Source organism: Pocillopora verrucosa, chromosome 1 (genome assembly GCF_036669915.1).
Source record: "Pocillopora verrucosa isolate sample1 chromosome 1, ASM3666991v2, whole genome shotgun sequence".
NCBI lineage: Eukaryota > Metazoa > Cnidaria > Anthozoa > Scleractinia > Pocilloporidae > Pocillopora > Pocillopora verrucosa.
Window position 1 is genome coordinate 19827284 of NC_089312.1, and position 144179 is coordinate 19971462.

Sequence of the window (144179 nt, forward strand, 5' to 3'; positions counted from 1 at the left end):
AATTAATTTGGTTTCAATGAAATATTAACAACTGTACATATTAAGGGTCCTCGCATCATATTGATGGTAGTCAGTGCGGTAAATGTCGTCGCCACTGAATAACTACAATAATTTGAATTCACACATTTCTACAAAATTTAACTTTTTATCAAGCGGCATATGGAAAATCCGGAACCTTTCTCCTAGCATAAACTAGAAGACTTGAAACAGTTTCTAGGACAGCTGAGAATGTCAGACAACATTTTTTTCCAATTTACACAATTTTTTACGTTTTGAAGGTGAAAAGCAGATGTCCAACAAAATATCACGGGACTTGAAAGCTCAATAAGAAGATTAACTATGTGTCCCTAATTTTCCTCGACAACCTATTTCATATGGTTATACTGTTATAACAAGGTAAATAACACGATTGACATTATCTTTGCGATATTTTTCGTTCAGGAATTTCACAGAATTTGATTCTAAACTCTAAAAGAGCATGTGTGTGGAAACAGGAGTTTTAGGTGGAGCAAGTTTTGTTTTACGGTCTTGAAGACTTATGGGATGTACATTTTGATAAAATTGAAGTCACTTGTCAATGAGTAGCAAAGAACTGAACGCACAATCTCAGTAATCTTTTTTTTTTCAAAGAGAAGCATCTCGGAGAAGATTATTGTTCACACCATACATAAATAGAGTCTTCAAATTTCAGTTATATTGAGCTATTTTTCAAGAAACACATTGAATCAGACCTCCCAATATTAAAAGATTACATTCCTTTTAAAAGAAAGGCTGTCAAGTGGCATGTCAACCACCTTAAAGGCTTCGTAGGCACCTCTCTGATATCTCCAGTTTTTGCACAAATCTAAGGCCACCACTAGTTCTAGATCTCACGAAACTTGACATGGAGGTTGCTTCAAGGCAGAAGGCAATGTTCTTCACAGGAAACGAAGCATGTGCCAAGTGGGTCTAATGAACGGATCTCTTCATCGCAATCAGTTCTTGAACTTCCACGTTTCCTTCATCAAAGCACTCGTTATTCTTCTTTGTATGGAACCTAAGGACTTCTTTAGAAGCGTGGAGAATGGCAGTTTTTCGTGATCCCACGGTGTTTCGTTGCTTGGGAGGGAGCTTGGGTCTACAAACCTCCACTGTAGGCCTGCCTGGAAGTCAGCTTCCACTTCAGCTGACTTGAAACTACCAACCTTAAGCTTTTTCCTTCGGACTTCTCATTCCTTGGGTTTAGGTTTGAGGTGAAGCTTCAGTGCAGCGAACAAGGAGATGGTCGGGGTGACATTCAGTACTGGGCATCACCGGCTGGTGTGTAAGACATCTCTCAGATCCAGCTATCGAACTCCTCATTCACAATCTTTCAACCGAGTGGCGAGGTATACTAGTTCGTCAGTTAGGGGAGGAGTTTGGTAATTTTAGTTCTCCGAGTCCTTATAATCTGGGTCTAGGATCGAGCCCTAGGGTGATTAGCAAAATGCTAATCATTCATCCTAGTTAGCTTTTACTGCTCAGTTATGTTCAGCTTGCTAGACCATCGATAGAGGGCTGTACGATTGAGGGTCGTAAAACTAAAGCCAAAGTAATACCAACTGCCGATCATAAGGAGCTTACGAAAACTCAAGGCAAAATCTAGCAAACTGCCTGGAGCGCGGGAAAAAGCGACTGATTTAGTTGCGATTGGTTAAAGTCTTGCATTTGATTGGTTCAGGGAATAGCTGGCGCGAGATTTCAGGAACAATCACATAGTGAAAGAAAGCCAATGCAATGCCTGATCACTCTCGATACTCAGTTGAAAATGTCTCTACAACGTTCCAGTGGTACGCGTTCAGACCAGGGTCATTGAGAAAAAGCTAACATAATGTTGCATCCTTGCAAGATCTTAGTCACATGTACCTCTGACTGCTTGCAACTTTAAAATAAATGCGGGGAATAAGCCTGCAAGGAAATGACATCTCATGCCAAAGGATTGCAGCACCGAGTTCAGCAAGTCTCCTTTTGTTGTTGTTAATCGACTAGGAACGGAGTTAAGCCAGATGAACAAAGGAATATGGAGAACAAATGAAAAAAAAAAAAAAAAGGAGCAAACAAACAGAAAAACGAAAAAACAAGGAAACAAAGACTTAAAAGTGAGGGGCAAATTTTATTTTGTGTTGACACCATAAATATATCCGCATGCCTGATACTTGGTCTGTTTAATAATAGATTAGCGTGTAGAATATTTGGTCCTCTTTAAATAACAGACTATTAATAGTATATGCAATATAAAATGGGTTGCAAAAGATAATTTTACACCCAAAAATGTTAACCACAGCGACAGCACATTCCTAAGCTACACTAACATTGTTCCAAACACGTATTTCTGTTGAGTTTGTCAACGCAAACACTTTATACTTTAAGACAAGAAAAGTCTGAAAAACTTTCAAAATGTGCATTTTGCTTGCCTCAGACTTCTCAGTAACAAGTCTTCCGTTTATTCGTATTTGCCGAGAGCTTCCTGCAGAGTGGCGACGTCACCTTTGATGTCATTGGCCAATTTCATTATCTGGTCCTTCGAGTCCAATACTTCCACAGACTGCGTGTACGGATTGTAACGGACAGAGAAGGGTCTGGGAACTTTAGCAGCAAACTCCCTGCAAACATGACGGATAAATGTCAATACCTGAGCAACTGCTCACTTACCCCTCCCCTAACCTAACAACAGTCAACCGATAACAAGTTAAGGATAATGTTGGTTTAGGGGAGGGGTAGGTGCGCAGTTGCTGAAAACTGCAATTGATGCAACATGGGATTTATGTCATGACCATGTAAAAAGTTTCAAAATGCCACTTTCTCTCTTCACCTAGAAAAACACAGTAGCGTTACCTTTCTCTTACTGTTAAGTTTAAAAAATAATTACATGAAAATAAAGAACTACAGCTGCGTGACCCAAACAATCTATATTTCACTCTTTGTACAAAGGTTAGTTCAAAGAAAGTTCAATCTTTGGCCAAAATGAACTGATGCTACTTGTAGTCACATTCCAGCTGATAATAAAATTGACGGGGCCCGAAGCCAGTTACACCCATTTCTTGACAAGCCGCTTTTTTTAAAAACTTTTTTCAAGCCTATTTTCCATGGCTCACACCGAGATGCACCCGGATGCGCAGGAAGAGGTTGGGTGATTGGAGCAGAGGGAGTGAAAATGTCAAGTAAAAGGTAAGGATCGAAATAAAAAATCCTACCTGACTTTTTCCTTTGCACTCTGGAAACTGTCGGCGACAAAGTATAACGGTTGATATTTGGTGATAGGATAGCTCTGAACCACCATCTTCTCAGGCTCAAACGGCCTCTTCTCTGGCTCATCTGTCAGACAATACTAAAAAGGAAAAAAACAGACGCATTTCCAATTTAAAATCAATTTTTTAAAAAAAGGAAACAACGAAGAAGCTCTCTTGTTTTGGTTCAGCTCTGATTCTCGATTTCTTACATGGGTGAAAATCCCCGTTTAAAGATAAACCGTATACTAACCAACAACCTTTTTCCCAATAGAGTTTCCCCGTTGAAAGGTAAATCCGCTAAAATATCTTGATACCTATCGCGAGATGTAGGATATTCTCTGGAACACCAAACCATCACATGACACATATGAACCATTATTCTTAAGAAACTAGCTATCTTGAATGAGGAAATTCGAGAGAGCTGGCTCCTTTAAAATAACGCTTAGAGCACTTTTGGATTGGGTATCAGTAGAGCAAAACAGAACTTATCACGATGACCAATCAAAACACAGACAAATATAAAAATGATCTAGTGAGGGCTCGGAGCAGACAGACGGAGCTGGCTTCTCGCATGTGAAAATGTGAGTGACCTGGCCAAGACTGCATCTAATTGATTGAAAAGGTGGTGCCAGATTTCTTGGCCAATCACGACGTGTAAAACAGCAAACCAATGGTATCCCAAATGTTTAAATCTCTGTGCTTTTTTGCTGGGAAAGCAATCCAGACAATAACTGGATGTTGAAAATCCCACTGACCGAATTGCGAGACGACAGAGGGGGCACACGAGAGGAAGGAAATAAGCGCCTTACACTCATTGTTTACAGACACTCATTAAAGAGTTCGTAAACGGTTGTTGTAGAGCCAAATAGAACTAACTTTGCAGCTGAAAAAAGAGGCTATGGGCTAACCTGAAGTTCTCCAAAGGAAGACAACAGTCCGGCTCCATAAGCCTTGACTTCTTCGTCTTGTTTACAGAGTCCAAACTCAATTGTGAACCAATAGAGCTGCAAGCAAAGAACAAGATCAATTCAACGCAATGATGTTTTGACACCTGCCAGTTCGAAAATGTACCTAAGTATTCATTCAAGAAGAAGAAAAAACTGTGAATTGTTAAGAACTATTGATCTCATTCACTTTTCCCAAACACAAAGTTGTTTATCTTTTTTGGCATCTTCAAATTCTTAAATTTCCTGAAATCACGTAACAAAGACAAAGAAGCAGATCATTCCAGACCTGTATTTTAATAGCCGTTTATTGCTTTAAACCACTCACTCATGAGAAAATTAGAAAAAAACTTTTTCCTTGAAATGATTATGTTACACAAACACAAGCCATTTTTAAAGCACCCACAAGGCAGATTGGCAACCTCATGACGTCATAAGTATGTCACAAAAATGTGTATGTTATCAAAAAATTAGAACCGTAAATACAGCCTGTGTATTCCTTACCGTTGCCAATTTTTCGATCCATTCATCTGGGGCCCCTAAAGATGCCAACCCAATCTCCTGCAGGAGAAAATCAGTAAGATCAAAGAGGTTTAAAACCATTCAGTAGTACCGCGAAGACACTGGACACCTTCACGTACACTCAGTTAGCGCCAAAGCTATTTCAATCTCAGATATAAACTAAAGCAGGTTATTTGAATGATATTCTGTTTATCCCGTCACAAAAAAGCCCCTGAAATTTATTGATGTTGGCACAGACGAAGCCCATCATTAAGGGCAAAAAACCAAAGGATATATCCAATACCATGACGACATTGCTATCTTGATACGTGAAAAGTTTACATGGTATATTCACTTTATGCGGTGAAGAAATCACCATTAATATCTGTACATGTAGCAATATATCACCTGACTAAACTGAGCAAAATCAGAATCAGCGAAAAGTGGGACATGACCAATGAGCTCATGAATAATGTCCGGCTCAGGGGTGTACAAAGGGTTGGAACCATGTCTGATATACTGAGTAGCATGGAAGACTCGGAAGGCAAGTCCAGCAAGGAAGTCACGTGAGGAGATCAGGCCAGCAACTGGGCGAAGACTGAAGCCAGAGCATTCTAAGAGTTGGAATTCAAAGTAAACACGAATTATTGAAAAATAAAAGTGAAGTTCCACGGGGTTATTAAAGAGATGCTTCGTACTGTGGCAAGTACATAAGATGGAGTTTCCAGGTTCTGGCTTCCCTATCTATTCCCATCTGTCTAACTTTCTGTCAGAAAGTTGGTCCATTTGCTTGTTGATTCCACATTCTAATCGTTTTAAGCTTGTTAACAGACAGTCAGTGAAAAAGCTAGTCTAACGTCTCCATATCATATACGCTTGACTTTACATTAAGACAATATTTGACCTGAAAAAGAATTTGTGCTCCAAAGTTTCTTAACTTAACGGAGCGATTCACTATGACTACGAGAAAAAAAGGAAATTTTCAAAGAAAGGAACTAATGAACTTACCTTTCAAGAAATTTGACACCACATCTTGTTGCGGAATGTTACCCAGCCTATGAGAGCAAGTTAAGGTAAAATTGAACAACAGTAATATCAGCTGTTAGCAACGTCGCCTTGGTATATATGGTTAGTGCTCAACATGGGATCTACTGTATGTTAAATCAATGATAGTCCAAACATTCAAACTCCTACGTTGTCACTTCTCTCTTAAAAGAGGGTTTGTAACCATTATTAGTATACAGGAAAGATACCTGTCAGCCAGATACCTGAATGAAACGCATAATTTTTGGCATTTTTAGGGGGAGGGAGGCAAGTGCATGGTGAGTATCAAGAGAGCTTAGAGGGTGAGTCAATGGTGCTCCTTAATGGTGCTTGCCATCACTCTCCTAGAAACAAAGGGGGTGTATTCCTTATTAACAACACTAATCAAGACCCACCCTCACTAATCCATAGCTAGATGCTTTTCACTTGCCAGCTACACACAGCATTTCCACCCAGTAAAGTGAAGTCAAGTCTTTGTTTATGAAAAACTCTACTAATTTCTTTTGCAACATAGCAAACATACCTATAGCCACAGTTTTGCACCAACAGAGGCCACACATAACCATGTTCACGGCATGCATGAGTAGGGTACAGCTTTGTTAACTCAGAAAACACCTTATCCCTGCAAAGAGTAGTAGAGTAGTAGTATGAAGAATTGAATGATACCTTCAAAAATTGATTCAGAATGAAAAAGAAAAACATTATTTGATATACTAGGATAAAATCATTGAATACTTTAACATTTGTTTTGATCAATTGATTAGTTGGTTTTTTCATAACAGATTCTTACAAACTGCTGTGAGGAGGAGGAGGAGCTAGGAAAATTATCTCAGTTCAACCTACACTGTACAATTCTTGGGGGGAGTCTGCACAAACCTTTCCCTAGCATTCATTATAATGATTACATAGTAATAATAAAAATAACAATTTTGCAAGAATTATGATAATGATAAAAATAACAATTTATTATATTGAAAAAAGCAATCTGTTTTTAATCTTAACTAAGATATAAATGTAAATCTCTTACCAGGTCTTGATCTCTTCAGCTGTGTACTTCACATGTGGGATTGGCTGACCACTGTCATCAATACAAAATTATTGATTAGTAATAATGGCAAGTATACAGACTATTTTAATTGAGGAACAATCAAAATTTGACATACTGCTTGTAGTTGATAGCAATATCTGCAAGTTCCATTCTGCGAGCCCTGTACACTGGATCAGTGAAGCCCTTAAAAACAAGCCCATTGTCAGTGAAATTCAAAATAAATTTGTAGAATCTCATTCCTAAAACAAAACTTCTGGTTCAATAGAGAACTGTCACCTGAGGGGTGGAGTAGGTGGTGAAATCAGGGGTTAGATACATGTAGCACACTCACTCTTTATTTAAAGAAAGAAATATAAGGTTTACAAAACTTCATGTCCTGCAAATAGCTACAATGCTAATCTAGGCAGGACAAGAAAACAGCTCATAATCAGGTCTCTTACCCTTGGTGAGTAATCTTTATTTTACAAGTGTTACACAACTCTGATAATTTTCATTTTAATAACATTTTGCTCATTTTGATAACGTTCATTTTAAACAACATTTTGCTGATGTTAGTATGAAGGTCAACTACCAGGTAAACTTCACAAATTAACAGAAACCATAATCACTGGTTTATTTTACTACACATTCTTTGAATTAACACAACAGTAAAATAAAAAGATGTGCTCTTACTGGATGGTCAGCATCAAGCTCTGCTCCATAACTCATTACTCTGTTTGCAAATTTGTCCAAATCTGCAATCTTGCGAGGAAACCATGGCACTAGATAGGGAGAGATCATTCATTATCAAATCTACGAATATTTTAATAAAAATAATATGTGTTATAATCATGGTATCTTTTTCAAGGGCCCTCTAAAGAAGCTATAGGTGGTGAGGGTCAAGTGACAATTTCCTACTGATAAATTGTACTGTTTATCATAGGATGACCTTGATTTCATATTTAATGCTGTAATTGATTTTAAATTCATTTTTCATGTGGTTCTGAAAGCTAAGCTTCCGTTTTTAGCATTGAAAGAGACAAAAGATCAAAGTGCTCTGTGAGAAAACTCGTGAATTGACAGATGCCTAACATGATTTTTTGGATTATGTTTAATGTTATCTGGTTTAGGGAATTTTGTGGTTGATTGTCATATTTAGACTATGAGCAGTTGTTCAGTGTTTGCTAATGTAGCAAAGAAACAAAGTAACATTGGGATAAGATTGGCATTACAATTGAAATGATCATTCTATTACATTTGACAAGGGTGGACATGTTTTTTAAACAGTCATATATTGTTTTTGTTTCTGGTTCAAAAGAAAAGGTTGAAAGTAAATGTGGGTGAAAAGTGAAATTTACTGTCTATCATTGTAAATATTGGAAAATCAAGGCAATACTGTCTTAATGAAAACATTAATGATTCCCTCTTTATCAAATGAGACAAATGGGAACAAGTTTTGAGTGATATAACTAAGCCCAGACTGCCACCGTTATTTTGGATTTCCACCTGGGTAGATTTTGGTCATGTGCTAGGCTATGTATAATCAAGAACAAGATAGAATTTCATTTCAGGCCTATTTATCAATTTTGTGGTGTATAACTTTCGCATTTTAGTAAGTAATATTTATTTTGAATCTTCAAATTGTCTTGAAACTTAAAAGAAAATTGTTCTTTAAAAATTCACTGAAAATCAGTAGCCAAAATTATTTGTTTAGATGTTATTTGATTTTCTTATTAACCTGTAATTTCGTCAGTCGCCAGCACCTTTTGTTGCTTCACACAGAAAAAACATACGATATGAAATGTAATGATCAATTTTGTCCCCAATCTCACGCCATAGTAGAAAAAGCTTTTGAACACCTGTAAACTCCGGGCGCTTCAGAGTAAGTGATATTTTTAATGAATCTTCGGGTTGTTTTCAAGTTCAAGGATTGTAAATTACAATTTTATGAAAAACAAAGGTTGTTCTCTTATTTCAGTGTGAATCCTTGCACGCCTGCCAGTCGCTGGCATCACTTGTTGAAACTAAAACAAAAAAAATAAACTCTTTTAAGATTATCATTGGCTTCTTTTTCACCCCACCACTATTCTTAGCAACAAAGGTTGCCATTTCATTTGTTTATTACTTGCCAAAAACTATCAAATGCACTCAAAAGCCTAAAATCAAAAAAAAGTTTACAGGTATTGACCAATCAAGCAAGTGAGCAACTGCCATTTTCCACATCATACGTACAACTCGCTCTTGTGCTTGCATGCAATTCACAAGTTAAAAAAGACCAATCTTCACTACATTTATGAGAAAGTAGAAGGTTGTTATAATAAGCTTGATTTACAGTAGATGCTGAAATTTGCTTTTCAAGCCTTTTTTATTATGCCTATGTTATAAAAATAAGCAAGTTTTAATACATGTACATGTAAGAAGAATCATTACTGCTAATTAATAAATAATTTACTTTTTGCCCTCAATTTCTTGATCAAACATAAATAATTCATTATACATGTACTTCTCTAAATGGCAGTTATTACACATGGCTCTGAAGTACATTACACCAACCTGAGCCACCTGTCAGCTTAGTGGACAAAAAGAGCCTCTAATAGGAAGATGATCTGGGGCTACCCTCTGACAACCCCCCCCCCCCCCCCCCAACCTCAACTCTGTAACTCTAAATGAACAGAACATGCTTAAGAGACAGAGGGAAGATCTAGGAGTCATTATATTATCTTAGAATTTTTAAACTTAGTTTATTCCTATATAATTATAGTTCGACAAACATTTCCCTTAGGATCACAGCCTCCGCAAGATATTTAACCGCAACAGTTACAGCTGTATGAATAACACCAAACAGGTCATCGACAACCACAACAAGCACATCTTACACTTGTCTCACTCACCTTACATGAAAAACAACAAAGATGGCACGAGAACCAACAAAACATGCAACTGCCGACAAAAGAACAATTGCCGCTCAACGGTAACTGCCTTCAATCTTCAGTCGTTTATCAAGCCACCGTCACACGGAACGACAACAACACCTCTGAAACATACATTGGACTCACAGAAACCGACTTCAAAACAAGACACAGAAATCACACCACATCATTCCGCCAAGCACAAAAACTCCACCGAACTTAGCAAACACATCTGGACACTCAAGAACGACAACATTGACTATTCTATTTCATGGCATGTCTTATCATCTAGCTCTCCCTACAACAGCTCCAGTAAAAGATGCAACCTCTGCCTAAAAGAAAAATTCCTGATAATTTACCAACCTGACCTCTCATCACTAAATAAGCATAACGAACTTGTATCTTCATGCCGACACAGAAACAAAGCGTTGCAATGCTACAGCTGAACTTTAGCTTATAACTAACTAACTTATATCTCCATCAAGAATGGAGATATAAGCCTGAAAATGTACAACATGTAAATATTGAACTAACTGTAAGGGTTACAGGTTCTAAACAACTCCTTCAGTCTTCAACCTTCATGTCACACACTAATTTTATTGCTGCTATTCCACATCAACTACTCAAATCAAATAAATATTTTGCCAATTCTCTTATTCAATTATAAAGATCAATTGATTTGTATTTCATTGTTGGCACTTCCTGTCATAATAAGTAGGCAAAGTTTGGGTGTCATTCAGCATTATGCAGTCAAGAAATCCCACCTATCCAATTTTTTTTTAATAAAAAAAAAGTTAATTGTTGGAGAGCACAGTCGATTTGTAAAAATTAAGAGGTCAAGGTGATTCTTGAGAGCCAAGGTGGCAGTCATCCAGTGTGGGTTTCACTAAAATCAACTCATAATCATTAACTGTCACTCTTCCACTTACCATTATCATCATCTGAAGAGTTGCAATGTAACCACCCCAACAGATTAGTAGTAAGTGGAAAAAAAAAATCAAACAAATATCAGCAAATTAAATATCAGCTGCTAAAAAAGAAGTCATCACAAAAATTTTGACTCAAACAACCAACAGAAATGCTAAACATGACCAACAAGGTGACCAATGTGCAGGTGCCTTTTACTTGTGCTGGTTAACTGAATTAAAAGTGCATCATTTTATACTGGATGAGCAAAAGACATTTAAATATTAAAAACCTTTGTTTATGAGATTTGCACGTACTTAAAAAGAACAACTACATGTATGTTTTGTAAACTCAAGGCAACACAAACGTCAAATACTTTTGATTGAAATTAATGTTGATTATAACAAGCCATTTCTGTCCTGATTACACTGAAGTTCTAGAAGATCTGCACATTATAACAATTATTATTAGTTACTTTGATCGACCTTTTACCTTTGTTTATACCACTTTGATAAAAATTAACTGTTTGATTGAAAGTTTTATAACGTAGAAGAGAACTGTAAGTGTGGTTCAATTAATAAAAAATAAAACACTCAGTAGTAGAAGAGCTGTAAAACGTGCATCCTGTTCATGGAATCTGAGATTAACAGTAACATCATACAACACATTATCCTTAACAACTTAATCTCCAAAAGGCATACAGACGGGGTTACTCAACTGAACTCCTACTAATCCACCTAACACAAATGTGGAGAAAAGAGTTGGACTCTAGAAAGATTGTAGCAGCAGCATTTGTGGACTTTAAAAAAGCATTCAACTGTGTTCCACATGAAACATTAGTAAAAATGCTGGAATAACAATTTGGCATCACTGGATCACTGTTGGAGTGGCTGAAAGATTACTTGAATGAAAGGAAACAGTTTACAACCTTGAACGAGATGCAATCTGATCCAGCAGCAGTGCCTAATGGAATTCCACAGGGTTCAGTACTAGGCCTGACCCTTTTCACATTATTCACCAACAATTTACCATCTTCTATTGTTTCAGGTTCGTTATATATGTACACAGACAACACAATGATTTACTGTATTGGTGAGACAGCAGATGTGGCAGTCACACACTTAAACAAGGCATGAAATGAGGTCTACAAATGGTGTTTGAACAGCTGTTTATCCTGCCATCCAAGAAAAAGTGAGGTTATGCTGATATGCAAAAGAACTGTACATGGACCTCTGGCCCCTGTGCGTCTTGGTGACTCAATTCTCAAGTGGGTTACAACTACACAACTGCTTGGCATGACAGTTGACGATAGATTCACCTGGGTACAACACACACTGGAACTTAAAAGGAGTTTTGCTAAAAGGCTAAAAGCCATAGTAACTAGATATAGGCAGAGTGATTTTGTATATTACTAATAATTTAAATGGAATTGGCATTGGAATATCATAAATTTTAAATTTTATAATTTTATCTTTAGGTAACTTTAACATATATTTTGATTATATATATTTAAATTTGATATTTTATATCTTGTTATATGTCTAAAAGTTTTATTATTTAACTTTGTAGTTATTTTATTTTATGCGCAACCCCACAAGCTACTAGCTTTAATTACTATCAAGATAAAATAAAGGTTTATTGTATCATAGCTTAAATTATGCAACATAATAAGACAATGATAGTTCACACTAACCCGAATTTTTCTAAGTGCAATTACAACTGCATATATTGTGCAGGTGCTCATGTTCATTGTGTGTTTTTTCAACTAAAGAGGGAATGATCATGAGAAATGTTCACAATAAAAAGACATCATCAAGTTATAGCATTTATTATACAAGGTGCGAGAAATAAGGAAAGTAGTAAAAAGTCATTGCCCAAGTATGGTTTGTAGGCTTGTAATATACCCTTCACAGCACATCAAACGCAAGTTTGAATTGCGCAAAAAGAACTTAAATGTTTATAAACAAATTATTCTAGCCTACCCAAGGGAAAATCATTGCCACGTCCCATTAATCAAAAGAAACATGTTGTGGTAACCCTAACCCTTGGCAAGAATGCTTTCCCTTGTAGGAAAGGGTTAGGCTACCTCCATCTGCGGTCTTTTCTTGAGATGATTATCAATTTCTTTCTAAGGGAGACTGGTTTCCCAGGTATCAGGAATCTTAATTTCAAGGAAAAGCATCTCATGTAATTGTGTCAAGAAATCGAACAATAAAAGTGACCCTACTTGGACTTTCAGGTACATTAGCTTTCTAGCACCTGATGCCAAACACTGTCTGGGGGAATTACAGCAGAAATATCAGTGAGATAACATGTTATATGTGTTGTCTGCAAGTTTTAAAACTATCAGTTTGCCTTTACTTTGAAATATACTGCCCAAAACAAATTTCTGGCCGAAAAGAAAAGGCGAAGTAAAAGTGATTGTTACAAATGTGCCAAAAAAGGAACATTACATGTCAGAATATTATAGGGATTGATGGTATGGGATCACTTAACCATGCTGTGCTGTCTGAAAGACAATGCACAGATTAATATTACCTTTGTTCTCATTATGCCCAGTTTTTTGGAGACTAAGAGTAATGAGCAGGGTAGAGAAAGGTAATGAACAAGATAATTTTAATAAGAAAAATAAATTCAAATTTGCATAGAAAATCTACAATTAAATGGTCAATTATTTATATGTAACTGGCAAATACCTCCTCCTTCCTCTGAATGAAGCATGATTGACAAAGCATGACCCTTCAAGGCATCCATAAACTTTTCAAGCTTTGCCCCTTGAAGTTCTTCACAATCCACAATGAAATCATATTCTGACTTGGAACGCTTTGATGGCCTTGACTCAATGTGTGACATGTTCACCTTGTGATCCTGTGGACAATAAAAGAGAACATTTTTACCAATCAATAATATCTCTAGTGACCATTAAACATACTAACATTGCAACGTAAACTGAGCATAGTCAGTTTGAACCCAAGTCAAGTTGATATTTTTCAGCTAAGTAAAGCCACCTTTAATTAACAGCTAAATCATGTCAGCCATATAATTTTTCTTAACTACTGATAACGAAATGAAGCTATGTGCAACTCAATTTTTGAACCCTTTCAATTCAAATGTTAATGTAGTTGGCGGGTGATTCTATAAATCTACTGGTGTGATAAATATCCTTGGAGAATTCTAGGCAGGAACACAAACAGCCTTTTCCTTTCTACAGGTTTATTTATGTAGTTATAAATGGCTCACATCATTCTGGAAGTTTTTGTAACTGTACATGAATGCTTCTGAAGAAACAATGTTCTGAGAATTTTGGTTCATTACAAAAATTTTTAAAAAAGACCAAAGAAAAAGCCAAGTAGAGAAGTTTTATCCTTCCAACCTCTTGTACACCCCTATATCTGCCCTTGACCATACAATTTCACATGCCTTTTAAACAGTTTTCTCTCATTGAAAGGTTAATAAAAAAATACCTGTATATGCAAAAATTTCAGCATATTCACAAGTTGAAAACACATCAGTTAATCACAAAAATCTTGCAGCTTTCAGTCTTTTCACACAATGCTACACGGTTATCCGATAAATCCGGCAAATTTGCATAATGATTCTTTCTTGATTTCCGAGAGAGAGATTCTGACTAAAACTATAACTTCTTTCTTTGGTTAAGAGTTATTTAATTGTTCTTGTTTCGTTACAGCTTTTTTCCCCAGATTTACAGAACACTTTGTTCCTCAAGAATGTTGATATTTGAGAAAACAACATCCTAACAGCTGCGTAGAAAGTGTTGAGAAACAATTAGTTCAGACACAAGCTGTGCAATCATCGAATTAAGAAGCACATTGATAATTTGGAGAGCACTCAAGAAGCTAGAGTTGCTCTCGACTACGCCTTGAGCAACTCTTTGCCATCTTTGATACTCTCTCAACTTCCCGCGGGATTCATATCTCGATGAAACACGCTGAGGTGAGATGTTTATTAAGTTTGGAGAGCAGTTTTGGTGTACTTTTCTTTGGGTAGAATGTAAATTCTTGGATCTGGAAATGTGATAGCAATGATGAAGGTTCACTCGAAAAGCACAGCGAACAAGGTTTCATTTAGAGGCTCTTAGTAATGATTGCATCAGATAAAAAAAAAAAAAGACCGCATTAACTTTACGAGTAACTTGGGCCCGTTCTAACAACACTTTCGTCTCGGAAATTTCATCAGAAAATGCTGATTGGAAATTATACTTACAGAAACTGAATAACAGAGGATTTGACTTTAAACGAATCGTTAGATCACCCACTCTCCAAAAAATAACGCCTAAAGCACCTCCAAGCAGTATTCTAAATACAGGTAAATGAATGCAGTACCTCAAAAAGTTTGAGAGCTCGGGCCAGCGACCCAATCTCTTCTTTTAATGAAAACACTATCGAAGTGTGTTTCTTTTCGTCATCCTCAGCTAGATGCTTCTGCGAAAACAACAAAAAAAAGCGAAAAAAACCTGTAGTAGATGTACATAACAATCAAAACAATGGACTACAACGAAGCACAACGAAGCACGTACGATCGACAAATACAATATATGATCATCTTTTCTCTCTGTTTGTATGGAACAACCAAGGGTAACTCGATACCACAAACTAGGAATGAACGTTCGTGATATGACAAAAAAATTCACCTTTCGATTGGTAGTATCTTCGTCTAAATCGAAGTGTTTTCTTTTGCCCGCTACTCCGGCGTCCATGTTAATTCCTGAATCTAAGTGCAGAATTGCGTGGACTTCGTCACGTGGCCACATGTATTATTCTTAATAGAGATAGGTGTGTATGAAGGAGGGGCGAAGGTGGGGCAAGGGTAATCTCGTACCCAGATTTTACCGTGTAACTGTACCTAAACCACTTCGTCGTGAAAAGTCTGGGTTTGAGACCAGGGCAAATGGTGCAAAGACGATAGGAAATTACGTAACTAGTTAGCTTCCAAGCCTGTCCAGTACTACTAATCAGGGTTGTCTAAAAGATTTTGAGTAACCGCACTAAGATACAAAGTTGGCAACACTAAGAGTCATCAACGTCATGCTTCCATGCTGAAAATTTAGCCATAAGCATTCGGAATAGCTGGCGCGTTTTTCGGAGTGGATGGTGAAATGAGCTAGTTGTTAGCTAGATGATTCAATTGTGAATCTTTTTCACTCAGTGTCACTTTTTCGGGAAAGTTTTCTTTATCTGTATAATCTTGTAACTCCCATTTCAGATTTTTTTCATAGACAAGTTCGAATAAATATGAATGAATGCGTGTAAATATAACCTTCGGCTTTTAGGTATTGTAAAACCAAAAAGATCTGAGTCCCAAAAAAATTCTTCAATCCCCACACCGAGCCTAAATGCTGTTTTCATAAGGCGTATGATTGTTATTAGGGATATTGCCAATTGCTCAGCTATATTCACCATTTAGTGATGGCAATGACTGCATTCTCAACGTTTCTGACATATGAAGACTTTGCACTGTTTCACACAAAAACTTCTAACGGTTCTTGCTCAAAGCGATCATTCTTTGAACATAATTCTCTTGCGTTGACCGCCTCTGGGTCTTGCTGTGGTTGCAAATTCTCATTTAAAACATTGTTATATGGGCTACCAAATGTCTCCTTATTATTTAGAGTGGTTACATGTATGTAGGTAAAACAAGCGTGGTTAAGTAAAAAAACCACATTATGGTTTGGTTTTATCTAAGTAACCAAAATTAGTTTCATGTTCCGACTCGAAAAATAAGGGAAAGTTTTTATGGTAGAGTCTTTTATTTTGTGATCCCACGTGTGCCCGTCTATCGGGTCCTATTTAGTTGAAACAAAATTGTGGAAAGTTTCAGCACTAAGAGGTCATAATTATGATAAAATGCTCATTGACTGAGTTTGGTCGGGCTGAACGGGAAAGCACTAGGCTCTGGCTCATGACATATGCACCTCTCTGCGCTCGCCCGGACCCTTTGTCATGACTTCGAGCCAAATATTTTCCCCTCCGGCTCTCCTCTTGGTCAATAGGTACCATATTGCATTTTGGCCACTTAACCGATATCCACATTTATGTTTTGAGTATTTATTATTTAAGGGACTCGGTAATTTGGTATGGAGGTTATTTAGGGATCTTGATATTGCCAAGGTTGTATTGGTTTTTAGAATTGTTTCAGACGATGAGATATTGCATAAACATTATTATTATGTCTGACATTTTAAATTTTATGTGTTCTGACATAATTTCCCGAAACTTTTATGTAATATTGATTTCCGGCACTTGAAAGAACCATCCTGAGCCTTAAAATTAAATTAAATTGTCCAACTGTCTGACAAAGGACTGTCACCTGGCAAAAATATTTATTTACGAATGACGAAATTCGCATTTTGGTTATGAACGAGGTTACATTGTTTTTGATAGTTTTTCCAGATGATTAGATACTGCCAAAACATTAAATTTATGTCCGAAATATTAATTTTTTTTAAGAGCAAATATAAATTTCGTGCAACTTTTATGTAATATTGATTTTATATCACTTTGTGCTCGGGGCAGGTTGCTTTCAAGCACTTAAAAGAGCCATTCTGAGCCTTAAAATTAAAGTGTCTGTCTGTCGTACAAATAACTGTCATGTGGCAAAAAAATTATTTACAAATAATCAATTTCGCACTAAGAATAATTTTTAAGCTGAGTCTGAATGTTCTTATTTTTTTGCAATTTAAGCCTGAAAATGTTCTTCACATGATCTGAAAGTTGTGTGGCATAATATATCACTAGATAAATTAAGTTCGAGTACAATCTCGGTTATTCTTCAATGTACGTAATAAGAAAACGCATTAAAGTGACTTCATCGTGAGACAAACGGAAAACTTAGCTTTTGTTGTTATTCACCACGATGACTAACCACAACTTTTTTCGAAAACGCATTGTTAACGTTAAAACATGTCTCTAAGTATTTGAGTTAATTGTCCTGCTAGACCACAGTTTTACATTTTTTTTACCTTTATTTACTCTTCTCGCAAAAAATGAGCGAAATAAAGACGGACTTGACTGACTCTCAGCCTAAGTATGTTCTTAGTATGTTCTGAAAATCTTGGTTAATCTCAGCCCGAACATCATCCTACACAAACAAATCTTATTAAAAAAAAAAAGAATGCAACTTATTTCGCATTTGGTTACCTAGAAACAACCAAGCTGCAATGTGGTTAATAATATATAACCACGCCTATTTTGGTTGCTTAATCGAATAGATCTCTTTTTCTATCGGTTTATCGGCATAATAACCCACGCAGGATATTGGAAGATTACGGGAAAAGTTTGTAAACGTGACAAGCCGTAAGCGGTTATTTACAGATTTTTAGAAACAGGATGTTTTAATGTTTTCTGACGTCACTGACTTTTCAGGATAAGAAACAGTTGACTTCCCCTGAAAATTCAGACTCTCTTTCTACGATGGAGCAATCAGTATCTTCAAAACTACAAGATGAGGTATATTTGACGAACGATTCCCGGATAATCAGTGATTCTAAACTGTTCCTGGGGCTTACAGTTGCCGGTTTTGCGCTTTCTTTAATAACAACAGTGGGAAACACGGTCTTGCTGGTGACAACATTTAAGGAAAGCCGTCGCTTACTCGATAAACCTGCGCATATGCTCATCACAAATCTCTGTGTTTCTGATCTTGTTATTGGATTGCTAGCAGGGAATCTCGCTTCAGTATTAGCTCTATACCAATACCAGAGTTGGCTGATTCCTGCCAAACTAGATCTTGTTGTTCGCTTTGTTCTGATTTTTTTGTTGTTCGTAAGAAGTGGGACAATAGTAACGTTGTCGTTTGATCGCTACTTTGTCGTAGCACACACTTTTACATACACATGGATGATTACAAAGTCGAAATACAAGATTGCTATCGCCTTCATGTGGGCAGTCGGCTTTATCTTATCCTCTCTTCAGTTGACAAGCATTCCAGAAAAAATTGTCATAATTCTCTACACTCACACTCACGTCTCGGTTCCTGCAGTATTGCTAACAGTCATTTACTTCAACGTTTCCCGTGTCCTAATGAAGAGAAAACGACACTTACGAAACGTCGGGATGACAAATAAGCAAGTTTGGGATAACCAAAGACGCATGGCAGTGACAACTTTTTTGGTATTGACTTTGTTTTACGGCACTGTGTTACCCGAGTTTATAGTTGTTCATCTTCGCTACTTCTGCCAGCCATGTGCGCAGTCCTCAACATTTAAGAAGCTGGAAGTCATATTTGCAGGACTTCTCTTTCTAACGTCTGCGGCGAATCCCTTTGTCTACGCTTGGAGGGTATCAAAGTACCGCCGGGCATTTAAAGCGTGTTTTCCTCTAACCTGCAGAGAATAGCACTGAGACCAAACCCATGGCAATATAACAACCGTGTTACAACGGGAACAACTGTCCAGGCCATTAGTTTAAAAACATTTCAGAGAAATTGATGGTGCGACAAGAAACTTTAACACTTTTATTGAAGGTGATCGGTTTTCGGTAAAGGCCATTTGTCAAGCTTACTGACTTGGGATGAAAGCGCTGAAAGGGAATTAGATTGAATATTGTCTAAATCTTAAAGGAGTTAGACAATATTCAATCTCTCATATTGTACATAATCAACCGAATATTTCAAAGAGGATGAAACCACAAATTCCTTCACCCTTTACCCGTATGCTTATTCTGTACACTGCTTTCTATATATTTCCCACGCTGCTAACAAGGAGAATCTGTTTAGCAATCAAAAGCCTCTTTAGTTTGTGATCATTTCCTTTGTTCTCGTGACACTACTGTGCGATTCGGCGAATGATATTGTCAAGAGAAATTAGATGCTCGTCACTCGTAGGGGTCTAAAGGTTAATGAGCGTAAAGAGGTAACGACTGTAAGTAATATTCAGTCCCAGCTATTGAGTTGTCTATCGAAGTTTCACTCATAATCGGCTTTGAAAGTGAATAGGAGTAAATAACTAAATAAATGCATTTACATCATCGTTGCGCAAAAGCATCACATATCGACATTCCTATACTAGCAGCGTGCAGCAAGTTTGTCACCATAGACCTACAACACATCCTTATTATAGCAGTGTGCAGGAAGGTCGTCACCATGGGCCTACAATCGGCGACAAAATTTTTCCCCTCCCCCCCAAACAATATGATGTTGCTTTGTGATGCCATGAACCTCTAACTACATAGAGGCAACACTGAATGGGAGAGGGAGGCCTTGTCAATGATTTAGGGTGCATGTGTTATCAACAGGAGTGTTATTCTTCACATTGATAGGACTCTTCAAACATGATGTGTCATCTAATTTCGACACTGATTGTGGTTAAGCGCTGCTCGGTGGTATAGAGCATCCGAATTACTAACTAGAAGGTCGTGGGTCCGACTCCTATTGGGGGCACTGGGAGTTCTGTTTTACTCCGGTATGACTGAATCATTAACTGAATAACATCTTCTTTCAACCACAGTATTATCAACATAGAATCACAAAATTTACCCCGACCTTTATTTCAATTTCAAAAACATATCAAAATGGAATTGTTTCCAATAAATAATTAATAATAAATTAAACAAAGTTTTATTTCTTATCAGAAAATTACGTAGCTTTGGCAACACCTTAGTAAAATTGCCAAGGAGATTTCATATTCCTTACAGGGGCCTTTCACCCTCTTTGTTACCTAGGTAACCTTTTCCTTGGAAATGAGGTTACAATAGTGTCAGCCTGCGTGAAGGGTTACAGACGGTACGCGCGCGAGAAGTCTTGCTGTAAGTCACGCGCGCGACTTCTTAACCTTAACCTTAAACCTCCCCTAGCACCTGTCTAGGTAATCAGAGGTGTAATTTGCAGTCTAAGATTACTCAAAAATTAAGCTGCTAGTAAATGCGCAGGTCTTCAGAGGAAAAACTACTTTGTTTGACTGAACAAATTGACATTTTTGTTTTACTCTACCAATCAATACAAAATTGTCTGTCACTTAGAAAACCTTCATTAACCATTGTCTTTAAACCTTCGATTAACCTAAAGATCAATAAGTTAATCTATTTACACATGCATTTACATTTATTATAAGTAAAAAAAAAATTATTTTCGCCCAATTTGATTTCGGCATTGATGTTTATCTTACAAAATACGAAAAAATGTTGTGTACAAAAGCAAACCTTTCTCTCCATGAGGCCAATGTTGGTTACTATACAGAAAGTACTTCAATATTGCATGCAAGTCTCCGCTCACCGCGTTCGGTTTGATGGCAAGTTAATCAAGCGCATTTAAATCTTGTGCTTGGATATATTAACAAAGAGAATAGCAGACGAACGAATTTTAAAAGCGCGCATTGGCATTCCGGCCGTTTTCAGATAGCCAGCTGCACACGCTTTGCATTTTAGCGTCACCACACAGACCGACCCGATTAAGAGATTCTGGTCTATACTCCTTCTGCAGCTGGTATTCGAAAGCTCAAAAATGGCTATGAACGATCTAAGTAAGAGATTGCTGTCTAAAAGAAAGTTTCCAATCTTTATTGTGTCAAGAGATTCCTTTCAGAAGCGAGGCTTCCAGTGTGATGTTGAATTCAACTAAAGTCTGAAGTAACTCCACCAAAAACTGCATTAGACCACTGTCTCTGAAGAATGAAGGTGTGTCGTACATGTTGGTTGTTGCAGGACACGTGGATAGCAGCTCGAACCAGTTGTGAAGCAAATGGTCTCTGAGGGAAGGGAAGGACAAAAATGTTAGGAGAGTAACGTAGGACGGGAACTGAAAGGCGCAAAAAAATAAAAATGCTAGTGAAAGATAAAAGAAGCAGTTGCAGCTATTTCCTATCGAAGCTGACTGAAAAACATGCCTTGGTCTTTTGGCTGCGACAAAAAGATTGCAATTTTTTTTACTTAGCAGTTGGCGAAAACTGGCGCTGCCATCTAATTTAATTTGATCACCACAAACTACTAGACAATTAGCTCTTTAAAAAATATATATATATAATCAATGGAAAATGATACTTACCGCGCACCGAGGCACACAAAGGACTGGAACTGCAAGAAAACAAGGAAATGCTTGCACTCTTTTCATATTTCACATTTTTAATTTTCTAGTTCAAATAACACCACTGCTACTTTTAATTTAATGGTTGTTTCATGATATTAGTAATTAATTTGTCGACAAAAATAGCAGACCCCTCTTTCTAAAATGGTTTCTAGAATTGGTGGAAACATTTGGGACAACGTTTGGGATAACTTCTTCATGTGGTGAAAACGCTCATCACATGTAAATTGAATGATGTCAACCTATTAAAGTACGAAAATCAGAATCCAAGGAAGACTGAGCTCTAAAAGTAGACGCACCTTGCCGTCTTTGCCGATGGTGTGTGACGCATTATTTATTCGCGTTATTACGCTACAGTAAGTTCTTCGCGGTCTTTTCATTGGATCGGCTTGATCCGAGTCCTCCTCCGCGGACGAAAGATACTGCTGACCTTTTTCTGTAAACATTAGAGACGGGAAAAAGAAGAAAAACAAACCACAAACTCAGATACCTCAAAGTTTTATTCTGAAACCTATTTTGAAAATTCACAAACATTTTACCACGAAAAAGATTTCGCATTATAGTGTAATCTAAGCTAATGACGTTTGTCTTTGGATATGGCGATTCTAAATGAGATTGATATGCTCGGGCATTCAACTAAGCTCGCGAGTCGGACTCACTTCATTCGACCTTCCTGATCTGTGTAATAAGCCCTTGAGTAAAAGCTACGACGCGATTTCTTAAGGACACGGGTAAAAAGAAGGAAATGCACGAGGAGAATGCGCGTTTTCCTCTCTTAGGCGAGACTTTCACTCTCCAAATGGTTACGCAGGCTCCGAGCCCCGCTGACTGATCGCGTGCGACACACGCCCTCTTCACTCGAGCGCTTTTCATGCCTAAAAATGATGTGGTGCAATGCTACGAGTTTCCAGGTTTTCCGTGCCGTGCGCGTGAACCCTGTCTTCGCTTGTCAATGTGCTGTAACTTTTACATAAGAAAGCAGCACTTACCCAAAATATCCCAGATGAAGAAATTGTTACGGAAAAGTCGGGATGACCTAAAACCACACTGAAATACCTACAGACATAAAAAAATTAAGTCCTTTTCTCAATTCTTCACCATATAAAATTATATTTTCGGAAACTTGCAAAGACAACAAGGGCAACAGCCAAAAAAGAACCCGCGCAGAATTTAACGCTAAATCCGTTTTCCCTTACATAAAGGGTGTATTAGAGGTTCTTGACCGCTGCTTACAACATCAAGGCATACGGACCGTTTTCAAGTCTGACACAACACTTAGGTCTCACTTAATACGACCTAAAGACGTCCTGGAACCAACAAAACAAGACGGTGTCGTTTACAAGATCCAATGTGAATGCGGCAAAGTGTATATCGGTGAAACAGGGAGATCAATGCGAGAAAAGATAAAAAGAAAATGACAGAGACATTGGCTTTGCTCGTACTCAAGACCTCTGCGGTTTCGGAGCACGCTAACGAAACGGGGTATATTCCTATTTGGAGCAAGGTTAAGTTTATTGATCGTGACCCCCACTGGTACACACGTATGGTCAAACAGGCTATCCATATAAGACTTCATCCCGACAACATCAATAGGAATAATGAAATCGAAATTCCCGAAGCTTGGATACCCACGATCAAACAACACAACAGCTGATCAGTGAGGACCTATGAGGGAACATCATCTTGCAACCGGAATAATAGTGAGGATCGAAAAGCACCGATAGCAGCGAACCAATGTGCTACAAATAGCGACACGTAAACAATCGACCTCATCGCCTGATGAACACTAGCAGTATTGCAGTCGAAACGTCGCGATCAACATCAAAAGTGGCTCTATCGTGAGACAAACGAATAAAGTTTATCTCCTATCTTTCATCACGATGAACAATAAACACATATTTTATTACAAAATTATATTGTTATCGACAAGGAGAGTGTCCTATAATGAACAAAAATGCTTGGATTTTACCTGCTCCAATGCTTGACAGAGACCTCCATCACCACATAATAAATAGGTTAGGTTTCCTCTCTGAAACAGAATGATTTACTTGAGGTTAACACAGTTTTACCCGATGAAAGAGCGAAAAAAAGAATCCAGCACCCGAAACTAAAGTTTTAAAAAGGCAAAACGTGAAATAGTGCTACTTGACCGTCACCTCTTTCTCAGGCTTGTAGAAATGTTTCACGATGTTGTTAACGGCATCAGCAACTCGTTCTTGCACTTCCGGGATACGAATCCCTGAAAAAAGGAAAAGAAATGATTTAAAGGTCCAAATAATTGATACCTTCGACCGCTTCCTTAGAATTCAGAATCTAGGGGAGGGAGAAGGTACAACCAGGTACTCCTCAAAACAAGCGAAGTTTCTAAAATTGCACAAGTCAAGCTACATATTTGTATGGATAATAAGAAAGATTTCGATTAAACTATCGGATTCTGGATACTGGATGACAGATATTAGTTCGTGCCAACCTAATGGTATTACTGAGCAAACTGAAGCGTGCAAACATTGAGTGGTGGGTAAGTTTTCATCCATTTAAGATAGATGAACTGTTTACAACAAATTAGGTATGAAAGGTGTTAAAGAATGAGCAAAATCATGTCACGATATTGGTTGCGCATTCACGCGAAAACTGTGCAGGTTGACTATCGGATTCTGGAAACTGGATGACAGATATTAGTTCGTGCCAACCTAATGGTTTTACTGAGCAAACTGTAGCGTGCAAACATTGAGTGGTGGGTAAGTTTTCAAACTTTCTTCAAACTTTGAAAGGCAAACCAACCGCCAGTTTTTTTTTGAGATGCATTATAAAATATCAACGGTCGTAATTGATCGAAGAAAAAAAATGGGTTAAGGCCCTCCGTGGACCAAGGACGTACAAAAAGTTAAGATCGTGGGAAAAAAGGAACTTTGCGATTTGGACAGAACATAGAAACTTACTTTCGCGGTTTTTCCTTGAGAGTACAGGGGATCTTCTCTGTGGAGACAAGCGACAAACTTCTGCCAGGTTTCCATCTGATAATCAAAAAATAAAAAAATTGTGATGGTGAGAAACAATGAGAGTTGTAAGTCCAAAGCAGTATAAACTCTTAACGATCAAATGAGGGCGGGATGAACTCAAAATTACCGCAGAAAGATAAGTTGGACCGAAAAAAAAAAGTCTTCTAATTGAAGCTTAACGTTTGCAGCCCACAGAATCCGGAATTCATCTGTTGGGTAACGTAAAAGACAAACTCTGCAAGGTGCATTATCCTTTGTCAATAAAAGTAACATAAACAAATAAACTGAAACACACCGCCTCTCTTTGCTTTAAAGCACACAAAAAAATCAAACGCCACGCAAGTTTAATTCCCGGAAGTTCCAACTTCTGGCTCTTTTGAGAATTTCAGGGTAAACCTGAAAGTGATGCAATGTAACGAGTGCAAGCTCCAGGTTGCATAAGACAACAGGAAGACTAAGAATTTGGACGCAGACTTATTCGAGACAAAGAGAACAGAAAAGAGAAATCCTTCGGGTTTACCACTGTAATCCAACGTATTACAATTCAAAGAGCATTACAGCAAAGATACAAAAAAATTGCTGTGCTCAATAGAAAAAGAAATTGGTGATATTTTTAGATACTGGTTGTATTTCTCCAAAAATTCCCTTTTGGCCATATTAGATGGGTGTCAGGCGATATGTACTTCCGCACACCTACATTTCCCAAAATAGCACCATTGTTTAGTCAACAATCCAGTTTGCGCCACCTCGTCATTTCTGCTTTTGGAAATTGGTGGTGAAGGGATCAAGCTTTGAGTAAAGACCAGCATTGCTTTGTCTGACGTGGGTCAGACGAGGGGAACGACAAGAAAATCCTGAAGTTGTCATTTGTTTTAATTTCAAATCGTAACTGTCAGAAAGGATTATGCCGCACGAATCCCGTTAAAAAATATATTATTTGTGCCTGAGAGTTCAGAATATACGCCGAATGAAATGCAGTATTTTATCTAGCTATGAAAAAACATAAATCATCAACTTTAAGAATAAAAAACGTAACTTATTTTCTGAGTTCAAGTTTTTTTCAGTTATCACTCTCTCTACCCCAGAAGGGACGAAAAAGAGCACCCTTGCATTTCATTTGATTATAGACTTTTTCCTGGTTTAAATTTAATTGCAGAAGCACTTGCCTCTAAGTACAGTTTTTCTCCAACTACTTTCAGGTGATGCAATATCAAATAATGATATTATTAAGTGATGTGGCACACGCATTACATCATCACATAAATATTTATGGTAAGTGTTGGCTAAATACATCACTTGGCGATTATGTTGATTTGCAAAATAACCTCATTTTTTGACGGTGCATTACTGTGCCAAACCGGAAGTCATAACATTGTAATGTTGACTGAACTAATAAAGGTTTTTTTTTCTTTTTTTTTTTTTAAGGCAGCTTGTCTACTTAAATAATCAGGTACTTGTTTTCAAAAATAACATCACTTCACTCCAAGTGAAAGATTACCGGAGCAATATCGCATCCGTGGATAAGAGGGTCGGCTTGACTCATGTTATTCGAATGTTACAAAACTTTGTTGCATTACTTTATCAAAGTCTAATTGCTCTGTAACGACCAACACGTTTTAAATCAGATTGAGTGTGAGAGAATTCCCCACAACGCTGATCACTGTGTGACAAAAAAGGCATGACCCAGACGAAAATGCGTTACTAGCCTTTTCTGCAATGGCACAACAGACAAGACCAGTCACGCATTCTTTAATCTGTTTAGAAAAATAGAATGATGGTGTAACTGACAATCATCTCTGAAGTTACAAGGAATCCCAGAAAACGTTAAGATTGATGCAAAAGTAGACCGTATAAAGCAGTAGGATTTTTCTCAAAAAGCCACTTTACATCTTTCCGACCTCGCACGATAGCGCAGAGTCTATCATCAAACCTCGCTTTCGGATCAGAGAAGTTTTAATTCACTGCATTGGAATGATTGCTTCGAAATCTTCTCAGATATCACAATCATTCCTAAGCACTTCCTGAAAGAACAGCCCTTTATTCTTCCTAGCCCACACGAAAAAGAAGAATTGATCGAGGGCTATTGCAGATGAATGTTCTTTATCTAGTTAATAAACTGTCAGAGAAAATAGAAATCGAAAGTCCTCCTTTACTCCCAAAAAAAATTTAAAAGTCGCCTGTAACACTTAATAAACCCAGTAATGTAACCTTAAATTTCAAACATTCTTAAGTTAAAACTCGGCTAAAAAAAACAATTCCTGTTTGAACACTTCTACGTTCTGAATGCATGATGCTATGTTAATTCAGATTTGAACCTTGCATGTGAACAGGATTGGAAATAAAAGGGAAAAGTAGTAAGAACGACGAAAACTGCACACTCTCCACAAAATTCGACCTTGAATAATTTATTTTTTTGGTGAGATCTTTATAATTACAATGTTGTATCACTTAAATTAATCTGTACAAGTAATTTTCATTTTTACAGCTATTTACAAGGCATTTAATTGAAGTAACACAGATCCTCTACATGACTAAGTATTTTCAAGGAGTTACATGCTTTAGGAAATCTGTAATGTTCATAACTGCAAATACGCTGACTTGTCAAGTAATATCAGACCATATCACGAGCCATGAATAACTTACTTACTTACTTACTCAGCAGCGCGTGACACCGAAAACTGCCACGTGATAAAATTTTATGACACTATCTTTCTTTATTGGTATAATGTTTTAAGGATGTCGTTTAAAGAATATTTTGTCTTTTTTCCTCATTCTTGATTCATTTCTTCATGTCTATTTACAAATAAGTTCATAGCATTTTAAATAAGTTAAATTCTGAGCACGAGATTCTAAGCAAATTGCGCGCATAACCGTGGAAAGGGCGCACATGACCATGGAAAAGTGGACATTTGCTATGCCCTTAAGGCGTTGCGCAACATTGGAGCAACTCTTTGCAATAATATGTCAAGTTCAACACGAAAATGTCATGTCATGAGCGGAGACGGATATCTAATTTTATGTATTGAGCCTTTAGTCCATATACCAAACCACAAGTTCCTAACTGAAATTCCGTTTCCTCGCATTCAGTCAAATCAGGAAACTACACTTCTCTTCTTCCTTGGTCTCTCGTTCGATATACTTTGACTATTGGCTAGTGCAACTTGCGCCAATAAGGCAGTGAAGACACCGCTAACGTTCACGTTGTACTTAGCCGAAGTTTCCGCCAAAATACAGTTTTTTCCGCGAGTGAGCGTAGACGCGATGGCATGACTCACAAGCCGCTTGTCTGTTCCTGAGGTCAGATCGCACTTGTTACCAACAAACACCATGGGTACATCTTCTGTGCCTTTGGCCTCGTAGATTTCTTGCTGCAGTTTCACTGCCTCGTCAAGTGAAGCAGGATCGACAACTGAATACACAATAATGAACGCTTCTCCGTACTGAAGTGTCAGTCTTTTCATGGCAGGAAATTGATAAGAACCCGCCGTGTCTAGCACTTGCAAAACTGCGCTGACACCTTTTCTCAACTCAATGGGCCTCTCGTACAAATCTTCCACTGTTGGATTGTAGCGATCTGAAAATTCATTCTTGACGAAACGCGTAACAAGCGACGTTTTTCCTACGCCTCCCGCACCGAGGACAACCACGTTGAAAACGTTCCGTGGAAGCGGCAACGTGTCAACCGAATTTTGCCACTTTTCACCTTGCTTCTTGATTTTTGCCTTCATCTTTGTGGGCGTAATTAAACCAAATAAAGAGGCCACGATTGATAAGAACCAAACTCTCTTAGAATTCTCTCTCTTCTGATCACTCTTGTCTTTACTCGGTGATGTCCTTAACTATCTGTGATGAAATTACGCGACCTGTATTTATAGGGTCATCCAGTCTAATCTCCGCCTGTCATCTCTGTATTTTTAGCGTGGGTGAGTAATACGAGGACGGGGAAAAACGCTGAATGGCTTTGAAACGATTTATAACCCCAGAGGGAATTAAAACAGGCCGCAAGGATAACATCGTAATCCGAGACACAAAATAATGAGACTCCAGACGATAGATTTACAAATAAATATAAACTTCCCTGCATAGTTTAAAGCCGATGAGAAGGCATCAAAGTAATGTAGGTGCTATTCACACACCAATAATGCAAAACATATGACCTTATGGCGAAGTAAACGTGCAGGAAAATGAAGTGAAATGAGGTTTTTATTCATTATTTCTAAAACAGCCTCAGACATTTACCTCTCGAAAACCAGGCACTTGGCTAGGCTTTTTTCCGCTTTAATGACGTAAATGTGACGTTCGTTCACTACTTAATCGGGCAAATTTATTCAGAATTTCCACCCTTGTGGCCTATCCGCACAAAACACGACTTCGATGAGAAACATCCATTTAAGACAGACGAACTGTTTACAACAAGATAGGTATGTAAGGTGTTAAAGAATGAGCAAAATCATGTAACGATATTGGTTGCGCATTCACGCGAAAACTGTGCAGGTTGATAAGAAAGTGATGGAGTATAAAGCAATCGGGGTTTTGTTTCTCCGGTTTCAGGAACAAGGGTATCCGTCTTTACTTAGTCTCTTTTTCCGGTAAAATCCCTCTACGCTTAGAGAGACAAAATTTACCGCATTCCATAAGCACGCACCCAACAGCAAGATCAAGCAAGCGCGAGGAAAAAATGAGAACCAATTCTAATCTTAACCAGGTGTTTTCCCTTGAAAGCGATCAACCCTAGATGTAATGGACATTTGAACTTTTCTTAATTTTGAAGGTGAGAACAAGAAATCAGTTCATGAAGAACGAAAAACCAATCAAACAAACAACAAAAAAAAAAAGAAGAGAAAAGAAAAGAAAAGGAAACCAACGATATAACAAGACCAAAAGGGCAAAAGAAAACAAGAATGATTCATGACGAGAAGATTAAGAGGAACTACGAATGGCGAACGTAAAATTTCACGAGGATTTTTTAAAAATGTTTTTTTCATTGTTTTCTTAAATTGTTTTTTTGGGATCAACAAACCGTGACATGAGGGACTTCATTAACTCGCAGCCTACTTCCTTACTCTGCAGCGATAAACTTGTGACTATTTTTCCTCGCATTATTCGTTTGAAGATGAAAAGATATAAATACGATAACCATGTAGGATATCGAGACTCCTCTTAAAAACGTCAGACTAGAAACTACATTTCATTTTTAAAACCCAGATGGCTCAAACACCATACCCTTTCGGGCAAAAGTGACCCACAAGGCTAACTATGATAGCCACCCACTATGAAAACCACTTACCATAAAAAAAAAAAAACCCTACCACAACACTGGCCCATCTTATTTGAGGAATGATGATGTAGACTTGAAAAATGACAATTACTCTTAAACAGTGTCCACAACTATGTTATCACACTCAAAACCTGGAATAAATATTCATAACATATTTGATATGTCCCGCGCAAGTAAACTTGAACTACGTTGAGTTATTCTGGCATTTTGTTGCCAACATCGTTCAGTTTAAAATTTATTGCACAATCTGGTTCTCTTGGTTGTCAAAAGCCAACCACGTAGGATTTCTGAGTCACTGGACAGAAGATCTGAGCCGTTAAAAAGTCGAGTTGCGGGTTCCTGAACTTTTCTCAAATCTAGTTGATTTTCCGACAATTTACACGTTTTACATGGACAAGAAATAGCATCACGTATCACTATTCCTTGCACCCTTATTAGAATTGTTTAAAAAATACCATATTTAGACACCGAATTCAGTAAAAATGATAAAAACGTATAATTACAGATGGCTGGCCGGAAGCTCTAACGAACATGTTCAATGTTAAGATATCGACTGAAAAATTGCGCCACAATGGCGATTTCGTTGACAATTTAGCCGCACTAGTATTTCTTTCATTATCAAGATTGCAACCATGAATAAAACCTTTCATTCGATAATTTGATTACGAGACATTCTATTTTTCGGAAGGAATTGCGAGAAGGAACAGAAGGAGACGCTAATGGTAACCTTTACTGACAGATTTTTTCAAAATCAAGTGCATCAAACTGTTTACGCTGTGTAAAAACAAGGGGTACACCCCTTTTGAGGCATGTAGCACGATAACGTGACCCGAATGCGACGATTACACTCTAGTTAGCGCCACTGGTCAATCACGAAGTGTTTTCCAAGAAATAGGTGTTTGTATTAGTCTATGAACCCACAAGAAATGGTTGGTGATCTCTCTAGTTAAACTCAATTTCAAAATTATTATTGGCAATGAAGTTGTGCCGTAGTGCATTCACTGTTTCGAAAGACTTCAGACATCACTAAACGAGTATTTCAATCGTAAGATCCTCAAGTATCACTGGTTAACTGCTCAAGGTGTTGCCAAAATTTACAGAACTTATAATTCACCTGAACGTCGCGATTGCAATGCGTTTCCTGGTTAACAAATATAAACATTTATGCTACAATTTCTCTTCAATCTGGACATCCTCTTAACGCATCACACCAAAAATACTTTCATATCCTGTAAGTTGTAAAGATAATCAACGATCAGTAAGGAAGTGTTATATCGATGTTTTAACCTGTTTTCTGTCGCATAACGAGAAGGATTTCTTCATTTTATCCATTGCTCTCTGCATATTTTCCTAAATAATCCACTGGGCAAATAACAAATGATCTTCACCCAGTGTTTTTACTCTTATCATTTTCAAGAAAGCGATTCTTACCTTTTGCCAAACTTATCAAGTTAGCACATACTTTGAGGATTAATTTAAGTTACAAAAATTTCAGTTATTGCAGCAGAATTTTCATCGCAGTATAAGTGATTTACCTCAAAGAAAACAATCACCCCAATTGACCTCCAATAGATTATTTTCTTCGACTCAGTAACTAGGCGTTAGGAAATGACATTTTCAACAAGTTTTGAAGATAAAACTCGGTTTCGTTCAGCGAAGAACAACACATTATTGACAAAAGATGGACAAGCTCTGGAATGGAATGAAGCGGAAACGTTCAGCGCATGGTATAGATTACGGTAATTTAACAGATCAGCTACAACAATAATCATATTGGCGCAGATTGGACCCATCCATAAAATCTCATTAAAAAAATGCAAGATAATCGCGCCTGTCTGACCAGTTCTTGTGGTTTATCAAGTACCGCTTGTTTATATCGGCGTATGTAAGATGTTTGGAAAATGTTCATTTTGAGCCCCTCTATTAACAGAGTGTTAGCGGTAACAACAGCACGACAGTCCTAATACGTCAGAGACTGGGTCGAATCGTAGACGAAGGAGATCTCTCAGACTTAGAGCAGTTGCGTAGAAGTTTATGCATGTCGAAAACTCAGCCTAAAACATGGAGTTTCGGTGAGGACATGTCACAATTATCAAATGGAAAAAATAGTTGGTTAGTCACGACATGTATAGAAATAAATTGCGAAACTATCTTGGAATAAGTAAAGGTGTGAAAACAAAGAAAGAATAAACCTAAGTACATGAACAGTTTCACCGGAATGGAGTCTGTCTGAGCGAAAAAACAAAACTGTATTTTGGCGGAAATTTCGGCAAAGTACAACGTGAAGGTTGGCAGTGTCTTTACTGCATTGTTTGCGCAGGTTGTGCTGGCCAATAGTCAAATTGTATCGAACGAAGGACGAAAGAAGAAACGAAGTGAACCTGATTGTGCAATTTCCTGAGTTGACAAAGAAAAGGAAACGATAATTAAATGAAGCACTAGTGGTTTGTTTATGGACCTTTAAGTTGCACAAGTATTAGAGATCCATCTCCGATCATGACATCACAACTTCGCACAGAACCAACATGGTATTGCCATGGGTTGCTAGAAAGTTTCGCAACTTCCTTGTGACACTACAAAAGAACACCCTTCCTCTGATATGCGCGCGATGTGCCCAGAACCTCGTAGTGACAATTTATGCTATTTAACAGAAATTGAAATGACCAGTAAAAGGTTATGAAATTAAAATGAAGAAAAAGAAAAACAAGTTTTAGCGAGTGAAAAAACCCAAGGAATTCATGATTCACGATGACATAGAGCGATGCTAAGAAAACGTGGCAACTTCCGGAGTCATGTGCTACGAAAGGTAGTTAATCATGGCCGTGTTGCAACTCAGAATATCGATAGTCATAATTATTACAAATATTTTTATCACATGATGTATTCGTACTCATGACTTCTAAGTTTTGTAAACCCTTATATGCCGTGTATGTTCTGTGCTTTGTCAATAGGCTATAGATAGAAATTACTGATTACAGTTTCATTTAAAACGATGGGAAACCATAGTAACGAGGTGAAAACTTTGGTATTTCGTTGGTTTCAGTCGAGCCTTATCGGCCAAAACGAAAAGTGTTTCGAAATTATAGGTTTTTGTACCAGGTTGATTAACTTTTGTATGCAATTTCCAGTATGTAAGGGTATAAATAATATGATCATTTAACAACGAGGGCGCTCAGTCCAGCGTCCTTCATGACCTCGGGCCGAATATTTCCCTGTCGGACCCTCCCTTATTATATATTGTACCACAGACCGCAACAAATCTTACCTTCCTCAGTCCCTTTCGTCTTCATAAGCTCTGCAACAAGAAGCCTCTCAGTACTGCCGTCATCCATGTTCTTGGCGAGCCAACGCCCACACGAAAATCTGCGAAGTACGAACTAAGTTACTGTGGAAACATTCAACAAATTTAACACTAGGACAAATACGGATCCTACAATTCAGAGAAAGTCGTGCTTACCTATAAATATGCGAAGTCACTTCATTCTTGACTATGATTTGTTCAATGAACCAGCCTGGCTGTAACCTTGGAACATCAAGGAAAATAAATTAGGATTAGGTCATTCCAAAAAAAATTTATTTTTGGGAACTTAAATACACACGAATAAGAGGTCAACGAAAATAAATGCAGTCATTGCCAACACTGGAAACAGTCTACAAACAACTCACAATGGTTTGGATTTCACATCTAAGCGGCAACAAAGGTTTTTTGAACCAATCACAGAACGTATCCAAGCAAAACAATCTGACAAAAAAATCGCTCTAAAATCTGTTTTCTCCTCATAGCAGCAAAAGAAAGGCAGCAAACATTACGTGGCTACATGGCGTTCCTTTAGCCTGGTCGAAAAACACTCATCCCTCTGACCCTAACCCTTTCACCCCTAAGAGTGACCAGCATCTAATTTCTCCCTGCTATATCTCCCCTGAATCACACATCAAGGTCACTGAGAATAAAGGAAATGATCATTAACTAAGGAAGTTCTTGATTGTTAGACAAATTCTCCTTGTCAGCACCTTAGGAAATGTATGATGAACAGTATGGAGAATATGCATACTGATATTAGGGTGTAAAGGGTGAACCAAACAAGGAATTGGGATGTAGTGAAAATACCTTTATATGGGTGTCGTTGTGTTCACTAAACTGTGGAGTTATTTCTAACTTCTCCAAGCGAGAGGTGGATATAATGCAAGTTGAAATGTTTAGACGTCAGAAGACTTATGATGCATGAGGTGAATACTGTGCCATTTATCTTACCAGTATTATCGTGTCCTATCCTGAGTGTTGTCAACACCCCCAAGTTAGCATGCTGTTGAGAAGAATATTGATAGCTTACTGCAAGATACAAGATCTACACAACATGCCTTTCTTGAACAACGATGGAGATGGCGAGATCAATCTAGTGTTGGGGTAAAAGCGATAAAAATGTAATCGTGTTCATGCGCAAATGTGTTCTGAATGGGAGCGTTTATGTCAAGGGCTCAAACGCCTAAAGGGTCGTGCAAGGCTGTATAACATCAATACAAGCTAATTTTTCGAGCGGTGGTTCAGTTCCAGGATGTAAAAAGCTACAACTACTCTCGTTTTGCTTGTTAAAAGTGAATCAATGTAAATAATTTACTCCCTGGCATAATCCATGCAATTCTCTGTAAGCAAATTCAAACCCTGAGTCGCAATAGCTGTTTTTTCACCTTGTTTAGTTCCGAAATTGACGCAAAGTAACTCGCAAGTGAATTCCTTACCTGAAATCTGAACTCGTTCTCATTCTTGGGTATGTTCATTTACACCTGTTATCTGCAATGCTGCCGGCCAGAGGTCATCCACGACTGCGCTGTTGTGGTGCTACCACCCAGTTGCTTACCATCTTAATCACCACCTTATATGTAATGGCTAAAGAGCAATCATGAAGAAAATCGAACAAAGAGACAAATACACAAATTAAAACAAAACACGTGATTAACCTGTGAGACCTCTGCATTACACTTTCTCGTCCGAGATCCCTGGGAACGTCTAAGGTTGGGATAGAGTTAGGGTTGGCCGTGCGGCCATAGGACAAACCTGAAACAGCCTTTAAATAGGTTCACAGAACTAAAAGTAGCTTAACGTTTATGGATTTTGACCGACAATCTTAGTTAAAGCTCTTAAATACCACTTACATTTTTGTTTGTACTGTACAAGATTTACTATCAGTAAGAGAGTTACTATTCGTGAGATTCTGTTTTTGACAGCAGACGTACAACCTTAGTTTTATTTGGCAGAAGAAAACTGAATGAAATACCAACCTGTATTTTGAAAACCATTTGTAAAACAAAGAAGTCAACAGCAGTGAGAGAAAGAGATGATACAGGAACTGCTCCTTTTCTTCTTCTGTCCGCAAGAAGGCATAATCTTTGTACCTCTCCCTGTTAAAAAGCAAGGATGAGAATAATTAGTGTCAGTATTCACTTTCTTAAAATGCTTTCACTCATGTAAAGAGTCTTAGTTTTTACTTTCGACATTTTCTCAAAAAACACTTAATGATAAGGACATTCACTTTCTTACCTCAGAAGATTTGTATTTGACAGCAGTTGCTTCAAGTGCTTGGAGATAACCTTCTTCTCTAAAAGCAAGTCTTTGAGGTAAAGAATAAAAACAGAAGTATCATAAACATGAAAGGACAGAAAACTTGGTTCTAAATTGCGTGTTTTTGAAGGGAAAGATGAAATGACTGATGCTAACATCCAGGCCATACGTCATGCTCACCTGATCCATGCTCGAGCATGTCCGATGTCAGTTTTGATTTCGGCCATACCCTGCACGTGGCTAGTGGAAACAAAAAATTATCATACATTGTACATACCAAAATATGCAAAGCAAAAAATTGTTCCGAACTTGTCTGACTAAGGGCCGCAAATAACCAAGTACGCCGTAGGGCTGCGGGTAAAAGCTTAGCTATGGCAAAAAAAATAGGAGGACAATGCGCGCTTTTCTTTAGCATTTTTGTGGCAATCTAACAACTTAGTGAAGTGCTGCGTTGAAGGTCAACCAAAACATTCCTGTTTTATCTCTTGCAGTTTCAGACCGCTTGAATAATTGTGGGAAAACATTTGCCATATAAGGATGCTTCCCAAATATTAGAAGCAATTTCTGGCGTAGATCTCTAAGCAAAGTAACACAACGAAACACAACGAGATATCTAAGGAAATTGAACGGATGCTTCTTGTCAAATTTATTCAGCAAAAGATGAAATGATGGTAAGAACGCAATTTACGGCTGGTTATCTGGAGCCCTAAGCAAGTCCGTTGAAATACAGGTATTCATTGTGTACAAGATGCACTCAACAACTCGATAATATCGCTGATGTACAGATAACATACCTCATGTCAGCTAAATCTTGAGCCAAAAGTGGATTGCTGTTCTGACAGCTGAACAGACTGCAGCATTTTTGCGATGTCAGGTGATGTTGCACCTCCTTCTCAACTGACTCTGTTTGTCTGTTTCCTTGTTGGCTAAATAACAAATCAAAAGAGGAATTTTAACCGATTGTAGAAACAATCTGTGATTGGTCTCAAACCTTGCGCCAGCCTCTCCAGGTAAAACTTACACCAATCGTGACTTAGTCATTCGCGTTTTTTCGCATTTCAAGCTGTTTGCTTAAATTTGGTTCATGTTGTTACTACCTACATAAATACAACCTCTTCACACAAGTATCATACCTGCCGAGGGTGAAAGACTATTGGTGTCTTGACTGTCTACTTTCATCTTCTAACTCTTCACATTCAGCTGGAAAGCTAACAGTGTGACCACACAGCTGATTTACCCTAAAATTAAGGAACAACAGAATTTCCTAATATTATCAATGTTGGACCCTCTTTCAAATGGTGGCCAAAATAATGAAAGTTATCATAGATGAAATATTGTACATTGCTACATGAAGATGGTCCATGTGGTTCACACCGAAATTTCAACTCAATGCAACTCTCCTTGTATAGAAATGAAAACCTATAATTGTCCGTAGTATACACCCTCTACCAGGCCCTCTCCTCTTCTCAAAGTCTCCCTTTTCTCTAATAACCTCCATCCTTGGTTTTTAGCTTGGGAACTACAATTGAATCCACACGTTTTTAATAAACTTCCCTCCCCCCTCCCCCCCCCCTCTAATGAACCTTTCTCTCTGATTGATCCAATTCTACTAAGCCCCTGTCTGGAGCCTTGCAAATCAAGAGCTTGTTAGAGAAATAATAGTATTTAGTGGAGTTTAGGATGATTGGAGTAGAGGTAAAACAATAGTTTAATTAAAATAGGTTATAATTACTGAAAACCACTTAGAGTATGTTATTTTCTGGTAGAAAGATCGATGATATTTATGAAGGAAATCCCTGAAGTTTTTTAAATGATATTTACTTTGTATTGTTAACTAAAGCTACCAAGCCCAAATGAATGAGAGAGGGGAGGGGAGGTGGAGTTGAAGCTTTAGACAAGTGGTTCAAAGAGGGGGGTCCCAATAAAGCAATGGGGAGGGAAGAATACAAGTATTTATATTGAATGCAAGCAGTGTAGCTTAAAGGCAATGTCTAGACTGTACCTCTCTGTTTGCAGACCATGGCTCCAACATCCTTTCCACTAGATCACACAAACTGGCTATTAATGTATTCTCTTTCACTCCAGACACATTTGCATCAGAATGTCCAAGATCCACGGCTTCTTGTCCATCTTCTGCACCAAAATTTTTTTTGTCTGTAAATAGTACTAGGCTTTGCAGGTAAGAGGAAACGTTACTTATAATAAGGCGACAAGAGCAACTATCAAGGATTCGTGTTTGCAAAACCTCAAGTGCAGGTGTGAAAGGAGTAACACCCCCAAATCATTCAGTGGACTTTCCAACATGCAATGACTGTATAAAAAAATATTTCTCACAATGATAATATAACTACTGCTACTAATAAAAGTAATAATAGATATCATAATAATAATAATACTATCAATAACCAGTAAGTGTATAGAAAAAATGATGATGATAAGAGATAGTAAAGATCAAAACCATTATTATAATGATAACAAAATAAATTTGTTCATATTCATAAATTATACTTGGTCCCTTCTGATCGTGGATAGCATGTCAGGACTAAAATCTGGAGGTCTTTTTCACGTTATGAGCCTACATTTTGTCAGAAATAAGATGCTTCATAAATAATCAGAACAACCTTGCTTGAAGAATCAGAGAGCATGCAGTTGAAATGATTTGATCCACGTTGGAAGTGACTGTCATCATAAAAACAATTACACTTATTAACTATGTGTCACAAGAATATACACACATAACAACTCCTCTTTTAATAGATACGGGTTGCTCACCAATTAATGGTCCTCAATACACATTTGCAGTGACTGATTACTTTTTTTATTTTTTTTTTTTTTTTTTTTTTTTTTACCACAAAAGTACAGAATTGTATTGTAAATTCTCACTTTTCCCAATCCCCAACTTCATGGCACTGAGGCAAATTGCTCCCAACCAAATTTCCAAAATGGTGAGCGTACAGTTAACATAACAAACGGTAGTAAACTTTTCTTGTTTATGAAATTTAAGGTGAACTTTAACCTTCTGCTTGCACTTTCCTTTAGCAGTTTCTGAATAAAGCCAGTTTGAGTTGACCTCCAAAGCCACTGGTCTCCAAATTGAGTATTTTTAGCTTTAGCCGCGCTGCATATATTTTCTTACAAGAAAAACACACTTTGATTAAAATTTTAAAAAAGTATCCAACCAAAGTTTCTTAAAGGGTATCCAAAAGTAAATTCTCAAGGGCTAACACCAATTATAAAAAAAAGATTAACCGTATTTGATTTAGAATAGAAAATGTACATACAATATTTCAGGAGTTTATAATTATAACAAGCGTCTCTGAATAAAAATGGTTCACCACAACATTAAGCAACAAATGTTTCTCCCCAATATAGAACCATAAAGTAGATAAAGTTTATGGAATATGTTAACACAAAAATCAAAGATTCACCTTTGAGGGATTTAAATATAATATCTTTTCAATTTAACGTCTTTTAAAGTTAGTGGAGTCCTAATTAACGATTTCTATGCATAAAGGAAACACATTACAGATTTTTTAACATCAGATAGAATGTCCAGATTAGATTTATATTGTTATCATTATTCTGCTTCTCACAGCTTAACAATTTTTGTCACCACTTTTATTTGGGAATTCGATGCAAATAAAAAAAAAAAAAAAAGTTGTTTCAAAAAGGAGTGTAAGCTTCAATCATTCATTCAAGCTAAAAAGCACACACAGAAAATGTCTGGTAAGTTAAGATACCTTTATGCTTGTTGCCAGTTTGTCTCTCATCTTCTTTCCATCCTAAAATTACAAATAACTGACTTTGTGATGAAATTCCAGGTGACATGAATCAAGTACATGACTTGTATGTAACTCTATCAAGTGAACACAGTTTTGCTCACACTATATGGTTTAACAGTAACCAAAATGTGCTTTCACTTTAGAAATATTCCTCAGACAAGACATGTATGATTTGGTGAATAACATCCAATATCAGGTCAACATCAATGACCTTGTGACATGATATTGCGCATTCTTATATTGAGTGTCACCACACCTCTTATCAAAACAAGACAGTAATATTATTAGTATTTCTTGTCACGTCATCCATATGAAATAAAATACATTCAAATGCATAATTATAATAATCTAATTTGTAAATGTAGATAACACTAAAAACCAGCTACAGAAACCCTACTTGTGATAAAAAGCACATCAGTTATAAATGTTTATAAATACAGTTCATCCCAGTATTGAACATTGTGTTACTGTGTAGCTTCATTTTTTAAATGTTTAAAATATTTCACCATTTAGTTTGTCACACAACTCATTAAGCATGTCAGGTAACAAACAAGAAAACTGCAGCAGAATAACACTCCACCAAATTTTGCACATTTTTCAGCTGAACCTATGTTTGGGTTTCACTGAAGTCCAAGAAACCAATCAACCAAAATATGTCTTCACGTATCTTTGCTAAATTGAATATAATTACAGATTTTCTTGGAATCATCATTCTCTTAGAAAAAAAACAAACAGTGTAAACTATATACATGTAGCATGATAATGAAAAGCACAAGAAATACGTGCATCTTTGACAGACATGTAGGTTTGTGGTACTTTGCAAATTTCAAACCATAAAATTTGTGTAAGTGATAAAAAACAAAAATAATTGTCCTCTAGAATGTAGTTTTGAAAGACAAATGTGTTATACCTGGGTGGTATTGAGAAAAATGTGTTCAGATTGCTGCTGTTGCCGACTCTTTTTTCTCCATTTCACTTTGGACTGATGACCACTACAAAAAATAAAAGTTTTCACAAAGCACATATAAATAATTATAAACAATTATCATAGTTGTCATTTTCAAAATTACAAAAAAGTGAAAACATAGTAGACAGTATGTGAAGGAGATAATCCATCCAAGAAAATTACAATTTCCTATTGGAAAATCTTCACATTTCACTTAGAGTAAACTCTCTCCATTCCTATTTGCCTTGACTAACTAACTGTACTTACTAATTGTAGACATGTCACAATACATGTAATACTGAACAATACTGTAACCTTTGCAAACTTCTTAACCTTCATGTACTCTAAAAAATAATGGGAAAACTTTTCACATGTACCTCTTGGAGTTGGGCCCATCACATAGAACCTCTGAACTCAAGTTCATGAAGTACCCACTGCTGCTGACTACAAGATGTACACACAAAAAATAAATTAAAAGGTTAATCAAAAAGGACCCAATAATTAATGATGTCACTAAAACATCATATGAAAACAAATGAATGTTCTATCACACATAGTCTGAATGATAAATACTGAATATTAGTATATACAACACAAGTGAATAGTGCTTTTCGCATGTGTTGATTGGCCTGTGTGGAAGTGAATAGCAAGTACTATTCACCTCTGAGTAGCCAATGAGACAAAGTGGCAAGGTAACTATCCATCACTTTTCACCTTCACTTTGACAAAGAATTGTTGATTATTTAAGACTGCATGCCTATTAAGACTGATGTAAAATTCCCAACTTAATTTATTGTCACCAGTAGCCATATTTTTTTCTTTTCCTATAATATAAATTGAATGAATAGGAATTAATAAGATCAGACCTTTCTTTTCTGAAATATTTAGATTATGGGGTTGCGTTGCCATGTGATCTACAGAGTTGGAACGGCGCAAGAGAACTTGAACTAAAACACAAATAAAGAAAATAAAATTATTGCATGAGTAGTTATTAAATGATGAGAGATGCCTTATACTTAAAGTTACAATGTATGCAGCCCTTTGCCTTCGTTCAAGCTAAAAGCTCCTTTGAATACTGAAGGTGTGATATGGCACAAAATACTAATAACAATAATTGCACCTGTGTATGTTTACTTTGGGATAACAAAAATTTCACTTTTAACTTTAGAATAGGAGACTACTAGGAGACTATGTTTAGACATCAGAAAGATCAAAGTTAAATTTCTAGCTCATTTGCAAATCTTTTCTCCAAAATAACAATGCATGAGTTTTGTTACGAAATGTAGTTACAGTCATACAATGTCCAATGACATGAAGGTAAAGATCATGTTCTATGCCTGATAGAGTAGCTGAATACAAGGCACATTGTAAGAGTGCTTTGTTATTCCACAATTCTTTTCTACTGAATAATTGTTTTCGTGTTTCTCTTGATTTCTTTTGTTGTGCAACAATAAGCAACCCCCAAAGGAGAACTTCATGGTGGTGAAAAATGTTACTCTGACTAAGAATTTCATTTTAATCACTCGCCTGCATTTCTAAAGGTCATGCATTTTTCATAAGAAGGTGATCTGGTGATTCCAAGTCTTGTCTTCAAATTCTCCACACGCTGATCAAACACAGCCAATCTAGGGTCTGGATCTTCCCAAGTTCCCATTATTTTCATGTCAATGAAACTTGCAAACATCTGTGTCTCGGTAAATGGTGAAAGAAATGGAAGAAATTGTTGAGGCTGGTCAGAAAGGAAGGAAGCCTTGTCAAAGTTTTGCATTTGTTCCCTATTTGAGGTCCAATCTTCTAAGTCTTGCTTAGGCTGAATAACAAATGACTCATACTCAAGAAGAAGCTGTGTGAATCGATTGGCAAATATCTCCCTAATGGCAGTATTGAATTCATTTTTGTGTTGTTGACTTCTTGAAATTTCTTTTGCCTCTTCTCCTAAAATAAACTCATTTTCTGAGCCAGCAAATTGCTGTAGCTGGGTATCAGAAACAGATTTTTCTAAGTTTGAAGCAACTGTTGAAATCGGTGCTATTATACCAGTCCTCTCAGCAATTGCTGCAATTGCCTGCAATCTGGGATTTTTTGTAATATCCAAACTGGTAGAAGATTTAGACTTGGGTACTTTAGATTCAACTTTTCCACGAGCCTTCATTCTGTGAGACCTCTTTGGCGAGGTCTTATGTTTGATTTTCTTGGCTTCTAGAACAGGCGAACCAGAGCGGGGTGACCCTGAGCGTGGTGACCCTGAGAGTGGTGATCCTGTGAGTGGTGACCCAGAGATAGGTGACTTGGATCGAGGTGATCCTTGTGGAGAGTCACAATTGCTCCCAGTTTCATAGTCAGAACTGCCATTTGCAGTTTGTGTGAAACTATTTTCTGGTGGAATTTCTAATGAGTTTTCCAAACTATTCATTCCACTTCCTGGTTGACTTAGACTTTCCTGGGGTAAACACACATTAAATCGCTTTAAAGTATCTGTCAGCTCTTCAATCAGCTCCTGCTCATCTGGAAACACAGGAAGATCTTCTGGCATTGATACAGTACAGTTGTCTATGTCAACTAAGCAGAGGGAAGCCTGGGAAAAAATAATTAAACACAGAAAGTAAATACATGTACAGTAAATGGTTTGTAGTACTCAAATTCTGCAATGTATTTTGATCAACACAAAACTTCATAAAACATCTCAGTCAAAAGGCGAATTCCACCAGATAAAATAAATAAAAGAAATACAAAATGCACCTCAGATGGAAGACACAGGTTATTTTTATCCTCTTCAGAAGCACAATAAATTCCCATAAGGAAAGGTACTGGTGCATCTAAAAAATGTGACAGAGCCGCTGGTAGAATTGGAACATACACATGTTGCCAAACAAAAGGAAAAAGAATTGCTGTCACACTCTCAGCCACCAACATAAACTTGTGGAAATCTGTTGAACAAATGATAACATTTTTAAGGTCTACATTTATACTAACTGTAAACAGTGCTTCATAGGATGTACAGTACTTTTTAGTCAATATGTTCTCTTAAAACATGGTAAATTATGACATCAAAAACATACAATAAAGGTTATAAATAACTTTATTTTAAATATTGAATAGATCTGCCAACAATCCTGATAAAACTCTAGACCTTATAGATAATAATATTATCCCAATGGCAAAAAAGATAGCTATGGAAAAATTTCTTAACAGTACATAATTATATGATTGTTTAATCATAGCAGAAATAATCATTTCAGAGATTGAAGCTTAGCAATAACCATAAAAAATTTTACCCACATCTTATATTTGTATGCCTTACACATCATCTCACATACATTGTGCTTTTGCAATAGCAATTAGTATCGTCCAATGATATTATTATAATTAATTGAGCCTTGCTTCAAATAATTATGGTTTTACGAAATCAATTCATAACATGAGCTTTCCAATTTAGGTTATCATGAGACAAGCTTAATAGTAACATAATTTCCAAAAACTGTTAGGTCATCTTACTTACCATTTGATAATAACAAAATTTGTTGTTCCAACAGGGTACAAGTAAACAGCTTCACAATGTTCTCAATACCAAGCAAAGTAAAAAGCGCCTTGAATGAATAATCAAACAGAGGGAGCTCATTTACACCTGGTCTTTGACAGGTGATGCTTGAGTCACAGCAATTGAACCTCATTGTTTTTCCAGGAGGTGGAAGAGGCACCTCAAACAGGAGATTATAAATGTATGATTCCAAAGGAAGTTGTAAATTTTCTTCATTCTGCACTGCCCTCAAAATCTGCTCCAGGAAACCCTTTCCAGCAGAGATAAATGGGAATGGCATTATAATAGAGATTGATTTTGAAACTAGAAGAGTATCTTCTCTAACATTAAATGATTTTCTGTTAGAAATATTGAGCATGTCAGAGCTGGTGTTTAAATATTCACTGCGATTATCTGTTTCCAATGATGCAGCACTATTATTTGTGACAAAGACTGGAGATTTTGAACGAGACCGTGATTCTGCAATGGCTAGCTCTGCATCATGCATTGCCTGTAGTGTGTCCATTGCTTTGCAGATCTGAGCATCTTTGACAATTTCATAGAATGTAAGAGCACAGCCATAAACCCTGGAGCCATCTTCACGAGTAATCAGAAAAGAGTGAAAATGTTGTTCATGACATTCAGATTCCTTCTTGAAAGTTAGTCCTTGAGGCAGGCAAAGCTGAAGAAAAAAAAGGAAATAAATGCAGGATGGATTGACACAATGAGAGAAAATCCACAGTATAAGGTCTAGTTTAACCCCCAAGTAAATGGCCTGTTCCAAGGCATTCAGCACAATTATAATAAATAGCGTAATAAATGGCTGTGAATTTATGCAAGTCATATATTTGAACTGCAGATAAAGATGTGAATATGAAAGCGATCTTCACAGTAATGAACACTACTTAGGCAGTAGTTAAAAGAAGGCCTGAAAAAAATTCAGGCTTGTACAGGATTTGAAACCATGACCTCTGCGATACAGGTGCAGTGTTCTGCCAACTGAGCTAACAAGCCAACTGGGAGCTGGCCACTGTGTTGGTTCCAAAATAAACCCGTGAAGTGGTGGAAAAACACCTGTTGTATATATATGCAAGTCACATATTTGAACTGCAGATAAAGACGTGAAAATTCACTACTTTTCACTACTGCTTAAGTAGTGTTCATTACTGCGAAGATCACTTTCATATTCATGTCTTTATCCACAGTTATGACTTTTTATGACTTGCATATATTCACAGTCATTTATTCACCACTTCACAGGTCTATTCTGGAACCAACACAGTGACCAGCTCCCAGTTGGCTTGCTAGCTCAGTTGGTAGAGCACTGCAAATAAATTTCATATTTGAAAAATCTGACATGATGAAGATGGGATACAAGTGTAAAAGTTTTTGTGCATCATCAAAAAACACAGGTGATCAAATATCTTCAAATAAATTATCAGTGAGAGTAATTTTGGGAGGAGGCTTACCATACGAACAGCATCTTCATCAAAAGGATTCCATTCAACATTTGAAGGAAAGTGCATCAAAACCTTGGCTTTGTAAGAGCGCTCCAAAGGAGATATATGCAATGAGTCACCTGCAATGGACAAATCATTATTATTGTCAAAAACAAAACAACGACTTCTTGAAAATTATACAGGCGAATTCAACTCTATAGTCAACCCTCTGCTAACAGACACTCTTGTATGCAGATGGTTCTACTTACAGACACATGGATTTGTTTATTGTTCACGCTTTCTTGTAAGCGGACACCCCATACATAATAATTGACTCTTGGCAATAAACTTTATCTTGAATTTGTCTTGATTTTTGACAGACCAACAGAACAGTGGCAATTGGTTTTATAAAATCTCCATTTGCCCATGGGAAAGTAAGCTGCCCATTTGTTTAACATAAACAAGAGTCTGGCATGACACTCTCCTGTGAGTCAACAGACACTTTTTCCCATTACCATAGGTGTCTGCTTATGAGAGAGTTGACTGTACAAATATAGGGCATGCTACATGTTCAATAAAACCGTATCTTAGAAAACATCCTACACCTATACAACATTTAACTATCTATAGCTGTATATTCTTGGACTCCATTATTGGAAACCTGCTTAGCACTTATCCCTGGTTCACTACAACTAAATTAGACTGTAGGCAACAGTGACATGACATTTGTGTCAGTTGAGGCTAAAAATGTTTTCAGGTTAAATTGAGTTCAGTTATCAAGATAGTTTAATTCAAACAAATCATGGTACATGGCTTTGTTGTTTGGTACCAGTTTGACCTAAAATTTGGTTAAACTACAAAATATAATTTATGGTTTAAATTTCTTCTTTTTTTTTTTGGTCCCAAATTTTTAAAACCAGTTTGATTCTTATTTTCTATTTTCATCGATTTTCATAACCTGAAACTAGGGAAACTAAAAATGCAAATGGTTTGAAAAAATTTGAATCAAGAAATTATCCAAATCACAACATATCATGGTAACAAAACAACTCTGAATTGATTCTTTTTTGGCTCTAAACAATTCAAGCCTAGGTAGTGAGACACTGTAAATCCTTTTTCAGCTAATATGTCTTTTAAGGGTGAAACATTGTGCACTTAAACCAATTGGTTGTCACCAAGAGAAACAAACACAGACTGAAATACCTTCCCTTACAAGTATATAATTACGACCAATTAATGGCAACTCATCACTGAAACGCAAAGGCTGAATGATTTTAGGGTAAAGAAGTTCACAAACTCAAATATTACATTCTCGAAAAGCCATCAAAAATTAAATACAATGCATTTCTACTGGTTTGCAATGTCTTTAATTTACCAGCTTTACTCTGCTAGATTAATACTGCAGATATATAAGGAAACAAAATCAATGTAAATATAGAAAAAATGTAAAATAGAGTATGACTGTGCATATTAGAATCATAAATCAAACCACATATGCTAATTAAGCTTAAATAGTTTTGTTCTAAATTGCAAGCAATATACATATAAGCCTAATGTACAAAAAAAAAAAAAAAAGAAAAAAAGAAAAAAAAAACAAGCAAACAAACCAAAAAATAATAAGATTTTTTTTTGCAGATGAATCAAAATGAATACTTTAGAAATTTCTCCTTTTCAAAGAACATCAAATAAAAAGCCACTGAAGCAATACAAGAACACTCGTAGGAAAGTTGCTGAAGCCAATATATGCACATTATGTTAATGTGACCGGTTTGGAAGAAGTGATATCTCATATGTCTAAGACAAATTCAAGGATTATAAAATGAATTCTAGACATATGATATCTCTGTTTGTCAGCTGCTGAGGAAACCAAGCAGTTCAACTACTATATGCAGCCAAACTAAAGTACAGCTACAGTAAATGGATTCATGAAAAATCTAAACAGATGTAATGAATCCACAAGAACCTACACGGTAGTTGTGTATCATCTGCGATTGTGACAGAAAATTTGTTTTCAAGTGGAAATTATCCATAGGAACTAAAGAACAGCCGTGAACCTAGCCATATCTTATTTCTGTGGTACATAATATAACTTCGAAAATAAATTTACCTAAGTTATTATGAAGTAAATTTTATACACTGTACTTCTCATTTTAAGTATAAATTTAACAGATATAGGCACCTGTGATTTTACTTTTTGACTACCGTCGCTGCTTGACGTTGGGACAAAAATATATTCAAAAATAAATATGAGCTGACATACGAAGATCTAGGATATATAATTATAACATTCTAGAATAAAACTACTACTGCGTATCTCTTAACATTAAAGTTTCTAACCGTGGAGGCGTCATGAACGTTGCCGAATGTTAAATGGTCACTAATCAATAGTACTGGCACAAATCAAACGAAACGACATGTCAAAAAAAACAAATCACATCTGCCTCACGGGTCTGTGACGAATCTTTAGTATGAGCACATCGAGAACAGCGAAGTAAACTGTGTATAAATTTCTCACAAACCTGACAATTGATCAGCTTCTAGTCCAGTTACAAGATCTAATCCGCTGACTACAAAGTAGTCGGCAAATCTTCGGCCACAACCGGAGGAAGACATGTCTTGCACATCAGGAAAAATACCCTCACCTTGGGAAACCAGCCATTTTTTGATGATTACTACCAAAGTGAGTAATCCCCAGATCCCTCTGCGGAAAGGAAGCCTTATTACACGTACACGATGTATAAGGTGAACATTGCCTTGTGGGAAACAGCAGCACACGCGCTTGACATTAAGAAGTGAATCGATAACTCTGTTCGCCAGCGCCGGAAAATGGTATGTTTTGAATGTAAGAGAAATGTATTTACCACGTGAAAGATGCAGAATTTCCTAAGGTAACTCCTCTTTGCTCTTTTCAGGCGTCTGGAGGATACCCTTCTTCCTCAGGAAGTGGACAAGGTTACTCTGGAAACCCACCGCCTGTAATGATGCCCGGTGGTTATCCGGTAAGCTAAGAATGATCAGTTTGACAACAGTTATGAACGTGTAATTTTTATTAAAAAAGTGTTTTCGGACAATTTTAGTTGATTAATAAGACAAGGAAATCTGCAATTTGAGCAGTTTCTATGTACTTTGAAGATAGGGAGATGCAATCAAACTCCAGAAATAGGAGTAAATTTGCAAGACGGAATTGATGATGAGTGGAAAAAACAGATCTCTTGGGTTGAAGGGCTGTAATGTGAAATCCAAGGGAAGATCTCTTGTGCATCAAAGAATTCTCTGTCTTTTCTCCTTTTCACCCCATGCCCTTGTGTGTCTACCCTTTCACTCATACTACAATATCATTACTTCAGCCATAAGTTCAGAATTAATGTAAGGTTGATGGTTGTTTTCAATCTGATGGAAAACCTGATTGTTTACCCTAAGGAATTCATTGGCTAATTTATTTAACTCAACTATCTTATATAAACTTTAGTGGCTGAATTCATCATTAATGGAACACCTCTGGGGAAAAAAATAATCCTGGGGTTTTTCCAATAAATACAAGTCGTGTAATTCACTGCTGCCTACCTTTAATTTCATCCAATAAAAAATAATTTTAAAAAATTTTCAATTGCTAAAAGTGCATTTGTGTTTTGAGACAGGAGACTGAGAGGTTTAAATTATATTGATTTAATTTGCCAAACTGAAGGATCCTGTCACAAAATAACAACAAACGAATGCTATTTAATCTATTCCTTGCAATGATTATGAGAACAAATACATCAGACAGACCAACCATCAGTTTGGTACATGTTTGAAAGAGCATCAAAAAGCGGTTTTCTTTTGCAAGAAAGAAAATTCAGCTTTATTGGAGCACACTTGCCCAACTAACTTTACAATTGAGTGGGATAAGTCTAAAATTATCACCACTAATTGGCATTACCACCAGTACCTTTGTCTGGAAGCTTGGCATATTAACTCCACCCACGCTCCTTTAAATTGTGATGATGGCAGCTTGCTTCCTGATGCCTATTTAACCTCATTAGGAAAAGGCAGCTAGATAGTGATTGTGTAAAAGGACCTCTTGTTGTAGTGTTTAGATCACCCCTGATGAAGGCACTAGACAGGAGTGTCAAAATGTTGGATCTATGAATTGTAACTTCTTTGGTTACATTCATTAAATCTGTAAACCAGAGTAGCATCAAACCATGTCTGACTGAGGGATTTGTTTCCAATTACAAGCCAAAGGAAACTCTGCAAACAAAGATCATACTTAAAGCAGCTGTGAGTCTGAAAGTGATGTATGAATCAAAAACAACAGAATCAGTCTTGGCTAGGTGAAGAAAGGGTTGGATCTTAGCAAGAAAATTTAAGAACAAGTGCTTATCGAAAGTTGATACACAGGATACTATCTTGTATTGTCTTTGTAGACTCCTGTTGAAAGTGTTTAGTATTATACAATTTTGGGTGGTTGCCATTATTAAAAGTCTTTCTGCGACTTTTTGGAAGCTTTCAAGCAAACTCCAGCAGTAAGACCTAAAACATCTTGAGATGTTTTAGAGTTCTTTCAGTCAACTTTTACCTTTAGAAGAAGGTTTTGGTAAAAAAAATCGATATTGTTTTAGCATATACCACATTTCCAGCAAGAAAAAAATTGGGTTTTCAAGAACATGTTGACTCAAATGTCAGTAACAAGTAACCATATATCCTTTCAAAGGACTTTTGTGTGAAAGTTTAGGAGCAGGTTTATGTGTCAGCAAAAAGTTTTGTATAGAAATAAAAGGATCAGTTAAATGATTGGTTCAAAGGAGACTCATATTTAATAATTATTTATCAAAGTCTAACACCAAAGACTCTGTATAAAGCCTGTTTATTCTGAATGGAACTAATGGGCTAACGAGAGGGAAATTGGTTTTTCACATTATCCTCTGGCAGGTCCCACCTAGGTAGCCACCTGCTTCAGATCTAATTGAAAGCACTGATTATGCTGAAAATGTGTAATTTGCAAAGTCCAGTCATGGCTATAATCCTAATATGAATCAGTCTGACTTTTCAAAACACATAATGTAGGATAAAATAATTGAAACAAATAAGAGAATATATTGTAGTCAACTGAAGAACCAATTTCGGACAATCTATTTGGCTTGATTGTGGTTAACCATAAGCATTGCATATAATTAAGAAAGTTGAGTGACACTATTTTGCAAACCACATCAGTTTTTAAAAAATGCATTAAAAAGTACAGTAGAGTGCAGTGAAGAAAAAAAGACAAATCTTATTGCATGCATTTGCAATAAATCTCTTGCATGCACACATTCTTCTTGTGGCTGTCCAACAACTTGTTCTTTAAGCACAAATCATTCCTTTACATCACCTATCTGAAGGTGATGCAGTACATTTTTACAGCAACGTGTATGTAGAGACATGAACTCAATGCATTGTATTTGTTTAACAGGTAGCAGGAATACCAATGATGCCACCTGGATATGGTCCCCCCGGAATGCCTCCTTTTCAGCCTGTTGCCATGCCAACTGGTCAGCCAATGGCTTATCCCCCAGGTGGCATGCCTGGAATGCCTTATCCTCAACAACTTCCCCAGCAGACTATGGGGCAGCAAGTGACTGGAACATTTCAACCAATACCAAGTAGTGGTTCACCAGTAGTGATGAGTAAGAATACTATTAGCTTTTTAATAACTTTTTGTTGAGTCCTTTACAAATTGTTTAAAAAATTGTGTCAGATCTTCTTGTGTGTTGCTATTATAGCAATAGTGTATGTAAATTTAAACCAGTGAATCAGTTAGTTAACTTTTGAGTGAGCTTTTTTTTTTTTCCTGGTGCTTGTACCATGTTCTCAAATCTGTAGAATTCCAACCTCAACAACCAGCCAAGCTATCCTACAGTTTTTGTCTAACGTTTTCTATACAAAGATAATTTATTAGAATTATAATCTGAGGCAGACTTGTTGAGGTGTTTTGCATCATGATTTACACAATCCAGAGACACAAGTATTTTAAAGGGTCAATCAGTGTTTTTTTCCAGCCTCTCAGTGTGCATGGTTTCAAATTTGTTTGTTTGTCTGCAATTTTCTTAGTGCCTGCTGTTGTGAGACCTATGCAAGTGGCAGCTGAGTCTGGGGGCACCAGCTCCCCTTCAGTAGTCAAACAAATCCAAGAACAAGAAAATAAACCTGCAGACAGCCCAACACAAACCAACAAATCTGAGCAACAACAGAATGAGAAGGAAGAGGTCAAGAAAGAGAAGAAGAAGGTCAAGAAACCAAAACCTCCAAAGGTACAACTGAAAAAATATTATGTGCAAGGCGTGAAATTGTGCCTAACACAGGCACCAATGTGACTAAATTTTTCACTTTGGCGACCAAATCCTGAAAGTTAGTCGTCAAATTGGCGACTAGAGTGTTTCATCATAACCTTACCAAGAGATATAGTGAATTAAAAAGATTTGCAGAGATAAATCTGCAGCAAACTTCCTCGTTAAGTTTGTTGCCAAAACGTAGCACATGCATCTCGATCAATAACTAGACGCCATCTTGGATTTAGATGAGCTTTAACATTGCATATCATCCATCCTAGTGTCCACTTTGTTGCACATTAAAGATCTTTTCCCTAACTTAATTTTGGAGGGTCTATCTAGAACGCTGACAGCATAAAGAAAGATTTTGTTTGTCTTTGAAAATGGTGACCAACTTTTTTTGAATTGGCTACTACTTTGAAGAATTTAGGAGCCAAGTGGCTATCAGAAAAAAAAAAATTAATTTCACGCCCTGATGTGTTGGTTGGTTATTTCTACAGCCAGGTTACATTTTAGGATGATGGCCACTGTCCCTAGCAAAAGTTATGATAAGATTAATAATTCTATATAAACTAGAAAGTTACAATTTGTGACCTCTCAGGGAGAAAGGTATACTAATGGCTTTCTGTTAAATGGGTGAAAGGCACGGCTACTGAACAGGTAACAAACGGGTAACTTGCCCGTTTGAACAGATGCTATCAAACAGCTGAATGGGTTATCAAGTACTGTGAACAGCTTGTGTAAATTTTCAAACAGGTAACCCAAGTGACTGAGTAGCTTGTGAAAATTATCAAATGGGTCACACAAATGACTGAACAGCTTGTGAAAATTTTCAAATGGGTTAACATAAACGGATGAACAGGTTTATGATTAATTTTGAACAGCTCATGATTAATTTTGAACAGCTCATGAAAAACAATTGTCATAAAGGCTGAAGGGTAGGTTATCACTCTGAACTAATGGACAGATCTGGTCTGATCCAGGTTTTGTTGGAACCTCATGTTTAAAGAATGTTCCAATGGATGGTCAACTGTTCTGATGTAACAAAAATATTGACTTCCCACAGTTACTATAAAATTGCCTGATGAAGTATTCAAGTTTGGTAACTGAGACTTAGTTCCGCATCTTCTATTAAAAGCAAAACTTGAACAACCCTTGAAGGTCAAGTTGTCATTATTTATCTTTGTTGTGTCAAGTGTTTATTGCCACTTTATTGCACAAAAGCACGACTACAACTTTTTTCTAGCAGCTTTGCATGTTGCCAAATTGTTCCCTTATCTTTTCTTCTGACAGTGAATTCGATGCTGTAAACATCTGTGCACGATTCCATTTCTGGTTTTAATATAGTACAATCTTGTGATATTTGCATAAAGTAGACATGTGTGACAGGTAACGCAACACTATCCAATCCATTGTTTCTAAGCGGTCCTATTGACTAACAAAAGAGTTGATGGAAAAAAAGATTTTGTAATATTAACACACAAACAGTGAAAATCTAGGTGTTTGACTGGCTTCTTTTGAAATGCATTGTTAACATACTTGTGTCTTTGGCATAGATTCTTTGTCTAATAATGAATATTATCGCATCAACGGTGAAAAAGTGTTTTCCTTTTACACTTGACTCAAGCTGTAATAAGCCGAATACTGTATAGGGAGAATGCTGGGTATACAGAAAGCTAAAGTGTTTATTGTGTGGGGTTGTCTGAGAAAGATCAGGAAAAAAATATGTGATTGCCTGTGTACACACAGTGTTTATGGTCGAAATTTGAGCTAATGAAGTTGGACAAATCTTCTAAATATTAGAACAGATGACTGATGCTGCTTGAATGGAGTTATCTTCAATGAATGAACCTTTGAACCTTCCAAATGGATGATACAAGTTGTTTGACAGAAAATAGTCCAAGTTGTTCAAATGGGCTGATGTTTTTCAAGGCATGGATGACCAATCCATTTGAACGGGCTGATGTTTTTGATGAACGGATGACCAAGCCATTCGATGGATGCTTCTATTGAATGGATGACCAAAGCCATTCAAACGGATGCAAATTTTTCCAAACAGCTGACAAACAGGTTGTAAATGGAAAGCTGTGTGAAAACAGAAAGTGACTGGTGTACGTTTTGCTAAGAGAGGTCTCATTTTTTTGAGCACTTCTTTTTCAAATAAATGCATATTTCATGTTAGAAGTGTCTTCTTCGGCAGTTCAGTTGTCAGTTTTATTCTGATCTTATTAAACTTTTATGTGGATGGAGATGCACCTTGTGGTCCCACCTGGGGTGAGATATATGTTGATGTGTGGTGGCTTGAACAATTTGATGTTGGCAGTTGTTATGTTAATGCTATTAAACTAGATAATGAGTGCTAAAGATGAAGAAACTATCTCAAGCCTCCTTTAAACCTAGCAATATGTTTTAGCCTCTGGTAGTACAGGTGTTTTATTTTAAGCACCTTTTACATAACACAAGCAATGAAAGTTTAGTGCTACTACATGTAAGCTGCAGGAGTGGTGTGTTGATGAGGGGACTTCCTTCCTACTGTGGCCTGGGCTTGACTCCTGGACCTGGTGTCATTTGTGGATTGAGTTTGTTTTTGGTTCTTGTCCTTGCTCTAAGAGTTGATCTACAAGTCCTCTGGGTTTCCAGCCTCCACATAATGAATATTCTAAATTCCAATTTGTCTGGGAAACTGTAGGCAAGAAAAGCCACTTTTGTGGAATATCTGCAGCTAACTTCCTAGTATCTCATAATAAAACAGTAAATTGTTATTTTAGGGCTGTTCTTTCAATACTGTAAATTTGAAATTGTAAGTTCTCTTGATATTTGCTATGACTTGTGCGTAGTTCTGAGTGTTGTGTATGTGATTACATTTCAGTGTGTTTGCTTTGTGAAGTGAAGTAACCTCTTGTAATCTTACAATTTTCAGAAAAAGACCCCATGGACAGAACACAAGGCTCCTGATGGGAGAACATACTTCTACAATACAGACACCAAAGTGTCCACATGGCAAAAGCCAGCAGAACTCAAGACTCCAGGAGAGGTACATGTAGGGTGTTAATTTGGAGCATGTACATGAACAGTTGTAGTGTAAAACTGCTAGGCAGTGGTATGGATGTATAGGAGCTACATGCATGATGGGAGGCTTGAGGAGGGAAGTTATTCTCTAGGTGGCAAGGAGGTCATCTTTGGAAACCATTCCACAGCACCCCTCCAGGCACCTGTTATGTTTACAATTTTTTTCAATCTTATATATTTTTTTCTTAGTTTGGTGATGGATCTGAGACAAATTAAAACTAAAACTTGATAACATCTAGTTTGACCAATTTTTGAATAAACAAAAACCTGAAGTACAGCATACATGCACATGTATATATGAATGTCTTTTAAGACCAAAAGAAAATACTTGTACATGTTTGTTGAAAATGAATGTGAATGAAGTGAAGTGCTTATTTTTCACTCAGGTATCAATTGCTACACTGCAGTCCCTTAGTCTGTAAATTTATAGATTCAGTTTTGGTTGATTGTTGACAGTTGATCCTTTGACATGTTTCAGGTTCAACTTGACTCCTGTCCTTGGAAAGAGCACAAGTCAGACACTGGTAGAATTTATTATCACAATAATGAAACCAAAGAATCAACTTGGACAATCCCAAAGGAACTGGCTGAACTTAAGGGTAAGTTTGGCTACAAGGAATGCACTTATTGATATTTTAACACAAATATATTAGTGGTTAACTTTCATGGGAATTTCAAATGCTTTGTGTTGGAGGAGGTTATGTGCATTCTTGTTACAGAGCATGGTGTAATGTGGTTCTTGTACATAATTACCAATGCTATTTTTAATCTTGTGGCAGAAATAATAAAACAAGAACAAGAACAAGAAGAGTAAGTATTTTGTATGAATTTCTCAATGATGCAAAGTTTGCTTCCTTTACTTGGTTGTTTAGTTATTTTACTTAATGAATATGTACTTGTTCATGTAAGGCATGTTGACACACTTGCAGTATTTCCATTTTTGTCAGCTTTGGGAAACAGAGTAAAGAGATGTTTATCTTTTTTACAAAGAGTGAAAACCTTAAAAGTACATGTATTTCAAGCATTTTTTCTGAGTTTGTCTGAAAATCCTATTCAGTGATTGCAGGTTTATATTTAGTTTTGAAATCTTCAATACCAACTTTCATGTCTACATAAATGATTTGAACATGCATGAATGACAAAGTTACAATGTAGGAATTGGCAATGACTGGCAAACGTGCATGTCAATTGTTATGCATTCTTTTATTGTTCATTATGAAAAAACTATTTACAAACCACCTTAGAGGTCAAACAGTTTTCAAATATAAGCTGGGCATAGGATGCTACAGAGATAATAGTTAAATTGTGATTACTTTTTTAAACAATCTAGGGAAGAGGAAGTTTCAGAAGAAGAAGATGAAGATGAGAACAAGGAAAGTGATGAAAAAGATGGTAAAAAAGCTGATGAGGGAACTGCCCAAGATTACCCCATGGCAAGGTCAGTTAAAGAAGTGTTTCCTCTGTGAGTGATTTTTATTTTTGTCGTCAAATGGTTTTTACTTATAGTCAACAAGGAGCTATAAAATGTGTCCATATTTGTATTATCAGTCAACTTTGTTGACTGGCTGAGTAAGTGTATTGAATGATGTTGTATCTGTGTGATGATTTAACCATTCTTCCTTTCTGGACCTCACAACACTATCAGTTTAAAAACAAACAGCAAATTATTTAAGAGTTGATAAAATTAGACATTTGTGATAATCCATTTTGTTTTACTTTGACATAACAGTGCAGTGAATGTAAGTGAAACTCCAGCTGTTGCCACTGTGGAGAAGAAAGAGTATGTTTATGAAACAAAGGAAGAAGCTAAACAAGCTTTCAAAGAACTCCTGAGAGAAAAGGCAAGTTGATATGTTTTCTTGAAAGTAAACAATAAAATTTATGTACATGTGGTAGTTCATTTACATGTGCCAATAATCTTTGAGCCTGTTTAAACCTTAAAGAAATGGGGGTTTAATTTTGAAGCCAAAATGGTAATTTTGCAATTCGATGAGGTAGGGTCTTTGTCCTCTTGCATAAAACAATGTAATGTACATTTTGTACTGTAATTTAGCAGGCTATATTTGTTATCCATTCTATAATTTCCAAGCAGCAAAGTTAAACATGCACATGTTGGCAACATTATGCTCTATTTTATGTGAAGTGCTGATCTTTGTTAATACAACCATGATTTAATATAAATTTAGTCCTTTTAATGGGATGGTTAGGCTATTAAAGAGCATTTCTCAAATTTCAGTTCATTCAGGACACTGTCTATGGCAGTGTCCCATGGTGATAAATTTTTCTATTGGACTGCGCTATGTACAGTAGAGTACAAATAATGTGCAAACAAATTAAAAATATCCTGGATATTGGACAGTTGGTTATTCTGTGCAATGAAAAAACCTGTCTGACAGGTTAATTACTCTTTCATGAGTTGTTTCAAGGGAGGAAAAAATGGACAACATTTTAAATTAGTTGGATAAATAAATAACTTTTTAGATGTTCTAGTGTGTAGTATTGCTTAGCATTTTTACTTGTTGTTAATTTTTTGACTCACCTTATAGCCTCTTTAACTTGTTAAAATACCCAGTAATACTACACACCAAAAATGTATCTTCTGTGCAATATATTTAAACTTTGATACTTGGTAATGTGGTGTTTTTGACTTTACTCCTATGGACAGGAGGTTCCATCTAATTCCACTTGGGATAATGCCATGAGAATGATTGTTAATGATCCCAGATATGGAGCCCTGAAGAAAATGAATGAGAAAAAACAAGCATTCAATGAGTATAAAACAAAAAGGGCCAATGAGGAAAAGGTATCTTATTCTTAACAGTTTCCATACTACGTTTGTATTTCAATGATATACAGGATGTATATGCATTATTGACCAAGGGTGAAGTCAACATGGTGGGATATTGGCAGAGTTCTTTTTTTGTGTTTTTATGGACCAAGACAAAGTTGAGGTCCATAAAAACAGAAAAAAGAACAAGGCAGCCAGCCATATCCAGCCATCTTGACCAAAAACTTTTGGTCAATAGAGGATTTATTTTATAGCATAAATATTGCGCTCTATAGAAAATCAAGAATGACTTGATTATTTGGAGTGTTTGTAGTACAATAAACCCACAAAAAAATGCTTATTTGTTCTTTGTTTTGACTTTCTTTGACCACTATTTGTGACTCCTTCTCAACATCCAAAAATTCTGTAAATCATCTCCAAGCCTTTCTTGGGTGGAATCAAAGCTGGTAAACTTCAGCGGGCAGGATAGGCTTGTCTTGCCTGCTCAGATAGCCAATGAAAAAACAGGATTCACTTCATATTTGCCACAGTCACTGCTAGTGATTTGATATTAATAAGTCTTATTGCTACATATAAACATGATTTTTATTTGTGGTTCAGATGCACACGTATGTCTATCACCAGTAACACAAGCTAAGCATTTTGATACTTGTGGCTTGATTTTAGTGTTTGCTAGTATCCATGTCATTTCTAAGCTAATCAACATTAGATGAGCTTGGAGGTCAGTTCCTAAAAGGGTGGTGTTTAGAGCTGGTAGCAATCATGCATGAGGAATAAGAACTGATGTACATACACCTAGCAACCTGCCAAGAATGTACTGCTAAAGTAGCCCTCACACCAAACTTGCTTGTTAAATACTTGCCAAAGTGGAATTTATTTGGAGAAGGGTAGAGAAATCAATAGCTTTTTTAGTAAGCAGAGTACATGACCTCAGTCACCTGTCAGTGAGGATATTAGGGCTAGTTCAAATCACAAGGTACCCATTGCAGAAGGCCTAAAGGTTGAGCCTTATGTATTGGGGGATTTAATTGACGAGCATCTTCTCAAGGTCAGCCTTATCCATTTTACAGTAGCCATGTTGTATGTATTGAGTTGGAGAGAAGTAGTTAGGGAGTATGGTTATTGCCCTAAAATGCAACCCGCCGCTGTGTGGAGGTACCTTAAGATTACCCTAGACAGCTTGCACTAGAAATTGGCAAAGCATTACACTTCATAGATACATGTAGCATATCAGTTTATTAAACACTTTGTTATGACAATATACTAAATAAATGAAAAATTGATTAAATCTTTTGCTTGTGTTTCTCATAGGAGGAACAAAGACAAAAAGCAAAACAGGCTCGTGAAGACTTGCGTAGCTTCTTGGAAAAGCATCCTAAGATGCACTCTTCAGTGCGATGGCGCAGGGCAGGGGAATTGTTTGATGGTGAACCAATGTGGGAGGCTGTACATGAAAGAGACAGGAAAGATGTGTTTGAGGATGTAGTTTTCTTCCTGACAAAGAAGGAAAAGGAAGAGGAGAAGGAACAACGAGCACACAACAGAAAGCTGATGTTAACAGTGTACAATTCCATGCCTGGTATTACTTACAGGACCACTTGGACTGAGGTGAGCTTTATGTTGTCCAGCTAGTATTTTATTATCATTATCAATTTTTTGTTATAATTATTTAATAAGTATATACTTGGGCTTGATGAATATTGTTGAATAATTCCCTTAATAATCAACAATATTCAGTGAGCCTGAGACAAAGAATAGTTTTAGTATTTAATGCATAGGTGCTTTCTAATTCTGTTTAAATATTCATCTTGATGTTGAAACCATTCTGTTTCAATTGTTTTGATTATTCATATCAAGATAAAGAGCCAGTTTCCACTAGAATTTGTTAAATTAATTTAATTCAACCAGCAGAAACTTCATGTCTTTCTTTTGAAGTGTTACTACAAACTTAATAGCATTTTTGGCTCTTTGGAATTGTATTTTCTTTATTTCCTTCATCGCTTCCTCTGTAATACTGACAAAATATGAGGCAGCCATTCTGAAATTTAGCACACCTGCTATAATCACCATGTATGAGGTGATAATATTGTGATATGATGCAATCTTCTTCCAATCAGAGTATGTGCATCTCTATGATCACTGGAGTAATCGTACTAAAAATTAATTTTGTAATTATCAGTATTCAGGTTTTTTTGTTAATTGAAACATGAAGATGTTTATCACTGTTTTTCTCAATACTGTTTCATGAATGCTTTTATTCAGCCCCTCAGTAGAGCCTCTGCATTGTGCCTACTAGTTTTATCTTAAAGATAATTCACTGTGTTTTTTCGTACTCAAAAAGGGCAGAAGAAGTACCATGATTTCTGGCCGTTTACCTGTGGGTAATCTGTTGATTTTGCATTAAATGCGTGCCACTGTGGGTAATAGGAAGGTGTGGGTTATGTGACAATTTTAAAATCTACTTGTAGTTGAATTGAAAAAAATTCTCACCTACATGCATTTCCACCTCTCAAATAAATTTTATTATATTAAGAGTGCCACAAAGCAGCATGAAAACATGATGCTGACTCGAGTTTATTTCACGCATAATTAGTTGCGTGACGAACAAATTGCTATTGGCATGTGTGAAAACAAAACCTTGATGGTGACAAAAATAATCCAAAGATATCCGGCGCATCAGTAACAAATTTCCATTTAACACTAGCTTGAGCTAAAGATCATTTTCCCATTTTAAGGGACTTGTTAGGCCAATAGAACCAGAGACATCTATTTTTTTCAGAAATTGCCAACAGTACCTTATAATTCAAGTTTTAACACTTACCCAGCTTTCTTTCAACAAAGCAACATGGCACTGAACTATCCCTTGCACAAAATGTGGCCACAAATTTGCATTCTGTCAAGTATGAAATGTTGAGATTTGGTTATGGGCCGCTAGTATTTTTACCGTATAATTTTATCAATAAAGTACATGCTAACATTGACACAGAATTGTCCATGTGTCTGAATTTCTTTGACCTTCAAACTTGACAAAGAAGCTTTCAAGTTTTCAAAAGTTAGATCAGACAACTTTTATGAGACTGAAATGTATCACCTTGATGTCACATTTTCACCACCAAAAAGTTGAGTAATATAACGTGTGGGTTATCCACCAGTGTGGGTAATCTGTTGACTTTTTTTTCCGCTGTATGCAATAATCAGCTGGTACAGTTAATCGGCCGTGTGGGTAAACAGCCAGAAATTATGGTAGTTCATTCCCTCAATTTGATAGTCAAAAGATAAGGACTGGTAGAGTTCTGCTGTATACCTTATTACAAGGTAGGGTAGGACAATGTAATAGCTTATATTTTCTTTAATAGTTTCAATTAGAATTTCATTGTATGCTCTACCTCTAGAATATGTACAATTGTTAAGTTGGAGTGTAGAGGATAGAATGTAGCTAAGACAATGGCAGTTCAATTTTTTTAGTCCTGATTTGAATGAATTTCTCTGAACAGGCCTTGCAGATGCTTAAAGAACACCCAACTTATAAAGATGATGATGAAATTCAAGGTAGCAAAACTTGATTTTTCTGATTGAGTTGTGCCATCTTTAATACGAGAGGCATGGTAATGTAATACCTAATGGTTTTAATATCATTTGATGTTCAGACTGTGAAAAAGAAGACATGTTGATATCATTTGAGGAGCACATCAGGGCTCTGGAACAGGAGGAAGAAGAGGAGAAGCAAAGAGAGAAGAACAGAGTGAAACGACAGCAAAGAAAAAATAGGGAAGGATTTCTGGTGAGTTAATTTGTGTGGATCAAATTCCACACATTGTTTTGAATTTAAGAAGATTGTGTGAATAGCTGCATCTACAATATCAGAAAAGCTGTTTTCTGTCTCATGTTCTGGTATTGAGCTGTTTGAATTGACTGAGGAAGATTTAATATGAGAGATAGTTTACTCTGTCACATTTAACCCAAGTAAACATACTTAATGAAGCTGTTCTTGATTTTGAAACAACCACAGTTCTTTAAACAAGTTGTATTGCTGCTTGTGAAAATAATAGTCATGGTATACAATGCAGTTTCTCTTGGGGGGTTTGCTTATAATGCCATATATACATATAAAATCTTTATTTCAAACAATGCAAAAAGAACTCAAAATGTCAAAAGTAACCCCTACTATCCTTTTAATATAAAAGCTAACTTAAATTGCCATTGACAAGAAATAAATTATTTTGTCTACAGAGAGTTCTTCCTTTCACAGTAATGTGCCAGTTAGGCTCACCCTTTATGGGCAGTTTTATGTTAACTGTGTGTTCCTGTTCTCATTATATTGGAGATGGGCTAGCTAACGTTATGGTGAGCTAGAGCCTAGGTCAATAGGTCTGGGTTTGGGCTACTGGACTCTGGATTAGGGATCTGGGTTTGATTCCAAGCCTTGTTCTTGTGTTACAGTCTTTTGCAAGACACTTTGCTGACACACTGGCTTTCTCCATTGGGGAGTATAAATGGTACTTATGAACTTCAAGGATGATCTGAGGGTAACTTTCCCACTAAGAAAGGGTACAAATTCCACACTTCTAGTTGCTGCATGTAACAGCAACCAGGAAATGCTGTAACAGGATATGCCATCCCTTTTTATGCTCACTCTGTCTGCTGCAAGCTAGTTGTCTCTATCTACTTGTACATGTACTCTCTCCTTAAATCCTATCATTTATTGGAAGCAACAAACTGACTGTACTTTTCATCTTTCATGTTAGGTTTTGTTAGATGAGTTGCACAAGAGAGGCAAACTTCACTCCATGTCGTTATGGATTGACTTGTATCCAACGATCAGTGCAGATGTTCGCTTTACAAACATGTTAGGTCAACCTGGTGAGACCACTGATTGCTATTTCAGTTTACATTGCAGGAAACAGAATGAGGGATGAAAGAATGGTCATTAAAAATGTTTTAAAACTTCCACAAACAAATAATAAAAAAAAAATAAGAGAGAAACATTCTAGAAATTAAGTTTTTACTCAACCGATAAACTTAAATGATTTTGTTGCATCTGAATTTATTCATACCACTAATCATCAAGTCCTTTCTAATAGGGTCAACTCCTTTAGACCTTTTCAAGTTTTATGTGGAAGACTTGAAAGCCAGATTCAGTGAAGAAAAGAAAATTATAAAAGAAATTTTGAAGGTGAGATCAACAATATGCCAATGGTGAGTGTGATTAGAGTTGTCTGAAGTCCTTGGTAAACTACTTTACACCCTAACATCAATATGCATACTCTCCTTACTATTCTCTAAATATTTCTTATGGCACTGATAAGGAGAATTAATTTTACAATTAAGACCTGAAGTTGATGATAACTTTCTTAATTCTTGTGACTTGCATATCTGATTCAGCAGTGATACTGTAAGTAGAAGTTAGACACTAGTCTCTCTTTTAAGAGATAAAAAGTGAACATTTGTCCTGTCTTTACTTTATGTTGGTTGAATAGGGTGGAGGTTAAAAGCTTGAGCTGTGAAAGGCTTTGTCTTTGCTTGACCAATGGAAAGCGATTGTGTAGCTTGTTAACATGTGTATAGTACTTCAGGATGGGGTTTGTTGGGTCTCTCTATTGAAGCATTTGTAACAGAGAGCCATTTTTTGCCTACCCAAGTGGCAAAGCAAACAAACTTAAGATTTAATTATTAACTTATCAAATGTCCCATACCTTAAAAGAGTTTTTTGTTGCTGGGTTTTTTTCTTTTTTTTTTTGTTTGTTTTTTGCTCTCAGAAACAAAGAATTTAGATTACTAAGAATATTTTTAGTTGGGTTCCAAGTACATGTTCATGAAGGTAGACAAAAAACAGATACTTCTTTTCTCAGAATTACATTTCTAATTAAAGAAAATTGAATTTCAGGATCTTGACTTTACAGTTGATATTAACACTGGTTTTAGCGAGTTTAATGACCTTGTCAAACGAGATCTCAGGAGTGATACACTGGATCCTGGAAACATCAAAATGTCATTCAATCATGTAAGTTCAAAGCTTTTTATTTTTACTGCTGCATAAATCTTGACTAGGATCTCTGGTTACCCACAACACCTGTAACAAAATGTTGAGACATCCTTTGTGGTAAAAGTGTAAAAAAGGAGATCATTATATCAGCAATGTTGTGGTCAAATGTTCAATGTGTTCAGTGAGAAGGACTCTGAAAAGTTTGCATATGGGCCCCAGTCAATATGAGCTCTTGTTGTATGGGCCAATTGGTTCCTGAGCAAACCTACATTTTGTTTTTAATATTATATATTATTCTGTGGCAGCTGATTGAAAAAGCTGAAGCAAGAGAGAAAGAACGAATGAAAAAGGAAGAAAGAGAGGTAAAGTTTTTTGAAGGCTTGTACTACTAAATTCTCTATTTTAACTAATTTGGTGAAAAATGACCTAGACATGTTATAGAGAAAATTAATATGTAAAAATTAGGGAAGGCAGCTATTTCCCTGACATCCACAAGCTCTAATTTGGTTTTAACAATTGAGTTGAAAATTTAAATTGACCACTGTAAAGAGTTTAAAGCTGACATTTTGAGTGTTAGCCCTTCACTCTGATGACTTAGTTGCTAACACTAAATTACCTGTTGTACTCTCCCACAGATGCAACACCACAGTTTTTTTAGAAACTTACCCTCTGTTTGTTGTTGCCCACTCACTCACCAACACTGACTGTAGGCCTGGAACAGGTGAAAGGTTACTTAGGGTTACCTTTTTTTTTACCCTTAGCAAAGAAGACGAGAAAGTTCCTTCAAGCAGCTCCTCAAGTCATGTACTCCAGTGATTGAGGCGAACTCTACTTGGGACGAGGTAAAAATTATCTTTTGTTTAGGAGCAATTGCTTGATTACCTACAGGGTGTTTCAAAATTCCATGCCCTTTTTTGAACATGGAGAAAAAAACTGCCTTCTAAACTGTTTGTTTTTGAAACCTAGCAAGTCAATAACCCATGTTATCCATAGGCAATTTCAGTAGCCATTATTTGTCTTTATGTCAGGTGGCTGTAATCAGACACTTGTAATCACCCTGTAAAAGCAGCCAATCATACTAAGTCCACTCAGCTAAATCCACCCAAACACAGAACTGATTACAATTACAATGGCAACAACCTCTTCCCTAAAAATCTGGGTAATTTCAAAAATGGAGGAATTTTTTACTTCAGACAATGTTCCTAAGGGAGATATTTTTCTCATTGCCAATTTTCACTTATTTCCTCAGTTATTTTTTTGTTTTTTGAAATTGTTATAGTTATGATTAATTAGTAACGGGACTTTGTGTCAGCCCATTCTGTCTGTAATTGTACATGTAACTATCATTTTGTACTCTTATTGTGCAGCCAGTCAATTCTGTAAATCACTTGTATGATTATAAACTGGATTGGACTCCACTTGGTCCTATTATCTGATTTTTTTAGTTTAGACACTAGCATCCCATTTTTTTATTTTAGACGCTAGTGTCTTTTGATTTTAGACACTTGTGTCCAATTTTAGAGTTTTAGTTTTAGACACATCTGATTTTTATTTTAGACATTTGTGTCTGATCTCTTACTTTGAGCACTAGTATCCAATTTTACACACAAGTGTCCAATTTTTTATTTTCAACACCAGTGTCTCATTTTAGACACTACTGTCCAATTTTAGTCACTGTTGTCCAAATTTAAACATACAGTAGTGTCCAATTTTAGACACTTCAAAATACTGATTGCAGAATGTGAAAGTGAGATGTAGGTTTTAAGAAAAAGGGCACAAACCATTAAAACACCCTGTAATAACAGGTCATAAAATGAAAGCAAGGAGGATCAGGGTGTTAACCCTTTAAACCCTAAGAGTGACAAGCATAATTATAACTTCTCCTTCCAACATTGCCCCTCAATCACATATTAAGGTCATGAGAATAAAGAAAATGATCACCAACTAAAGAAGCTCTTGATTGTTAAACAAATTCTCCTTGTCAGCACCCTAGTAAATGTATAGAGAGCAGTAAGGAGAATATGCTTACTGATGTTAGGGTATAAAGGATTAATCAAGTTGCTTTACAGATTAAGCTTTAACTGTGAAGGGCTTAAGCTTCGTAAACATGTGTGGATAAAATGTGAGGACATCTATGTGTGCTGAGCAAAGGGAGCTGTTTTTTAAAAAATACTAGTTTACTCGACCAGCATGTAAAATTTGTAATAGTGTCAAGAATAACGGAAATGTCTTTTTTAAAGGTGAGGGAAAGACTCGAGGAAGATCCTGCATTTGCAGCAGTCACAGTGGAATCTGAACGAATAAGGCTTTTTAATGAACACGTTGGTTCACTTGAGGTAGTTATATCACGACAGGTTGGCTTAAGTTATTCATCTGATTTATCTATCTGGAATGGTGGGAGAAATATCCAATTGATACACAGTTAGCGCGCTATTCATCGCATAAGCCTGATTTATACATATAACGTAAGCATAAGTACAAGCAAACACACACAGTCCCAATGAACCCGCTAATCACAAATTTCTTTGGCTGAGATTGTGCTATAACTATATCTTATTCTGTCTGGACGGCTTGCAAAGGAGACTAAGCCCTTTGCGCACGCTCTTCACCTCGCGCCCTGACCGCACTTCACGCCGTCTTCACACTTGGCGCACTCTCTGCGCTGCATGCTTCATGTTATCTTTACGCTTCTTCTTAGCGCTTCGCTTCTTGGGCTGGTCATTAGTGGTCTACACATTACTGTTTCGGTGCTACTGTGCGGTTGCTTAATACGCTTTGCTTGCGTTGTCACTTTGTTTTGTAACACACTACTGCTATTAGAGAGACATATTTTTCGTTACTTATTGCCTCAGGACTTTTCAATCAAACAACAACACCTAGCATAGGTAATACATCCTGAGATGTACATGGGGTACTTTTGATTTTGTTTGTTTGAATACGATTTTACCTATAACCGAAAGTACCTTTGTGGTAAGGAAGTACACATACAGACTTGGAAAACTGCGAAGTGTAAAAAGCCCCAAATATTTCTCAATTGTCTCATGCTGTTTCAAGTGACGTCCTTGTTCGTAGCAATTTTTGGCCTACTTATTGCTCTTGTAAATTCATGTATTGATCGTAGCGTCTTTTCCTCGCTTAGTGATTTTTCCATATTATTGAGATCAGGCTTTGATTAACTTCTTACTTGTGACTTGGTTAGGCATGTACCCATAATCATTCAAAATCACACAAAAAAACAAAGAAAGCCAAGAAACATAGGAAAAGGTCAAGATCTCGATCGCCCAGTGGGGTAAGTTATTGCTAAGTGATTTATTGATTGATTGATTGATTGCTTGGTTGATTGATTGATTGACGGACTTGACGGGTTGTATTACTGACCAATTAAGTGACTGCTTTATTAATGGTTTCCACAAACAACCTAGTCCTAGCGTTTATGAAGTTAAGATCCAAAATTAAAAATACCTGTAGTTAGGTCACAAGTAATTAGAAGCACCAGATGAGACCATGAATGAATTGAGGCTTTTCTTATTTTGATTTAGTCTTTTTACATTTATAGGAGTCATCTCAATCTGAAGAAGAATTTCCCAAAGAAAAAACATCGTCACACAAAAAGAAACGTCACAAGCGGTCACGCTCTAAGTCACCAGAATCCTCTGCTTCCGAATCAGGTTAGTTCAATTCTCAAAAACATGGTTCAGTTTCGGAATATGTAGTCACGTAGTCACAGCAAATTACTTCCTGCTTTGTCAGTCATAATTCTAAGTATTGTTAACTTCGTTGATTTCAGAACAAGAAAAAGAACCAAGTTCGTCAAAAAAGAAAAAGCATAAGAAGGTGAGATTTGAGCTACTTTATAGACATCTATCTTCATTGAAGTTGACACTCTTTTGACTTGCGTCACAACACACTTGTCCTTCATGCTTTTTTTCCGGGAGGTCCTTGTTTTCTTGTATCTCTTGTCCTAAGAGAACCTAAACAGAGACTTGAACACAGGTTAGCGTAATCGTTTTTCTTTTACTTACTTGCCATTAATCCTTCTTATCATCTCTTTTAGTTACAATATTGTAAAATTTATTAAAGCCAAATCAGAGTTTCAAGGGGCCCAGATTGTAATGACCAGACCTGTCTTGCCTTGTGGTGACTCCTCAGAATAAAAAGTTATTGGACAATTTTCTGTAAACTTTCGTTAAATGTTCATTACCAATGTCTGTTTCGAAAATTGCAGTAAAAAAGATAGGTCACCGTGCTTGTTTAGCAGATATAATGGGCCAAACTTACCCCATATATGCGTGTACTGGCACAAATCATGCGCGTAAATCATCGGTTCACATTACATTTTGCTGTAGCTGGAAGCAAGGGTCTTTAAAGTAACACTTAAAAAAAACTTGATAGGTAGAAAGTGTCGAAGAATTTTTTTTAATTTCCCCAATTTAAAGGGGATAAATTGTACACCAAAATTATGCAAAAAAATATAGGTCACCGTGCTCGTTCAAGAGCTGAAGACACTCGTTCCTCTTCAACTGGTGCATGGATTGTAAAACAATGCCGTGTTCTCGGAATGTGCGCGCGCCTATTCACCTTATTACGTGATTTTTATGCCCAATAGAGGATGCGCCGTCCAATACTGAGGAATCATCTTAATTAGTCCCTCACGGCCAAATCGAGCTTCGAGACACAAGGCCAATTTGGCGTCAAGGGTCATTTGGGCTCTTTGCATCGTAAATTGTATTCTTTTGTGTCTTACACGCATTGAGGAAGCACTGAAGGGTCATTTACAAACATAAAAAGTATATCAGTGCAAGCTTTCTAAGTGACAAAGTTTTGTTTCAATGCTTGCTGTTATCAGCTTTGATAATTCTTTTGTTACTCAAAGCTTTAAAACAGTGTCCATTGTGACGGGATATTTCGTTCTTTTGTTTCAGAAATCAAAGAAGAAGAAACAACGATCGGTAAGTGCTGATGAGAGACAGTAAAACGCAGCTAATGTGAAAAGATGGGTTGAAAGAGGGAACAGCATGTTAATCCTTAACCCCTAAGAGTGACAAGCATCTAATTTCTCCCTACAATATCACTTCTGAATCATGCATTAAGGTCATGAGAATAAAGGAAATGATCACCAACTAAAGAAGCTCTTGGTTATAAAACAAATTCTCCTTATCAGCACCTTAAGAAATGTATGGAGAACAGTAGGGAGAATATGCATTATGATGTTAGGGTGTAAAGGGTAAATCCTTAACCACCTGGTAGAGAAGAGGGTATCCATAGTGCTTTGCGAGCGTAGTTGTTTGCTGTCTTTTTCTATTCTTAACGTCTTCACTATTCTCCTTGCGTTGTTAAATTGTTATTCTTAGCTTGTTTGTTTGTATTTGTGGCTAGGTTTTGCAGCTTGTGAACTTTTTTAGCTCATTTCCATTTAGATATCTTGTGTGTTTGGTGCCCTTTTCCTATCCCGCTCGTGTTTGGGAACAGTTTGAAACACTTCGCGTGCAGAAAGCTTTTTACTAATCTAGTCATAATAACAATGATGAGAATAAGAAAAGAAGAGGTCACAGGTCAAAGACTTGTAGATTTACGAACACCTTTATACCGTCTTCAGTTGGAGTTTATAACGAATCCTGATGTATAAATCATGAACTATATTTTCCAATAGACTTAGAGATATGATACCCTTTTTTATAACACACATTTAGATCACATAGATTGAATCCAATTTAGTAATTCACGTTTTCAATATTATTCAATTTATATATTTATTATTATTTTATTTAATATTTTGTGTACACGTAATTCAGCCCTCCAGCTGCAAGTTGCACTTTTTCAATAAACATACATACACACATACACATACACATTATCTTGCTAGAATGACTTCAGAATAGTGGGCTTTATGCTTCCCAGACCTAATTCGAACTTAATGCGTGACTAGTGCCAAAGCAAGTGATTCGCATCATAAGAGCAAAGGAGGATTTCCTTCAGGACCATGGGATTATAAAAAAGTAGCGCCTCACCTATGTAGCCGTTTCTCAATAAGTCTCTGAACTACCTCTGGAATGAATGTGACATTTTATGTTTACCCTCTTGCCTTACCAGCCCGACGAAGAATCTGAGGGTGAAAGGTACAACAGAGAGAAAGAGGACAAGGAGAAGGAGAGGGACAAGGGCCGCCGAGAGCGTGATAAAGTTCGAGAAAAGGAGGCGGACCGTAGCAGGGAAGGAGAAAGAGAACGAGAACGTGAGAGGGAGAAAGAAAGGGACTACAAAGAGAAAGACCGAGACAGGGACAGAGAAAGAGACAAAGATAGGGATAGGGACAGAGAAAAAGATCTGGATAAGGATAGAGAAGCTGACAAAGGAAAGGACAAGTCCAAGAAATCACAGGATAAGGTGCTGACACCATCACCATCACCTTAGTTCACTATTTCTCAGTCTTTACCATAGGTCATGCGCAGCTATCTTGTGAATCTAACGAGGACTTAAAAGGAGGGAACGGGATTGAGTTTTACAAGTACTTCAACAAGCGGACAGTCAAGATACTTCAAGGGGGGATCACTCTTGAAGCTGAGAGTTACTCGAGCTTTCAGTCTTTCCAAATTTTAAGAATTCCACAGCAAAGTCGCGCGCTTTTTGTGCGACAAAAAAAAAGGCGACAAGGAATTTAAAACCGAACAAACCAGAAAACATTTCTATAACGATTTTCGCCAGTTCTCCAAGCCTCCCACACCTTTCTTCCCCTTTCTTTTTCTCCTCTGATTTTGAACTGAGACACGAGTTAGTCGGGGGCCCTTGGGACAAGATCAATACAGGTTGTTAACCAGTTAAACGGGTTTGAGATCCAGACATTGTTGGTGCCGAGATAAATTCTGTTGAAACGGAGATTTTTCTGTAATTCAATGGGTAATTTATCCCCTCTGATGACTTGAACAAAACATGTTTATGGAGAAGCGTTTTGAACATCTTTTTTTTAAATTGGTATTATATTATTTGTGAGATTATTCCGTCAAAGTTAAGATAAGTTTATATTTTCAATGAAATGAATTATATTGAGGGCAGTTTATTGATGAGTTGTATTCGTAGCTGCTCGTTGTTCTCCCTCCGACTTGCTTGTAAAAGCTTATAGACGAATTAAAATGTTGTTAAAGTAGTTTTGTGATCTTTCTTTTAGTAAGTTTCGTTTTGTGTTTGGCAAATAGTTTGTAGTAAGTCTTTTCACTTAAAAAACTTATCTCACAATCAGTTGAGGCTTTTAACAAAGCATTAAGTTTACGCATAGTGCTAATTTGCAGTATTTTTTCCCAAAATTTACATTTGTGTGAGGAAAAACATTTTGGAGGTCATTGAATTGGTTTTTATGCCTGTAAAGAGTTACATTTGTCCCTTGTAGTGGAGGTGCGCCAGTAAGATTGGTTTTCCTTTTGGCGGTGTATCTTATTACGTCATTCAACTGGATCACTTGGAGATCACAGCTGAGACCAGGCATAATTTGTAGTCAAACGGCAACTGTGGTGTATCTTGGCAGTACCTTAAAAAAATAAACTTGCAATTATTTTCAGAAAGACTCAATTCAGCTAAGTTTGTGTTGCGGCCTGGTTATTTGATGAGAACAGTTCATAAAACTGAGCCTTACTCTGTTAACATATGCCTAGCAATAAGTTTGAAGCATTTATATAGAGTTAAAACAAGCGATCGGTATATTCAACGTTAGGTAAGTGAGAGACTAAGTCTGGTGGACTGATGGCTGGTTTGCTGTTTTCTCTTCCAGACCGCGTGGGATACTACCTCGAGTGAGAGCGAAAGTGAACTGGAAAGCAGACGAAGGGCCCTGCTGAAGCAACTTGGCGCTGATGGGGACGACCACTAGACTGTGACAACGAAACCAAGTTGAAACGAAAATAGAACTACGATTGGTAGTTTGTTTCTCTCCTCCCTCTCCTCTGAGATGGCGAATCGAAATAATACCTTCTTTAAAGAAATTTGTTCCTTTATTGTCATGCGTTGTTTTCTCTCCCCAATATTTATCCTTTTTTCTTGCTTTAATGTATCATGTCACGTGTTATCTTTTAATCCCCTATTTGAATTACGATGCTCAGGTCTGCTCACTTCGAGATTTACCTCTTGAAAAGTCATGTAACATAGGTGTAAAGTAGCAAACGCTTCATCACAATAACACCAGTCTACCCCAAGTCGTTATTCAACGACATTAAAGATCTATAAGATTTGAACGCTAGTGTTTATCACATGACCTGAACGATGCGGCGTGTGCTTTTTTCGGAGAAGCCATTAAAAAAAATCGAATCCTAGTATGAGAGCCATATACGGAAGCGGAACCGTCAAAACCGCACAGCCCTTAATGTGGCCCCGCAATTAGGAAAATACAATGAAAAAGTAGGGAAGATAAATAGTGGTCGTTGGATAAAATGTGTATGGACTATGTCAAGCAAGCATTACAAGTTGACTTAGTTAGGTTAAGCCTAATCGCGGCCGGACCCTGTCAATAAGTTCATAATATTGCATATCTTTAATGTTTAATCCAGTTTAAAGCATGCTTTGTTACCTTAATCGTTTATTTCAGTTCGTTGGTGAAAATACTTGGATAACAAGGAAATGTACTTCGTAGAGACCGGTGTAAATGTCACCATACATCATTTGTGGAGACCGTCTCCTCAAAGTAGTTTAAATACCGTACGACATTAGTTGGCGAATGTCCCTGCTCTTCCTGTTAAATAGTTGTGCTCATGATGTACACAAGCAAAGGCTGACTTGTGTGTCACTGAATTAAAACTCCGTCAGAAAAACTTCCTATATCCCTTTTCGTACAAACATTGCGGGCCAAGAGCAGGTTTGCTCCATTCGCTCTCCCTAAGGGCTAACGCCCAAAACGTCAGCGCTAGAAAAACTTACGGTGGCCAATTGACATTATGAAATGACACAGAACCGCAGTTTAGAAACCAACCCCTTTGTTTAATAACAGGTCTGCTCGTTTTGCGCTTTAACCTCCAAGAGTGACTGGCATCAAATATCTTCTTACCGTATCACCCCTGAATGAAACATTGAGATAAGGAGAATAAAGGAAATGATCACCAACTGTAGAAGCTCTTGATTGTTTGACAAATTCTCCTTGTTAGCACTTTAGAAAATGTTTAGAGAAGAAAATGGAAAATATACATACTGACGTCAGGGTGTAAAGGTTTAAGCCACGTGGGTAGGGATCACGTGCTGTAGAGGTTACCCACGGTGTTCACTCTTCTTTCCCAGTTGGCCAGATGATTGAAATGCGTTTGATCCCACTTTTGGCTGCGTTTTCACTCATAAACACGAAAAAACTAAATATCTGAAGAAGTGTTGATTTCAATTCGTCCAAAATGTGTGTGTCACTAACGTGTTTCTGCAGCAAAGCCTCGACTCTGTAGAAACTGAACTGGTTCAAGACCCAGTCTGTTTAAATCAATATTTGCTTCGTATTCCGATGACCTTATCTTACAGATTTCGGAGCTCACCTCACTTCAATCGTTTTACTAAATTTCTTTCTTTCGTTGCTAATTACCACTTTTTGGGACCTGGTCATAAGCACGATTTTCAAGTACTGATCTATTTCTGGGAAGAAACGCCTCAACAATAAACTTAGTCAGAGAGAATTTTTAACAAGTAGAAAAAGTTGTTTCACAAGCAACAGCTGGTGAAGAAAGATTGCGAGGGTATTCCAAGGGGAAAAGATCTCTTCTTGTGTTTTCTTCTCAGAGTTAGCCATCTTCCTAAGTTGATCAAGGTGGCAAACTGAAGGGTGTTCGTAATTTTGTCCTAGATAAACTTCCTTGCGGTGTTTTTGTGTGCTGATCATAAAGTGAAGACTAATACGAAGGGTAAAACCTCATTGAGGTCCTTTTTCAATTTCATTAAAACACAAACAAACACAGTTTGCCCGAGGTGTCGCTTTTATTTAATGACAAGTTTTTCAAGACATTGATGTTAATAAACGTCCTCGAATTCGTCATCATGGTGAAGATGTTCATTTTCCTGATCTTGGAGCACAGTTCCCAGGTCAATATCCATGTTATTCTCTGGCTTCTTTCCTCTCTTTTTCTCCATCCCACTGCCAACTCTCTGGTCACTCTCTTGGGCGATTGGACGATTTCGATCAATTTTCATCCCGGCTCGTCGACGACGCCAAGCGTCACTGAAAACAGAGGAGATCGAGATCAGAGTGCTCATCTCTTAACTTCTTTTTCTCAGTCTGAACATGAATGATTTCTATGTGATTGCTAGTTAAATCTTATGTTTGTAACAAATTTTCGCGTTTTGGGTCTCTCAGAAACTTTGGAATAGGCTCAGTTAGAAAGTGTTCGAGAGAGAAGCGAAATCATAGTGTTCAGTGTTCCTTTTAATCTGGACCGGGTTTTTTTTAACCAAGTAGTGTTACTGAGATTGGATTGACCTATTTTATTTTCATTTTTGGGTGATGGCGTCACCACACCGTAACATATTTATGTGGCAAGCTACTCACCTTTCGTGCAGGAAAGCGGCAATTAGGCAAACCACGAGAAAAATGGCTGTAACACGTCCCATGTTAATATTTGTTTCTGCAAAGAACCAAGAGAATGTAAACTGTTTGAAATCTCTCGAAAGAACGTGATAATTCAAGGGAAGATCGCGAACATCCGCCTCACTAAAGACTCCGATTGACTCGCTGAGACAGGATGGTGCGAGCCTTTCCGGGAATTTTTCAATGCCGATTATAAAATAACTAACTGAGGAAGGCGTTTTAACGTGGAAATATGAAAGTAGTCCTCTATTCCTAACTTGGTAAGAGTCATTTTACGTACTGACCTAAACTCATTGAATGTCCACATTTCTATATCGAAAAAGAGAGAAGCTAAAACTACTTCTCCCAATAAGGATTGAGAAGCTTGGTAAAAGTACTGTTCCTGTACCGAGAGTTGTTTTGTGTTCTCCCATGGATGCTTTCAATGGCTTAACAATGTTGAAGAAAAACCTAAAGATACTCTTAAGAGTGTTGTCTGGACGAAGGGTGCAATGGCAATTCTTGAGCCGAAGAAGCAAACACTTTAGACAGCACAAGTTAATAGCGAGTGGAACACAGTAATTATAGAGGGTGATGAACTCACTTATGGTCACGAACGACCGCGTTAGCTGATGTAGGAAAGTTTTGCGATGTTTCACTTTAGTTGGAGAGGTGGATAGGAGATAACTGTTTCTTTATTGATGTGGGCTCAGTATCAAGCTCTTAATAAACCAGTGCGCCTGCATAGAGAGGATCGGGGGCGCACCAGTTCACCCCACGCCAGAACTTTCAATCTTGTCAATCAGAAAAGGTTACTGAAGACAAACGGAGGCCAAATTTTGTAAAAAAAAAATGGTTCGCTCATTCTCCAGCTAAAAGATTAATCTAAAGTTTTGTGAACGATCAAGTAATGATAGTGAGATATCGTTGAAAACCTGTTTTTGAGATTATTTGAGAAACAGCGGAAGGTGCATAATCACTTTTCAAACGTAAGCTACTGCTTTGCTTTCTTTCGCGGTAACTCCAATTACAATGATTTGCAAATTTGCTCTTTCGCGGCCGTTAGCCGGGCCATCAGCATCGGGGGATTTTGGAGCAAGAGTCCGTAAATAAACGGTTTGAATTGAATGAAAACAACCGCCTAGGTGAGGTGTGATAAGCTTGTAAAACTTAAGGAGCCGAAAACTCGCGCTTTATTTTTGCGTAGATTTCTAAACTTCGAGCGATTTAATAGGGTATGTGACAATTAATTATTAATTATTATTAACACGCCAAAATTTCTGAGACTTTCTTTATACACCAAATACCATACTTCTTCATTTGCGCCTTCTTGTGTACAAAAGTATGTAATTCGATTTATCAAGCATAGCCAATTTGCATATAAGCCACATATCGACAAAAATATTGCTCTTTAGAGGCTGAATACCCGTGAAGGATCGGGAGAAAGGCGACAAGTTTATTTGAAAAATTAACTAGCGGGTAAGAAGCAGTGTGAGAGTGTCAATCAGCTAATGACTTTTACAGCTAACGGTTTTAATTTTGGCCCTTTTACGACTAACGGTAAACAGAATGTTAAAAATCAGTTTTATTTGTTTGAAAACGTTGAAAATTAATTTTCTTTGTTTTAAACCACATTTACGACCGACCGTTTTCTTCTCAGGTCAATTCAGGGATATAAAAAAAGGGACATATATCAAATAGCATTCTGCTTTAATAGTAATACAGTCAAACCTCTCGTTAGCGACACCTGAAATGTTAAGTTAAGTGCTGATTTTCGGGAGGTGGTCACTTAAGGGAGGTGGTCGCCAACCAGAGGTCAGGAGACAGCTCTTATCAAAACCTGTAATGATAACTTTTAGCGGCTTATTCAAGGTACAAATCTAAGGATCTATAGTGATTGTTTTGTACCTCACGAATTACTTACACAGCGTTTGGGTCACTGAATTCATGTGAAAGAAACATTGCTCGTTTATTAGGACCAACCTGTGACATTATCAATGACTTTCACTTTCCACCCGTTAGAGATAAAGTCTATTGTTTGTGAAGTGGTCGCCAAAGGGAGGTTTAAAACAATTCGAAATTGTAAACAAGCATCTCTAAAGGTGGTCGCTTACGAGAGGTAGCCGCTTACGAGATGTTTTATTTATAGTGATTTGACTTAGACTTTTTGGTATTTTGAAAAGTCGTCGCTAACGAGAGGTAGTCGCGAGGTAACGTTCGACTGTATAACTGTATGTATAGAAATATAACCCAACCTGAAATCTCAGGGCCTGTTTACATGGATGTAGGGGACCCCAAGTAGGTGAGGTAACCCGCCTAGCCGTGGTCGAAAAATAGCCCGCGTTTACATACAATCTAACAGCTGCGGGATGCCGGGGTAAAGTTTCTCGAGGTTTTAGTCGCGCTTGCAATTAGGGAGTTGAGATGTCATTACGGCGACGCATGGTAAAATGTTGCCGAAAAAAAACCTGATTATTATCCTCTAAGATTTTCGCCAATAGCTCGTTACGTTAATCGTGGAAAGGCTGACTGGCGAGTTACCCCATCTAGTCGGGTCACCTCACCTACCTGGGGTTCCCCCACTTCCGTGAAAACAGGCCCGTAGTGACAGGTCGATGCTCTGCAACATCAACTGGCTTACCGTCAAGGCTGTTTACTGAACTATTTGGGATCTAAATTGTTTGGTATCAATGTTTGTTTGAATGCTTGGCAAAGGATATTTAGTATGCTGTGACACAAAATGCCAGCCCAATTGTTTAAAAAGAAAAGGCCCTTCATTGTTTTGGACGATATAAGTGTTATGTCATTGAGAGCGGTCAATTCAGAGATTTCTGTCTAAAAACTCTTACCTTCAAAACGCAGAATAACCTTTACCTTGCTACCAACAAGTGGGTATCCCAACTGACTGAATTATAAAACTAACCGTCTCTTATTAGGTTGTCAATCATCATATTTCTGCATTTACTTGCCGCTTCATCAGTGATGCTCAAACATTATCGATTCTCATCAAGGATTATTGAGAGACCAAAAGAAATCTTAGCTCTCGAGGAAACATAATACGCTCGAATTAGCAGATAGAACGGAATCTTAATGACTAATAGTCGGGGTAAAATTGGCTGCTTAGCTTTCCATGCAATAAATATTATACTTAAGGCCTCTCTGGCAAAGTCAGCGTCAAAAAGAGGTACCACTTTCTATTAGCAATCTCATCAATTCGGAGGATTTACGAGAAGAGCTTTCAATAATTTCTCCTGTTGAAGTGGTTTACCAACTAATCTACTCTACTCTGGACAATTAAATTCCTCTCAAATACAACCAAACAGCTCACATTTTGCACACAATAAGTGACTGAATCGTAACAAAATGTGTTTGAGCCTGCTTCAGAATGTATAGAAATAATTTCCATGGTCTTGAGGCAGCACAGGGAGTAAAACCCATTATGTAACGGTAAGTCAATGAACATAATAATTCACTTATGACACTAATTATCTTCGTCTGTAAATAGAATGAGAGGGATAGTAAGTTTTGAGCTCGGTAAAGAAATAGAGAAAGATGTATTTCGTCTTGTCATGAGCGTGGAACAAAGAAAAAACTCTGAGTTCCTATGAGGAATCGAACCGAATGGAATCGAATGGATGGAAAATAGTTTTTCTGGAAAAACACCAAAGGTTGCTTGATTCAAGAGTACGACGAAGCCCTTAGGCAGTCTTCTCGTAAATGTATTTTTTTGAATGTATTTTATCACTCTATGGATCGAAAATAATTATTCTGGAGAAACACCAAAGCTCCCTTGATTCAAGAGCACGACGAAGCCCTTCGGCAGTCATCTCTTAATTAACAATTGGTTCAAGAAGTTAGAGTTGCTCTCGGCTACGCCTCTAGCAACTCTTACGCATCTTTCGTGCTCTCCAAACTTACGCATCTTTCGTGCTCTCCAAACTTCCCGCGTGCTTCATATCCCGATGAACGCACGCTGAAGTATGAACCTATCGTTTTATAACATTTTCAAGCCGATGGAAAATTTTTTTCTCGAGGGATTTGTTTGCCGACATCATGAACTTGCACAATAGGAATGTGAAGCACTCTCACGCAATTGAATTTGATTAGACAAATTTACTAGCTATGTTATAAAGAGCCTATGACACGAAATTTTTCTTACGTAAATATTTAGCTTATCATATGTGCAAACCAATTCCGATAGAGGAAAATTTCAAAAACTTTAATTTTTACTTCTAGCGGTTCAATTTTGGCTGTTTTTGGTTGCTATTGTGATATCTCATCATCAACAAAGACATATTTTTAGCAAGGAACTCTCTTTGTTCTGATAAAACAATAGATCACAAGCTTTTAGGAAATTTCAGAGACATTCTAGAAAGATGTTTCGAGGACAACCTGAAATATCAGGGCCTGTTTACATGGAGGTGGGGGAACCCAAGTAGGTGAGATAAACTCGCCCAGCCTAAGTCGAAAAATAGCTCGCGTTTACATACAATCTTACAGCCACGAGATGCAGGGGTGAAGTTTCTCGAGGTTGTAGTTGCACTTGCAATTAGGGAGTTGAGATGACATTACAGTAATGTGCAGTAAAATGTTGCCGGAAAAACGTGATTTATTTTCCTCTAAAGCCCTTAGTGACAAATCGATGTTCTGCAACATCAACTGGCTTACCGTCAAGGCTGTTTACTGAACTATTTGGGATCTAAATTGTTTGGTATCAATGTTTGTTTGAATGCTTGGCAAAGGATATTTAGTATGCTGAGACACAAAACGCCAGCCCAACTGTTTTAAAAATGAAAAAGTTCCTTCATTGTTTTGCACATGATTAACGTGTTATGTCATTGAGAGCGTCCGGCTCAGAGATTTCCGTCTAAAACTCTTACCTTCAAAACGTAGAATAACCTTTATCTTGCTACCAACAAGTGGGTATCCCAACTGATTGAACTATAAAACGAGCCGTCTCTTATTAGGTTGTCAATTAGCATATTTTCAGATTTACTTGCCGCTTCATCAGTGATGCACAAACATTATCGGTTTTCATTAAAGATTATTGAGAGACCTAAAGAAATATTAGCCCTTGAGGAAACATAATACGCTCGAATTAGCAGATAGAAAGAAATCTTAATGACTAATAGTCGAGGTAAAGTTGGCTGCTTAGGTTTCCATGCAGTAAATTTTTCACTCAAGGCCTCTCTGGCAAAGTCAGCGTCAAAAAGAGGTACCACTTTCTATAAGTAATCTCATCAATTTGGCGGATTTACGAGAAGAGCTTTCAATAATTTCTCCTGTTGAAGTGGTTCACCAACAATTCCACTCTACTCTTGACAATTAAAATTCCTCTCATTCTTTTTGGACCTTGGTAAGTCAATCGTACAACCAAACAGCTTAAATTTTGCACATAATAAGTGACTGAATCGTAACAAAATGTGTTTGAACCCGCTTCAGAATTTATAGAAATAATTTCCATAGTATTGGGGCAGTACAGAGAGTAAAACGGCATGGGGTGTACCAATAGAAGGGTGTAACATAGTAAGGGAGCGGTGTCTTCTAAAGTCGAGCCCTGTAAAGAGGAACAAATCCGGTTTGTTTAAGGGGCGATAACTAAGATCTCATTGTGTACCTATATATAGTGTGAGACCAAATCTGGCCATGAATTTGTTTATCGCCCTATGGATGGAAAACAGTTCTTCTGGAAAAACATCAAAGGCCTTGATTAAAGAGTACGACGAAGCCACGAGGCAGTCATCTCTTAAATGTTTATTTTTGAATGTATTTTATCGCCCTATGGATCGAAAATAACTCTTCTGGAAAAACACCAAAGGTCCCTTGATTCAAGAGCACGACGAAACCCTTAGGCAGCCATCTCTTAAATGTATATTTTTGAATGTGTTTATTGCCCTGGGGATGGGAAATGATTCTTCTAGAAAAACGCAAAAGGTCCCTTGATTCAAGAGCACGACGAAGCCCTCAGGCAGTCACCTCTTAATTGTTTATTTCGGGAAAGTTATTTGAATTTGACAGCTGAAGCATAAAGCATCGAGAACGGTGGCTAAATTGAAAAAGAAGTATCCAGAAAGCTACCTTAACCATATTTATATTTCTAATTATCACGTAATGAAATACTCGAGGTAACATTCAAGAATTTCAACCGCTGTAAGTGTATTTGCAGTCAAGACAGGTTCGTAGTCTCGGTATCTGGTCAATTCGCTCACCACTAAGAGTCAATTTTAATTAACTTAAACTTTTTGTGTAGCCTGTCGTATAAAACTTACATCAAATGAAAGCTAAGATGAAGTATAATATTGCCAAATTAAAATGGAAAGGGAAACAGCCTCTAATGAAATAAAACATGTTGAGATCACGAAGATTATGATAAGTTTGCGTGAAGCGAAACCAGAGTGGTATAGGCCAAGTGATTTCGCTGAGTGATTTTAGGCGATGTTCATAAAATCGTATGAAACTTACATCAAATAAAGGCTAAGAAGAAGAGTAAATTGCGACAAAAAGTGCGCACAAATATAATGAGGTAGATCCCGAACACTGAACAAATTTTGTCTGTTAAATTTTCTAAATTCTTTGGCGACGATCGATGAGGAAATTATGCAATGAGATGAATTTGGGAGCATCCTCGCGGTTATTTTCATTCTTACAAATTCCACATTTCCTACGTTTAATTGTTGTATGTTTATCAGCGATGGCAAAATAAACGAACCATTAATCTTTTCGTTACACGCTACCTCCACCTTCCTTGAAGAGCAATACGGTGAAATGCTTTCTTTCAATATAATCCAACCGTTTTACTGTGAATTGCGAATTTCAAAGATTTCATCAATCAAAATAAGCTCTATGGCCTACGAGTTGCGCTCTCTCGACAAACAACGCCAACAGGATACTAGAACAGATTAAGACCAACACCCAACGAGTCTTCAACACCACCAAACACAGATATAAGCAGAAGTTTGAGAAACTTATTCGAGAAAAACAGGCGGCTGTGTCACCGGTTGATACGCCGTTTTATTACCGTTATTCTTACCGTTTTTCTTGCTTTAATGAATCACGTCACGTGTTGTCTTGGAATTCCTTATTTGAATTGTGATACTCAGGTCTGCCCACTTCGAGATTTGCCTCTCGAAACGTCATGTAACACAGATGTAAATTAGCAATCGCTTTATTACAGTAACACCAGTCTATTTAATTCAACGACGTTAGAGGTCGTTAAGATTTGAACGCTAGTGGTTTTCACATGAGCTGTATGGTTCCGCGAGTGCTTCTTTTTGAAGAAACCATTAAAAAAGAAATATTGAAGCCTTGTACGAGAACCGTATACTTAGGCGGGAGCAGAACCGTCAAAACCGCACAGCCCCTCATGTGGCCCTGCGATTGGAAATACAATGAAAAAGTAAGGAAGATAAAGAGTGGTGGTCATATTATAAAATGAGTATGGACCATGTCAAGCAAGCATTACAAGTTGACTCAGTTTGGTCAGGCCTAGTCGCGGCCGAACCGCTGGCTTCTGGTTCTAACCTACATACATGTACCTGGCTGGTCTCGGTCCTAATGTTATAACTTCGAGTCGGTTATTTTGTGATGCGACCCTCCAGCCCCGTCATTAAATTCACAATATTTCATATCTTTAATGTTTAATCCAGTTTAAAGCAAGTTTTGTTACCTTAATCATTTATTTCAGTTCGTTAGTGGAAATACTTGGATAACAAGGAAACGTACTTCGTCGAGACCAGTGTAAATGTCACGACACATCATTTGCGGAGACCGTCTCCTCAAAGTAGTTTAAATACCGTACGACATTAGTTGGCAATGTCCCTACTCTTCCTGTTAAATAGTCGTGTTATTGATGTACATAAAGACTGACTTGTGTATCACTGAATTAAAACACCGTCAGAAAAACTTCCTATATCCCTTTTCGTACAAACATTGCGGGCCAAGAGCAGGTTTGCTCCATTCGCTCTTACTTAGGGCCAAAGCCCAAAACGTCCGCGTCAGAAACTCTTACGGTGGCCAATTGACATCAACTGATACAGAACCGCAGTTTAGAAACCAACCCCTTTGTTTAATAACAGGTCTGCTCGTTTTGCGCTTTAACCTCTAAGAGTGACTGGCATCAAATATCTTCTTACCGTATCACCCCTGAATGAAACATTGAGATAAGGAGAATAAAGGAAATGATCACCAACTGTAGAAGCTCTTGATTGTTAGACAAATTCTCCTTGTTGGCACCTTAGGAAATGTTTAGAGAAGAATACGGAAAATATACATACTGACGTCAGGGTGTAAAGGTTTAAGCCACGTGGGTAGGGATCACGTGCTGTAGAGGTTACCCACGGTGTTCACTCTTCTTTCCCAGTTGGCCAGATGATTGAAATGCGTTTGATCCCACTTTTGGCTGCGTTTTCACTCATAAACACGAAAAAACTAAATATCTGAAGAAGTGTTGATTTCAATTCGTCCAAAATGTGTGTGTCACTAACGTGTTTCTGCAGCAAAGCCTCGACTCTGTAGAAACTGAACTGGTTCAAGACCCAGTCTGTTTAAATCAATATTTGCTTCGTATTCCGATGACCTTATCTTACAGATTTCGGAGCTCACCTCACTTCAATCGTTTTACTAAATTTCTTTCTTTCGTTGCTAATTACCACTTTTTGGGACCTGGCCATAAGCACGATTTTCAAGTACTGATCTATTTCTGGGCCTCAGCAATAAACTTAGTCAGAGAGAATTTTTAACAAGTAGAAAAAGCTGTTTCACAAGCAACAACTGGTGAAGAAAGATTGCGAGGGTATTCCACGGGGAGAAGATCTCTTCTTGTGTTTTCTTCTCAGAGTTAGCCATCTTCCTAAGTTGATCAAGGTGGCAAACTGAAGGGTGTTTGTAATTTTGTCCTAGATAAACTTCCTTGCGGTGTTTTTGTGTGCTGATCATAAAGTGAAGACTAATACGAAGGGTAAAACCTCATTGAGGTCCTTTTTCAATTTCATTAAAACACAAACAAACACAGTTTGCCCGAGGTGTCGCTTTTATTTAATGACAAGTTTTTCAAGACATTGATGTTAATAAACGTCCTCAAATTCGTCATCATGGTGAAAATGTTCATTTTCCTGATCTTGGAGCTCAGTTCCCAAGTCAATATCCATGTTATTCTCTGGCTTCTTTCCTCTCTTTCTCTCCATCCCACTGCCAACGCTCGCCTCGCCTCGTCGACGACGACGACGACGCCAAGCGTCACTGAAAACAGAGAGGAGATCGACAGTGCTCATCTTTTAACTTCTTTTCTCAGTCTGAATATGAATTCTTTCCTTGTGATTGCCAGTTAAATCTTATACTTGTACCTAATTCTCGCGTTTGGGTGTTGTGTCTCAGGTCTCTCAGAAACTTTGGAATAGGCTCAGTTAGAAAGTGTTCGAGAGAGAAGCGAAATCGTAAGTGTTCCTTTTGATCTGGATTGGGTTTTTTTTAACCAGCTAGTGTTACTGAGATTGGATTGACCTATTTTATTTTCATTTTTGGGTGATGGCGTCACCACACTGACATATTTATGTGGCAAGCTACTCACCTTTCGTGCAGGAAAGCGGCAATTAGGCAAACCACCAGAAAAATGGCTGTAACACGTCCCATGTCAATATTTTGTTTCTGCAAAGAACCAAGAAAATGTAAACTGTTTGAAATCTCTTGAATGAACGTAATAATTCAGGAGGAGATCGTGAACATCCGCCTCCTTGAAGACTCCGATTGACTCACTCAGACAGGATGGCGCGAGCCTTTCCGAGAATCTTTCAATGCCGGTTATAACATTACTAACAGAGAAAGGCGTTTTAACGTGGAAATATGAAAATAGTCCTCAATTCCTAACTTGGTAAGAGTCATTCTACTTACTGAGCTAAACTCTTTGAATCTCCACATTCCCATATCGAAAAAGAGAGAAGCCAAAACTACTTCTCCCAATAAGGATTGAGAAGCTTGGTAAAAGCACTGTTCCTGTACCGAGAGTTGTTTTGTGTTCTCCCCTGAATGATTTTATGGGCTTAACCATGTTGAAGAAAAACCCAAAGAGACTCTTAATAGTGTTGTCTGGATGAAGGGTGCAATGGCAATTCTTGAGCCGAAGAAGCAAACACTTTAGACAGCACAAGTTAATAGCGAGTGGAACACAGTAATTAGAGAGGGGTGATGAACTAACTCATGATCACGAACGACCGCGATAGCTGATGTAGGAAAGTTTTCCGATGTTTCACTTTAGTTGGAGAGGTGGATAGGTGATAACTCTTGCTTTAATGATGTGGGCTCAGTATCAAGTTCTTAATAAACCGGGCGTACCAATTCACCCCACACGTAAACACTTTCAATCTTGTTACTCAGAAAAGGTTACTGAAGACGTTCGGAGGCCAAATTTTGTGAAAAAAAATGGTTTCGCTCATTTTCCAGCTGAAACATTAATCTATAGTTTGATGAAATATTAATCTTAAATCAAGTAATGGTAGTGAGATATCCTTGAAAACCTGTTTTTGAGATTATTTGAGAAAAGCGGAAAGTGTATAATCACTTTTTAAACGTAAGCCATTCCTTTGCTTTCTTTCGCGGTAACTCCAATTACAATGATCTGCATATTTGTTGTGGTAAAAATAGATTTGCTCTTTCGCAACCGTTAGCTGGGCCATCAGCATCGGGGAAGTTTGGAGCAAGAGTCCGTTAATAAATGTTTTGAAGGATTTTTACGAAAATTTGCCGAAACGTTCCAAAATTTCTGAGACTTTCTTTATACACCAAATACTATACTCCTCCATTTGCGCCTTCTTGTCAATTACAATGATTTGCACATTTGCTCTCTCGCGACCGTTAGCTGGGCCATCAGCATCGGGGAATTTTGGAGCAAGAGTCCGTAGATAAATGGTTTGAGTTGAATGAAACAAACGTCTGGGTGAGGTGTGATAAGCTTATAAAACTTAAGGAGCCGAAAACTCGCGCTTTATTTTTGCGTGGATTTCTTAACTTCGCGCGATTTAATAGGGTATGTAAATTTGAAGGACTTTTACGAAAATTTGCCGAAACGTTAACTGGTTATTAACACGCCAACATTTCTGAGACTTTCTTTATACACCAAATTCTCTACTTCTCCATTTGCGCCTTCTTGTGTTAGGTGTTAACACGAAGGTATGTAATTCGATTTATCAAGCATAGTCAATTTGCATACAAGCCACTATTATCGACAAAAACATTGTTCTTTTAGAGGCTGAATACCCGTGTGACACTCACTTAAACAGCCGAGGGTAGGCAAATAAATAGAATAAAAGTTTTCTTGGGAGAATCAAAAGGAAATACGGTAATTAACTGTCAGCTGAAGGAGACTGGCCAAGAGTCATGTTAAAAGTTCTTCACTCCTAGACTTCAGTATTATCATGATTGCCAATTGGTATTACGTCTTGGAATAAAATAGTAGCGTAAGAGGCTCATTAAGAATATTATTTATGGCACTGAGAAGGATCGAGAGAAAGGCAACAAGTTTATTTGAAAAATTAACCAGCGGGTAAGAAGCAGTGTTAGGATGAAAGTGCCAATCAGCTGATGACTTTTACAGCTAACGGTTTTAATTTTGGCCCTTTTACGACTTACGGTAAAAAGAATGTTAAAAATCAGTTTTATTTGTTTGAAAACGTTGAAAATTAATTTTCTTTGTTTTAAACCACATTTACGACCGACCGTTTTCTTCTCAGGTCAATCCAGGGGTATAAAAAAAAACATATAGCAAATAGCATACTGCTTTAGTAATAATACAGTCAAACTTCTCGTCAGCGACACCTGAAATGTTAAGTTAAGTGCTGACTTTCGGGAGGTGGTCTCTTAAGGGAGGTGGTCGCCAACCAGAAGTCAGGCCACAGCTCCTATCAAAACCTGTAATGATAACTTTTAGCGGCTTATTCAAGGAAAAAAATATAAGGATCTATAGCGATTGTTTTGTATCTCACGAATTACTTAATACAGCGTTTGGGACAATTCACGTGAAAGAAACTTGGCTCGTGACATTTGCAATAATTTCCACTTTCCACCCGTAAGAGATAAAGCCTATTATTTGTGAAGTGGTCGCCAAAGGGAGGTTTAAAACAATTCGAAATTGTAAACAAGCATCTCTAAAGGCGGTCTCTTACGAGAGGTAGTCGCTTGCGAGATGTTTCATTTATAGTGATTTGACTTAGAAACGGTCGGCTCAGAGATTTCTGTCTTAAAACTCTTACCTTCAAAACGCATAATATATTGCATAATAATCTTTACCTTGCTACCAACAAGTGGGTATCCCAACTGATCAGTTGACTGATAAAACTAGCCGTCTCTTAAATGGCTGTCAATTAACACGTTTCCCGATTCATCTGCCACCTTATCAGTAATGCACAAAACATCATCGGTTCTCATTAAGGATTATTAGGAGACTTACAGAAATTTTAGCCCTCGAGGGAATAAAAGACGCTTGAGTTAGCAGATAGAACAAAATCCTACTGACTAATAATCGGGGTAAAGTTGGCTGCTTAGCTTTCCCCTTAAGGCCTCTCTGGCGAAGTCAGCGTCATAGAGAGGTATTACTTTCTATTAGAAATCTTATCAATTTGGCGGGTTTATGAGAAGACCTTTCAATTAGGTTCACCAACAATTCCACTTTAATCTGAACAATTAAAATTCCTCTTATTCCCTTTGGACCGAGGTAAGTCAATCCAACAACCAAGCAGCTTAAACTTTGCACACAATAAGTGCTTGACTAAAGTTAGGTAATTTCCCCAGAGATTATCATTCCAAAGGCTAGCGAGTTAAGATATGTCAAATATGCGATGAGTCATTATTCCATTGTAAAGTTAAGTAATTCCCTGAGCGATTACCGTTGCAGGTAAGAGGCTCATAAAGATTATTATTTACGGCACTGAAAAATACCAAGAGAAAGGCAAGAAGATTTATTTGAAAAAATTACTGAACTAGCGGGTAAGAAGCAGCGTTTGGATGAGAGTACCCATGAGGTGATGACCTTTACAGCAAACGGTCATAATGTTGGCCATTTTACTACTAACGGTGAACAGTATGTTAAAAATTAGTTTTATTTGTTTCTAAAAGTTGACAAATAATTTCTTTGTTCTAAACCATATTTACGACTGAACAATTAGTAATACAAGTCTTGGGATAAAAAGAAGCGCAACACATGTTAAAGGAATAAAATGAGGAGAAAAAAACTAAAACAAACAAATCTCATAAATCAAATCATTGTGCACCATAGGATTAACATAGTCTGACATACGCTGTGCCACCTTAACAATTTACGAGAGTCATTTCGGCAGTCTTGCCGGAAACTCAGGTAGCGAGTGTGATTAAAAGGTGATTCTTGTGGAGAGAGAGCATGAGGAGGGAGAGTTACATTTACAACCGACCGTTTACTTCTCAGGTCAATTCAGGGATGTAAAAAAAATAACATATGGCAAACAGCAAACTACTTCGGTATTTTGAAAAAGTGGTCGCTTACTAGAGGTTCAATTGTACAACTATATGTGCAGAAGTAACAAATATAAAACAGTCTTAGATTTTGACGTTCTCAAAATGACACATGTCAGATAAGAAAAGTTTTTACGTTTAACTGACTTTTTAACGCCTAAATCCGTACTCGACCCCTTTGAGGCCTATAATGATATCTCATCAGCAACAAAGATATTTTTAACAAGTAACCCCCTTTGGTGGGATAGAACAATAGATCGCAAGCTTTCAAGACATTCCAGAGACATTCTAGAAAAATGTTTCGAGGACAACATGAAATCTTAGGGCCTGTTTACATGCACGTGGGGGACCCCAAGTGGGCGAAGTAAGCCACCTAGCCGTGGTGGAAAAATAGCCCGCGTTTACATAGAATCTGACAGCTGCGGGATGCCGGGGTGAAGTTTCTCGAGGTTGTAGTCGCGCTTGCAAACATTATCGGTTCTCATTAAGGATTGTCAAAAGACCTAAAGATTTTGTTGCCCTCGAGGGAACATAATACGCTCGAATTAGTAGATAGAACAAAATCCTAATGAGTAATAGCCGGGTTAAAGTTGGCTGCTTAGTCTTCCATGCAGTAAATTTTTCACTTAAGGCCTTTCTGGCAAAGTCAGCGTCAAAAAGAGGTACCACTTTCTATAAGTAATCTCATCAATTTGGAGGATTTATGAGAAGAGCTTTCAATCATTTCTCCTGTTGAAGTAGTTACTAACAATTAAAATTCCTCTTATTCCCTTTGGACCTTGGTAAGTCAATCATACAACCAAACAGCTTAAATTTTGCACGCAATAAGTGATTGAATCGTAACAAAATGTGTTTGAATCTGCTTCAGAATTTATAGAAATAATTTCCCTTGTCTTGTGGCGGAACAGGGAGTAAAACCCATTATGTGACGGTAAGTCAATGAACGTAATGTATTCACCTGAAACATTTGTTATCCTCGTTTGTAAATAGAATAAGGAGGATGGTAAGCTTTGAGCTCGGTAAATAAATAGAGAAAGATGTTTTTCCTCTTTGCATGAGCGTGGGACAAAGAAAAAACTCTAAGATCCTTTGAGGAATGGAAAATTATTCTTCTGGAAAAACACAAAAGGTCCCTTAATTCAAGAGCACGACGAAGCCCTCAGGCAGTCATCTCTTAAATGTTTGTTTCAGGAAAGGTGTTTGAATTTGACAGCTAAAGCAGTAAGCATCGAGAACGGTGACTATATCAAGTGATTTTCGCCGATCTAGGTAAAATTTCTGCATAGCCCCATATATACTACATTATGCATTCAGTTCTTGGAGAGAGAAAACAATGACAAAAACAATACATTGCCATTGGGAAGACAGATTTGTTTTATAATAGTATGGAGCTGTGCGAAAATTTTACCCCGATCTATATTAAATGGAATTAAACTTACATCAAGTAAAGACTAAGAAGTAGAGTAAATTTCGACAAGAAGCGTGCACAAATACAGCGAGGCAGATCCCGAAACGCCGAACAAACTTTGGCTGTTAAATTTGCCAAATTCTGTGTCGACCGTCGACGAGGAAATTATGCAATGACATGAATATGGAAGCGATCCTCGCAGTTATTTTCATTACTACTCAAGTAGTGGTCATGACTGTGAGAATCGCTTCCATATTCGTTTCTTCAGCCGCAGTTCGCATGTATTATATGCAAAGACATGTACACGTTTTCTCAGAGGGTAATAAATTATGCAAATAACGAACCAAAACAAAAACGGAACAAAGCAAGCGTTCTAATTGCTACACTAATTGCAGTTATGAGCAAACCACAAATGCCTGTTAACTGGTTGAATAACAACGAGTGGTATAGTCACGCTTTACTCAACTTGGCACAAGTTCCGCGGTTTCTACGTTGATTTTTTGAAAATTTATCAGCGATAGAAAAACAAACCAGCCATAACTCTTCTTTTTACATTCGATCCCAGCGCTCCGATTGGTCAAAATTCTATCGTTAATTGCACCGGTAGACTCATGAAAAATTGATACATTTTAAGTTTATTTTATAGAAGCAATATTCTGCATTTTTTATTGGTTTACCGGCGTTAAAACCTACTTGGGTGCTAGAGGAACTCGAGAAAACTTTACAAGTCACTCGCCTCCAGCTCGTTATTTACAAACATTCATTCGATCGTGTTCTCCCAACAATCAGCAGATGTTATTACGCCGGTAAAGTGATAAAAAGTGCGGTTCATTCTTTAAACAGTTCTCTTTACAATTAAAGAATTAAAAATATTAAAGAATGTGAAATTGCCTTTCAGGTACGGCTCAACCGAATTATAGATTCCGAAGAGATCATCATGACTGTTTGGAACCAGAAAGCCCTTTTTGCCACAGCACTTATCGTCTGTGTTCTATCAGTTTCAGTGTTGCACAAACACTTCAAGTGTAACTTGGCCTCCGTTGTTGATGAGCTAGTAAGACTGCAATTTTTGTTTCTTTGCATGGTCATTTTGGAAAGTTAATATCATGTAATATGTATTGCATCAAGAGATTAATGTTCACATTTTGAGGTGCGCACGAATGAGATGCTCACCTCCCTATATAAAGAGCGTGTCTGAGAACATCTCGCGCATCCTTCAACCCTTCAATGTTCGTGTCGTCCACAAACCCATAGCCACTCTACGTCAGTTACTAACAAAAGTCAAAGACAAGGACGAGCCTAAGAACAGACGGGGAGCAGTATATAAGATCGATTGCTCCAACTGCCAAGCCTTCTACTGACTGGGACTCTGCGCAATGCCTAACCTACGGCACTAACTACTTCCACCGACTGACTCTAGAAAGCTGGTCAACTAACTTAAAACAGACTCCCCTCAAGAGGTGTCAACAACTACCGGCACCATACAAACGACTTATAATCAAGATTACCGCTGCTTAGTTTCTATGCACTAATACATGACTTAAGGCCTCCCTGGAAAAGTCGATTTAGGACGTCGTGGATCTCTTCAGTGCCACGGAGAGAGAGGTGTGGAAGGATAAAGAAAGTTACGGTTGTCAACGCCAAAGAAGATAAAACTGTATCATAATCTCATTAAACTTAGCGGATTTACGAGAAAAGCTTTCAACAATTTTCTTGGAGAAGAGTTTTACCTACGTTTCAACTCTGATCCTGACAAATATTCCTCTAGTTGCCTTTGGAATTTTTATCTCCTTGCTGCAGCATATAGAGCCCATGGCGTTAATGGTCTTTGATGAAAGAAAACACGTCGTACATTTCTTTGAATATTGGGGTTATATTATGCGTCGTTAAGGAAGTGATTTTTCTTTGTCGCTTCTGACGTGTTTGGGGACACTGGATTTCCCTCACTCTATACCCCGCATCTAAGAGACTGAGTGGAGATCTTCACTATAACTATAGCTAATAAAATCGAGAAATAGTTCACAAAACATATCTTTGAAACACATTTCAAGCTCTGTTTTAATATCAAACGTTATATAAGTTTACTGACACAATTTGACTCTGGAAAAAGCTCAGTTGCCTTCATCCCATTCGTCGGGGTAATTATCCGGGGTATTTATTCTCTCGCGTCGGCGTCGACTCGCAGCTTCACTGCAAGTAATAAACAACATGGGGATGTTTCAGTCCTCTTTGTCTTTACAAATTTTCAGGACTACCACACACGTTATGTTCCGATTTGTGCGCGCAACCAGGTCATTAAAATTGTTTTTATTTATTTACCTATAAAACTATTTGAAGCTTCACTTAATTAATAACTTTACACCTTTTCTCTTACTCGAGGCCTGATAAGTGGCTTGTCGATTGCAGGGTTCGTTAGCTTCTTCAGATCATAACACTTGTTTCGATCACGACAAGTAAATGTTAATGGCCAAACTCTTTTGAAAGAGAACGTTTGATATTTAGGTCCTCGTTTTAAGTTCGATTTTACGTGTTTGTTATTGAGAGCGTCAGGTTACGAGATTTCTATTTAAAAACTCTTACCTTAAAACCAACTATTTATTTTTACCAAAATAAAATTCACTTTGCCCGTAACAAGTGGTTACCTCAACTAGATCATAGAACTATTGTTAGCATTTTGTTTAAAAGCGGGCAGAACTTTTCTGTCGTTACAAAGTTGCGATCTACCGCTTCACCACTGATTTATAAAACATTCTCAAATTACACTTTTTTCGTCATAATGTCTGCATAGCTCCGTGAGTACCCTGGGTCTGAAAGACTGAGTGGTTCTCTTAATAATAGCTAAAGATAATAAAATTTAGAAACAGCTCACAAAAAACAACATCCAAATACATGTCAAGCTCTGTTTTAATATCAAACGGAGCATAAATCAGCCTGACGCAGTTTGACTCAAGAGAAAGCTCAGTTTTCTACACAACAATAATCGTTGTAATGATCATCCACCCAGGTCTTCGCGTTACTGAGTGGATCATTCTCGGGCCTAGTTTTCCCTTTATTCTCTTTCTCATCGGCAAAGTTGTGGCCATCTTGAGGTTCTAATTGGCGATTTCTCAGCTTAAAATGGCGTCGGCGTCGGCGTCCAGCTTCACTATGAAAAGTCGAAAATAAAGAAACAGCTTAGACTCTCTTTTGTCTTCATAAATTTGCAGCAGCGCCTTTCACGCTTAATTAAGATTTGCTTGCGCAACCATGTCATGGAAGCGATTTTTGATTAATCATCTAGTGACATATGAAATTGTTTTTTCTTTTCCTTTTATATATATATATATATATATATATATATATATATATATATATAGAGGAAGTCTGCAAGTCGATTTTCGCGTGGAACAGTGCTCAATACGTTGAAGCAGAGCAGGATAAATATTATGAGAGGAAAAAAGGGGACGTAACTACATTTCCCGACAAGCCTGTTTCGTGAATCGCTTCACTCTTCAGGGGTTTAAACCTCTGAAGAGTGAAGCGATTCACGAAACAGGCTTGTCGGGAAATGTAGTTACGTCCCCTTTTTTCCTCTCATAATATTTATATATATATATATATATATATATATATATATATATATATATAATCATTTGGAGCTTCCTTCACCTTATGAATGATTTTAAGATGCAATTTACCTCCAAACTTTTTTTTACCCTAATCGAGGCCTGATAAATGGCGTGTTGATTTTAGGTCTCGTTCGTTCCTTCTGATGTCAACCCTGTCTCGGGTCATAAAAAAGTGATCGTTATAACTGCGATTTCAGTTGTATAATCAACAAGAAAATTTTGTCATCTTAAGCCGTGTCTAACTGATTTCTGGACCTTTTGCCAAACGAAAAACGCCTTCATGGTCTGTATTTTGGGTCTTTCCGAATTGAAACTCTTCTCGAATTCGACGGTCAAGAATTTTTCCTTGTCCTATGTTCTCTGGGTGATGGCGTCATCACACTGACATATTTAAGAGGCAAGCTACTCACCTTTCGTGCAGTAAAGCAGCAATTAGGCAAACCACGAGAAAAATGACTGTAACACGTCCCATGTTAATATTCGTTTCTGCAAAGAACCAAGAGAATGTAAACTGTTTGAAATCTCTTGAAAGAACGTAATTATTCATGAGAAGATCGTGAACACCCGCCTCATTGAAGACTCTGACTGACTCGCTCAGACAGGATGGCGCGAGCCTTTCCGAGAATTATTCAATGCCGATTATAAAATAACTAACTAAGAAAGGCGTTTTAACGTGGAAATATGAAAACAGTGCTCTCTTCCAAACTTGGTAACAGTCATTCTACGTACTGAGCTAAACTCTTTGAATGTCCACATTTCTAAATCGAAAAAAAAGAGAGAAGCCAAAACTACTTCTCCCAATAAGGATTGAGAGGCTTGGTAAAAGCGCTGCTCCTGTACCGACAGTTGTTTTGTGTTCTCCCATGGATTCTTTCATGGGCTTAACAATGTTGAAGAAAAACCTAAAGATACTCTTAATAGTGTTGCCTGGATGAAGGGTGCAATGGCAATTCTTGAGCCGAAGAAGCAAACACTTTAGACAGCACATGTTAATAGCGGGTGGAACACAGTAATTATAGGGGGTGATGAACTCACTTATGGTCACGAACGACCGCGTTAGCTGATGTAGGAAAGTTTTGCGATGTTTCACTTTAGTTGGAGAGGTGGATAGGAGAAAACTGTTTCTTTATTGATGTGGGCTCAGTATCACGCCCTTAATAAACCGGCGCGCCTTCATGAAGAACACTTTCAATCTTGTTACTCAAAAAAGGTTACTGAAGACGGTCGTAGGCCAAATTTTGTGAAAAGAAAAACGGTTTCGCTCATTCTCCAGCTAAAACATTATTCTTTAATTTTGTGAAAGATTAAGTCAAGTAATGGTAGTGAAATATCGTTGAAAACCGGTCTTTGAGATTATTTGAGAAACAGCGGAAGGTGTATAATCACTTTTTAAACGTAAACACAAAACGCCAGCCCAACTGTTTCTGATCAGTACGTGTTACGTCATTGAGAGCGTTCGGCTCAGAGATTTCTGTCTATATACTCTTACCTTCAAAACGCAGAATAATTTTACCTTCCTACCAACAAGTGGGTATCCCAACTGATCAGTTGACTGATAAAACTAGCCGTCTCGTCTATGCATGGCTGTCAAGTAACACCTTTCCCGATTTATCTGCCGCTTCACAAAACATCATCGGTTCTCATTAAGGATTATTAGGAGACTTACAGAAATTTTAGCCCTCGAGGGAATAAAAGACGCTTGAGTTAGCAGATAGAACAAAATCCTACTGACTAATAATCGGGGTAAAGTTGGCTGCTTAGCTTTCCCCTTAAGGCCTCTCTGGCGAAGTCAGCGTCATAGAGAGGTATTACTTTCTATTAGAAATCTTATCAATTTGGCGGGTTTATGAGAAGACCTTTCAATTAGGTTCACCAACAATTCCACTTTAATCCGAACAATTAAAATTCCTCTTATTCCCTTTGGACCGAGGTAAGTCAATCCAACAACCAAGCAGCTTAAACTTTGCACACAATAAGTGCTTGACTAAAGTTAGGTAATTTCCCCAGAGATTATCATGCCAAAGGCTAGCGAGTTTAGATATGTCAAGTATGCGATGAGTCATTATTCCATTGTAAAGTTAAGTAATTCCCTGAGCGATTACCGTTGCAGGTAAGAGGCTCATAAAGATTATAATTTACGGCACTGAAAAATATCAAGAGAAAGGCAAGAAGATTTATTTGAAAAAATTACTGAACTAGCGGGTAAGAAGCAGCGTTTGGATGAGAGTACCCATGAGGTGATGACCTTTACAGCAAACGGTCATAATGTTGGCCATTTTACTACTAACGGTGAACAGTATGTTAAAAATTAGTTTTATTTGTTTCTAAAAGTTGACAAATAATTTCTTTGTTCTAAACCATATTTACGACTGAACAATTAGTAATACAAGTCTTGGGATAAAAAGAAGCGCAACACATGTTAAAGGAATAAAATGAGGAGAAAAAAACTAAAACAAACAAATCTCATAAATCAAATCATTGTGCACCATAGGATTAACATAGTCTGACATACGCTGTGCCACCTTGACAATTTACGAGAGCCATTTCGGCAGTCTTGCCGGAAACTCGGGTAGCGAGCGTGATTAAAAGGTGATTCTTGTGGAGAGAGAGCATGAGGAGGGAGAGTTACATTTACAACCGACCGTTTACTTCTCAGGTCAATTCAGGGATGTAAAAAAAATAACATATGGCAAACAGCAAACTACTTCGGTAATAGTACAGTCAAATCTCTCGTAAGCAACCACCTGAAATGTCAAGTCTAAGTGGTCACTCACGGGAGGTTGGGTCGCTTACAAAAAGTAGTCGCTTACGAGATGTTTCATTTATAGTGATTTGACTTGGGAACTTTTTCGGTATTTTGAAAAAGTGGTCGCTAACTAGAGGTTCAATTGTACAACTATATGTGCAGAAGTAATTATTTCTCCTGTTGAAGTAGTTACTAACAATTAAAATTCCTCTTATTCCCTTTGGACCTAGGTAAGTCAATCATGCAACCAAACAGCTTAAATTTTGCACGCAATAAGTGATTGAATCGTAACAAAATGTGTTTGAATCTGCTTCAGAATTTATAGAAATAATTTCCCTTGTCTTGTGGCGGAACAGGGAGTAAAACCCATTATGTGACGGTAAGTCAATGAACGTAATGTATTCACCTGAAACATTTGTTATCCTCGTTTGTAAATAGAATAAGGAGGATGGTAAGCTTTGAGCTCGGTAAATAAATAGAGAAAGATGTTTTTCCTCTTTGCATGAGCGTGGGACAAAGAAAAAACTCTAAGACCCTTTGAGGAATGGAAAATTATTCTTCTGGAAAAACACAAAAGGTCCCTTAATTCAAGAGCACGACGAAGCCCTCAGGCAGTCATCTCTTAAATGTTTGTTTCAGCTAAAGCAGTAAGCATCGAGAACGGTGACTATATCAAGTGATTTTCGCCGATCTTGGTAAAATTTCCGCATATCTCCATATATACTACATTTTGCATTCAGTTCTTGGAGAGAGAAAACATGACCAAAACAATACATTGCCATTGGGAAGACAGATTTGTTTTATAATAGTATGGAGCTGTGCGAAAATTTTACCCCGATCTATATTAAATGGAATGAAACTTACATCAAGTAAAGACTTAGAAGTAGAGTAAATTTCGACAAGAAGCGTGCACAAATACAGCGAGGCAGATCCCGAAACGCTGAACAAACTTTGGCTGTTAAATTTGCCAAATTCTGTGTCGACCGTCGACGAGGAAATTATGCAATGACATGAATATGGAAGCGATCCTCGCAGTTATTTTCATTACTACTTAAGTAGTGGTCATGACTGTGAGAATCGCTTCCATATTCGTTTCTTCAGCCGCAGTTCGCATGTATTATATGCAAAGACATGTACACGTTTTCTCAGAGGGTAATAAATTATGCAAATAACGAACCAAAACAAAAACAGAACAAAGCAAGCGTTCTAATTGCTACACTAATTGCAGTTATGAGCAAACCACAAATGCCTGTTAACTGGTTGAATAACAACGAGTGGTATAGTCACGCTTTACTCAACTTGGCACAAGTTCCGCGGTTTCTACGTTGATTTTTTGAAAATTTATCAGCGATAGCAAAACAAACCAGCCATCTTCTTTTTACATTCTATCCCAGCGCTCGGATTGGTCAAAATTCTATCGTTAATTGCACCGGTAGACTCATGAAAAATTGATACATTTTAAGTTTATTTTATAGAAGCAACATTCTGCATTTTTTATTGGTTTACCGGCGTTAAAACCTACTTGGGTGCTAGAGGAACTCGAGAAAACTTTACAAGTCACTCGCCTCCAGCTCGTTATTTACAAACTTTTTCTCGATCGTGTTCTCCCAACAATCAGCAGATGTTATTACGCCGGTAAAGTGATAAAAAGTGCGGTTCATTCTTTAAACAGTTCTCTTTACAATTAAAGAATTAAAAATATTAAAGAATGTGAAATTGCCTTTCAGGTACGGCTCAACCGAATTATAGATTCCGAAGAGATCATCATGACTGTTTGGAACCAGAAAGCCCTTTTTGCCACAGCACTTATCGTCTGTGTTCTATCAGTTTCAGTGTTGCACAAACACTTCAAGTGTAACTTGGCCTCCGTTGTTGATGAGCTAGTAAGACTGCAATTTTTGTTTCTTTGCATGGTCATTTTGGAAAGTTAATATCATGTAATATGTATTGCATCAAGAGATTAATGTTCACATTTTGAGGTGCGCACGAATGAGATGCTCACCTCCCTATATAAAGAGCGTGTCTGAGAACATCTCGCGCATCCTTCAACCCTTCAATGTTCGTGTCGTCCACAAACCCATAGCCACTCTACGTCAGTAACTAACAAACGACAAAGACAAGGACGAACCTAAGAACAGACAGGGAGCAGTTTGTAAGATCGATTGCTCCAACTGCCAAGCCTCCTGCATTGGAGAGACAGGCAGAAACCTCACAACGAGACCGACTGAATACAAGCGGGCGACAAAGAAAAGGTAATGTCAATGATCACTTTGCCAGATATCATCGACTCATGAATCATTCTACTGACTGGGACTCTGCGCAATGCCTAACCTACAGCACTAACTACTTCCACCGACTGACTCTGGAAAGCTGGCCAACTAACTTAAAACAGACTCCCCTCAAGAGGTGTCAACAACTACCGGCACCACACAAACGACTTATATGCTGACGATGAACAAATTCATGTCTCGCATAAAGATCCAGAAGTTAGAAATGAGACTTCAATGCCAACTTCTCGAAGCTGACAAAATTTTTTGTTTTTTTTTCTTTCTCGGAGAAATCGGCAATGCAGCTACTCTTGTTAATCCGAGGTAAAATAAAGGTGATAACAAACCGAACAGAACGACTTAACTTTACCGACAGGTCGAAGCCGAGCAACACGACCGACTCACGCCACTTGAGTCTTACAGCCAATAACATTACGGCAAACCTGGCCTGCAACCGGACTTAGAACATTCGACTGACAACAAATATTCACTTGACTCTGATGATGACTTCCGCTCGGGTTGTCGAAACGTAAGTCACCATTACCGACAACAGTCCTTTTCAGGATTACCCTCACCCGGACGATCAGACCACATTATCGCATGTTACCCCAGGTTCCAAGCATCTACTGTAATCGACATATTCCTATTCTTCTCAATTTTGAAAATTCTGAGACAACACAGTTCATGTGATTTTATTGTTGTTACTATTTCAGTGCTCAGCTTATAGGGCAGGTGACGTGTCAGGTCCATTATGCCCCGATCTCTGCGGCCCAAAAAACAGTATCCATTTTGGAAATTGCCTCAGTACAGCGCCTGAGAAGAAGATTTATAACGGTGAATGGCAGGGAAAGGAGGTTATCTTGAAAATTAACATGAGCTGGTTTGAAGAGTTTGAGAAGAGGCAGAAAATAACCGACCTTGCAGCTGTATCATCATTTCAAGAAGATGTCTCCTCCAGAGTGAAGACTTTGTTTGGCGACTGCTCTCATTGCAACAAACTCGTATTTCGTTTGCTGTCACTTGGTGACGGGGACGGTGATGAGACAATTTCAGCGTCCGAAGCAAGAACATTTATCTCCTTACTACAACTTGTAGAACCCATGATGTTAATGGTCCTTAATGAAAGTAAACACACAGTAGATTTCTTTGGGTATTGTGGTGGATTATACGTTGTGGAGAAAGTGTCTTTTGTTGCTTCTGACGTGTTTGGGAACACTTGGGAGTTACTAGACCTTTCATTGTTGCCTGATGTATTTGAACCGCTGCAAGAATTACTCAATGACTACGGCAACAGAGCTATGAATCTTTTTGGCTCTTCTTTGTTAAAAATGGCTCGCAACCTTGGTTATGCGCGTACTGTTGCAAAGTGCCCTATCATAGGCGCTTCTTTTCAAGTGTATATCAACAACAGACGCAAAAAATTTGACTTCGCTTATTCGCTGTTGGACGCAACTTTAGACACATCTAGCACTCCGTATGGCTTGGCGCAGTCATGTGATGTACACTTGGGAAATTATGGAATTACAACTACGTCGACGGTGAAACTCATTGATCTTGATCTGATGTACCCTCACGTTTTTCTGCGAACACTCCTGGAACAGAAGAAATGCGTTTCTGACTGGGACTGTTTTGTAGGTCGTTCTGACTTTTGCTGGTCAACTTGCGACAAGACCAAAGGCACTTGTAAAACGCTTTTAGGTATCCAGGACCTGCATATGGTATGTGAGAGTGTTTTTCCTCTACTGTTTAGACATCCCAATTACCTGGAACCAACAGATCACAACATGACCCGCTTGAAAAGAGCTATCAGAAAGCTGGCAGTCTTTTGTAGTGAGATACCAGTGGTATACTCAAGCGCAGAATTGCGGAGAAACATTCTGATAGTTAAAAAGAGGCTGAAATCAGTTGACATGATGGTCGCAAACGAATATTAGATCTTGTCCAGTGGGCTTAGATAAATTAGTTTGATTAAATGAGTTGATTATGTAAAATTGACCACCATAAAGAGGTTCTAAAGCTGACGTTTCGAGCGTAAGCTCTTCGTTAAAGCTCTTCGTAAGCTCTTCGTAAGCTCTTCGTTAAAGCTCTTCGTAAGCTCTTCGTTAACTCTTCGTTAAAGCTCTTCGTAAGCTCTTCGTAAGCTCTTCGTTAAAGCGAAGCCATTTATTCTCCTCTATTTAGGCATCCACGATCTTATTTCACTAAAATTACCTATTATTCTCGCATAAGTGACTCAAGTACATCCAGGTAAAGATTGAGGCTCGCAGTGCACATCGGATCGAAAAAAGAAAGCCGGTTTTGCAATTCATAGTTATAAATAAGGACCTTGAATTCTTAACTAAGAATAATTGATGTATTGGCCGAAAATGAAGACTTGTAGCTGGATGGATAATGGTGCGAATGCAAAGAGAGTAAAAACTGAAAAGAGGAAGCTGGATTAAAACCAATTCCCTCTTTTTTCCCCCTTTTTCATCGGCAAAGTTCTGAGCATCTTGGTGGTCTAATGGGCCGTTTGTTAGTTTCCCACCGCGTCTGCGTCTGCGTCTGCGTCTGCGTCGGCGTCGGCGTCCGCGCTGAGCTTCACTATAAAAAATTTAAATGTTAAGGGATGGCTCAGTTCTGTTTTTTCCTTACAAATAATTTGTAGGAGCAACACCCACGCTGAGTTCCTGTTTGTGCGCGACCAGGCCATTGAATTGATTTTTCACAGGGCATTTAAAGACATCTGAAACTGTCTTTCTTTTCTTTGATTTTTCCAACCATGTGAAACTTCATTTCATCCTGCAAATGATTCAAACTCATATTTTTACCTCGACTGTGGCGGGCTTTACGTTACGTATCGTTTAGACACTAGTTCGACTTAAAAATTGACTTTACAGCAACAATTGTTGTTGTGATCGTTATACCATCAGATTGAGGAAGATCAATTAGGGATGATGGTTAAAGATCCCAGTAGAAGACCATACCCAAAATTGGACATACTCAATCCACAACCCCTTTAAGAAAGAAAAAAAATCTGTAATACATTTTAATGTAGAAAAGCAGTTAGCACACTTCTTGCAAAACTTCCCTTGATCATGGAAAACGTGCAGTGTGGAGAAGATCAAAATAAAAGAATACAATTTTGGCGTTCTGTCATTACAGAAAGACTGCGTACCTTAAAGGGACACGTAATCAATTTTAAGTGCGTTACAGTGTTATTTACAAAACAACACGCATACACTCTGCAAAAATTCTTCCGGTTTCTACCGAGATTCAGCCACAAAGCGCCTTTAAAAATGAATCAGGTTGTTTCATGAAGAGCAAAGATTGTATTGGTTGCAGGCATTTCAGTGGAGTTTCAGCTCTGAAGTCTTTCCTGGAATGCTAGGACGACGTATCGAGTCATTTGAAGCATTACCACCTATCCAGCGAAATCGTCGAGTACGATCCCTGATTTTGTTTCATTTCGGTCATTTAGGCCTCAAAATTGAAAACAGTTGTTTCAGCATGTTCTAAACTTTGGAACACTTTGGGAAAACACTGAAAGTGCGGTTAAAGCACATGTCAGCATTTGAATTTAGAACACAACGGAAAATATGAGGTAGTGAAACAAGACCGAGTGTTTACCGCCAAACTGGCAAGAGATGTTTTCGCTGTTTTCAGCTCTGCTTCACTGGTGATATACAAGACATTCTCAAAATGCATTATCAGTTCTCGCAAACGTTTTTTAGAGAGCTAAAGAAATACGAGCCCTTGAGGGAACACAATACCTTCGGGTTAGTACATAGTACGGAATCCTAATAACTAATAGTCGTGGGAAAGATTACCGCTGCTTAGTTTTTATGCACTAATACATGACTTAAGGTCTCCCTGGAAAAGTCGATTGAGGACGTCGTGAATCTCTTCACTGCCACGGAGAGAGAGGTATGGAAGGATAGAGAAAGTTACGGTTGTCAACGCCAAAGAAAGATAAAACTGTATCATAATCTCATGAAACTTAGCGGATTTACGAGAAAAGCTTTCAACAATTTTCTTGGAGAAGAGTTTCACCTACATTTCAACTCTGATCCTGACAAATATTCCTCTAGTTGCCTTTGGAATTTTCATCTCCTTGTTGCAGCATATAGAGACCATGGTGTTAATAGTCTTTGATGAAAGAAAACACACCGCACATTTCTTTGAATATTGGAGTTATATTGTGCGTCGTTAAGGAAATGTTTTTTTTTGTCGCTTTTGACGTGTTGGGGAACCGACTGGATTTCCCTCTCTCTATACTCCGTGTCTAAGAGACTGAGTGGAGCTCTTTACTATAACTATAGCTAATAAAATTGAGAAATAGTTCACAAAACATATCTTTGAAACACATTTCAAGCTCTGTTTTAATATCAAACGTTATATAAGTTTAGCCTGACACAATCTGACTCAGGAAAAAGCTCAGTTGTCTTCATCCCGGCCCCATTCGTCGGGGTAATTATCCGGGGTATTTATTCTCTCGCGTCGGCGTCGACTCCCAGCTTCACTGTAAGTAATAAACAACAAGGGGATGTTTCAGTCCTCTTTGTCTTCACAAATTTTCAGGACTACCACACACGTTATGTTCCGATTTGTGCGCGCAACCAGGCCATTGAAAAGATTTTTGATTAAGCTTTTAAAGCAGCTGAATTTTTTTTATTTATCTGCCTATAAAACTATTAGAAGCTTCACTTAATCAATAAATTTACACCTTTTCTCTTGAGTCGAGGCCTGATAAGTGGCATGTTGATCGCAGGGTTCGTTAGCTCCTTCAGATCAGAACACTTGTTTAGATCATGACAAGTGAAGGTTAATGGCCAAACTCTTCTGAAAGAGAACGTTTAAGTTCGATTTTACGTGTTTGTTATTGAGAGCGCGAGGTTACGAGATTTCTATTTAAAAACTCTTACCTTTAAACCAATTATTTATTTTTACCGAAATAACATTCACTTTGCCTATAGCAAGTGGTTACCTCAACTGGATCATAGAACTACTGTTAGCATTTTTTTTTAAAAGAGGGCAGAACTTTTCTACCGTTACAAAGTTGCGATTTATCGCTTCACCAGTGATTTACAAAACATTCTCAAATACACTTTTTTCGTCATAATGTATGCAAAGCTCTGCTGTCGGGTATCCTCCGTGAGTACCCTGGGTCTAAAAGGCTGAGCGTATGCGACTATTTCCACTCGCCACTGTTTTTTTAACTCCTTTCGTTGAATTGAAATACGGATGATGCGCGAGGCTTCGGACGTTATTACCAGGTTTAAATCATACGCTAGAGGAAGGAGAATACAAAGCTTTTTTAGCACATCAGGAACAAAATCTTATTCACGTAGCGCGAAATTTAAATACACGCACATTAAACAATGGAGAAAATGACGATAGTCTACTACATGATTCAACGGCGTGGTAGGCTTCGGACGTTTAATAATACCAGGTTACACATGCTCTCATTACCTTTGCATAGCACAGTGAGCCTCTAATTGAATAAATTTACCGGGTAATAAATTCTTCATAAATTTGCAGCAGCGCCTTTCACGCTTAATTCAGATTTGCTCGCGCAACCATGTCATGGAAGCGATTTTTGATTAATCATCCAGTGACATGTTAAAATTTTTTTTTCTTTTCCTTTTATATATATATAATTATTTGGAGCTTCCTTCACCTTATGAATGATTTTAAGATGCAATTTACCTCCAAACTTTTTTTTTACCCTAATCGAGGCCTGCTAAATGGCGTGTTGATTTTAGGTCTCGTTCGTTCCTTCTGATGTCAACCCTGTCTCGGGTCATAAAAAAGTGATCGTTATAACTGTGATTTCAGTTGTATAATCAACAAGAAAATTCATCTTAAGCCGTGTCTAACTGATTTCTGGCCTTTTGTCAAACGAAAAACGCCTTCATGATCTATATTTTGGGTCTTTCCGAATTGAAACTCTTCTCGATTGAACCTTCATTACCGGGTCGAGTCAATACAAACCTATCAAACAGGAAGCAGGCCACGAGGCAAATTACAAGAAAAACAGCAACAACACGACCCATGTTGAATCCTCTCAGCAAAGTATATCACATGTTCAGGATAGAGCTAACAAAGGGCTTCCGATCTAAAAGAAGCACTTGACCTACATTTGTTCTGCTGACGTGACTTTGACTTTTATCCTCTTGCTACTCTCACTTAGTAAGTACTCCCCTCGATTTGGTGCCCTCCTTCCCCCCCCCCTCCCCTCCCCTCCCCCGAAACTTGAAATAATCGCCCGACGCTTATTCGAAGAAATATGGTAAACAGTCAGTACACTTCTTTGTTCTGAAAGAGATCTAACGCTCGAAACGTCCACTTTAAAAACCTTACGGTGGCCAATATGCTTTATCAGCTTAGTTGATAAAACCAAATTATTTTGTAATACCCCCCAGCGACGCAGCATTACAATTTCTTTAGAAACTTAACCCCTTTAATCCAGAATATTTGGCTGTAGCTCACTGCTATTTCTAGAAAACACTATAAAGCACTTTGGGATTAAAAAACCCCGCGTTTTTCCACCTACTAAAGAGTGAAAACGAAAACTGGTGAAGCGGTAAGACCATTCAAGCCGTAGATATATTTGTCATCGTTGTATGTTTTATTTAAGTGTATGTCATTCAGACCGTCCGTCTACGTGATTTCTGTCCGCAAACTCCTACCTTAAAAATGCAAAATGATATTCACCTTGCTCCCAACAAGTGGGTACCTCAAATGATTAGACGCTATTATTTGCAGTCGTGTCTTTATCCAGCGTTTTGCATGAAGATAAATTATGGTAATTTATTTCATTTGTTTTCAGGGGCAAGGTAGGTTAGGTTCGAAAGAGAGAGACAGGTGAAAAACAAATAAAAGAGGTATTTGAGAAGTCAGCACATTTCCAGTCTTTTATTGCGTTATTGAAGTGATCTGTATACACCTGTGTATGACTTACAATGAGATCAATAAAATCTCCCACTGATTTAATTCCTTCATCAAATGTGTCAGATGCGAAACGTGGCTCAGTATAAAAAATAACAACAACTATATACAATATTAAATCTAATTCTTCCCTTTTAAAATCACATCATGAAAACAAATAATTGCCCCTCAATCGTTATTTTCTGGACCTAAAACGGGAACTCCTAGATAAAGCATCCACAGGCTTGAAGGAAAGCCCAACGGCTTGAATAGCTTACAGCTCTAAGTCTCTTCCGAACGTTGGCGAGCTCTAGGTTTGCTTACACCTACTTACTGCTTAGTCAGAGATTATAAACGATGAACGAAATCCTTAGTCTGCCCATACTCTTACTAGTTTTCTTTAGTGTTTGTCGTTGATAAGTCTCCCTGTCTATCCAAAAACTGACATGCCAGACTTTGAACTTAGAGATTGGCGAGGGAAGAAATTTGAGACCACACTGTAAGTGTGGATGACTACAAAACTTCGATGTTGATTAAGAGACTATTCTAGCGCTAAATGTATCCATCTATTTTAGGACAGGTTTATTCCACTTTTTCAAACTAAATTTACACTAATTCCCATGCACCTACCAATAAAACTTTTCGTAAGAATTAAACTTGGAACAAATGCATTGAATATTCAACAACGTGATCAAGACCAGACGGGTCGGCCTCTTGTGATCCGAAATAATGTAACAGACACTGTCTACTCTAGTGGGTGTGTAAATGTACATCTGAGTCTATGCAAAACTAGTGAATACCACGTGTACGTATTGGCACCTTTGGCTGAAACTGAGAGTATTAAATTAATTCTGCGAGAATTAAATCAAATCTATGAGCAGTGGCTGCAATAATTATACTACAAGCAGTCGTAAGCTGATATTTCAGTTGTGATAGTAGAATACTCCTCGTAAAGTTAAAAACCAGATGAACACAACATCTCAAAAGAAAGAGTCAATAAGTCCATTAATCTGGTAACTGCTTTCTCACTCCTACACATATGTACCTTTCTTGGCTTGTCTCAGCGGGGGTGAATCCCACATTGCCGAACTTGTACGTTGGTTAAACCGTTTCTTCTTTGTGGCGTGCTTGAAAATATCTTCTAAATTCGGCTTAGGTACATCGTCGAAGATACTGTTAACATCTATGTTAGAATACTCCTGGTGAAAAATGGCGGCTTTCAGAGCGGGTGGTCGCGCCCATGACGGTATCCTCTTCCTGGGGTTGTCTTCATCGTCAGTTGACTCATCGCTCTGTAGGTCAGCAATATTGTAGTTCTCTGATGAAGCCGGTTTTCGCACCTTCACTGGAGGCGGGGTCATCTCGTAAGAGTTGCAAGTCGTGCTGGAATTCAATTTTTTATTTTCTTCCGCGAGTTTACGTTCCTCGAGGACACGCGTTCTTTCTCTTTCGATCTGCTCCTGGCGTTTCTTCTCGCGTAAGGCTGCTTCTCGTTCTTCCTTCAACTTCTTCTCTCTCTCCTGGCGCTCTTTCTCTTCCTTGGCGCGCTGTTCTCTTTCTCTTCGCGTGTGTTCTTCTTTCTCGCGGATAAGCTGTGCAATTCTCGCCCTCTCCCTCTCCTCCTTCTCTTTATCTTCTTGTGCTTTTTTCTCGCGCTCAATCCTCAGTTTCTCCTCTCGTGTTTTTCTTTCTTTTTCTTCTTTTTCGCGAAGCCGTTTCTCTTTCTCTTCGATAGCCTTTAGCTTCTTTTGTTTCTCTAACTCTCGCTCTCTCTCCAGCTCCTTTTCCCTGTGTTCTTGGTGGCGTTTGGCTTCAATGATCCTTCGTTGCCTCTCCTGCTCTTCTAACTCTTGTCTTTTCTGAAGCATCTCACGCTGTCGTTTCTCCTCCTCTTCCTGTTCCTTTATTTTCTGCAGTCTAGCAGCCTCCTCTTGTTTTTTTCTACCTTCTATCTCAGCTCTTTTTTGTATTCGCTGTTTCTTCTTGTCCTCTTCCTCCTTTTCCTTAAGCTTCTTGGCTTTTTCCATCAGGATCTGCCGCTGATCTTGAGCCTGACGTTTCTTGTCTTCCAACGCCTGAAGTTTGGCCACTCGCTGTTCTGCGGCTTTTTTTGCTCTTTCTTCTCTTTTCCTAAAACGAGAAGAAGAAAAATCAAAGTAGCTAAGTGATGGCTTGTGAAGGAAACACCACCTTAGAGAGGCATTCAAGTGAGCATGCAGATAAAAACTATGTAGGTTCAACGTTTAAAAACACTCTATACTTGTACTCCTGCTTATACTATCTCTAATACCAAATAAAACTATTTATTAAAAAACAGACCATTAAAAAAGTCTTATTTCATTTTCCGCCATCCTATATGCATAACAGGTTAAACCTGTATAAACCTGTGTAAGTGACCGTATGATTCAGGGTTACAAAAATTGAAATCCAGTATGTTCTTAAATGCCAGATAAAAAAGTGGCTTGTCCGAAACTTAGGTAAGTGCACGAGAGAAGTTACTTAACTGATAAGGAAACTTGATTTCCTTGAAGACCTGGTTCAGTTTGTTTCTAGCCTTGATATTACATATTTTACCTTTTTCGTTCCTCGATTTCTCTCTGCCTTTGAATCTCAAGTTGTTCTCGCCTTTCTTTCTCTTTTTCCTCTTTTTCTTTTAATGCATTGCGTAGCTGTTTCTTTTTTTCCTGCAATCAAAAACATCCCGTTAAATGATCACCAATTCACCATGTCAATATGGTTAAAATAAGCTCCACCCTAATGTGCTTACTACATGTACCTATCACTACATTGATACCAATTTGTAATACTGACTCGAGAAAGTTTCCTCATAGTAAACAGAATTATTTGATTTAGCGCCTTAGCACTTATTTTCTTACACTGCCTCTACAGAGCTCACATATTCAAAACGGGGCTCTTGGTAGGGACAGGGCACTTATTTCTTTTATGAGAAACAGCAAAACAAAGCTTTGATAGGGGCATTTATTGAAACGAGGGTGCTTATGCCATAGGGGTGCTTATTACTAAATTAAAAATCTGCCAATCTTATTCAGCACCTTATCTGAGAAAACTGTAAAATTTTGACCTCCATGTACACTGTAATTTATCAATATGACATAGGGTTTTCATAAAGAAATTATAGTACATGTAGCAAGAGAAAAGTTTAAAAGGAGGATGTTCTCTGTGCCTGATTAAAAATAATTAATGCCAACAAGACTAGGAAGGGAATTCTGTGCAACAGCTGGGAATTTTGTGATGTCCAGGTGGGATCATCTGTTGAACACTCTATGGAGCACCCTGTACACCAAGCTTTTAATTCCAATGGATTTAGCTGATAATGATTTTCTTCATGCATTACGTGATACAACCCTTTGACCCCTTATAGCGACCAGCATCTAATTTCTCCTTTTCATTATCACCCCTAAATCACACATTAGGATCACGACAATTAAGTAAATGACTACTGACTGGAGAAGATCTTGATCGCTAAACAAATTCTCCTTGTCAGTACTTTAGAAAATGTATAAAGAACAAAATGGAGAATATAGAGACTCAGGTTAGGTTACAGAGGATTACTTAATAAAAACCATTTTTGTGAGGTGTTGTATTAAATACTCTGAAGGTGAATGGTACTGGTAAATCAAATATGTGATGCCTACCTCTGGATCAACCTTCTTGGGTGTGTTTCTTCTGATAAATGAATGGACCACAGCTATGTTATTTGGTTTAGACTGAAACAAGATAAAAAAAAAGGAATGTTGGGATTTTTTTTTAAAATGCAGCTGGTAATCAATGCTTTTGCATTGTAAGCTATGGTACAATTGAACATGTGACAAATTCCTTACTGTTTACTGTATGCACACTGTTCAGTCATATGTATATTGCTTTGCCTTCCAGTAACAAGGAAACCTTGGAGTTTCAAGAAGCATAATGCAAAATGTGTTTTATCCCACCATCAACTACAGTTTTAAAATTGAGGTTTTTTTTATCATATGCATAACATTAGGTGTATTAAGAGGTATTTATCTTGTGATTCTTTACTGACATTTATTCATGCATTTATTACTAGTTGTTAGACTATTGTAACAGTCTCTTGTATCATTATCTAAATTACAGATCTTAAAATTACAATGTATTCAGAGTGAAGCAGTTGAACTTGCTATGAACAAGCATTCACAAGTTACATCAGCACTTTATGATCTTCACTGGCTGCCAGTACATGCTCATATTCATTTTAAGATATTAGACTTAGCTTTTAAGGCAATTCATGGATTAGCGTCCCTGTATATTAGTGATTTAATTAGTGTTAGGCAGAAGTCCTCTTACAATCTTAGGTCTGATGGCACCTTGTTACTAGAGCCATCCAGAGAGAAAAGGCTTTCTATGCTTGGTGCTAGATCCTTTATGCCACTGCACCATGTTTGTGGAATAGTTTGCTTGCTGAATTGAGTGCTATCCCATCATTGATAATTTTTAAATGCAATCTTAAGGCCTACCTTTTTGGTCGGGTTTTTCTTTAACCGTCTTAGACCAGATATTTTATTTAGGTTTTTATTGGGTATTATTTATTCTGATTTGTTTTATTTATTGCAAGTCTCATTTACATTTTACATGGTATACTTTGATTGTTGTTGAATAGTTTTATAGGTGAATTATTATAAAGCACTAGTGATCATTTCTATACATAAAGCATTATAGAAATATTTGAATTATTATTGAGTTATTATTCTAAGAGTAAGAGTAGATTTTACCTTGTGTGAAGGATTCAAAGTCTCTTGTGAAGGGGGTGTCATTGGATCTTCTAACATCTCCCTTGAGTTGGGTGCAGATTCTTCACCACTGCTCCCATCACTTGCTTGCACAATGATCATGGAAGAATTGGCATTTTCCAGAGTGGGTGAATGTTCACTGCAAAGTTTCAATTAAAATATGTATGAATCAAAAGTCTGACAACAGAACCCCCCGTTAATAAGACTTACTGTAAAAAAGAAAAAGTATTATTTTAACATTTACATGTTATTGGAAAACTGGTTTCAGCCATGTACTCATACATCTCATGACAGCAGGGATACTAGAATAATCCTCAATTTTACACCTCTATTTTCCAAAAATATAATAAAAGTCATAATAATAATATTAATAATAAAAATAATAATAATAATAATAACAACAACAAACCCTTCGCACTAGCCTAGTAGTCAGTAGTTTAGTTTTACAAGTAGACATAACATGGAAAATGTTAATAAAGGTACAAACCTTTTTGTTTCAGTGTATTTCTCATCATCTGCCTCACCAATGTCTTCATTTTCAGATCCTCTACAGTCATGAAACACCTCTAATTCATCCTCTATGAATTCCTGTGCAATCTTCTCCACCAGAGCCTCAGCTTTGTCCTCAGAGCTGCTATAGCTACTGTTAGTGGCAGAGCTTGCACTTTGACTACTGTTTTCACTTGTTGAATTATCAAACAGACGCACTTTGACATCTTCTAGGTTAGATTCTATATTTTCACCATTGGTTTGCTTTTCAGCACTGTGTATCTTCAATTCTGGCATGAGCTTTGAATGTGTCAACTTCAGTTTCACTGAACTTTTGACCAGGCTCTTCTTTCCAGGAACTTTTGATTTGGCTACTTTCTGTTTCATGGAAAGTCTTCTATTTGATGGAGATCTGTTGTTGCTCAATCTTTTGCTCTTTCTACGCCATCCACTGCTTCTTCCTCTACTTCTCTCCAAAGATTTTTCTACAGGATTGGGTTCAAGTGTAGTTTTCTTAGTGACAACTTCTTTAGATAAATCAACTTTTGCATTCTCAGAGACAGGATTGTTTTCGTCATTTGATAAACTTCCCACTCCAGTTCCCACATCATCTTTATTTTTAGCAGTAGAGGTTTCAATAAACTCTTGGCATGAAACATGTGCTTTGGTGGGTGATTGTTCATGTGTTTCACTATTATTGACCAGAGGTTCCTCATCAAGAACTTGATTTTCCTCCAACGTAACATTCTGCAACCCAAGTTCTTTTGAAGCACAAGAATTTGGACTTTTCTCATGACAGAGACTTGATGACATTATTGGTATCACCTCATCACCATTTGGAGTGCCCAATGCTGGTGATTGTAGGACTACATTGATGGATGTTTTGCAGATCTTGGGAGATGTAGTTGGTGTCTTGGCTTTAATAGGAAAGGATTGCAGGGTTTCTGAAACAAGATCAGGCTCTGTTTTTGCTACACTATCTGTCAATTTATTGTTCTTTTCTGTGTTTACTCTGATTTGCCCCGCTTGTGATTTCTTACAAGTTGATACAACTTCTTGTTTAACAATTAACAAGGGTGTGATATCACCAGAATCCTTTGAGATGAGATCTGTACTTGATTTAGTTATCTCTGCTTCAGGTTTCCTTGGTATTTTTTCTGATAGCGACACATCAGAATTTTCTTCCACCTCTTTCCGTCTTGAACTTCTAGTGGTTCTTCTGGGCAAGTCTTTGACTTCATTACTTGATGATGAGCGAATCGATTTTTCCTCTGTTACTCTGGTTAATTCTAAATTCGTCTTTTTAGGATTTCTGGTGGTTCGTCTCGGCTGATCGTCGATGAAAGATGAACCTGGAGTTTGCTCTTTTGATGCATTTCCTATATCTGGGAGATTCTTCTTTCCAGATCCTCTCTTTGGTTGTTGTCGTGCTGCTCGTGAATTAGCCCTAATCGCTCTTGTCGTTCGTTTTGTATCATTATGATTACATTCCGTGTTCACTGCACTGCAGTCCAGCAGTTCGTTTTCATTGATTACCTTCAGTGGCGAGGCGTATCCTTGAGTCTTGTGAGTTTTTGCTTCCCTTGCCATTCTCGATGAAGCATCATCGCTACTATGCTCCTCATCACTCTCCTGTCGCTTTCTTTTCATGGATGGCGTCTTTGGAAGAAGAATGTAACTGTCTCTCCTAAGATCACAGAACAGAAGCACGTCATAAACAAAAAAACAGATACGCAAAGTTTAATGATTTCAAAAAGAGAAACTCTAGAGAAAATCTTACCGTCCAAAGGACTGCTTGGCTTCCGATAGAATCTCATAAAGATACTTAAAGTCATCTTCGATTTCTTGTTGGAACTTTCCTATCGCTTCTTCAGCTCGAATATGCAAAGAAAACCCTAGTGCCATTTCTTTCGTCGGGTTATTGAAGACCGCCATTAAAAATTTCACCGAGTGGTCTTCACCTTCATACAGCCAATTGAAAATGGATTTTCTTCACGAATTTGCTCTTTTAAACGAACATATTCCTCGATTAACTTTTAAGCCTTAAATATTGGCAATCTTTTGGTTTCAAAAAGAAAAATAGTAAAAACAATTCCCAACGAAATGAATTGTGCTCGAGAACTCAAGTTTGAATTTACCGTAAACCTGTAATAAGCCAATCACATTCCTCTTTTCATATTCTGCGCCAGCGATCATGAATTACATCTAAGTCATGCGCAAACTTATGCAAATATAAAAACGGTGGTCTCCTGTGCGTACATAAGGAGACTTCCTTTAAAGAATTGTTGATGGCTTGACTCGCCCCAAAAAAGCACTTCTTTAGTGATTTTTATATAAATTACCCTGGTTTTCTAAGGGATAAGTACGTTTAATCCATAGGAAAGTTTCTCGTCAAAAACCTTTGTGGGGAAACCCTTCTAAGTGGAAACATTCACGTGGATGCTTCCTTCTTTCATCAAAACATGCCGGGAATTGTTGTGTTTAGGCGTCGCTGGATGGCTGCAAGCGATGATTTGGTTATTCCGTTTGGAATTGCTTTCGTCATCAGAGGAATATGGTAAGGAAAAATGTTCTATTCCACGCTGTTAATGGCATGTAATGATGGATCTTGGGAAGTATGCGAGCATGTTTTATGTGTACGTTCCGTTCTACACAAAATGTTTGACGTAAAGATACTTTAGAAAAATTCTACAACTATTCGACCTTATGGGACATGCCGTAAGCGTATAATCGTGTTATAAACCATGTAATTATTTATATCACGGTAAAAATGTCTGTAAGGCAGATTATTATATTGCACCCCTCTTTTCGGAGCTTACCTACATGTAATTGGAAAGGAGGCATGTGCAATACTCCGCAAAACTCGGTTTATTTAGGAAGTCCGCTATTGTTCTGTTGCTATTCAATTTCATGCTTCCGTAACTTAAGAGAAAGATGTATGTTTGCACAGCAGATAATTCTATTTAGCCGTTGATCGGTGTTATTTTTCGTTCCCAGCTATTAGTGATAATTAAATTCTCGAGTTTAGGAATGTTCTTTCGACAACTCAAGTGGATTTATCTACGTGTCGAAATCTTGTTTTGGAAACTCTATAATCTTCGAGCTTTAGGTATCAAATAGTGATTCACATCTTCTCTTTAAGGGTACTGTAAGTTGCCAAAGTAAAATTTGGTGCATCGATATGTATGTCGTATAATTTTGTTTGAAATAATTGAGTGATGGGTGAGTGAAACGATTGCGTGCTTTGTCTTCTCGGTGAGATGAGTTTATCGTCTACACCCTGCAGGTCTTGCGTGGTGTTGTAGTCTGGTTTAAAAGTCTTATATTTTCACTTCAAGAAACTTTGTAATATCGCAATGAAAAATTGAATAGAGACGTTTTTTGTAGTCAGGAGAGAAATTCAATCTCATGTTCTTATATTGACCGTAATGCGGATATTCAAAATTACGTTATTTCTGCAAAACAACAAAATGCTACAATTACTTTTGATTTTATTTTTCCTCTTTGCGATTGTTGTCCATGTGCAATGGCGTTTTTGTTGCTAAAGATAACTCTGCGCTGCATATCCTGCAACACAGCCCAGTGCATTTTCATCAAGCCACAGAATCAATCTTCTGCTTATATTTAATTTATAATTTGGAAAACTATGCAATGTCGAATCTGCTCCATGTTAGATCTGGATATTGTCACTAGTGTTCAGAATTTTCCAGCATTCCAAGAATAGACTGAGTTGAGAAAAATAGAATTAGTTGATTTTCTTAATTTATTACCTCGTATGTGGGATAATTTGTAAATTTCAATTAAAAATTACCTTGTCAAATGTTTGAACGAGTTCCAGGGTTGAGGTTTTCTGAATTTCTTAGTTTTAGAATCTTAATGACATTAATGTATTCAAGTATCTATCTTTCTAAAGGATAGATAATTATTGGAGTATTGTGCTTGGATGGACTTCTATGTTTAGTGAATAGCTTTATTTTTAATTTTTAAGAGTGTTTTCAGCCAGTGAAATCAATTATGTTGGGAAAACAGATCATGTGGATGACATGTGTGTCAATTTGTCTTTGCCATCTGTTTTTATGTGGCTTGTGGGTTTGATATCAAACAGACTGGCTTTACTAAAGATTAAACGTATTGTTTTCAAACTTGGATATCAGACCAACTGTTTTATCAGCTTTGTAGCAGATAGCTCACACCTTTCTTTTCCTCTGGCATCTTGTTTATAGATGTTTGGAAATATTTATAAAAAAGTGGCTGCAGGGCAATTGAAATTTGTACTGGGGCAATTGCTTGGCTCTATAAACACTGTGTTTAAAACTATACAGCAATTGTAAACCTCAAAACACTGTCTGGTTTGATTCGTTTGTATTAAATTTGAAATTTCTTATCAATGTTACTTTAGCTTTGATTGTAAATACTTTAACAGTTTGTTTTGTTAAAAAAAAAAAAAAATGAGGGCTTTGTGTATTCTTAGTCCTCTTTGAACTTGGACCTAGCTTAATTGATTTAGAAAGAGTTGTGATTTGAACATTGAAGTGTTCCTTTTAAGTTTTTCCATATATGGAAAGGATCAGCAATCATCCCTTGCAGTGAATTATTAAATAAGATGGTGGTCGATAAAGAATTTTCCTACAACTTCCTCTCTTTATAGAAGGTCAGTTAGTATCAAACATTGGTTACTTACATGTAGTTGTAAGAATATTTTGTCTGAACTCATTTTTAAGTTTTTTTCTCTGATTTTGTAATATTTTTAGAAAAAAGATGTTTTGTCATATAGCTCATCATTCTCATGCTAATGTGAAGAAAAAATGTGGATAATGTCATCACTAACCACACAAAAGAAGGTCATGGTCAAAGAAGTTTTTGGTCTAATTAGTCTAAATCATGCTTGTTTTCCCCTGACCTTCATAAACTGTATCTAATGAAATTATTTTAGGTCACATCATAAGATTTGGATGTTATGTATAATATTGTGCAGTAGAATTATAAACTTGAAAATTGTTTCAGTTTTCCTACTGAAAACATGCTCATTATATATAATATCCTTATTAAACATTTACCGCAAAGAAACGTTGCAATTCAAACCAATTAAAGGGTTTCTGGTGGAACGTGCTTACATGTAGATTGCAGTTTTGACTTAAATGCAATTTTTGAAGCATTTAGCCAAGTCTCTCTCTCTATTTGAGCACAGTATTTTTCATAACTTTGAATTAAACAAATTCTGTTATGTTTAGTGCAAAATTGTATAAAAACAATTCATTTTCACTTGATGTTATCTTCTGTTAAGTGACTAATGAAATGCTGTCAGAAAAACCATATTGTTTGGTTCAGCAATGAATTTATTAAAGGAATGACTCATTTCTTCCAAATTACTGTAGCTCAACAGAGTGTGTTGTTGTTTGTGTTTCTCCTTGAAAATGGAAGAAACATTAAAGATAGAATTGACAACGAAGGCTGTGTATTATGAACGAAAAAACCCCAAGGCAGAAATTTGGATTTACTCTGACTCAAATGAACCAACTTGACTGACCCAACAAATTGAAATTGGAATGTTACACAACGTAGTAAATAGTTGGTTAAATAGTTAGTTAAATGTATGATTACTATTTCTTGTGTCATACAGTTATAACATATGAAGGCACAGTATTTAGCATGAAAAAAAGAAACAGAATAAATGCCAGAATGTTGCATTGTGATGAACTGAAGGAGTAGTATACAGTCGTGTAATTAGTGATATTTATTTGTTATGAACATCCTGCTGTGTAAAGCAGTCTGTTTACACGTATAATGCAAATTAACTTCTTTCAACTTCAAAGCTCTTGCAGAGAAGTGACAAGTTCTTCATCATTTTCTAAGCATTTTCTGGTACTGTATTTTCACTAAAGGACATGTTTACACACTGTACAGCCAAGGAGATGTAAAGAAAACACAACCTTTGCATAACAAGTGTACATTTTTCAATGTATGTCATGGTGTCTTTACAAATATACAATTCTGAAACCCTGTGACAAACAGAATAGTTAGTTTCTTCAAGATGGGGCTATTTGTTAGTTTCTGTTCAATGTGTATAAAGTGCAGAGTTCTCCAGATTTTCTTTTTTTAGCTAGCCTTATAAAACAATAGTGGGGGAAAACAACTGGGTGGCCAAGCGCAAGCATCCAAATTATGTATTTCCCTTTCCTTTGATTTTCATTTTCTTATTGGTTTGAATAGATCCCCTAGGGGTTATACAAAGCCAGAGCAAATGTTTTATTTTATTGTAGATATTTTTTTTCCCCATCAAATAAGCCAGCCCTTTAGAAATGAGTAGCCAGGGTAAATTCCAGCTGCCATTGCTTCTTGTCAGAACACTGAAACTAATGGTCACTCTTTACATAAGCAGACACCAAGTTCTTTCTCCTTCTTATCCTCTGATGTTTACTGCAAATAAACCTGTTTCAAGGCAATACCTCTATTGAGTGGATGGAGCGGACACTGAAATAGGCTTTACTTCAGATGTAATACTCTGTTATATAAATGCGGAACATTTTTGAAAACATATCTTGTGCAATGCACCTTACTATCACCATATTATTAAAAGAGTCCGAATTGTTGAACTACATAGTCTGCAATGACCAAACTCACCTACTCTGTTTCCAACTGTATTTGCCAACAGATTTTCTTTTTAATCAACAAATTGATGACACAGAGCTTATACAATGTGTATTAAATGGAGACACTACACAGTTGATTTCATAAAATAGCCGATAAAATTAACTTAAAATACAGTTTGCACTACATCAGACCATAAATTTCACCTTTTCATCATAGCAGACTGGACATCATGTAGAACTTTGTACCAAATGGATAGCCTGTATTGATCAGACACTTGTAAGAATCTAGTAGGTGTCTGCTTGCTACAATGCTACGTGTTTCATGGAGTTGACACATAGCTTTGCTCGTGATTCTTTGTTACATAATAATTTCCAGGATAAGTTGATGTTGACTTCCACAAAATGTTTGCAACAGATGTACATGTGCTTGTGATTATGAAAAGGTTATAATTTGAGTCAAATCCCTTTTTAAAATGGTTGCAAACTAATCCTTTTCATCCTAACCCTAAGCAAAAAGGAAGCACTATGTTGCACAAATGCTTTGACAGAGGGCTAAGGCTTGAAATCGTACATGCTGCTTTTTAAAATTTGCTTGGGCAACTTATTTTCCTCAATCAAGAGTAAGGAGTAATAAATATGAAATGTTAATGAATAAATCAATTTAACTTTGGATCCTAAATGCAAACTAAGTAATAATGAAATAGCAGTTTCCTTCACTGGTCAGGAAATTGGTGACATTTGCTGCAAATGTAGAGCTCAAAATTTTGTTTGATTTGCCAATTAGGGACCAAAAATATCAAAACTTGCTGCACTGAATTACAATTTTTAATGATTACTAGTGTTTTTTAGGAATCTTTGCTTCACTCTACTTTTTCGTTTTGGTTTGGATCAAGAAGTGTTTCAGCAGATTTGGTTAGTTTGACCCAGAGAAAATTAAATTTTTGGTTGGCGCTTTGTATGTAGGTGTATAAAGGGAAGCCCTGTACATTTGTTTGCTTGGCCTGTGAGTAAGGTCATTTACTCCCCCTTCCCTCTGGGAAAAGTATAAGATTTCTACTAGACAGTGATGTGTAACCTTTGCTTCTGGTGGTTGTAGCTTTCTGGGTTTCCATAGAAACCTTCCCTGTGCATGTATGATTAACACCCACCAATTCCAATAGGTCCTTTTTGAGTTCTTACGGTTCAGTGATCTGGTGCTGAAATTACGGCATGAAGATGAGGCTAAGTGCGAAGCCACTAACCCTAAGCAATATAGAGAATAAAGTGCTGTGATGGTGAAAATTTGAGGAAAATTCTCAGAATTAAGTGTGCGAGAGTGAAAAATTTTTGTGGGAGAGAGGCATCAGCTAAGTGATGGTGGCAAATGGAAGAGAAAAGCAGAACTGTTGGATTTATGCAAGAAATGAGATTAGTGAACTGACCCATTCATCCTTCCAGCTGGTAGCTTTAAGTTTTCTGCACTTCTTGTGTAGGGTGAATTACAGATTTACCATTTTGCTAACTACAGATTACTGCAAATTACAGATTTCTTTTTCAAAAAATACAGATTTTGAGTTCATTTCACAAATAACTGATTTCAATTTCTTTCTGCAAACTACAGCAATTACTTGCTACAAATGAGCAAGACCTAAAACAGCAGTTAAATAATGACATCAAAACAACTTAGGCAATGCTGAACAAAAGCTCTGGAATGTTAGAGAAGCTGTAAGTCCAAGAATTTAAAATTATTGGTACTGGAAATTTGCTTTCACTTATTTGTAATTTCTCCTCCAACAGTTTTTCATGGTCTTTGGGAGAAAAGGCTATTCTTCATTGCTGCAGTTTCATGGATAAATAGAACAGTTCTGCTTTTTTACAGAGAAAGTTTGACTTGTCATGTTTTAGTGAGCAGTGGAATCAGATAGCCGCTCGCATCAATACGAAATGTAGAAGAAAAGAGGAGGACTCTTATTCACAGACTTGTGAAAACTAGTTTGTTTTGAAAACACTGAGATGGCAGAATTAGTCTATCATTTAACATAAAAACATTATAGTTTGGTTAATTGAACAGAGTTTAGCCATTTTTCAACAAAACTGCATTCTTTTTCACTATTATGGCACTTCAATCTTTATGCTGATGAGAGCGACTTTGCACTTAGCCTTGTCCTCGTGCCATAATTTTGGCACCAGATCACCAAACTGCAAGAACTTGGGAGAGGCCTATTCTCATTTATTGGTGATAAATTAGATTTGACTGCTTGTAAATATGTAGTCAACTTTCTTTTATTTCATTTTCAGGATGATTGTATTGTCATTAGCTGTTGGTATCTATCATGGCTTTTACCACCTGCACCAAGCTGACAAAGAAGACCAACATATTTGTGAACAGACCCTAGATTATTTTATGGGAGGCTACTTAGCCCTTCTTTTTGCAACAAATATTATGGAACTTTCCATTGCGTGGATGAGTGGAAAGGGGTCCATCATGGACACTGAACCTCGAAATCTAATACCACAACTTCTCTATGTTCGTCTTGTCCTTGCTATCTTGGAAGTCCTATGGCTTTCAATAGGAATAAAATGGATATTTATTGATGGCACAACATGTGAATTGACTCATGAGATTTATATTTCAAGAGCAATTGTGATTTTCAACTGGCTGTTTTTATTTACAGTTATGGTTATTATATATTGTATATTTGACTCTGCTGGGAAAATGTGGGTTGATTTTAATGAGGCACAGCTAACAGGAGATAGTTTAGATGCTTCAGTCAGTTATGGTAACCACATCATGCGCAAATATGAAAAACGTTGGGAAGGATGCTTCAAGCGATGTTTTTGTTGCTCTGGAGTAGGACAAGGAGATGATAATGTCTTTACCTTTATTGGAAGGTACATAAATCTATCAATTTACCCTCTGTGATTCACTGATGTACTTGCATTGTAAACTTATTGATTAAAATATTTTGATTTTGTAATCATAATTTAACTTTATAATTGTACCCTGTACTAGATTTTCATACGATATGTTTTCTCTATTGATAATAGGAAGCTTGCAGAATATTTCCAAGATTTGGATGTTGTTCCATCAGACTTTGCAGCTGGACTTGTTTTGCTAAGAAAGTATCAGAAACAACAAGAACACTATGCCCTGATGAAGGCAATTGAGCAACAACAAGTTCTAGATTCTCAGGTGTGTTTCTATAACTTGTTTGACAATTATGCAGTACAGTTGTTGTTCTTAGATTTACACTTTCAGAATGTCTGTTTGTACATCCTCTAATGATTGTATTGAAGACCTGCTTATTGAAAGACTGTAAAGATTCCACTATTTCTTGAGGTTTTGGATATCATTCCTTTTGTGCCATTTTCCAGTACCATATTCTGGTTATTCTGATCGAAACCTTCAAAAATACCTTGAATAGCATTGAGTCTTCAGTTATTTTATAACGAACCACATGTGTATATGAGATGTAAGATACAATTTAATCAAGCTAGTGACTTTGGGATGAGCCATGAGCAAAAACGTTTTGGAAATTATTGTCTCAGAGTATATATATTAGGTGAGGACATGATCCAAAGTTTGTTCTGTTAGGAAGATGTGTATTTGATTTGTACAATGGATGTGGAGATTAATTCTGTATATGAGAGACTTGATACAGCTAGCCCATATGATACTGAACATTAGCTTTTGGGGTAATGTCACGCACATCCTGACTTCCATAAAGTTCTCTATAAGTAAGACAAAGTAATTTGTGATCTGTGAAGATAACACCATCTGGCTATAAGCCTTTCTGGTCTGATCACCTGTTGGCATGATTTGCTTTTAATTGTGAGGAGAAGTTAGATTGGGTTCATATCTTTCTCTGATACTACTGTTTGACTATCATACAATGATACTATGGCGACATTGCACTGTGTACTGTATGAAACATAATTAATGCTCCTTTTCATATTTGTCTGGTGTTGTGATTTGCAGAAAGGTGTCAAAAAGTCATCACTACGCTTTCAAAGAACAAACACATCTAGAGCACTGAACCTCAAAGACAAGGTAAGGAGTCTTATTTGGTTAAGGGTAGTTACATAGTAAAAATATCCTTGCAAAAGTCTGTGTCAGGTTTTCAGTGAGTTAAACAATGCTGTAGTCAGGGGAGTAGAAAGAATTACAGTATTCATGCTTGTAACACTTTTCAATAAAATATGGAAATTATCTGCACCCTAAAAATCAATCAAAGCCTTGTTTTTGTAAGAGTGGAAAAGAAACTGTTATGGAGCGTTACTTTCCCAAAACCCTCAACAGTGAATACAGATGTTTTGTTTTAGGGCCACATTTGTTAGTCTTGCTTGTGTTTAAAGAGTAATTTTAATATTTCTTTCTCAATTTGGCCTCTTCTTTTTCCTACCTTTATCTCAATTTGTACAATTGTTATATACATGTTTAATGCTCCAAAATAACCCTTGTTTCTTGTGTGATTTTAATAGTGAGAGGCCAGTTTTCTTACATTGTGAATTGTAACTGAAATTCATGTCCAGTGACTTACCCTTTTGCCATAGGATCATTTTACTACTCTTCCACTAATAGCTTTGCTCTTCTGCTACAATTTCACTTTTAGAAAGAACTGCTTCTATTCAAGGATGTTGTTTACTACATGAACTATGCATTGTCTGCTTATGGTTGGCCAATTTACATGAAGAACAATGTAGCTTGTGGATGTTGCAAGCTCTTAAAAAGTTTCAGGTACATTAAATTGTACACCTTTAGAACCTGTGGTACTAGTGCACCCATGGTACCTTAGAAGGGTGTTTAGGGGGGTGGAGGAGAAGGAAGAAGAGAGGGAATTTGGCAAGAATGAACAATGTACACAAAATGTGTTAATGCTTACTTAATCCTTTACACCCTAATGTCATTATGTACATTCTCCATACTGTTCTTTATACATTTTCTAAGGTGCTGATAAGGAGATTTTATATACTGATCAAAAGCTTTTTTTGTTGGTAATCATTTCCTCCATTCTCATGACCTTAATGTGTGATTCAGGGCTGATATTGTAGGGAGAAATTAGGTGCTAATCACTCCTAGGTTTAAAGAGTTAAAAGCTGTCTTACTTTGTAATGTTTATTAGACCCTTTCTTGGTACGAATTTTGATGATTAGTGCTTTGTGTTTAGTGCAACTTGTTGTCATGGTGAATTCCTTTTTTGTATAACTTAGAGGACGTGAGGATGGAACTGTTATTGCAATGTCATTCATGTTTGTTCTCTCCAAGAAGGTTTTCATTGTTATGCTAACTTTTTGTCAAGTTAAGCAACACATTATTTGTTTATTATGGCAGGTGTTGCTATCCATGTCGTCATCCAGACCCCAGGTCACAAAAGTTTGTTGACATTGAAAGTGACAACTGCTGCCGATGTAATTACTCAGCCTTAAAGAGGATAGCTAACATTCACAACAGTGATGTCATTTATGTCAGCTATCACAACAAAGTAAGTTTAATTTTACTAGTAACGTCTCCATTGTGTCCACAGGGCATCAGGGTTTTTAGAGAATTATTTGGCTACTACGCATCTTTCTTAGGTTAACTTTGGGTGATCTAGGCTAGTTTTTGTTTAGATGTGGAGAGTATTATATGCCTTATATTCTTCATGCTACTTTATTTTCTAATGAATCCTCAATTCTCTGAACTCTATTTGTTCATAATTTATCCCTCTTACCTCCAAAAGTTGTCAGCACTGTAATTCTCCTTTCATATTTGATACACAATCCAACAGACAGCTTTGGGAAATTAAGAAATTGATCATTTCCTTGTTGGTGACATTGGCTGGACTTCACTCAGCCTACAATGTATATAGAAATGTAAGGTTGTTTTTTGGGTCCGAGGGTTTTTTTCATAACAGGGAAATTTAGAATTATAAACTGAGTTGCTAACGTAAATTGGCCACCGCAAAGAGTTTCAAAGCTGACGTTTCAAGCGCGAACCTTTAGTCAGAGCGAATTAAAGCGTTAGCCTTGTATCGCTCTAACGGAGGGCTAGCAGTCGAAACCGGTCAACTTTGAAACTCTTTACGGTGGCCAATTTACGTTATCAACTCAGTTGATAACACTGAATTACCCTGTTATACTCTCCCACCGTCGTAGCTCCACAGTTTCTTAAGAAACTTACCCCCTTTATTCATTTGTTTTTCCATATCTTGTTAAGAAGGGGTTAATATTTTCAAGATCCCTTTAATTAACTAAGATTGAGAGAGTATATTCATAGGAACGCATACATGTCTTCTCTGTAATTTTTCTCTTTTTCCAGCTCTTTGAAACACCTTTCTTTGTGAGTGTGGATCATGTTAAAAAAGCCATCGTAGTCACAATCAGGGGAACTTTGTCACTTCAGGTAAGAAAAGACTCTTTTTCTGTCGTATGTCAGTATTCAGACATAGTTTTTTGTCGTTAAAACTTACAAAATTTATTTGCACTCAATTTATTCAAATATATTATGTTCCAGGATATCCTTACAGATTTCTCCGTTGAGCCAGAAAAAATTCCCTTGGATGATGGAGATCCAACTTGGTTTGGACACAAGGTGTGCACACTTGAGTGTTCAATCCTTTCGAATGTAAATAATTCCATGTGCTAAGTTTTGTGAACTTGTATGCTCTTCTATCTTCATTTTTTCAGGGCATGATAAGAGCTGCCCTCTATCTCAAGAAAAAATTGGAGACTGGCTATTTAGCTCAAGCTTTTCATTCTGATCCGGTATGCAGTTTTAGTTGATTGTTTTATTAACATTATACTGAGGGATACAACGTAGGTGAAGACATCGTTCGAGTCGTAATTAGCCCCCAGTGGCGGGGTGTATCTCGGCTCCCATGACGAGATGAGGTGTGAGTATCATACCTCCCCCTTTGATCACAGGCGTCCCAAGCTCATCTCTCGAGTAAAGCCTGGCCTTGAGATTAAGATTAATTCTCGGAAACGTTGTGTGACGCGGTGTGGGGTTACGCGAGGAACTGCTGAAAATTTGAACGCTTTATACGAGGAATCGTATGTTGTATGGGAAACGAAATAAGGACGATTCCTTGACATGCATAACAGTGATGGCAAAGCAAACACAAAACGATAGAGGTCGCCAGAAACTACAAAGGGCACACGAGGAGTGAGTAATTTTTATTAAACTTACTTTAAATGTAAGTTAAAATGTAAAATGTTCATATTTCGCAATATTTGGCGTTGTAAATCGACTATATTTCGTTCCCCATACTATTCCTTATAACGGGTTCAAATTCTCAACAGTTCCTCGCGGAAACTAACACCGCGTCACACAACGCGTGACTCTTCCACGAATAAATAAATACCTGTCCGAAAAGTAATCTTCCGCTTTTCTCGAGACGTGAGCTTGGAACACCTGTTCTTAGATAAGATTCTATTCCGTCAGAGTTACCCCGCGGATTTCGTCAGGTTTCCTTGCAGAAACTTCGCCGGTACCTGTTTACTCTCCAGGGTGGAGAGAGGCATTATAATGTGAAATTATTTTGCCCCGGGACGCAAAGGAATGTCTGTCAGGGCTTGGCCCAAACTCCTTCACCTCAACCCACCGCGTCTCTCGCATACGATATGTCAACCTTATTGCGATGATTCAGAGCGCAACTCCACTGAGTGTCGTAAAACAACAAAAGAATTAATCAAAACTATCAGTTTGAACTAATGAAAAGAGTATTTTTCATCGGGTGGTGAGAGCTTAACGTAAAAGCAAGAATCCGCTAGAAATAGATGACAAATTCCACAACTGTAAGCTCTTTAAAGGAATTCCTCAGAGGAATCATTGGAATCAACAAGAATGTCAACTCGTTAGCTAAAGTTTAAAGTTGCTTGGTTGAGCGGGTGGTGGGAGATTTCTTTGAAGAATATGAAGAATTAAAAAAACTGCAGAGTTTTCGGACAAAAATTACAATTTTTCTAGAGTTTGTTGTCTGTGGTAATGTTTTCTTTTTCTTTTTCTTTTTCTCTTGACTACAGGAGAGGCACACTGAATTGTATCGCCTCATTGTGGTCGGTCACTCACTCGGTGCTGGGACAGCAGCTATTCTGGCCATGTTACTGCGACCGTCTTACCCGGATCTTTTTTGTTATGCCTTCTCACCACCCGGAGCCACCTTGAGGTGCTCACATGGTTTCATTTTACAAGTGCTTTATCCGCTCACCGTAAATGCTGTAATATTCCCTCGGGGCTTACTTTGTATGACCCTCAGACGGAGGCTGTCTTAGGAAGGATAGGAAGAGGAAAGGTCAAATTTTGAATTAATTTAAAAGCGAAAATGCGAGTCATTACTTTTCTACAAAATTTTAATGATTATCGTAAGCAGAATGCATTTCCTTGGTTTAAAAGGCTATTGTGCCTTAGACTATTACAGGTTTTCAAGCAAACACATAATTTACGCTGAAGCGCTACCTAGCCTGAATGAATGTCAATATCACGTCATAACCATTTGCTTAGTATCACTCAAGCATTGTTATTTACCCTGTTTTCTTATTTTAGGATTTTTTTTTACAGGGGGAGGGTTTAGGAGGGGCTGGGGCTTAAAGAGGAGAGGAGAATTTGAAGATCTAGACAGGCGGTGCCTGAAACAGAGGGGGCTGATTCGACAAGGGAGAGGTGCCTTATTAGGGTATCCGATCACGTCGCTCACGGACCAACTTGCCCGCGCCAACTCGCTCACGCATAAAATCATGGCATTCACAACGTTCTTAGAACCCTTTCCATTTATCTTGTTTGTCCTAACTGTAAACTGGTTCTTCAGTGCACCGACAAGCTTGATCGATCGTAATTTATAAAAATGTTATGGTTGCTGTTTCAGTCTACCGGCGGCAAAGTATGTCCGTGATTTTGTCATCTCAGTCGTCATTGGGAAAGATATGATTCCAAGGTAATTTACGCTATTGATGTCTTCGTGAAGATCCTGTAGTTGATTGTGATACTGTGCTTTAGGATACCCTTGTGGTGGGATACTTCACGAGTTTATAAGTTTGGATGCATTTAGATTGAGCGGAGCGCAGCAAAACCAAAGCAATCCCGAATTAATTTCGACATTCAATGAAAAATTGCTCCTAAATGAAATGCCACGAAATCTAAGTTAAAAGTTTCTATCGAATTGGTCCTTAGCGCTTGATATTTGTACTTCAACGAGAATCGAGAGTTGACTATTGAGGATGACTGATCGAGTTTCAACTTAATATTGTATGGGGCTAAGTGGCCAGTACAAGTGGAGTGTCAGGTTACATTGCGTTTTGTGCTCTATGTTTATGCTTTACCACTCTAGTTGGGAAAGCTAGATGTATTATTGCTAAATATGTATGAAAAATTAATCTACAAGTCGACACAGTAGCTGAGTGATTGAGAAGTCATGGGCGAGATGAGTTAAACATTATTTTACAGATTGAGTCTTTACACTATGGAGGATCTTCGGAACAAGATAATGGCCGTGATAAAATATTCCACCACTCCAAAGGTAAGGTAACTAGAAACGCCTAGTTCTTATAAAAATGTCTAGTTTTTATTTCATTTTAGATGAAAATACAACTGGTGCGTTTTCATATAAACCTCTATGTCGTGTTATCCATTTAAAGAGGCTAATCCCCATTTTGTTATAGGGTTAATTTGGTTATCGTTTATCTGCTTCTATTCGGCAGTCCTGTAAATATAAAAAAGCTGTTTTCTTTGGACACTTCTATCCAGGCGACACCTTCTTTCACAGACACTATCTAAGTTTCTTACTGGTAGCAATGGCCTTAGCGGGCCTATAGCCTTCTTATCGGTTATCCTCATTGAAGAGGTAGTCATTAAAGGAGTCTTTTCTTAGTTCCGAGGAAGTTCCCTTAGTAGAGGTACCCCCTGCAGGACCTGTAAAAAATCCATTTACGAAAGACGAGGCTAGAGTCCAAACTTCGTAGAAGATATGCACTACATTTGTTGAATGAACCACAACAGTTGGCTAAATAAAAACTCTTGAAGTTCTTAAAATTCCAAACAAAGGGTAGCTAATTCGTGCAACTTAACTCCGTGAAAACAAATAACAAAAATACTCGAAATAGTGACCACGTCAATTTTCCAATGTCCGGGTTATAGTTCTTTAACGATTGGCTAATTTGTGAAATTACACGCGCCGCGAGCAGATATAAAAAGAATACGAAGGGGGGAGGGGAAGACAGAAATTATCATTTTTCAAAAATGACATTACTCGACGATTTGCTGAATTAATTCCAAACAAGAGAGGATAAAAAAATAGGTCTTTTTCGCAGTAGTAAATATTTCTTTGTTGCAGTGGAAGATTTTACGTGGATGCGTTTGCCGTTGTGCATTCGTGTGCTGTTATGGGTGCAGATGTGTCAACTGTGATGCTCAGCTACGAGACAGTGAGGCAGACTGGGAACACTTCCAGTTGCCTAACAACAAGAACTCTCAGACACCACCATTCTTTCCACCTGGGAGAGTAATTCACGTGGTCAAAACTGTGTCCGTTCCAGGGTAAGTTAAAGATGATTTAATAATCAAACGCTAGTAGACTTTACCTACCGATTATTAATCTGACTATCTGTCTTACTGTCGATCTGACTGATTGTGTATCTGTCTGTTTGTCTATCTGTCTGATTGTGTATCTGTCTGTTTGTCTATCTGTCTGATTGTCTATCTGTCTGTCTTCAACTTGCCCGCCTAACCGGCAGTAATTGTGATTTGTTAGTTTACCATTTATTTGTTTCTTGTTCACAGCCGATGCGGTCGGAAGGGGACCATATTCGAACCGGTTTGGGCTGACTTACAGGACTTCCAGACGATTCAAATCTCAGGCCTTATGTGGGAGGACCACATGCCAGACTTTGTTCTAAAGGCGCTAAATCAGTGCCTTCCCTCCAAGGAACAGGAAGAGAGTGTTCTTTCAGCCCCAGATCCACCATTTCCTAACGTACTAGAGGTCCCTCCTACAGGATTTGTGGAGCCTAATCACTTTCATAAGCAAAATAATCACATTGCGTCAAGATCACTTCGAGAAGGTACATGAACATTTATTATTGGTTTTAAAGGGTTAGGACACGGTATTTTAGCTCGGGGGGGGGGGAAGAGGGGAGGGGAGGGATGGGAGAGGAAGGGGGTTTTGCTTAATCAAAGATGGTGTTTGACTTTATATTCAGGTCAAAGCATGCATTTATTATAGAAATGATAGAATCTTCCAAAAGATCGTGAACTGGTCTATCCTCAGAACACTTTATCAGAAGCTTGTAATACAAATCGTGTAGGCAGGCATGACAATATTCATGTTTCTGATTCCGACTTAATGTGATTTTTCGCGGACTATTTCGATTTCGTGAGTATTAACGTGGCAACCTAAATCAGTAATATATGAATTCAGCCAAGTCTAAAAGGAGAGCTTGCCATCATTTAGAGCAACTTCCGGAAACACGGATTCCTTTTCTTTTTTTACGTGGTGTAGATACCAGTAGTGAAACACGACCTTATTTGCAGTCATCTGTTTTCTACTCACTGCCCTTCTGTCCATTTTTTCCTTCAGCGAATGCGGTCTATGATACAGATGACGAAGTACTCGAGAGAGTTATTTCTACTGACTCGCTAGCGTTGGGTAAGACCCTGTATGATTGTTATCACACTCTCTTAAGCCCCTTCCGGTAATTATGTTATTCGGTATTGTTCTGTAACTTTTATTCATTAATTGCTGTATTTGGTAATCTTACCCTCTCCTCTGAACCTTCAAGTTTAAAGCCAGGGTGCTTTCCTTGTCCATTAAAGACACAACTCATGGGAAAGTGTCCAATGCCATTTTTCTCTTGTAAAGATCATGATCCCTTCCCATATTCCAATTCTATTCTTTGTAAAAATTAGTATTGGCTTACCTTTTACTTCCCGGATAACGAGCTATCTCGACGTATAAACAGATAACATCTGATACTAATTCGCACTCTCTTCCCGTTCCTTTCTGCTTTTTCGTCTGACGTCTTATTCCCGCTGGGTCGTTTTATTGTAGTCAGCTGCCGTAACTTGTGGTTCATTTTATTTTCACTCTAATTTTCACCATGGCACCAGTCATCCTAACCTGATGCACTTATGTGGAACTGTAATTTCTATCGTAGTGAATTGATGGGTTGTTTGTTTAAAGTTCTTCGTCGTTGTTGTTATTGTTGTTTTTATTGCACTTCGGCTGTTGCTAGTACCCTTAGCAGTTTGCCTTTTTAGTGTATTTACTTCTCCGCCGGAGCAAGCTGAGATTTCTTGCGATAACACATTCAGATGTATTTATATGTTTTTTAATTTATGTTCTTGTTTGTTTGCTTTTTTATCTGTGCTTGTTTGTATTCTTTTGTTCGCTCTGCTCATTTGAGCCTTGATTTGCAAATCATTCAAAATAACGAACATTTTTTGTGAAACCTATGGTGCAGGTAGATCAACAAATGACCTTAAAAAACACTGAAAAAAGTACACTTAACACAGCGCATCTTAGAGGACAGGAGCTTACTGACAGTTGTTTCAGTAACAACAAGAAACACTCACATAAATTGAGAGAAAGAAAGCTGTCAATTCTTGAAGTGAAAAATTAATCAACTAAATAATTTACCTCGGAATCGCGTACCAAACATGCATAATTCTAACCCATAGTAGCTAACGAGCTCAGTGTTTAACCCTCTTATCAGAATAAGTCGTCTCGTAAATCTTTCTTTTTATGTACATTTGCTGCATGAAATCCTTACGTCGAGTTTCCCGTCTTCCACTGAACGGTTCTGTTTTTTAACTTTTTTCTCTTTTTCTTCATAAACTCTGGTTTTTTTCGTTTCTTCTTTGACTAAACAACAGAAGTTGGACTTGACGTTCCTGCTGATATACAAAGCCTCGACAGCTTTGAAATCAGCGTAACTACAGTTTAGACAAGGTAAAGTTGAGCATGCTCCTACGCTCTCTGAAGTTATCAATCCCTGGAGTGTAAATTAATATTCCGCATGCCTAATTTATTTTCGGTTAACAGTGTAACTTGATAAAACGTCAGTCATTACTAGCGTGATTTAAACGTTAAAATGTAGCACTATGAAGCCACGAGAGAATCGATTTTTTTTAATTTCGAATCGTATTCAGCGGGACGTTCCCGTGTTGAATTAGCCACAAGAATAAAACCAAATACAGGCTAAAATTAAACACTGAAACTCTCTACAATAACATTAAACACAACTGTATTCTTTTCCATTTCCCTTAATTTGACACTGTTCATAATTTGTCCTCGACTCGTGGCTGTTATGAATTTTTGCAATCATTGATAGGCAATTTTTATTTTTTATTAAAGTTAGACACGTTGCTTTGCTTCTTGATTCAAAATCGTTTGTTGACAATTTTTGTTTTTTTTATCGTGAATTCAGTATGTGGTTTTCTTGTTTGTTTGTTTATTTTTCGGCTGTGGAGGAAGCGACTGTGATCAGTGTTACACCCTTTAGCTCTTGTTTTATTTCATTTCTCACCGAGTGCACTCTTTGCTTTTCTGTGTTTCCTTCTCACTTTTCTTTGTTTTCGTTCTTGTTACTGTTAGAGGGAAGAGTTGGGAGTAGAAGAAGTTTTTTTCGCTGACTGCAAACTTCTTTTTGTTTTTTTTTAATCCTTAATTTTTGCGCAGTTTCAAATAACACTTAAAATCAAGCGCATAAGGGCAAGTTAAGAAAAAATTCTTTTTCAGCTACAAGGGATTTGTTCATGCTTGTTTCTATTTTCCTATCATTCGTCTCACAGTCATGCCACTAGAACTTGAACATCGTTATTATAGTTAAAAGTGAACCGTCAAGCCAGACCGCCTTACGTTTGGATCATTCGAAAATTATTTGTATCAACAATTCCTATTGTATGATGTCTCATTCGTCTCCGTTGTTTCTTATCGTAGCAAGTTCTGTCGGCCACCCTTTTCATCTACCTAAATCTATCAATTTTCGTTTTTCTCGTGTGAAAAAAAAAAGTGGTCATCACATATAAGACCTCATGTATTCCATCGATGGCTTATTAATTTTTTTTTTAATTTTCTTTTCATTTTTCCGTGCAATAGAACTGAATCACCCCTTATGGCGGGTAGCTGCGCTGTCTTCAGAGTCACGTAGAGCACCGATTGCGCGCCCGGAAAGCGGCTTTGAGGATTCCGATTTAGAAGAAAGTGCACCATCTTCGCGGGTTTCCGCCACCTGGGCTAATTACATACTTCCTTCTGTCCAGCAAAGCACTGATAACGTTGTCATAGACATTCATCCGCGTCCTCGCGCGAACACAGACCTTTCTGAGTCACCAACCTCAGAAAGATTCACGAAACTTTATAACGATACAAGTAAGGCTACCTCTTCTGGTTCAATTTCGACAAATATTTCTTGTACGCCCCGATCAAACGGGGCTCCACCTCCTAAACCTCCACGAACATTCGAGACAGAAAGGTCCGAGGGGAGGCAGAGTTTCAGATATAAACCGCCGCCGAAGCCGCCGCGAACTTACGAGTACGACTCTCAAATTCAAGCGAACTTTTCTTCATCTTTGTATTGGAATTTTCCTCGTCCACGAGCACAACGGTATCAGACTCAGTTTTCGTCTCCAGATCTGGACGGAAGTAATCTTTCCTCTGACTCGTTGGATGGAAAAGAATCTGGAGAAATACTTCCTCCTTATAGTCCACATCGTAAACAAAAACAGTTTACTTTTCGGATAATCAACGACCATGTGAACGGTGACCTTGAACACAATAGAGAAAATTCCTCTTTCTCCAAACAAAGTTGTCATTTAAATGGCGATGCTATCCGGAGACCGAAGGCACGGTCGATTGAGTCATCGGGCCCGGAGTCTCGGTTTTCGGTTTCGGATTCGGGTCTTCATATTTCACAAGAAGAGGAATTCTTACTAGGATCTGTTAAACCGCGCGGGGGAAGGCGAAAAAGAAAGCCGATTAAACAAGCCACTTCAGAGATACTCCAGCACTCATGCTCCACCGCAGAACAGCCTCTGACCACGCGAAGAACTGATGCGAATTTTTTGGAGACCACTTTATAGCATAGCTGGAAGTTATGGGGATTTGTAAGTTGTAAAGCCTTAGTTTGCACATGAAGGGAAGTCCCGTTTGCCTACTCCCTTGGTTTAGTTTTAGTGGAGAGAGAGGTTAACAATAGTTGTGAAATATTTTAAATTATTATGATAAGTAACATTATGACATACCATTTGAAACGAACCCTAGACAAGAGCTTAAACAAAGTTTACATTTTTACGTTTGTTACAAATTTAAATAAGCTTTGTGGCGGAACCCAGCCAGAAAGGTCTAGTTAGTTCTTCGAATGGCCGTTACTTTTGCAAGTCATGTAGAACAGGGTGCCTGCAGAGTATTGGGAAATTCCTTTCTTTCTTTGTGATGATTTGAGTTTCCTGACCATTGCCATTTTTGAGAGAAATCGTAATTTAAGTATTTATGTATAGACTTACGTGAAACTGACTGGCTTGCGATGATTCATCGGGCTTAAATTCCTTTTAAACACACTGAAGAATTTCCCTTTTGAAAAATTTATTACAATAGCGGCTCCTTATTGGCCAGCTAGTCTGAACTTTCTAAACGAGTTACTGACCGTCATGAAAGCGCTCTTACTCAACTGATACAAATTATAACCTTACGAACTGCAATATAACTGCTCCAACAAAGCATATGTAAAAAGCGCGGGAAAACCCCTTCAGCCAATAACTTTTGGCCTTTTACCATGATCGGTTGTAAAAATGATTCTTTCAGATCTTTTTGAAGTAATTTTAATCAATGAATTAGAGCCTTTTATTTAAGAATTGTTATTTATTTCAGATGTATCTTGTATGTATTGAAACTTTATGAGAAAAACCAAGATATACATAATATATAAGTTAAATTGGAGTTTAAATTCAAGAGATATGAGCTATAAATATTAATTATTGCCTTAGTGTTTTTATTTGGCGGTTTTTGCCGCAGCTTTGTTCGTTACTTAAAATTTTTTTTAACATTTATTTTATTCTGTTATCAGTACTTTTTTTGTAAATATTTCCACAGTGCTTTTCATTTCACGCTGTGCTTTAACTCGAAGAGATATGGGTAAAAAATATTATTGATAGATATAGATAGTAGCTGTAGATTCAAAGTTATTGCATTGCATGCACAAATGATGATTAAAAAATGATTATAATTAAACTTGAATTACAAGGAGATGAAAGGTTCCATAAATTCCCATGCTATGATTCAGAGGTCCTGTGTTTTTCTTATCAAGCGTCATATTTCTAAATTTACGGAGTGCTTAATCTAAAAATGTACTCATTGGAAACATTTCGTTATGGCTGTTGTTTTGTCTTCTTTGCCAAATTTAAGCAGTGAGAGGTCAGCACCAAATTTTCTTCTCACTTATTGCACCTAATCCGATCAATTTTAGGTTACAAGAAATAAACTTACACTACAACGAGATGAAAAATCCCATAATTTCTCTAAGAGTTCTTGCGTTTTGCTAACAAGCGCCACTTTGAAGGATGTATTCGTCATAGTTTTGAATTTACTCGATCTTAGAATGCGCTCATAATTTGATTCTGAAATTAGCTCATCATGCCACATATGCCATGGTACCTCATCTGTCTGTGCAGTGTTTGAACGGTTTAGCAATTAATTTTTGAATGCTCAAGCCTCTCCTCTTGCAACAGCCATTTGACGGAAACCCGATCTGGTTTGTAACCCAGTGTTTAAAAGTAAGCTTGTTATGCCCTGTACACAATTCTACCGCAAATCGTTTTATGCTGCGTGTTGTACATCATAGATTTAAGTGTCACCTTTTGACACAAGCCGTTTGACGGAAATCGAACCATGTGAGTGTCGCGTCTAAGTCAGAGAGTGCAGAAAGTCAAAGTAAAGTGCCGCTGTCTATGGCAGGGTCCTTTTTAGAATAAGTGTTACATAATGTACGCTTTAGATTTTCTTGTGACTTTCTCTATTCCTTTTAAAACTGATTGACCATAATTATTAATGGAAAATTTGGATGACCCTTAACAGAGTGGAGTTTTTTGCTTGCTTGTTACGTAGAGGGTGAGTTTAAGGTTGAGGTTGAGGTTCATAGTGAAAAGGCACTCCCATCTGGCTTTTGGCAAACGCTTCGTTCGGCTACTGTGAAAAACAAGCACGAAGTCTAGGGATCCATTCCTCTCGTGCACCGAGCCGACATCTGGGTATCAAGCTTCACAGCAGTTTTCTGACGAAGTTTGGGGGTCAAGACGCGTGAGTTCTGCGGAAGCATATTTTCTCACCTGGGGATGCAAGTCATGGATTTCGGGGTCACATAAGATAACCAGGGCATGGCCATGCTAGTCTCTTCCGTGTAGAGCTAAGAGACTAATATGGGTGCGCCTTTGGCATCTTTCACATCGGACCCCCGACGTTTGCGATCGTTTTGGATGTGCATGACCATAGCCTTAGTCCTTTGCTTTTGAGATACAAAGTGTGGTCGAAAAGGGTACCCTCTCTGGCATGTAAAAACATTCCATTTGGCGACTGGAGAAAATTGAATGCAAAGCATCATATATAGACCAATCGCCTTCCTTGTTGTGAGCAGAGAGATCTGGGCAAGAATCATCGGAAAGGTGGGGAAGTAAGTCGTTTCTTCAAGGTGGGGTGGGGTGGTTAAGGTATTTTGGTCCGCAATGGCTACTTTTCGTTAGTGCCCTGAAATGTTCCGGTTTTTTTTCCAAAGTTCCAGCAGTTTGCTTTAAAAATAATGTGAGCACTGGAAAGTCTGTCTTTATAAGGGAAAATGATCTCATTAGAAGCGTGTTTACGTAATAACCCTTTGTAAGAACTGGTTTCTGCATAGCGCATAGCGCATAGCCAGCTGCAAGGAAGGTAGGCAGTTTGGCTGGGTATTCTGCAGTCAAGTCGACCTTGTTTTAATTCTGGAGCGTTGCTTTATGCTTGTAACGGAAACTCGATGACGATACATTAACTTGTACATGGTAGATCATTCTCCACCTCGGCAGCCCAGGACAAAGAGTCCCTTGTCCTCTGCGTGAGTCAATAAAAAATGCTTTCGGCTACTGCATGCACTGCATAAAAACATCAAGTGAACGAGTCTTTACAGATGTTTAGAAAAATAAAAGCGTTTTTAGTGTTTTACAAACCTCAGTCAAGGCTTAAGCTGACGAGTGGAAATCTTTATTTCAAATCTACTTTAGATTTCCTTACAGCTCTCGCGGTTTGGAGAACTTGGAAATGTTTCCGGGAAATATAATTCAATTTATAAACGTTCAACAAGCGTAGTGTTACTTATGACTTTAGATAGCGTAACTTTACACGTCCATGCCTCTTGAAGAGAGGTCATGCTACGATTTCCGATTTTACCATTTGATGATTATAGAACAGCGTCCTCCTCTTAATTAAAGATTGTCCGAAATTGCTTCACGGTAGAGGAAAACTTTGATGAAAGGTGAATGGTCTTGTAATACTTACTAATAAATCGATCAATTAAATGTAAAACATTTTTAAGAAATGATCAGTTTCATAAAATAGTGATGCAAATGTAAACCGCGTCAATTCGCGTCAATTCCGCGTCAGTACGAGGGGGAAATGTGGGAGGTTCAGTTTTTTATTTGTACGCGTTAATTCCTATTTGGACGTATTTTACAAGCACGGAAAACATAAAAAGAAGAGAATCCTCTCTAACTTGCAAAGATTAACCGGGTAACGTCTTGAGACTTGTAAATAACAGGACCATGCAGCATTTCATCACAGATAGCACGGAGACTTCACGGTCTCAAGTTATGAATTTGTGAATTCTGCTTTTGCCAGCGTCTGTCTTGGTCTCTTTTCCAAAGTCCAAAAATAAATTAAGAATCAGCAAACCAAAGGCGCTGATCACTAATTCAAACTGTGAAATATGGCACATTTTTTTTTTTTTAACCGTTATGGTCAGATAGTTCTGATTACGTAATAATGGAATTTTATGTCTGAATGTCTGAACGCATCGGACTGGCCTGCTTGTTCTCACCAGAAGTATGCAAATTAATTCAGCCACAACGATACTTTTTTGAAGCGTGTTGGTCTCTTGTGAGCCATTTCACAAGGTTACTCCCCTTTGTTTCAGTAGATGGGAATTGACGACTGTAGAAAAACGCTTAGCAGGTGATACGCCTTTCTGTCGGTATAAAACTGTGCAAACTGATCAGCAAGATGTTAAGAAACTAAAATTACTTATGTCTTCCTGTAGCTTGCCACCGAGGACAAACGCTTTCATGGTTGCTGGCTTTTGCTTGATATAAAATTTAAAGTAGCGTTCGTTACTTTACCTCTAGATTACGAAGGTCTAGTCTTTGATTTGTCATTAGGGTTAAACACTAAACTAAACGTGGAACGTCGTTCGCTTCTCATTGGAGGAAGAGGAGAGGTAGTGCGTAGTACAAACACTTTTTCAAATACTCGAGGGTGTTTGCCATGCGATTGGTGGCAAATTAAAGCCCTGCAAATTTTCGCAAGAATTTTCAAGTCAATAGACCCGAAGATGATGGGGTTGACAATAGAGTTCGCATACATAAGAATGTTGCTGAAGGTGACAACCTTGCTGAAGAGCTCAGGTTGTTTGGAACCGTTTCCAAAATCATGCCATAACCACGTCACATGCGTTGGTAACATGCACACGGCAAACGCCACGACAGCGGCAACAAACACGTGGACGATTTTAAGATTTCGTTGTGTTGGCAGGGAAGCTGAACGCCGGCTACTGATCGAGACATTTGTCCATTGCCTTAGAGAGTTCTTGTCCTTGTACAATGCTCTGACTATGAACGCGTACAGAACAGTCATTAAAAGCAGAGGTATCGCGTAAAGAGAGGTGAAGATAGTGAGGGTGAACACTTTGCCACTGTAAGAACGAGGCCATAATTCTCCACATTGTGACCCATCAAGCCTCAGTGCAAGCGACAGAGGAAGTACGATCAAGCAAGATGAAAGCCAAAAAACAACAATTGTTATTATTCCAGTTCGTAGGTGAATTCTCGGCTTCAGTGGTGTTACGATCAGTCTATAACGATCCACGCACATGAATAAAAGCGTCATAACTGACACGTACACCAAAACAGACTGAAGAGGATAAATAACGTGGCAGAGTGCAGCTCCATACGGGAATTCACCGATCATCTTTTCCCCAGCATCTAATGGAATGCTGACAAGGCACGTCCCTGCATCAGTGGCCGCCAGATTTAAAATGAGATAATCATTGATTTTTCTCTTTTTAAGGCTAAAAATCGCTTTAAATACCAAAATATTGCCGATCGTCCCTAGGAACGTAATTAGTATTAAGAGAGTTACTGCTATGACCTGAAGTGTCTGCACTGTGTTGTCGCGTGGTTGCTCTGTGGTGGAATTTGCGATGTTGTATAAACCATCGTTGGTGTAGTTCATCTTTCGCCTGAGATAAATGTCGATTACTTCTCCAAGTTTAATTTCACGGCATGGAAGCAATATGCTTCCGAGTAAGTTGTGTTTACTGACTTTCAAGAGGACAAGGTAAACTTTATGAGAACAACGACGCCGTCAAATTAATTAATCATCATCACCCAATCATGGAAGGTTATCCCTGGTAATCTTTAATCCCAATTCCTGCACTAAATCCTGAAATTCGTAACTTTAATCCTGTAAAACATACTTCAGATTTGCGACAGAAGACGAAGACCATTAGGCGGATGTCTGCTTATCATGTCGTTTGTTCAGTTCTGCGTTTGGCTTTATTTCATGCAGGTCACATTTAATGGATCAACTTCGACCGAGTCTTTCATCGAGTTGACTGAACGATCAAGACTATTTCACTAAGCGGCCAAAAACTTTTAATTTGACGAGATTTATAATGCTTGAAAATCAGATTAATCGTTGTTCTCGGAGTTGGTACAAATCTTGAGAGAAAATCTCTAAAATCTATGTGAACGTTTTCACTCCTGTAGGAGTGACTATAAGGGTGAACTTTTCTTTACATATTAATATCAATACATGGCCAAGCAGAAAGGTCACGAGAGGAAGAAACCAATTTATCAACAAAAGGATATAGTGTGATACAACGCCAATTTCTCAGTGTTAAGAATACACGAATTTTAAAGCAGAAAGTGCAGAGAATGCACACTTAATATGAAGAGTGAATAAGTTAGTGAAAGCAGGATACCGAAACCAACGTGACTGTTTTAATTTTCCTATAATAACCTTCTAAGCTACTTAAAATAACATTAATGCGCGATGTCACGCTAAATTTTCTTGAAATTATTATCAAGTGTTTTTTTGTCTTAAAATGCATTCCTTGTCAGTATGGACATTAGATTCGCCTCAAGATGTTTGTTGTTTAATAAATCGCATTACAATCACAACGTGCAAGACTACGTGCAAGCTTGGTATCTTTATATAGCGTGGCACCTATCCAATGTCCAACATACAAAAAACAAGGTCACGTTATTTCAGGCAATGCGCACGGAATCACGATGCTAATCAATGAAAGCTCTAAGCGCGGAATTCTATCGGCTGTTTAATAAACAAGTGTCATGGGCAAGACATAATGACCGAGAAATGCGTGCGAACGACGCCGCAACTCCTTATGGATAATGAAGTCTTGTAGATAAAAACAAAGCAATTAGCTCTCATAAACCAAATATGCTCCTTGTCCTGCTGCTGGCAGTTAGCCATCTCCTTTGTGGACGGTAGAGTTTAGTGAGAGCTTCATGAGACGACAGATGCTTCTTTCCTTGAGTTAATGTTATAAAATTCTCTGCCTTAGGAAATGAAGTAGTGAACGTCGACATGAAGGCTAATCTTAAATAAAGAACGGCAAGACGTGCCGGTTTTTTCCCTTCTTTTTTAGATTCTTTTATTCTCAACAAAAACAACTTTCTTGGTTGAGGTATCTTAGACAGAATCAAGAGATTATAATATGTAAGTTGGATTCTCGTAACTTATCTTTCTAAAAAAACTGTTTTGCACATTTAGTATTCTTATCCTCAACAAGGCAGCGAAACACCTAAAGCTGGCCATACAGGTTCGGAAGCCTGCGTGTCGATGGACACATTCAATAAGCATTTCCTTGACAAGTCTCCGCGTACAAAAAGTGTCACATGTGTCAGTTTTTACGGTTGAGTGCTGAAAGGGACCTGCAGTTGCCTTTGTTTTGCTTTGCTGCGCCCTGTGATTGGCTCAAAGAACTAGCGCCACCCGCTCGATCAATCAGATACCTAACTCAAATCAATCCAAACTTGATAAACCGCGTTTTCCTGCACTTTAGATAGTTTGTTTGTTCAGAATTAAAATTTTTAACATGGTGACAGTTTCCTTTGTTCCGATTGGCTCTTGAGATTCGTTCTGACCTTTCAAGATGCATTCTAAACACGGAACCCAGACAGGGAAAACTTGTCAGGGATGAAATTGCTTCTGCCGATGAATTAACAAGGACACTTGACAAGGAATATTGTTAAGAGTTTCACGGAATGTCTACTCCAACGTGTTTTCCTAAACATGAATGGTCGACAGTTTTAAAATTGTTCTCACTGAATGCACATGTCTGAAAATCTGTCTAACTTAATTAGAAAAATAATGAAATTGATGAATTTATGAACTAAATTACTTTATATAGATGCCCTTTGATTTTATGTAGTATTGATTTCAAACCACACTTTCCCTTGTTTTATATCTGTCTAACGCCAGCAATCTGTGGCATTCAGTGGCGCCGACAGCTTGTGAGCCACTTTTGTGCGTGCCATTACTCACAGTAACAGAAAGACGTTTGGATCTCTGACTTTTACGCAGCTGGTGTCTAAACGCTCCACGGAAGTTCTCGTTGAATATAAGATACAGGCATGGGTTGATCGCAGGATAGGCGTGTGAGACAACAAAGAGGGTTAATGTTAAGGACGTACTGAGACAGATGTTAAGGTTGAACGTTAGCAGAAAGTGAGTGGCTTGCACTGGAAGCCAACAGAGGGCAAATATGGTCACTACGGTTATCAGCATAATGATGACTTTACGATTTTGCATTTCGATTCGCTGACGATTTTTATCGATATGTTCACCGGGTGCCCTTCTTTTCCACATACGCAGTACAATCTTTGAATAGAGAACGGTCATGACTAATAGAGGAATCAGGTAAAACAAAACAAACCGGATGATCATCTCGTACTTCGTTATTTCATGAGAAGCTAAAAGATCGTCCACCCATCGCGGGGCGCATATGACTTGACCCGATTCATGGTAGAGCTTGTACTTGTAAAGTTCACTCGCAAACACTACCGCAGGAATGACCCATGTTGAAACGATTGCCGTCACTATCAGCCTAAAAGCCAGGGGTCTTCTCATTGTGCGCACGACTGCGTGGTAGCGGTCATAGGTCATGACTGTCAACGTCAGGATGGATGAGCCAATGGAAGTATAGGCAAGAAATGGCAGACTCTTGCAAAGAAAAACACCAAATCCGCCTGGAAACCACCTTACGCTTTCATACAAGTACGTAAGGGATAGGGGGATGGCCGTAATGACGTCAAGGATATCGGAGGCCGCCATGTTAACAATTAATATATTAAAGGTTGTCTTTAATTCGGGATAGTGGTTGACTAGGAAGATAATCATTGCGTTGCCAAAGAAACCAATGAAGAAAATGATGACGTAGGCAATCGTTAAGCCGATTTTGAGTGACAGCGTTGCTGGCTGAAAACTACATTCATTAGACACGCCAGGGATACTCGAATTCGACCCTGGAATAAAAGTAAAAGTAAAAGGCAATGCAATAAGCCAAGTAAAATTCAAATATTGTTTTATGTGTTGTCAATTAGGCTTAATACCTATGAACATTGATAAGGTCCTAGGTTTCCTGGTTTCCTGTGACATATATTACATCAAATATACACAATTGTTACCTTATGTATTTTGCTTATTGTTTTATTTTCTTGTGAAGTAGATTTTGCATTTTGTATTCCGTGTAAACACCTATGTTTCGATCCCAGTTCCATGAGTAGCATTGTCGAGTCCAGGCCTATTTTTTCAAAGACGGCCCTCGTATATATAATTTATTAGTTTAAACAACTTATTATTGTGAGACTTCTGAGTACATGTTAAATCAAGTTGCTCCCTAGTTGCTCCGCCATAATCTCCAATCCCTTTGTTTTGCTAAATTATGTTAAAAATGTAGCTGTTGTGATATGGAAATCCCTATTATTTCATGCACTTATCGCAAATAACTATCATCCGGCTTTCAGGGAACACTTGAGTGGAGTGACGCCATAAAAGAGACAGTTTGGCGTATGATACAAAGATAAAAATTATAAACATCAATATTAATTTAAGACTTGACCTGAGGCCGACATCATCTTACAAAATCTTAAAGACAAAGGCTGCAATTAAATTTACTTTGTTGTTTTAAGTCTTTTTTAAAATTTTCATAACATTTCTGAGAAAATAGACAGAAGGGAAAAAGGATAGTAAACTTGTTTCCTTGTGAAACAAAAGACCATCCATTCGTCCGCAAAATTGAACCGCGAGATTTACCAATAGATTTGCTAGAAAGGATCTCTGTGTCACGAAGATTGGTTTTCACTTAATTAAGGAAAATTCTAGCTCATTTTACTTCTGGGAACAACCAGTTGGTACATAACAAGCGGTAAGCTGTATTCTCTATTCAAACAAGTCAATTTGTTGGACATGTTTCAGATGCAGGCTTCCTCAAAAATGTCCCATGGTGAATTCATTAAGACGATGTCCAGCCTCAAAACTTTTCGTATGCAATGAACTCAATTGAACGAAAATCTCGAAGTTTTATATAACCATTCTAGGCGAGACTTTGTCTTTACACATCTTTCTTTCTAACTGTTGTTTTTCTGATTGCTCTATTATGTTTTATGTTTTAAACATCTGTCAACACAGAGTTTTCTTATTGAACTTTAAACTCCTATTGAACCTTTATGCTTCAAAGATGAGTTCATAGAAATCTTTTTATCTGTATCATATTTAAGTGTTTAACTCTCACCTGTGTAATTGGCAAACATTACAGACATCACAAAATCCTTGGCACTTTGAAATCTACTCTGATATCCCTGAAGATATTCTCTGTGTCAAAAGACAATAAGAATAGTAATTATTTTATATTTTAAATAGGAAATTGAAGACAGATAACAGATGACACGAAAAAAAACATATATGTTGATACCAATTTCCCATTTGCCATTGTGACCTCATAAGATTATATTGCAAAGATAACAAGAAACTGGAAAACGACATAAATGCAAAGCTACTTCTCGAGGTAACAGCTTTCGATCTTACAGTATTTAACACTATTCATGTTAAGATGGATAGTGCCACTTCTGTTTTATTTTGAAATTACATCACAAAAATTTTAGACACTCAAATGGAAGAATCAAACGATAATGACAAAAAGCAAGAGCTGTGTTTTTTTAGCGAGACCCTCCGGTGGCTTTCTATAAATTATACTTTTAGAGGGAGGACTACAATCTTTCAACAGTGTTGGACAATATCTCTGGTTTGTTTTAAATTGTTTTGTTTCGATTCCTTTTTTCGCTGATTTCGGACTTGAGAAGTTTCAAAAGGCCCTCTTTGCAGAAAGCAATGTATAGCCGTCTAAATAATGGCAGATTCCTACTTCACGCACGTACAGGCGACCACATTAGGTATCATTGCTTGATATCGCGCACGAAAATCGATTAATCTACCGGCAGGTCTTCGATCCTAAAAAAAAAAAATTCATTTTTTGAGTTAAATTCGAGTCTCTGCAGGAAAAGCTTTTGTTAAATGAGTAAAAAAAAAAGGAAAATGCCAAATACGAACTGACCTACATACGTAAACTTATGTAAATACCACTGAAACCCTACTTATCTTAAAAAATGAATCAAATGCCTAACAATTATTCTAACTTTGATTAAGAAATAACACTGAATTCCTGGTTCACCCATCGATGAGTCATCAGTTTTACATCAGAAGTCTCCAGAAAGGCCTACTTAAGAATCAACAAACCTTAAAACCTACTGTTGAGACAGCGAAAGCAGATATTTCACACATATTTTGCGATTGAAAATGTAGCCTTGAGGGCCATTTTTTAAAATCCAATCTCAGCAACATGAATGCTGTATGACTGAAAGTTGAATGGCTAAATTCACATGAGAATGCTCTTGGTTAAGTGGCTATAACATACTTTGTGGCAGGAATAGTTTGGCACCGAAAAAGCCAAGAAATCAAAGGCTTATTTGAAATAATTGAAAGGACTCAGAAATGAGAGCTTAAAGCTAAGCAACTGAAAAGGTGCAAAGCAAATTGGTGTCAAATAATGATTATTCTTGTGCGCCGTGTGAAATGTCTTCATTGTTTAAAACCTGAGCAGTGATTCATTATAATGGTAACCGAGACAAGTTGGCCAGACTAAACACAATTCTGCTATTCACCGTGGAAATGAAACACTTATTTCTGAAGTCGCTTAATTGTTTCTATACTTTTATTCGAGTCCACGTCTTAAAATCCATTTTATAAAACATAGCATTTAATTTCGATTTTCGCGAGTTTTGTTTGATTTCTATGAACTTAAATGAACAAATCCCCTCCAAAAATACATATTTTGTAGTGGAAATGGTGAAAAAATAAGCAAATGAAAACAACGGAATGCAGGATAGTTTGAAACTTTTCTCGTTACGCAAGGACACAGTGACTTAGGTTCATTTATCAGTTATTGAAGAAAAGGATAATCATATGAAAAGGAAAGTGGCATTTGACATTGCAAGACCTGTGAGAGAGGTTATGTGTTATCACATTTCCGCCACCAATGCCATTAATTGTATGTAAGGTTTTCATATCCATTTACTTGAGATTGAAGATACGATGAACAAGAGCCATGGTCGCTTTAAGATTTGACCTCACTAAGTAAGAAAAAAAAACGCTCAAAAGTTCACCATTTAGTGACGATGGACGTCGATTGCAATACAAATGCAAAGTAAATGGCTGAAATATAAACAACATATTATGAAAATCGTCCCTGAAACACTTTGGTTTTTAGCCTACTTCAGAACAGTCAAATCCCAGGTAACGAATTATGATGCCTTGATCTTGGCACTCAGAGCTACACCCCAAATTCAATGAAAAGGAAAAGTTACTCAGTATGTGAGTTTTCATCGAGAAAAAGATGCATTTTGACTACAGTTCTATGTATAATTTAAGTTAAGTGCTGCTACTCACCAAGGCGTCTGTCCTTCTCGAGACTGATTAAAATAAAATATGTGGCTATTGTATTTATCTGCTCCTGAGTGCCACAGTTTAGCAAGCACGTTATGTCAAATCACGCTATTTGGAGATAAAACAGGCAAAAGGCAAGTTATTCTCAGATCTTTTCTATCTCCTCCGGAACTCAATGACATGTTAATTACACTTGGCGAAGCTAATAACACCAGTTTAGGTTTATAGATAACCCAACATTTTATGTATGTAAGAGAATCTAAAACTCTTTTAAAAGCCTCTGAAACGTGACTTAGTCGTGGTTGGCTGAAAAAGAATAAGGTGTTATGCGAAAAGTGCGTGGTCGTAATAAATGACGAATTCCCGGCACAGAGTTTCAAAGAAACGTTTTTCGGAGTGGAATTCCAACGAACGTTAAAGATCGCATAATAATCATGAGTTCATTCGATTTCTTTAGATCCCAGTTGTCTGTGCTGGCTCACGGACCTCTCCGTATCGAAATTTTCCTCTTTGTGAAGCGGTTAATGGCTGAGATCTTCGGTCTTAACATGCGCCAGGGCACTCCTACTAGAAATATTTAATATCAGATTTCTGCAGTTCTGGTCCATAATTGTTAATTATCTCCAAAATTTGCCTACTGCTATCAAATTTTGCTCTAAGGTAATTACAACATCACTTTTAATCACCTAGGGAACTGAGTTACATCTCTCTCTCTCTCTCTCTGCTACAAGTATTACATTTCCATGCTACCTCAGTGGAGATAAAAAATAAAACGGAACTTGTTTATTTTGTAAACCTGGATAATCTATTTACCTCCGTTTGAGCCTTCAACCCTAAATCTATTTTGAGATCAAATTGATCTTTTTTTCCATTCCCTGTTACTTTACAGTGAACACAATACACACAGCTTTGCTGCTCTGTCTTTAAGGAGGGAGAGTTCATG

General features: G+C 37.5%; 10 protein-coding genes across 11 annotated transcripts; 4 read left to right on the forward strand and 6 right to left on the reverse strand.

Annotated features, from left to right (window-relative positions):
• Window positions 1–2115: 2115 nt before the first annotated feature.
• LOC131788740 (phenylalanine-4-hydroxylase-like) lies at window positions 2116–15340 on the reverse strand. Its single transcript, XM_059105825.2, has 13 exons — window positions 15231–15340; window positions 14923–15021; window positions 13276–13447; window positions 7458–7546; window positions 6901–6968; window positions 6765–6815; window positions 6261–6359; window positions 5702–5748; window positions 5102–5307; window positions 4697–4753; window positions 4157–4252; window positions 3213–3346; window positions 2116–2621 (listed from the first exon to the last, which is right to left on the reverse strand). The coding sequence occupies exons 1-13, from the start codon at window positions 15294–15296 to the stop codon at window positions 2462–2464; spliced, it is 1344 nt and encodes a 447-aa protein (XP_058961808.2). The 5' UTR covers window positions 15297–15340; the 3' UTR covers window positions 2116–2461.
• Window positions 15341–17973: 2633 nt separating this feature from the next.
• LOC131788714 (adrenocorticotropic hormone receptor-like) lies at window positions 17974–20007 on the forward strand. The gene has a single exon (XM_059105798.2). The coding sequence runs from the start codon at window positions 18010–18012 to the stop codon at window positions 18931–18933; it is 924 nt and encodes a 307-aa protein (XP_058961781.2). The 5' UTR covers window positions 17974–18009; the 3' UTR covers window positions 18934–20007.
• A 129-nt stretch (window positions 20008–20136) lies between these two features.
• Window positions 20137–47797, reverse strand: LOC131788713 (DENN domain-containing protein 5B). Its single transcript, XM_066163990.1, is given in 37 exon segments — window positions 20137–21278; window positions 21575–21603; window positions 21913–22049; window positions 22603–22669; window positions 23583–23642; window positions 23770–23852; window positions 24553–24627; window positions 33156–33253; window positions 33348–33406; window positions 33738–33745; window positions 34143–34194; window positions 34628–34749; window positions 34752–34775; window positions 35168–35197; window positions 35200–35223; window positions 35226–35287; window positions 35427–35496; window positions 35617–35687; window positions 36242–36258; window positions 36260–36328; window positions 36330–36373; window positions 36581–36621; window positions 36623–36661; window positions 36663–36685; window positions 37450–37577; window positions 37580–37601; window positions 38464–38475; window positions 38478–38565; window positions 39162–39229; window positions 40140–40221; window positions 40553–40619; window positions 41042–41122; window positions 41703–42750; window positions 42915–43102; window positions 43675–44374; window positions 45162–45271; window positions 47651–47797. Coding segments are annotated over 37 exon segments (4173 nt in total). The 5' UTR covers window positions 47745–47797; the 3' UTR covers window positions 20137–21097.
• On the reverse strand, window positions 27010–31348 carry LOC131788715 (ras-related protein Rap1-like). Its single transcript, XM_059105799.2, has one exon. The coding sequence runs from the start codon at window positions 28338–28340 to the stop codon at window positions 27705–27707; it is 636 nt and encodes a 211-aa protein (XP_058961782.1). The 5' UTR covers window positions 28341–31348; the 3' UTR covers window positions 27010–27704.
• A 95-nt stretch (window positions 47798–47892) lies between the features above and the next one.
• LOC131788729 (pre-mRNA-processing factor 40 homolog B-like) lies at window positions 47893–72339 on the forward strand. The gene is made up of 25 exons (XM_059105811.2): window positions 47893–47960; window positions 48044–48130; window positions 50563–50776; window positions 51201–51400; window positions 54339–54452; window positions 54966–55086; window positions 55267–55297; window positions 55818–55925; window positions 56217–56328; window positions 57153–57290; window positions 58587–58883; window positions 60770–60824; window positions 60923–61056; window positions 62021–62135; window positions 62357–62448; window positions 63160–63276; window positions 63564–63620; window positions 64020–64100; window positions 65499–65594; window positions 66458–66547; window positions 66815–66926; window positions 67046–67092; window positions 68181–68207; window positions 69349–69642; window positions 71018–72339. Exons 1-25 carry the CDS (start codon window positions 47958–47960, stop codon window positions 71114–71116), a joined length of 2841 nt encoding a protein of 946 aa, XP_058961794.2. The 5' UTR covers window positions 47893–47957; the 3' UTR covers window positions 71117–72339.
• Window positions 72340–95645: 23306 nt separating this feature from the next.
• Window positions 95646–99210, forward strand: LOC131791811 (divergent protein kinase domain 1A-like). The gene is made up of 3 exons (XM_059109191.2): window positions 95646–95672; window positions 96737–96892; window positions 97990–99210. The coding sequence occupies exons 2-3, from the start codon at window positions 96776–96778 to the stop codon at window positions 99208–99210; spliced, it is 1338 nt and encodes a 445-aa protein (XP_058965174.1). The 5' UTR covers window positions 95646–95672; window positions 96737–96775.
• A 4951-nt stretch (window positions 99211–104161) lies between these two features.
• On the reverse strand, window positions 104162–111547 carry LOC131791826 (inner centromere protein A-like). The gene is made up of 6 exons (XM_059109202.2): window positions 111221–111547; window positions 109439–111127; window positions 108934–109090; window positions 107842–107913; window positions 106760–106869; window positions 104162–106315 (listed from the first exon to the last, which is right to left on the reverse strand). Exons 1-6 carry the CDS (start codon window positions 111373–111375, stop codon window positions 105217–105219), a joined length of 3282 nt encoding a protein of 1093 aa, XP_058965185.2. The 5' UTR covers window positions 111376–111547; the 3' UTR covers window positions 104162–105216.
• Window positions 111548–111694: 147 nt separating this feature from the next.
• On the forward strand, window positions 111695–132223 carry LOC131791822 (diacylglycerol lipase-alpha). 2 transcript variants are annotated; one of them, XM_059109200.2, is made up of 17 exons: window positions 111695–111997; window positions 118308–118901; window positions 119058–119202; window positions 119989–120060; window positions 120623–120747; window positions 121342–121492; window positions 122308–122391; window positions 122503–122580; window positions 122676–122753; window positions 124014–124156; window positions 124853–124921; window positions 125431–125503; window positions 126317–126519; window positions 126763–127043; window positions 127559–127627; window positions 128854–128929; window positions 130079–130217. In XM_059109200.2, the coding sequence occupies exons 1-16, from the start codon at window positions 111903–111905 to the stop codon at window positions 128922–128924; spliced, it is 2331 nt and encodes a 776-aa protein (XP_058965183.2). In that variant the 5' UTR covers window positions 111695–111902; the 3' UTR covers window positions 128925–128929; window positions 130079–130217. The 2 variants fall into 2 exon arrangements, with proteins under 2 accessions (XP_058965183.2, XP_058965182.2); XM_059109199.2 differs by lacking the exon at window positions 128854–128929 and having other exon boundaries at window positions 130079–132223.
• Window positions 132224–134164: 1941 nt separating this feature from the next.
• Window positions 134165–136747, reverse strand: LOC131791821 (neuropeptide FF receptor 2-like). Its single transcript, XM_059109197.2, has one exon. The coding sequence runs from the start codon at window positions 136442–136444 to the stop codon at window positions 135341–135343; it is 1104 nt and encodes a 367-aa protein (XP_058965180.1). The 5' UTR covers window positions 136445–136747; the 3' UTR covers window positions 134165–135340.
• A 1216-nt stretch (window positions 136748–137963) lies between these two features.
• On the reverse strand, window positions 137964–143350 carry LOC131791812 (pyroglutamylated RF-amide peptide receptor-like). Its single transcript, XM_066170995.1, has 3 exons — window positions 143240–143350; window positions 141030–141109; window positions 137964–139761 (listed from the first exon to the last, which is right to left on the reverse strand). The coding sequence occupies exons 2-3, from the start codon at window positions 141055–141057 to the stop codon at window positions 138677–138679; spliced, it is 1113 nt and encodes a 370-aa protein (XP_066027092.1). The 5' UTR covers window positions 141058–141109; window positions 143240–143350; the 3' UTR covers window positions 137964–138676.
• Window positions 143351–144179: the final 829 nt, after the last annotated feature.

Coding starts and splice junctions, on each gene's coding strand:
- LOC131788740 (XM_059105825.2), bottom strand. CDS start 15,296: ATGGACGCCGGAGTAGCGGGCAAAAGAAAACACTTCGATTTAGACGAA. Junction 5,749..6,260: donor GTGCAAAACTGTGGCTATAG/GTATGTTTGCTA, acceptor TTGCTCTCATAG/GCTGGGTAACATTCCGCAAC. Junction 4,754..5,101: donor ATTTTGCTCAGTTTAGTCAG/GTGATATATTGC, acceptor TTTCTCCTGCAG/GAGATTGGGTTGGCATCTTT.
- LOC131788714 (XM_059105798.2), top strand. CDS start 18,010: ATGGAGCAATCAGTATCTTCAAAACTACAAGATGAGGTATATTTGACG.
- LOC131788715 (XM_059105799.2), bottom strand. CDS start 28,340: ATGAAGGCAAAAATCAAGAAGCAAGGTGAAAAGTGGCAAAATTCGGTT.
- LOC131788729 (XM_059105811.2), top strand. Junction 60,825..60,922: donor AGATGATGATGAAATTCAAG/GTAGCAAAACTT, acceptor TTTGATGTTCAG/ACTGTGAAAAAGAAGACATG. Junction 64,101..65,498: donor CGAACTCTACTTGGGACGAG/GTAAAAATTATC, acceptor TCTTTTTTAAAG/GTGAGGGAAAGACTCGAGGA.
- LOC131791811 (XM_059109191.2), top strand. CDS start 96,776: ATGACTGTTTGGAACCAGAAAGCCCTTTTTGCCACAGCACTTATCGTC. Junction 96,893..97,989: donor CCTCCGTTGTTGATGAGCTA/GTAAGACTGCAA, acceptor TTACTATTTCAG/TGCTCAGCTTATAGGGCAGG.
- LOC131791826 (XM_059109202.2), bottom strand. CDS start 111,375: ATGGCGGTCTTCAATAACCCGACGAAAGAAATGGCACTAGGGTTTTCT. Junction 111,128..111,220: donor GCCAAGCAGTCCTTTGGACG/GTAAGATTTTCT, acceptor CTGTGATCTTAG/GAGAGACAGTTACATTCTTC. Junction 106,316..106,759: donor GAAATCGAGGAACGAAAAAG/GTAAAATATGTA, acceptor TTCTCGTTTTAG/GAAAAGAGAAGAAAGAGCAA.
- LOC131791822 (XM_059109199.2), top strand. CDS start 111,903: ATGCCGGGAATTGTTGTGTTTAGGCGTCGCTGGATGGCTGCAAGCGAT. Junction 120,061..120,622: donor CACTGAACCTCAAAGACAAG/GTAAGGAGTCTT, acceptor TTTCACTTTTAG/AAAGAACTGCTTCTATTCAA. Junction 122,754..124,013: donor AAGCTTTTCATTCTGATCCG/GTATGCAGTTTT, acceptor TCTTGACTACAG/GAGAGGCACACTGAATTGTA.
- LOC131791821 (XM_059109197.2), bottom strand. CDS start 136,444: ATGAACTACACCAACGATGGTTTATACAACATCGCAAATTCCACCACA.
- LOC131791812 (XM_066170995.1), bottom strand. CDS start 141,057: ATGTCTGTAATGTTTGCCAATTACACAG. Junction 139,762..141,029: donor AATGTTTGCCAATTACACAG/GTGAGAGTTAAA, acceptor CTTTTATTCCAG/GGTCGAATTCGAGTATCCCT.